Source organism: Hyalella azteca, unplaced genomic scaffold, assembly GCF_000764305.2.
Source record: "Hyalella azteca isolate HAZT.00-mixed unplaced genomic scaffold, Hazt_2.0.2 contig10305, whole genome shotgun sequence".
Lineage (NCBI taxonomy): Eukaryota > Metazoa > Arthropoda > Malacostraca > Amphipoda > Hyalellidae > Hyalella > Hyalella azteca.
The window spans coordinates 49,861-194,039 of NW_025940350.1; the positions used below are offsets into that span (position 1 = coordinate 49,861).

The 144,179-nt window shown below is 37.3% G+C and overlaps 11 protein-coding genes across 17 annotated transcripts; 8 read left to right on the forward strand and 3 right to left on the reverse strand.

The window, feature by feature from the left end:
* The first annotated feature begins 13,096 nt into the window (after positions 1-13,096).
* LOC108673882 (actin-5, muscle-specific) lies at positions 13,097-40,125 on the forward strand. Of its 5 annotated transcripts, none has more exons than XM_018161771.2 (3): positions 13,131-13,180; positions 13,814-13,877; positions 32,503-33,591. In XM_018161771.2, the coding sequence occupies exons 2-3, from the start codon at positions 13,827-13,829 to the stop codon at positions 33,574-33,576; spliced, it is 1,125 nt and encodes a 374-aa protein (XP_018017260.1). In that variant the 5' UTR covers positions 13,131-13,180; positions 13,814-13,826; the 3' UTR covers positions 33,577-33,591. The 5 variants fall into 5 exon arrangements, with proteins under 5 accessions (XP_018017257.1, XP_018017260.1, XP_047738324.1 ...); XM_047882368.1 differs by lacking the exon at positions 13,131-13,180 and adding an exon at positions 39,623-40,125 and having other exon boundaries at positions 13,814-13,883; positions 32,509-33,314; XM_018161770.2 differs by lacking the exon at positions 13,131-13,180 and adding an exon at positions 39,623-40,125 and having other exon boundaries at positions 32,503-33,314.
* Positions 26,731-28,684, forward strand: LOC108673885 (actin, muscle). Its single transcript, XM_018161773.2, has 2 exons — positions 26,731-26,762; positions 27,138-28,684. Exon 2 carries the CDS (start codon positions 27,192-27,194, stop codon positions 28,272-28,274), a length of 1,083 nt encoding a protein of 360 aa, XP_018017262.1. The 5' UTR covers positions 26,731-26,762; positions 27,138-27,191; the 3' UTR covers positions 28,275-28,684.
* On the forward strand, positions 37,497-50,592 carry LOC108673879 (actin, muscle-type A2). Of its 2 annotated transcripts, XM_018161764.1 has the most exons (4): positions 37,497-37,580; positions 39,349-39,407; positions 44,652-44,795; positions 49,378-50,592. In XM_018161764.1, exons 2-4 carry the CDS (start codon positions 39,378-39,380, stop codon positions 50,332-50,334), a joined length of 1,131 nt encoding a protein of 376 aa, XP_018017253.1. In that variant the 5' UTR covers positions 37,497-37,580; positions 39,349-39,377; the 3' UTR covers positions 50,335-50,592. The 2 variants fall into 2 exon arrangements, with proteins under 2 accessions (XP_018017253.1, XP_018017254.1); XM_018161765.2 differs by lacking the exons at positions 37,497-37,580; positions 39,349-39,407; positions 44,652-44,795 and adding an exon at positions 48,610-48,693 and having other exon boundaries at positions 49,191-50,592.
* A 5,321-nt stretch (positions 50,593-55,913) lies between these two features.
* On the forward strand, positions 55,914-57,052 carry LOC108673886 (actin, muscle). Its single transcript, XM_018161774.2, has one exon. It carries the CDS (start codon positions 55,931-55,933, stop codon positions 56,882-56,884), a length of 954 nt encoding a protein of 317 aa, XP_018017263.2. The 5' UTR covers positions 55,914-55,930; the 3' UTR covers positions 56,885-57,052.
* A 1,386-nt stretch (positions 57,053-58,438) lies between these two features.
* Positions 58,439-59,704, reverse strand: LOC108673883 (actin-5, muscle-specific-like). Its single transcript, XM_018161772.2, has one exon. The coding sequence runs from the start codon at positions 59,638-59,640 to the stop codon at positions 58,531-58,533; it is 1,110 nt and encodes a 369-aa protein (XP_018017261.1). The 5' UTR covers positions 59,641-59,704; the 3' UTR covers positions 58,439-58,530.
* Positions 59,705-63,560: 3,856 nt separating this feature from the next.
* LOC108673880 (actin-5, muscle-specific) lies at positions 63,561-65,836 on the forward strand. The gene is made up of 2 exons (XM_018161767.2): positions 63,561-63,632; positions 64,558-65,836. Exon 2 carries the CDS (start codon positions 64,605-64,607, stop codon positions 65,733-65,735), a length of 1,131 nt encoding a protein of 376 aa, XP_018017256.1. The 5' UTR covers positions 63,561-63,632; positions 64,558-64,604; the 3' UTR covers positions 65,736-65,836.
* A 2,846-nt stretch (positions 65,837-68,682) lies between these two features.
* LOC108673876 (protein IMPACT-B) lies at positions 68,683-75,288 on the forward strand. The gene is made up of 7 exons (XM_018161760.2): positions 68,683-69,002; positions 69,691-69,807; positions 70,449-70,564; positions 71,208-71,331; positions 71,993-72,138; positions 73,807-73,963; positions 74,278-75,288. The coding sequence occupies exons 1-7, from the start codon at positions 68,976-68,978 to the stop codon at positions 74,458-74,460; spliced, it is 870 nt and encodes a 289-aa protein (XP_018017249.1). The 5' UTR covers positions 68,683-68,975; the 3' UTR covers positions 74,461-75,288.
* Positions 75,289-77,865: 2,577 nt separating this feature from the next.
* LOC108673887 (C-type lectin domain family 4 member M) lies at positions 77,866-81,924 on the reverse strand. Its single transcript, XM_018161775.2, has 7 exons — positions 81,888-81,924; positions 80,889-81,078; positions 80,176-80,227; positions 79,783-79,903; positions 79,405-79,526; positions 78,860-78,974; positions 77,866-78,184 (listed from the first exon to the last, which is right to left on the reverse strand). The coding sequence occupies exons 2-7, from the start codon at positions 81,014-81,016 to the stop codon at positions 78,033-78,035; spliced, it is 690 nt and encodes a 229-aa protein (XP_018017264.1). The 5' UTR covers positions 81,017-81,078; positions 81,888-81,924; the 3' UTR covers positions 77,866-78,032.
* A 4,105-nt stretch (positions 81,925-86,029) lies between these two features.
* On the forward strand, positions 86,030-89,282 carry LOC108673892. Its single transcript, XM_018161781.2, has 4 exons — positions 86,030-86,112; positions 87,547-87,625; positions 88,335-88,482; positions 88,910-89,282. Exons 2-4 carry the CDS (start codon positions 87,556-87,558, stop codon positions 89,238-89,240), a joined length of 549 nt encoding a protein of 182 aa, XP_018017270.1. The 5' UTR covers positions 86,030-86,112; positions 87,547-87,555; the 3' UTR covers positions 89,241-89,282.
* Positions 89,283-96,538: 7,256 nt separating this feature from the next.
* Positions 96,539-100,080, forward strand: LOC108673891. Its single transcript, XM_018161780.2, has 4 exons — positions 96,539-96,629; positions 98,435-98,533; positions 98,894-98,993; positions 99,450-100,080. Exons 2-4 carry the CDS (start codon positions 98,461-98,463, stop codon positions 99,592-99,594), a joined length of 318 nt encoding a protein of 105 aa, XP_018017269.1. The 5' UTR covers positions 96,539-96,629; positions 98,435-98,460; the 3' UTR covers positions 99,595-100,080.
* Positions 100,081-101,841: 1,761 nt separating this feature from the next.
* Positions 101,842-105,358, reverse strand: LOC108673890. Of its 2 annotated transcripts, none has more exons than XM_018161779.2 (4): positions 105,194-105,358; positions 104,740-104,821; positions 104,036-104,185; positions 101,842-103,189 (listed from the first exon to the last, which is right to left on the reverse strand). In XM_018161779.2, exons 1-4 carry the CDS (start codon positions 105,273-105,275, stop codon positions 103,030-103,032), a joined length of 474 nt encoding a protein of 157 aa, XP_018017268.1. In that variant the 5' UTR covers positions 105,276-105,358; the 3' UTR covers positions 101,842-103,029. The 2 variants fall into 2 exon arrangements, with proteins under 2 accessions (XP_018017268.1, XP_018017267.1); XM_018161778.2 differs by having other exon boundaries at positions 104,740-104,827.
* Between the last annotated feature and the right edge of the window lie 38,821 nt (positions 105,359-144,179).

The window sequence follows — 144,179 nt, forward strand, 5'->3', positions numbered from 1 at the left end:
CCTTGATCAATGCCTACAACTCGATTGTACTCGCTCAGGAAGCTCTACTTTACCGTTACGATGATGACTTTAGAGGTAGAAATGCCAGTGGTACCAGAAGACTTTCGGCTGAAATATTGTTAGTATTGGAGGATTAAAAATATTTTAATATTGAAAATGCTATCTCAGACAACAGTGTAATAACTAAATTTAATTTATGAAATGTCGAGGCAATTAGAAGCACTTGCGGTGGACAATGCCTGGGCCAGACTCGTCGTACTCTTCCTTGGTGATCCACATGGACTGGAAGGTGGAGAGGGAGGCCAGGATGGAGCCGCCGATCCATACGGAGTACTTGCGCTCAGGGGGAGCAATGATCTTGATCTTGATGGTGGAGGGAGCGAGGGATGTGATTTCCTTCTGCATGCGGTCTTGGGCCTCGTCACCGACGTAGGCATCCTTCTGACCCATGCCGACCATGACACCCTGGTGACGGGGGCGGCCGACGATGGAGGGGAACACAGCTCGCGGAGCGTCATCCCCGGCGAAACCGGCCTTGCAGAGACCGGAGCCGTTGTCTACGACCAGAGCAGAAGCATCGTCGTCACACATCTTGAGTTATCTTTCAACCTGTAGTAATAAGAGCCTTCCTTAGTAATATTGTGAGTGAAATATACTAGTTGAAGAATTCAGACAGCACGAATAAATTAAATGACGGGCTAGTATTTAGATAATTAGTGAGAAGCGAGGATCAAGTAACACTGAGGAAATTTTGTGGCAACTCGTCGCATCATTTGAGAGCAAGTTACATGATACAAAAACTAAACATTGGCATTGACCAAGCTCATTTACAACTTCATTCACACATAACGAATCCTTTTTATGCGAATTCTAGCAGCAACGAAATCGAAACAAAAAAATTAAATCTGAATTCGTATGAAAAAGTGCCTCAATTCTGATTGCTATAAACGCAACTAGGCACATCATAGGTCCAGAAATATATATTTCGGTCCGTTAAAAAGCATTTCAATTTTAGTTCAGGATATCGAGATTAAATATTTAATATCAGTGATATAACTTGAAGAAATTGGAAACATTTTCATCTGATGGACCACGTAATGTCTTGTCCTAATTTGAAGTAACCGACGTTGGCCTGATTAAAATTTACATTAGTCGGGGTTCACCGTTTGTATTCGAAGCATGTGTCATCTATCGGCATCGTAATGGGGACAAGAAGTCAAGAACAGATTCTATGAGAACCTAAGAGGCGGAATGAAAGTTTTTGTTTCAATATTTTCTTTGCATTTCAACGTGAAAGCTTTTATTTTTCCTATTATTCCAGCAGAGGGGTTCTTCATGTTTTCAATGTCGTTGGCGCAAGAGCGTGAGCAAACTACGCGTTGGTCAAGAGAATAGAAAGTCAAAAAGACAACCACTGTTCCGAAACCACAGAGGTAAATCAAAAACTCATTTAAATTGAGACTGATCTTTACAGGTGCGTGATGCTTAAACAAAATGCTCTTGTAGACAATAAGATTTAGTTCAGTGAAAACGATAAACAGAACGATGAAATTCCACTCATAGTCTTTCAGGCGTTCTCAGTTGCAAATTTGCGATCGAAGTTATTGTGAATTTTTAGTTATTAGAACTTGAATCACCAACATTTAACAGCATTAACAGTAAGGACTTGTCATGATGGTATCATTCTGGATGTTTTGATAGGTTAATTTCAACGATTAATTATGTCTTACGCAATTTGTCATTATGAACATACTTTTGCTTTGTTCTTAACGCTTATACATGGTTTATTTTTCGAATGTCATGCATAAGGGCAGCTCACTGTAAAAAGATTATCTAAGCTGTGATTTTGATGTTTAATAAAATACATGGCCTAACATTGGTATTATCAAATACTTATTTTAGCTGGTCACGTAATAAGTTTAGCACCATGTATGAATATTTTTTACATAACTTGTAGTAAAGAGACTTAGTGTCACAATGCCACTCACTTCGGTCTTCTGGACTAGAGTGACGAAGGAGCGACCTGTCGCGTGAGAGTCACGTCCTTCTAGTACGGTTGACGGGCAGTCACTAAGCAGGGTCCGAGTGCCCCCCAATTATTATAATAAGTGGCCGCGGGTGCTCACTCCATATAAGGACGCGGCTATTGACAGCTCCTGACAAAACTGAGGTGTCTTGCTTGGCCAAGTTGTTTATTTTTGTATCGATGCCAACATTGTCGTATCAGATTGACGAGCCATCGTAAGTGACAGTTTCTCCACGGGCATTTTTATGAATAATACACTTGGAGCATGAAGCTATTTAGGAACCTTGCCACCTCATATAGTGAGTGGTTTATGGATGTTGTCATAAAAATTCAAGGGCCCCTGTTATGGGTTTTTAACTATATAACTACATTAATTTTTTCCACATTATAGTATTAGTATGTCATTGGCCAAGCATTCAGTTAGCTACAGCGTCGATTGCATGGCGAATCCAGCACTCTCTAGTTCTTTTCATGACTTGCGAAATGGAAAGATTTTAAAGAAGTAAGAAATTTCATAACTCTGAGTCTGACTCTGGAGCGCTTTTATCACGGCTTGAATAAGAAAATATTTCCTCTTTCGCTAAATTTTACTCATTCAAACATTTTGTGTTGAGTGCATTTATTCAGAGTACATAGACGATGTAGGTCTGTTGGAACATTCACCATCATAAATGCTAGAGATTTTTTAGAAAATTAGTACTTGTACAAAATAGGCGTGGCGAAAAATATTTATTTGTATTTATGGACTTTATGCTAATGATAGCGAGAACCTTCGTGTGTTTTACTTGGCACGCGTCCACTGTCAGTTAACGCGTGTGCCTCAAGTCTTCGTTTGACCAACTTGACAATTGAATATTTTTACGCTCACAAGGAGACCCCGTTATATGGACTCAATTCTTGAAGAAAATATTAATTGGACTTGTTTCGATCTAAAATTTCATTTTTTCTCAGACACCAGGATTTCTGTGAACATAACATGATCGAACATAATCGAACATACAGTAAGTGTTCAGTAAATTTCTCAGATCTAATGTTTAGTTAAGGGTGATCAGTCGTTTAGACTATTGGAAAGTTATTAAAGATTCATTTGGCCTTAAAACGTCATTACTCTCAAGTTGTCCGTTCACATTTTCTTCGGCACTTGTTCCCAAAAATTTTGTTACACTTTTCTCTTCGGATATACCAACAGTTGTCAAAGATATTCATATCTAAAGATGGGTTCCAAAAGTTGGCGTGAGTAGGTGAGGGGTCAATTGGATCGCGTATTATTCATTGGCTTATAGTCCTTTGTTTCAATACTAGCAGAACTAGCAGATGCAGCCAGCATAAACGAGAGAGAGCCAGAGGCAGCAGCGCGCCACATGGCTCCTTCAACAGTCTAACCTGCGATACCGACTTGAGCTATAAGTGAACTTCGCCCCTAAACTAACTTACGGGATGCAATACACAGAACGTAGTTCATTTTCATGAATTACTTTGAATTCCTTGTCTGCAAGAAAATATATTTCGTCAGGGTTCAACATTACATAATCGATCACTAGCAATATGATCACAAGGCCACAACAATATTTCAAAAGAAGTAAATCTGTCAACGAGATTTCTTCGTTAAGAAAATGATACTGATTTGGGCCCGTTTTACGATATTAAGACTGATTCTTTTAGATAATAATTCGAATTGTAATAAGGGTATTGTATGAAAAATTAAAATACAAATAGGAATAAATAATTAGTTTTGAATTTATTTATGTTGAAAAGGTATGATCATGTATTTGTGATTACCAGCTTGAGTCCTATAATTTAGAGCTGTCATGTCGCCTCGAACAAAAGCGTGATAAATGTTCAATTACGAAGCTGAGGGCATTAAATGTAGCACTAATATTTCTTGCGGGACAAGATAATTAGTTAATGTCAGAAGGTTCTGCATTAGGCGACGGACGAACAGTTCATCTATATTTATACTCATTGCTGGTGAATATCAACAGCAGTTGCGAAAATTTGATTAATGCCGAATCGTGTTTCAAATACATCAAAGTTTGGTATAATTCATCGAATAGGAGCAATGATGTAAGGAAATGAATTATTTTCCAACTTACATAATAAATAAACAAGTTTAATAGCAAACGCTTTAACGTTAGGACATTCGTGATCACTGTTGCTTTATTACGAAAATCCATTACAATTTGAAGATTGAATTTTTACTTGTCTCAATTTGCACCGGAGCAGCGTGTAATTTAACGTCTTGTAATTTATTCGTTGGATGTTTGTGACGGGTCGATCGAAATAATTCGTTACTTCTGTCAAACTAACGTCAAAATTAAATGTTAGGAGGAAATCTTCACGCCTACAATGTCTGCACCGAGCAATCATTGCGGTTAATTGGAGTGACACAAATTATTTTGTGACATAAAAAGTTAAACATTTTATTGGAGGTCTAGGTGAGTACTTAGTTTATTGACCTATCTGCTGTTACTTACCTATTTGCTTCACTTAATAAGAGATCGTATTGAGAATTGTTATGATACATGATTCGTGGTTCAGGATAAGAGTAGTGGCCTGAAAAGATCCAATATGTAACTCGATTGTTCTCTATATTTTCTTCAACTTATCAATGCACTTCTTCCGTCAGCGAATAAGGATGGATAGTAGTTTCAGTTAATTATAAAGCTTGGAATAACATAAACACGTAACCTGTGTCGTAAATCAAGCTGAAACAACTGAAATGAAGAAAAATCGCTGACCTGCTTTATGATTAAAAACTCAAAAAGGAAATTTAGATCCGGCGGGCATATGAATTCAATCACTCGAGTTTCTTCAGTCGATGTCGAAATTTATCTTTCTTTGTTGAGTGTTGTGCAGTTTCAATATTTGTGAGTTTATAGAATAAAGTCTGCGGACTGATGCTTCAGTTTTCATGTGTCTTCAGGAACGCTGCCTTGCACCACACACAATTGCCCTATCAACATCAAACGTTAGAATATTAGTAAACTATGTCCATTTAATGAGATAATTGAATTGTTGATGAGCTACTTAAATGTTAAGCTGAAAAATTTGTCTTCTATCTTGTCATCACGCTATTGTAGCTCGGCGATTATTAATTCGAAAAACAAGATGACTCCAACAGTGGGTAAATAGAGATGACCATAAATCTTTCGAGTTTATTAGGCAATAAACGGATTAAGTTTTACCTGCAATTCATGAATATCACATTTTTCAAATAAAGATTCCCATAGAATACCTTGGGTGCGTTGGGATACCAGGATAAAGTTTAATTATTTTCCCATTTATAACGGAAAGTAAGGTCGCCTAACTTTACGTGCCATATACAACGCTGGCACTCAGAAAAAGGGATGCATCAAGTTGTCCAAATAGTGAGATACTTATCAACTCTTATCTTATCAACAGCACAGAGAGTAGAAGTGTACCGGTACGCCGTTTTGCAGACAAAACTTGGACTAATAACCCACACAAACGTTAAAAGTGCAACGGTATTAGAACAAAGTATCACTTATTTTTGTGAGTGTGGGCATTAGGATGCGTTAAATCCTGCTGTGTTTGTGACAGCCGACCAACCTCCGTCACTTGTCAGCGCTGCGACTAACTTTAGCTTTGGCAAAAAAAGACAGCTTGAGGCCGCTTGTGCATCGTTTATTTATTGTTCTTTGCTTGAAATCTTTTTTCTTTTGCTTTAGGAAATTTCCTAGTCAACAAAAACGATGCTTGTGCATCGTTTATTTATTGCTCTTATCTTGAAATCTTTTTTGCTTTAAGAAATTTCCTAGTCAACAAAAACCCGATGTATGAATTTTACGTTATATTGGATGAGTAGAATTATAAGAAAATTGTTGCCAAGAAAGTATATTCAATCTTTCCGCTAGAAAGTTGATTGAAGATTAAGCTTTAATTGCTAAAATTCATCTATAAAAACATTTTTGACATTTGTATGATATGAATAAATTGTTTAAAAGGGTCGGCTTAGTCTAAAAGAAAATCTATTTTTACTGGCCGATCTTTCTGAAACTTCACAGACTTGTAAAACACGAAAATAAGAACTTTTTGTTCGTAGGAATTTTTCGAGAAATTGAAGAGAAACCTGAAAGGCATAGAAAACGGAAAAAATATGCTTTTATAAATTTATCACCTCGTTCAATTTACATGTTACAGCATCGATAGGCATATCATTCGATTCGTATTGCGAATATCTAACGACTCTAGGAGCCTTTTTCGTTTTTTACTAGACTTTTTCTATTTCCCTCCTCTTCCCCTATTTTATCATTATTTAATTCCATCAATAGATAAATAAAAGAAAAGGACTTATAGAGCCACAAGACATTCTCTTAACAAGTCGAATGATGTGTCTATCAATGTTGTAACTTGAAAATTAAAGAAGTTATATATTAAATGAGGCTATGGAAATTGTTCAGAAAAGGCAAATAAGTGATATGGATTAAGAAAATGAGGTAAAGGCTAAAAAATTTGCTTCATAATGTATCCCAAGCTTTCGTATAGTCTATATCTCGTATTGGGGGCACGATCATGCGCGGCATGACTTATTGTGATCCAGTTTAACGCAAATAATAATATATAAATAAGATTATTTTGAAGAAGTTTTGTAAAAAATTTCATAATGTTAATTTTATATACATTTGAAACTTCTTCACACAAAAACGAAAGCACGCACATTCGTGCGGTTCGTTGCGTTCGATGCTCTTTTTACTGCGTTCGAGCAATAAAAACGGAAAAGCCAAATTAATCGATTTGTAAACCCATACGACCTCAACGTGTTAAACAAATTGGTTAAAAAATTCACTGTATTTTATCATCGATACGGAAACGGACTGCAAGATCCTGCCATGAAAATAAGCCAATGTGCCAATATCAAAGGCGAGGCAAGAATCTTGTGGAAGTCGATGCGAAAACATTTGACAGCTCTTCAATATTCGCAAATGAAAATCATTCGTTTTTTAGCGCATCTTCTCATTTATGGAAAAAAGGTGCTATTGTGCTCGTCATGTCCGTCCGTCTGTCTGACCGTCCGTCCGTCCGTCCATCCGTGACCATGTTTTCGTCGACGAGAAAATGCGCTCTCTGTCACTCACTGCAGTGAGTACTGAGTTATATTTTTTATTAATCTAGAGTCTAGACATCTAGGACTCTACTTTGAGAAACCGAAACCTTTACCACGTTCCGCCATGCTTGAAGCTCCCTATAATTGCTTACCTAACTAATGTGTTTAGTTTCGTAAGAGGGTGTGAAACCAGGTGCCCATCAAGCCCTTTGTTCATTGCATAAACATTTAGTCTGAATACTTTTATCAGACTGCTCCTGGTAATAAAAATAACCTGTGCAGTGCGTATGCATGAATGCGGCTAGGATAGGGATGCTTCAAGCGGTTCCCACGCAAGCTGCGTAGCCTAATAGCCTTTTACGTCGAAAATTTTCCTGAAATTTTGGTGTATTTGGGCATCGTCGCTTTGAAACGAACCTTGACTTCAGGATTATTCAAAATTTTTATGTGCTGTATTTTCTTATTACGGAATTATCTTAATCTTGAGATTTAGATTCTATTGAGGATCAATAAAAATGTATTTGTGTTGTCTTTTCTCAAACGAAATTGGAATCATTGACGAGCAAACTCACTCATGATCAGAGAAAGATAATAAAACAAAAATTAAAGAAAAGAAATGTTTTCAGGGTAGAGTTCGTAACAAATTCCGGCCTTGCAGAGACCGGAGCCGTTGTCAATGACCAAAGCAGTGGTATCGTCGTCGCACATCTTGTAGTTATTGAGATTTTACTGCAACGGTAAACACAGAACATCTATTAAATAAAATTTTGGAATCCAATGCATGTTTATGTACAAGCTTTCTTTTATTATTTCATTCAATAATTCGATCAGCAACTACCATCTGTCCAAGTTGATTCTAAATAAAAAAAGGTTTCTGTAATTTATGCCTTAAAAATAGCATTTTTCAAGTTAGCAATGTGAGAAAAATTTGCTAGATTTATTCTTGTGCGGCAAAATGGATGTTGAGTCAATTCCTTGACCGAGTTTTAACTCTAGTTTCGGGCTGAGTTTCAATTCAAGTTTCGGGCTGTGAAGTTGACATTCTGTTAGCTAACTATCTGGAGATTGAAACATAATAATTTTGCTCTCAATAATTGATTTAACTGTTTGCATTCGGGGTTTCCTTGCGAGCATCGATGTTCCGAATTCAGCCCTCTTTTTGCTAAGCTGTGAAGAAAATAGTGTTACTTTTTATATGCGTGTTATGTTGGTATGTTGTGAGCAAAATATTTTCAGAAACGGGATAAAATATACAACTTGTTAATAAATGGATCATTTATACTAAAGTCTGAATTTTTATCTAAAAAACACTGTTACATATGTGCTTGAAATTCAAACAAGGAATTTGAAATGCAGAATATATTTATTTATATAGCTTAAGTCATGGTTTACCTACCGATATTGTAATCATTTACTCTTATTCAGACCCATTAATTCATTATAAGCAGGTTCATGTCATGAGAGACGAATAATACTGTTATTATAAAGCGTGCCATGACCATTAATCTTATATACGAGCTAACAAAATTAAGAACCCCTGACGCGCGCGTATATTTACGGCCGATAGTTATGAGGACAAAATTATGAAGTCTAGCTACCTCAGTCCTAGATAATGGTATAACTTAAAATAGTTAATTCAAAATGAAAAACTACAAATCGATTTGTGCCTGATTTGAACACAACTATAGAGGTAAGATTAAGTACCCAAGTTCAACTAAACTATTTTATAGCGAAATAATTGTAAACTGAAAACACGCTTGTTACTGAAACCCAAACACTTTTCAATCTTTCAATTGTGGTTTCTAGAGCAAAAATAGAATTTGGAAAATAAATTATTTCAATGGTAGTAGGAAATTTGAGGTATTTTAACGTCACACTGAGAAGGATCTCAGAAAGGGAGCTAGGAGAAATTCACACTTTTGGTTTTCACATTATATTAGATGCGTATTACGAAATCACAGTATTCACCTTCCTACAAAAGTCGGCTATGTTCCTCCTCCTCGTCTCAAGGGTTGACTGGTAGTCGTTAAGCGAAGCTACCTCAATATATGCAACTTGATGAGTATTTTAGTCAGCTCCATAAAAGGAAGCTTGGGGGTTGTTCGCTGACCACCTCCACGACCAACTGGCGTCCTCACCCACTGACGTTTCTGGCGCGACCACCCCCTTTGACAGATGCACTTGTAAAACACTCTCAGAAAAACACAAAGCCTCTTTAGAGTGGGCGAGAGAGTTTAAGAGTGCGGGCGTGTAAATAATGACGCCACTAAAGCGGAGGAGGCACGAAGGCTTGATGAATGTCTGTAATGGCCGCTGATGCCGCGATCGAGAGAGGCTCTGCATGTTAGATCGCGGCATGAAATTGGCGGCGGGTGGGAGGGCGGTACCCATACAGCGCCTTAACTGGCAGTTTGTACTGAAGAGATAACAGATTGAATTAAGCGGTAAAATAATTGCTTGGTTTAAGAAAAAATTTCAATTAATGAGCAATTTTTTATCATAGTTTTAAAGTTTTGCCACTATGTCTGTTCCTAATTTGCACAAGTGTGTCACTGAGTAACTAGTACAATGGAACGCTATGCGGAGTATAAGAATTGTATCCGTAATAAAAATATATGGGACATAAATTTTTATTTATATAGAATAATTTCAAGTGAATTAATCGTTGGCGTCATGCCCACGCCTTGACACATTATTTTTCTCGTTCTCCAATATTGCTTAAATAACAATTTGATTCACCCTTAACAAGCGAATCTTCTGAAATGAATAAAAAATGGCCGTTTTTTAGTTAATTTAAGATTTCGAATCTTTATGTTTCTCTAAGATTCTAAACTTTTCGGATGTTAAAAATGCCTCATAGCAAAACTTTGAAAACCCAGCTTCATGATTTGGACGTAACCGTGTAGAGGGCTTGTTGTAAATTGTATTTTACTGTTAGAATATAAGGCTTCTATTAAATATATAGGTAATGTAAATTTGTAATTAATTAGAATTAGCAATGTAAGAATGTTTTAGAGAAAGTTGGAATCGAGAATAGAAATTGCGGATTAGGAACGAGCAGTAAGCACGTGGACTTGATGAAGAAGACATCGTCACGTGTTGTGGAACGTAGCTGGTAGAACGAAGACTTAATTACCTGTGTGTCACGTGAATATGTGCTACGTATCCCAGTTTATGCAGAAAGTCTGTAATGATGATTGATGTGCAATAAAGTATTTTAATGATTGTTGGTTTTATCACCTGGCACCAGAACCTGCCACTATACGCACGACAACCGTCCCAGGCCTCGTTGGGGCACCGCCTTAGCAATCCGCCGCCCACAACTCAGTCTGTCCTCGCAGTTAAGGGGCAGCAGCACATTACTATATATACCTTATGTATACATTACAATACACCTTATTATGTATACCGCGCACCTGCCCTCGTTTGGGATATAAATGCCTACAATGAAAATATCGAAGGAAGCACCTAAGCAGCGTCTATTATTGGAGTTTGAAACTCATTGGCTGTCAAAAGGTAAAGGTAAACAACAACGTTCTGAATAATGTTTAATTGGTGCGGCAAATTTTTGGGGTCTAAATGATAGCAGCAGAATACGTCGAATCTTTTTTCTTTAACTTTTAAAAATGTAGCACTGAACACATTGTGCGTTATGGATAGATTTTAAATGGAACTATTTCGTACAGCCTCTGAACGTTGTGCATAGTCGTCTTTATCCGTTCTTATCTGTTCTTGTGTCTCCTTTTTTATGCTCACTATCAAATTTATCATAGCTCTCTCAATGTGTGACCTGCTGTCGAAGTCTGGTTAAAGTAAACGTCACGAATATCGCCCTCCAAAATAAGAATAATAATGACTTTTGAAATATTAAAAACACTTGCGGTGGACAATGCCGGGGCCAGACTCGTCGTACTCTTCCTTGGTGATCCACATGGACTGGAAGGTGGAGAGGGAGGCCAAGATGGAGCCTGACCCATGCCGACCATGACACCCTGGTGACGGGGGCGGCCGACGATGGAGGGGAACACAGCTCGGGGAGCGTCATCACCGGCAAAGCCGGCCTTGACTAATCCCGAACCGTTGTCGCACACGAGCGCCGAAGTTTCGTCGTCGCACATTTTGAATGGGTCTGGAAGTTGAAAGCAAAAAATGGCAAAAAGAAAAAATGAGTCTCATGAAAGCATCGGCTCAAGAAATTAAGTAAAATCAGGCGGAAACATTAAAATTATCCATCCTCACTTACGATTTTATTCTAATTATATACTGAAATATAATTTTTTGGAAAAATTTATAATTTTTATGATTTCTAAAGAACCGATATGAAAGAAGGAGCATTCATAGGCAGATATGTATCATTACGTAACTGCATTGGAATGCTCTTTTTAGCGCATTTTCTCATTTATGGAAAAAATGCACTATTGTGCTCGCCTTGTCCATCTGTCTGTCCGTCCGTCTGTGACCTCAAGTTTTCGTCGGCGAGAAAATGCGCTCTCTGTCACCCACTGCAGTGAGTACTTAGTTATATTTTTTAACCATAATATCAGTAAAATCAACACTTGTACTGTATTATTATGATGTCATTTTAACAACGCAGCCATTTATTTTTCGCTGTAAATTTTCATAAAATTTGGAAACTAGGCAATACATAATTTATTCCTATTTCTAACCAATTTCATGTTCATTTTGGCTGACTAGGCACGGGTGTTGAGTGTTGTTCGTCTATGTTTTGATATAAAATCAATTAGCGTAATTGAATGAAATATTTTATATCACTCGAAAATTAGGTTTATGTCATTTGGGTAAAGGGGCTATTGCGGTCGACTGGGGTCCATCTGATATGAAAATATTCAAATAATGGACGTTAGTAAACTATTCCCGAGTTAATTATATTCTCTACGATTTTATACAATTTTTCCGCAGCATTTGATCAGTAAACTGAAAGAGGAATTAGAGTACTCATGATTTCAAGTATTTTGGCATGCATGAAGTATTTAAAATAGATATTCTTCTTTATTCCGGATTAAAAAATACTCAAATCCCTTTTCTGTTCAATTTTAAAATTTTTAAGTTCAACTTAATATCAAACAATAAAGCTTCAACTATGTTTTAAAGGAGTTAATCAATATAATAAGCTCACTTACTTGTGTTTCTTTACAATGGAACCACTGACGAGCCACTGACGACTTCGGCCGCAACTTCAACACTGGCGAGTTGGATAGAAGTCTTCTGTGTATTATATACCAACTTCATATCGGCATGAAGCGTCTTGTCATTCGACAAATTCTTGGGATACCACATCCGTTATTTTATATGTGAGACCCAGAGCTCGAGTTGCGGCATCGGGAATACGGAGCAAAGTAGTTTTGACGTACCGCGTTTCTTGCATGCCATCGCTAGCTTCTCGTTGCGACCTATTGTTGCCAATTTTTCGTGGAGTAATTCTCACAAGTGTCAAGTTTCTCGCGACAGACCCTTATAAATTTGAATTTCTATTTAAGTGTGTAGAATCTGCAATATCATCAAAATTAAAGTATCATTCATTCATTCCAATTGAAGATATCTATGTGAATGATGAACCAACTTTTCGCAAGGTGATTTCACCTCTTACCTTCAAATATCGTAGTTTGAACATTGCCTCCTCTTTAAACCTAACCGAAACAGTGCAACTCGAAAATCTACATTTTTTGCGCCATTTTGTTTGAATAAATAATTACATTTTCTCATGCATTTACTGAAATTGAACCATTTAACTTTCGAAAATTGGAAAATGATATTCAACGATTTCATTCCAGATTCTGCTAATCATTAAGATTAGCAAAGATGAAAGACTATTGCTTGCTAAACTAAATCTCTTTAATTCAACGTTATCATGTCATCTCTGAAGTCTTTCTTCATCTCAAGCTACATTGGGCGCGGTATTTCATGATGGCCGTTGACAGTCCACCAGAAGGTCATTTCGTTTTGTGTCATTTTTGGTTGGCAGAGCCCGGGAACCTCGTATCAGAATACTGATAAAGTGGCCAGAAGCAACTCACTACCTGGTAGTCGCTGTCGCGGTTTCACTCCGATCGCTGCTTCTCCGTGTATCGGTGAGTTCTAGGGACCGATATTGGAACTTTTATACAAATGAATTTCGTCTCTTTCTTCCAATCTTTCCGTATTCTGTCTCAATGAATGGACTTTCAGGTTTAGGTAATAACCCGCGATGATAACTATCGCTCATGTACGCCCCAACAAAACCTGTAGGTATATTTGATGAAGAGGATGGCATGAAATTCATCTGGTTTGATAAAGAATTTAACGCGAGACCTCTTTGTTTTCAACATGTCTGTGCACATTAAATATGCGTCCTGAGGAGCTTTAAAATTAATTTCATAATGGTTAACTCGATAAATTTTGTATGTTTTATAATTCGATATTCCATGTCTTGTTTCCAAGTTTGTTCAAGCTTCTTAATTCTCGTATTATGAGGCTAACAAAGAAGCTTATTCATCTCTCCCTTGTAGATATGAAACTTTTGATTTATGGGTCACTAGATAGATTATTGTAACGTTTTCGAATTTTTTTCCATGAAAATGATAAAAATTTTCAACTTCCCTTGTAAGTTGCAATCTCAACGGACATAAATTTTGCTTAAAAGAGAATTTGAATGAAATATTCTAACGGTATAAATTTGCTTTAGTATTGAAAAAAACTCGTGTAACTCGCTTCTATTCGTTCAGAAATTACTCCAACATGTGCGACGACGAAGCCTCCGCTCTAGTCTGCGACAATGGCTCCGGCATGGTCAAGGCCGGTTTCGCCGGTGATGACGCTCCGCGAGCTGTGTTCCCCTCCATCGTCGGCCGCCCCCGTCACCAGGGTGTCATGGTCGGCATGGGTCAGAAGGACGCCTACGTCGGTGACGAGGCCCAGAGCAAGCGAGGTATCCTTACTCTAAAGTACCCTGTCGAGCACGGTATCATCACAAACTGGGATGACATGGAGAAGATCTGGCACCACACCTTCTACAATGAACTCCGTGTCGCGCCAGAGGAATCACCAACCCTCTTGACTGAGGCTCCCCTCAACCCCAAGGCTAACCGTGAGAAGATGACACAGATCATGTTCGAGACCTTCAGCATGCCAGCCATGTACGTCGCCATCCAGGCCGTGCTCTCTCTGTACGCCTCTGGCCGTACCACCGGTATTGTTCTCGATTCCGGTGATGGTGTCTCGCATGTTGTTCCCATTTATGAAGGTTACGCTCTCCCTCACGCAATAATGAGGATTGATTTAGCTGGTCGTGATCTCACCAGCTACCTTATGAAGATCATGACCGAGCGTGGCTACTCCTTCACTACCACCGCTGAGCGAGAAATCGTAAGGGACGTTAAAGAGAAACTGTGCTACGTCGCCCTTGACTTCGAGAGTGAGATGGCACAAGCTGCTGCTTCTTCAGGATTAGAAAAATCGTATGAACTTCCTGACGGGCAGATCATTACAATTGGAAATGAAAGATTCCGTGCCCCAGAAGCAATGTTCCAGCCTTCATTCTTGGGAATGGAATCAGTGGGTATTCACGAAACCGTTTTCAACTCCATCATGAAGTGTGATGTCGACATCAGGAAAGACCTGTACGCCAACACAGTACTCTCCGGGGGTACCACCATGTACCCTGGCATTGCTGACCGCATGCAGAAGGAAGTGACTATTTTAGCTCCCTCTACCATCAAAATCAAAATGATTGCTCCCCCTGAGCGTAAGTACTCCGTATGGATCGGTGGCTCCATATTGGCCTCCCTCTCCACCTTCCAGTCCATGTGGGTGACTAAGGAAGAGTACGACGAGTCTGGTCCTGGAATCATTCATCGCAAATGCTTCTAGTTTTATCGGCTGTGATAGAAGTAATTTAATTTTTTTATAACGAAATTTCGAGCACTTATTGTCAATCGTAGAAATGAAAAGAAAATTATGAAAATTATAAATCAACTCTCAAAGCTGTCTCATTTTTCGTCCATCCCTTCTAGCAATAGTGCGGATAACAATAATCTTTGTTCAAGTTATCGTTGAAAATTTCGTGCACCAGTAATTGTGCTTTTGTGCGCGAAGGCAAAAAATTTTCAACACATATGTAAGTGAAGTGGCAAGATGAAATTTTCCAGTCAGTATGGGGTTTTTGTTCTATTCTTTTGCTGCTCAGTTCTATCAGCTTCTAGGATAGCATTATTGAACAATATAAAATTATAATAATTTTTGAAGAGAAAAAATACGTTTCTTGCCATAACAGGATAGATCGCAATAAATGGCGTTTTGATAGCGTATTGCAAAAATTTTATATAAATATATAAGGTCAATCAGATCTTATTTTACCTTTTATTTTTAATTGTGAGCACTACTTTTTAAAAGTGAGCCCCCTTTTAGAGCACTACTTACCTTTCACGGCTATAAACTAAAAAAAAACAGCGTTGGAACATATCCATGCGACAACATTTTTTCTCGCTTCGAGTCACCGACATGTGGAACAGCCCCCTGATAGCATCGTTGACGCTCCGAGTATGAACGCCTTCAAGAACAGACTAGACGAAGCTATGCAGGAGCATATGTTCAGTCTTAAAATGCCTAGCAAATTACGGAGCAGGCAATAAGTCCAGCAGCTATCTCAATCAATCGTCAGTTATGGAAAGATCGGGTTCCAAAGGCCGGATCCCTTGTGAATCAAGTCACGAAAAGTTCAAGAATCGACAACAGGCCATGGGCCTATTTCTTCAATGCCGACACTTCTATTTTATTCTAATACGATCACTTTACACTAACGCAAAAAATTCAATGAAGCGCACGATTTCCAGAACTTTGAATTTTTTCATCCGTGTGTACAAAGTTGAAAACAAATTGAAGCAGTTTTTACATAATGGATAAATGAGTCAAAATGACATCCTTTTCGTCTTCGAAAACCTGTCTTTGTAACCAAACCTGTTTTTGTATTATTCATCCTCATGCTTCGCGTTTCAATTCAAGAGAAAGAACTTTCCGTTCCCAGGCATAGAAAACGATCATTTCGTTTTCTGTACCTGTGAAAAAGAGCGAGGAAAGAAATGTCTTGAGTTTACCCGATAACGCGAGTTTCCTTTCACTACTTACTTTATAAAGAAAACTCACAGCACGGATTTTTTCCATTCGTTTTAGATGGTTGCTGAGTCTGGTTCCAATAAAATTTAATATTATTCTATAACGCTTCATTATTAGGCACCCTGATTGATGAATATCTGACGAATCCTCAAAAATCTGAACATTCAATATATGCCAACGATAGTTGTAAGCATTGACTGTCAGACGGAGACACACTGTTATGTACCGTCACTCCTCGCTGTCATTTGTTGTTGACTTTACAGCAGCTAATTACCCCTGGCAACTCCCGTCACTTGGTGACAGCATAGTCTGTCATTTCCCTTGCTGAAGTTTTCATCTCGCATTCTTGATTCGTGTAATGTCTTCTTGACCTGAGATGTCATCAAGGCCCGAACAAGTACGGATGCACTATTAACAGAGCTTGCGGTTGGCCTCCTATAATAAAATGTGCTTTGAAAATATATGCATAAAAAACCTTTCAATACTATTCGCGGTGTTTCCAAAAGCCTTGAATTGCTATTTGCAGGGTTATTTAAAAAAAAACTTCTACCATTATATGTAAGGAGGACTTAAACTTGTAATTCTATTCTCAGCGAAGGTTAAGAATTTGTTATATTATTTGGGTAGGCTCAGTTAACTAGTAGTATTATTTGCTGTGTAGGTATAAAACCTCAATATTATTAATTTACAACGAATGCTCAGTAGACGTGTGGTATTATTTGCAGGGTGGCCTAAAAAATGTTGCAGTATGTTTTACTATTTTGGCTCAAAAACGCGCAGTAGGATTCTCAGAGTAGGCTAAAAAAACTTGTAGCTTTCTTATAAGTTAGGGCTAAAATCTTTTATTATTATTTGAAACGCTGGTTTAAAAAAACTTGTAACATTATCAGCAACATTGTCAACAAATTTATTGTAATATTGGCAGCATAGGGATAAAAAATGATTTAATATTTAGGATTTCCTTGATATCGAGATTTTATATGCGGTCAAAAACATAAATTTTATTCCTTCCTTCAAATCTTCAGTCTGGTTTTGAGTTTATTTTTCAACTAGGAAATAACAGGAATGTATTTTTTCTCAACATCTACCGTCATTGAAACATAAATCAAGTCAGCACACAAGTCGTCACACTTCCAAAAAAGCAAAACAATGCGAATCAAAGTAAATTTTGCGGTAGTTTAGTTGTTCAAAAATTATTAGTCTCTGCAAATTTTGCAAAAAAATCTTTTTAAAGGCTTCCATATGTTTAAATAATTTCAAACTCTCAGCGTCAACTTAGGTTCAGTGGTGATTCCTGGGTCATTTACGGTTTACAAGTACCGAATTTTTTCTTTCTGAGTTCCAATGATTGTTTACCATTATATAATACAGTATATGTTAATGAGTCTGCATCGGCCTATGGTACACTATATTAAAAAGTACTGGGAGCGCTGCATCGGCTCGTACAGAAAACGACGTTTGACATTTCTGTCATGTTACTCCCTACTCTACTGAACAAGAATGTGATGAAAAATTTTACGGAACCAAAACTCTCATTAACTTATTATTATTACTATTATTATTCCACGAAGAGATTGTCGTGGCGTCTCGTTCAGATCGAACTTCGAGGGCACGTTACAAGTGGCTAAAAAAGACACGAGAGGATAAGAACAGATGACGTCTATGCTAAAACTTATATATCCCTCGGATAATAATTTCATATGATTGGAAAGATTTGAAAAGCCACCTATGATATTAAAATTAGGTAATTTATTTCCGAATTAAAGAGGAGATTTCTGAAAATACATTTGGTAAAAAACTATGAATCCATTTAATTCGTTTAGTAAACAAACAAAAAGAATTTTCAGCAGGCCTACAATAGTTGACAAGAATTAACTGAAGTAAATAGGCAGATATTCGTAAAAAGAAATGAAAATTGAGCGGCAATCCTTTGCCCAGATTGTGTTTGCTGGCTCCCGGCGAAGGAAATGCCTTTTTTCAATTCGTAAAAGAAAATCCAATCAAGGGATATTCCTTCTTTAGACGTAAATGATTGATCCCTGCGAGGTATACAGCTTAGTTCAGTTGATGATCAAGTTCTCGCCTCGTGAAAGCGACATTCCTTTGTTCAGTACGTGAAGGTGAAATTCTCATGTGCAAATGTCATTTCTTTGTTCAGCTCACTAAGTTATAGCCCTCATCCCTATCACTACGTTGTATTATAACTGACGATAAATTTAGTTGGCCGTGCAGAAGGCTAGCGGATTTACCCGCTATAATTCAGGCACCGCCCACAGTCGCGAAATTTGCCTGCTCAACCCTCAAGGCTCCCCTCATCCGTGCTCCCTCCCCTCCGTTCTCCTTCCCCTCACCTAAAAAGACATGTTTTTTACTCTCTCTTCTCCTCATTGAGGCGCGGTCCCCTCGTTTCCCCCTACTACCCTCGCCCCTTTCCCCACCTCCCTGCATTCCCCCATCGTGACCAGCGCCAAGTGTGTCGTGACCAAATATGGCTTCGCTGACCAGCCGTGCTACATCTTTTTGCTGCTACGAGTGTTCGTGAAATTCATATTCCGGATTTATAATGGAAAATTAGTATGACTTTTTATTTGAAAACATCGGCGTTGTTTCAAAGAGATTATAGTAAACTAAAAAAAAGTTTGTGAAACTATTCGCAATAAATGAAGCCATCTTAATTTTTGAGTTAGGAGAGCGGCCAACATCAACGTGGTGTATTGTTTTCTAGATAATTGAAATCATCAAAGAATATCAGTAGACATGTGAATAAATTCGCAGTTTTGTTTAAATTAGTGTCCGCAGCTTTATGCAGGGCAGTTGAATGTTGATCATTCGCATGCATGTAGGAGTTATCAATTTATTATTATATACAAAGTTTTATTCAAGTTCAAAAATTCTAATTATCTTTTCAATGATCATCGGACACATTTATGAACCCGACATTGTTCACGAAGTGGCAGAGATAATTCTGAAAGATAATGAAATATTGAACGTTAACACCGTAGAGTTTTAGCAAATATTTCTGTCCAAACATGGTGAGGCCAACGCCCACAGTTTGCTCACCACGAACGGAAAGTGTGGGCAGCGATCCTAAACTACCCTTTAAATTGATAGAAATTTAAAAGATAACTAATACTTAGACGCTTCATCATGATGGCTCTCATTATATTCTCAATTTAACCGTAAACTGAGTTCACTAGTGTAAGATTTTGGTTGCCGTAGTTGTAAGTTTTTAGAAATAAAAGGCAAATCAGCAGATATAGCATACTTTTTTGTTTGTATAAATTTTTATTTGTAATTTTAAATTTAACATTTGAAATATCCACAGTATTGCACTTTCCTTCATAAGATATAAGTGAATGGTTGTTGAAATTTATTTTGTGAAATCTGTGTGAAATGAATACACTACTAAGACACGGAACACTCAGAGAATAAAGCGTAAGAAAGAAGAGCAGCAGATTTAATTTTCTGTGGATTAGAGTAGAACGTTATTCATACGTTATGAATGTCATTTATACGTTATGAACGCCATTTACACATTATGAATGTCATTAATACGTTATGAACGCCATTCATACGTTATGAACGTCATTTATACGTTATGAACGTCATTCAGACTTTAGGAAAGCCATTCGGACGGCAAGAACGTCATGCGGACGTTATATGTAGATTTAGTAGCGTCGTGATGCCATTTGCGTTGCAGCGTTGGTGCGGTGGTTGGCGGTGGGCCGGCTGGGTTTCCCTCAGCAATCGAGGGCAAGCTGTGTCCCGGCGACCCACTTTCGAACTGACATTGAGTCGCTTAATTGTTAATTATTGTCGAAACATTATTAAGATATTTCTTTAATCGTTATACTTGGTGTCGTAATTCTTTAAACCATTTAATCGCATGGAAATAATTGAAAATTAAATGTATGGAAGACGGAAGAGAGAAGGTTACATTTTCATTTACGCTTTTAAAATTTAGTTGAATTTAATTATACGCCGTATGATATATTCTGACATGGTTTACATTCGAAAGTCAACTTTATTCAGAAGTAAAGATGAAACATACAATTTTGGAAGACATAAACTTATTTCAAGACATTGAGACGTTCAATAATATTTTATACAATTATATTGTTAATGATAAACTAATTTCGATACAACCACCACATTACTAATTGAGGCATCGCAGTAACACCATTTGCAATGAAGCATAAAACACTTATTTAGGCTATAATTTTATCTGAAACTGGTACTAAAATTCCAGTGCAATAATAAGCAGAGTAGTTTTGAATGACCGTACATGGTGCGACAGACTGCGAAGTTAAAAAGAAGGGGGCCAGCAGATCGGGGGTTAGCGCGCCCCGGTGTAGCGCCATGTATGGACATTATAAACAGTACAGCCATGTAGATGCCAGACACTGCCCAAACATACAACTGAATAATATTTACTTTCATTTTTAAAAACTCATGCCAATCAACGAACAAATTAACATCTTGAACTTGTTTGAGTCTTTCAGTATATAATTAGTATTTACATTATGAAGATAGTTAGAAATAATGTAAATGATTGGAGATAGTGGCGATATTTTTGGCAACTTACGGCCTGAACTCCGGCGGTAGTCGCTGCATGCCCAAATATGAGCAATGGCTTCAAACGTATGACATCTTCCCTCAGAAAGAGTTTGTGTTTATTGTTCACAGAATTTTATTTATCAACCGTAAAGCACATATTCAATACGTTGAAAATTTCTAACAATATCAAGGTTTTCAAGCGCAAGTTCAGTGCATGGAATGACCTTAAATATTCGTAGATCAATTTTGATTTGAAGTGAACAAAATCTACCGAAAGAGTAAGAGTAGAATTCAATGTATCTAACCTTAATATGGAGTGTTCATTAATGTGTATTATTTTAGGCACCATTGTACGCGGTTGCCAAACATCCACGCCATGTGCCAAATTAAGCACGGGAGGTTTTGGCACTGAGTGCCAAGTTTAGCACGGGGGGCTTGGCATCGCCGGTCGTGGCAAAGTACCAACAACGTCTGGGAAAACCCGCCGCTCTCAGCGCTGGCTAATGCCTCGCCTTATATGGTCCTGCCTGAGGTGGTGCCCACGGTATGGGGATCGTCAGGAAAATGGTTTGTGGAAATGGGATTGCCACAAAAAATGATTTGGGTGAATTGGGAGCGTCAAGAAATTGGTTTCGCGAAAGTTTGGGAAGTGGGTGTGTTAAAAAAATGGTTATGGGATTTGGGATTGCCACAAAAATGATTTGGGGAATTGGGAGCACTAAGAAATTGGTTTCGCGAAAGTTTGAGAATTTTGAGTGTCACAAAAATGGTTCTGGGATTTGGGATTGCCACGAAAATTATTTGGGGGAATTGGGAGCGTCAAGAAATTGGTTTCGCGAAAGTTTTGGAACTGGGAGTGTCACGGAACTGGATTGGGGATTTAGTAATTTGGGCGAGAAATGGCGTGGTGAATGGGGAGGAGGTATAGGATATGGCTGGATGAATAGGACGGAGGATACAAATGTCAGGTTAAATGGAAAGGCAAAAATTATTGAATTAAAAAGGAGCAGACTTCTCCAACTAATGATGATCTATTGGCTTCAGGGATCAGGCGGATACGATGGATGTAAATGAGTAGGATAGCTTGTTTACATAATGTTGACTCACCATGCATGGATGATGGAATTGATAATGAAATGGAACCCATTATACATGGATAGTTTGTTTACTTTAGAAAACGGATGATAAACAAAAGCCACAAGAAGGGATTTAATAAAGAGTGAGATAAATGACATTTTCTGTGGCTTTTTGAATGTAGGGAACACGAAAATTCATGCTAGACGACGGTGTCTCAAAATATGCCGATTGCAAGAGAAATAAAAAAAAGTATTATGCTGAGTGAAAAGTATGTCCAGACAGGAGCAATCTATAATTTCGAGAAGAGCTTACGTAATATTCTTTACCATACTTTCTATAAATCGTTCAGTAAATAAAATAAAAACGACTCTTATGGGATTTTAAGATGGATTTTCTCATAGCTAAGTTCTCAGAGCCTACCTCGTCACATAATAGTGCATCATTTCGAATTGTAGAAGCAAAAAATAAGAAAGATCGGGTTATTCAGGCCTTAGATTTTATAATTTTTGCTATGAGCGCCGGGGGATAGAATCATTAGATAATACGGTTGAACGTATCAAATCGCTAATTTTAATCTCTGTAACATTCGATATTTTAATTGCTCGATCGCAAATGGTTCTTCAGTTGGGAGTCATCGAATTAAACTGAATTAGAATAAATTAATTAAATTAAACTAAAGAGTCATCGAATTAAATAGAAGAGGAACTGGGAGTGTCACGGAACTGGATTGGGGATTTAGTGATTTGCGCGAGAAATGGCGTGGTGAATGGGGAGGAGGTATAGGATATGGCTGGATGAATAGGACGGAGGATACAAATGTCAGGTTAAATGGAAAGGCAAAAATTCTTGAATTAAAAAGGAGCAGACTTCTCCAACTAATGATGATCTATTTTCATCACGGATCAGGCGGATACGATGGATGTAAATGAGTTGGATAGCTTGTTTACATAATTTTGACTCACCATGCATGGATGATGGAATTGATAATGAAATGGAACCCATTATACATGGATAGTTTGTTTACTTTAGAAAACGGACGATAAACAAAAGGCACAAGAAGGGATTTAATAAAGAGTGAGATAAATGACATTTTCTGTGGCTTTTTGAATGTAGGGAACACGAAAATTCATGCTAGACGACGGTGTCTCAAAATATGCCGATTGCAAGAGAAATAAAAAAAAGTATTATGCTGAGTGAAAAGTATGTCCAGACAGGAGCAATCTATAATTTCGAGAAGAGCTTACGTAATATTCTTTACCATACTTTCTATAAATCGTTCAGTAAATAAAATAAAAACGACTCTTATGGGATTTTAAGATGGATTTTCTCATAGCTAAGTTCTCAGAGCCTACCTCGTCACATAATAATGCATCATTTCGAATTGTAGAAGCAAAAAATAAGAAAGATCGGGTTATTCAGGCCTTAGATTTTATAATTTTTGCTATGAGCGCCGGGGGATAGAATCATTAGATAATACGGTTGAAAGTATCAAATCGCTAATTTTTATCTCTGTAACATTCGATATTTTAATTGCTCGATCGCAAATGGTTCTTCAGTTGGGAGTCATCGAATTAAACTGAATTAGAATAAATTAATTAAATTAAACTAAAGAGTCATCGAATTAAATAGAAGTTAAAATGACGTTAATTTTATCCAATTTAGCCTAATTCAAAATAGAGGCAGTAAAAATTGAAAATTGTATTATTGCGTAGATTTTTTAATGAAAAGACGTCTAAGTTAGGAAGCTATATATGGCGGTGGGGGGAGCTGCCATCTGCGACCACCAAGCTATTCTGAGCTCGGCGTGCCTGGGCGTGTATGAGCGTGTGTGTGTGTAGTGTGTGTGTATAGTGTGTGTGTAGTATGCTTAGTGTGTATGTGTAGTGTGTGTGTAGTTCGGAATAGCGTGTGTAGTGTGTGAATAGTTGGGCATAGTGGGTGTATACTTGGGTAAATTGTGTATAGTGTGTATGTGTAGTGTGTGTGTGTGTGTGTATGTAGTCTGAGTGTGAGTAGTGTGTGTGTGAGTAGTGTGTGTGTAGTGTGCGTGGTGTGTGTGCAGTGTGTGTCAACGTGTAAGCCTATCAAGCGCAATTATTGGTTAGTTAAATTTTAAATACAAGATTATTCCGGCGTAGCAATTGCTCGATAATATAATATGTGCAATTATAAAGTCCCGTCATCAAGGTTTTTTTTAATCATATTAACAATCATTAAGAATATATATGACGGTTAAAATAAACATTCAAACTCACATTTCACGAGAAATATAGAACTCCAACTTGACTCTCGTTTCAAAAGGTGGTAAACATTGTGCCTTCTTAACGTAATTTATAAATACCAATTTAAAGAAAATATTTTAATTTTAGATCCAATTGTTTTCCTTCAGTTTTGCAATTCTTTTCTATTATTTCACTGGAAATAAGTTCTCATGACTATAACTATAAGTAATATGCCAACACGAAAGTAGTTGACCAATATTGGCACAATGATAAGTCGCTATTTGAACAAAATATTACTTTAAATTTTAGGCTAATATGTCTGATTTTATAACATGATAACTTACTGCGTAATAACTGTGGTCCAAGTTCAGACAAAGCTAAATATGCTATGGCATTGCAGAAGCCTATTAGGATCGATTATCGTAGACTGCTTGAAAAAAATAATTAATCGGGTACAGTATCCATCGAGACAAACACAGAATTCATGTGGGGAAAACTTTTAAAAATTAATCCCAAAAAGTATAGAACATAACTGTTCCTTTGACCGAAGCAATTATGGGGCATTAATCTGGGTCTTCGGAGATTGAATCTGCATCAATATACCCGATCGCCCGGTGGAAAGTGCCTCGATCGATCACGATCTATTAGGCTGAATTTTTTTTCTCGCAGCGTGACGGAATACAGCATGGTAAAGCATGCCGGTCGCATGCAGTATGACCGAATACAGCATGGCAAAATATGCCGGCCGCGTGCAGCATGAGCGTATTCAGCATGACATTACATGCCGTCACTTGTCAGTTTGATGACAGCAGTCGTTGGGTTCACAGAAAATGGTTCCGGCCATTCTTTCGAATTTGGAAGGAGGACTACATTCGCTCTAAGAAAATCTTGTTGAAACAATTAATCTATTTCGTTAAATTTCAGACAACGAACATTAAAGTTGTACACGAGAGTATTCAAAGTAGCATTTGCATAAGGGTTTGCTGGAAAAAGTTACAATACACCACTTTTGACGACTTTTGTATTCGACATAACAGAATTTGAGAAATCGCTTCATTCAAGGTATTTTTTTAAATGTAATCTTATTTTTCACTCCAATTCTAAGTTCTGAAGTGCAATCCCTAGCCTCAATCAATTGCTTCATTTTCTTTCCTTAATCACAAGAACAATTACATGCTTCAAACACTAGCCTCAACTACATGCTTCAATCACTTGCTCCAATAAGGTGCTTCAGTCACTAGCTCCAACTACTTGCTTCAATCATCTGTTTCAACCATTAGTAAAAGCGAATCTTTCAACAACATACTTCAATCACTCACTTCTATTAATTAATTAATTGTTTCAATCCTTGAATCGATCACAAGCTTTAATCATTGCTTCATCCATCTTCAATCGTATGACCCAGTTCAATCATTTGCCTCAATCCCTTGCTTCAATTACTATGATCTCTCTCTTTCTCCAATCCCTTGGTACAATCTCATGTTTCAATCAATAGCTTCAATCCCTTGCCTATAATGCTTACTCTAATCACTAGCTTCAATAACATTCAATATCCATTGCTTTCTCCACTAGCTTCAATATCCATTGATTTTTTCAATCATCCGCTTCAATCACTTGTCTATTTTACTTACCCTAATCACTATCTTCAATACCTGGTATAGCATTTATTACTTTCTTCAATCAACAGGTTCAATCTCTCGCCTTTATTCCCTTCATGCCAAACTACTGAGATAAAGTCGCGCTTCAGATGGGCGCAGCAAAAAGGCATGCGAGTCACCAAATGTCTCACACAATGTCTCTCCCTCACGCCTCGTTTAATTATGGTTCTTTTAATATTGCTTGTCAGGTGGCAGTGGCTGAGACACTAAAAACGCCGTAAAAAGTAATGGATATGATAGGGGTCTAGGTGAGAGTTGCGTCGTTAAAAGTAGTTGGTTTTTATCACGATGACATCGAACGGAAGTCGCAATATCGTATTAAAATTTTTGATACAATTTCTATGTTGAATATTCGAAAATTTGATGTACTTCAGTACTTGTCATGGCATTTAAATGCAGCAATCGTTTTTCATTTATTGTTTTGGACGAGTGAAGGAAGGAAAATTTCTTGGTTCAAGCGAACTTGCTTTTTCTTTATGCTGTAAAAATTAATGATAAAATTTAAACTTTGCGAGACCGGTCGTCGAATTTAACTGTAAGAAAAGGGTTTTAACTTCAAAATTTCACGAAAAAATTTAATAGAACCTATCACGTGTTACAGTGTTTGCGGTGATTCCAAAAAATTGCACAATCGTAAGCAAAAACATGCAAATATGTAAGTTGAAATTCGCACAGAAGAATGTTTTCATGTTCTTATGAGGCTGTACTGCATCTTTTATATCCATAAGATTTTCTTGCGCAAACGTGGGATTGCTTAAAAGTGTTTGGTAGAGCCCATCTCTGATTTCAAAATAAGAAGGGCTTTTAGAGAACCACTAAGATGGAGCAAGACTCCTCTCGCTTCAGAGCTGTTGCTCTGCTGCAGACATACATTTCTCTGCACTCACATTGTAAATTAACTCAAGCCGCTCTGCATCCAACAGAGTCCTTTTAAACCATGTGCGTAGCTATGAATGCAGCTTCGTATATAAGAGCTCAACCCCCAGCGAGATGCGTCCTTTTCGTACCAGATTTCATTCAAGGTGGATACGAGTCAGCCAAACCTGGAGGTACCACAAAATTGTTGTTAGGCCTCTTAAATTGTAGATCATAACTTTTTCGCAGCGAATCCATCTCGTGCACTTGTATGTGAATTGATAATTTATTTCATGGTGCACATTTGATGGTCATCTATTGCTAGTTTGGATGAAATTCACTTAGCTTAAATTATTGAAGAAGGAATTAAAAAGAAATATTCAGTTAAGAATATTTCTTTTCTGTAAAAAAAGAATATTCATTGTAAAGAAATATTCATTGATTTGACTGGTGTTTGAGCAGTTAATCACTCATGCGAATTTTTCTGCGAACTTGACTAACATTTGTGGCAGGTATTTTTAAACTTTCATGGCTGTCTTCAAATTTTCTGTCATTATTTTATACTGCAGGATTTGACCACTTGCGACGAGGCTAGTCCTCTGGTGGTGGACAATGGCTCAGGGATGGTGAAATCTGGTTTCGCCGGTGATGACGCTCCCAGAGCTGTGTTCCCCTCCATCGTCGGCCGCCCCCGTCACCAGGGTGTCATGGTCGGCATGGGTCAGAAGGATGCCTACGTCGGTGACGAGGCCCAAAGCAAGCGAGGTATCCTTACTCTGAAGTACCCCATCGAGCACGGTATCATCACCAACTGGGATGACATGGAGAAGATCTGGCATCACACCTTCTACAACGAGCTGAGAGTGGCACCCGAAGAATCTCCTACTTTGCTGACCGAAGCTCCTCTCAATCCAAAGGCAAACCGAGAAAAAATGACACAAATTATGTTCGAAACATTCGGAATGCCAGCAATGTATGTCGCCATACAAGCAGTTCTCTCTTTGTATGCTTCTGGGAGAACTACCGGTATAGTTTTAGACTCAGGTGATGGAGTGTCTCATGTAGTTCCAGTCTACGAAGGCTTTGCTCTGCCCCATGCTATTCTACGTTTAGATCTCGCTGGCAGAGACCTGACTGACTATCTGATGAAGATTATGACCGAACGAGGCTATTCCTTCACGACGACAGCGGAACGTGAGATTGTGAGGGATATAAAAGAGAAGCTTTGCTACGTCGCTTTGGACTACGAGTGCGAGTTGGGAGTGGCGGCGGTTTCCTCATCTTTGGACAAGTCATACGAGCTTCCAGATGGCCAACTCATCACAATTGGAAACGAGAGGTTCCGAGCCCCCGAAACTTTGTTCCAACCGTCTTTTTTGGGGATGGAATCTGTTGGAGTCCACGAGACTGTGTACAACTCGATTATGAAATGTGATGTTGATATTCGTAAAGACCTGTACGCCAACACAGTACTCTCTGGAGGTACTACCATGTACCCTGGTATTGCTGACCGCATGCAGAAAGAGATCACAACTCTCGCTCCCTCCACCATCAAGATCAAGATCATTGCTCCCCCTGAGCGTAAGTACTCCGTTTGGATCGGTGGCTCCATCTTGGCCTCCCTCTCCACCTTTCAAGCCATGTGGATCACCAAGGAAGAGTACGACGAATCTGGGCCGTGTATCGTTCATAGGAAATGTTTCTGAACAATGAACATAACACGTACTACATGCTATTTTCATTCTTAAATCGTATATCAGAATCTAAGCTCGAATATTCTGTTGAACTTTTTTCTGTTTTATTGAAGTCTCATAGTGAATCTTATAAGGTACGATTAATATTCTGCCTGTTACATGTCATCATATCTAAACTTCTCAGCTATAGAAAATACTCATAGCAACAGTTGGGCATAAGTGTAAGAAAATCATTTTGGTATTTTTTGTTATTTTCAAACACACGCATCGGAAATTTATTGCTGTAAGACAATCACACTCGCTTGCTATTCACTGATATGAAACGAAAACGGACATTACCATTAGTACGGAAATTTGTCCTTAATGAATAACCTTGTGTGAATTATACATTGGGTACGGGCTAAAAGTAAGACAGTTGCTGTTTTCGAAATAAAGATTAATTTATGTTTCTAAGTCGAAAAAAGTATATTAACAATTAAATTGGATTAACCGATTTTACCGCGTTTACGTTCGTCCCCTTCGTAACTTTCAATATGTATCAAGAGATCCAAAAAATAAACTAAGCTCAATAGTTGAAAAAAGAAAACCAGCCAACACTGACTTCAGAATTGTCAAGGATTCTTTCTGCGCTGTAGAATATTCATACGAGAAAAAGTATATCTCTCTGTTCATTTTTATTTTTTAATTTCTTGGATATTACAAGTAAAAATTTAATTCATGATCAATGAACGTAGTTATCGTTTATATGGCAAGTATACTTAGCATCTTGGGGCCGCAAAAAAGTAACTCATGTTTGTACAACATACTGTATTTACATTTGTATATCAATATATACAATATAGTGATCCGTATCTCCATATATGTCGACATACTCGTACTCTTACACATGTTAACATTAGTAAATTATTAAATTGTGAAGCGAGTATCGTCTGTTCATCAGCTGTCATTTCTAGCGTCAGCTTTGGTGTCACGCCGAGCGTGTAGTGACTGCGTCAAAAGCCCCTGCGAATACTTGACATCACGAGGTGTCAGAAATGGTGGCGCGATGGTGAGAAATGCACCATTTCGTCACAATACGCGGTTTATTTCCTTGACTTACTCACCATCTGCAGACGTGTGAGAACAGGTGGTGCGCACAGGTGATGAGTCGTCTTGCTTGTAGGAGTTTGAACAGGTGGTAAGTTCTTCATTGAGACGAGTTGATGGACCATGAATGTTTGGATATAAAGCAAGTTTTGGAGGTTGTCAAATTCAGTCTCGCGCGAGCCGTAGTAAGGATTACAGGTGAGAACAGAAATCGAGAAAATATTTCGCTACTTGTAGTTGATTCTTCACATTCATAAGCAGAGCAATCATTCCACATGAATTTTCATTGTAGTTATGCGTTCTAAACTTCACTTTGTCAAATAACCAATATTCTGATTACCTGCCATTTACTTTCATAGAAAATTTATTATGCCCAATTTGTAGCCATTTAAATTTTTTGCATATTATATATGTTTTTCATACAGAGGAATATTTGCGATAAAATGTAATTAAATGACTGATATTCCACTCGATCACCTATACGTAAGCATTAACCAAGCTATTACGTTTCAACATGCTAGGGTTTTCATTCTGAACTAATAACAATTAGGCCTGACAGAAAACGAACTCTTCCAATGATTTTTTATAACCTGATGCGTTCCTTTTTTATACCTGCAAAATACAAGGTAGGATCCGTCCCGGTATTTCTTACCAAAAAATCTTTACATTCTATTAACATTCCCAGGTCGACCACTCTAAACTTCCGCAATGTGCGACGAGGAAGAAACGGGTGCACTTGTAGTTGACAATGGCTCTGGAATGGTGAAAGCAGGGTTTGCTGGTGATGACGCTCCCAGATGTGTTTTTCCTTCGATCGTCGGCCGCCCCCGTCACCAGGGTGTCATGGTCGGCATGGGTCAGAAGGACGCCTACGTCGGTGACGAGGCCCAGAGCAAGCGAGGTATCCTAATAAAAATCAAGATAATTTCTCCTCCAGAAAGAAAATATTCTGTTTGGATTGGTGGTTCAATCCTTTCATCGCTGTCTACTTTCCAGGCCATGTGGATTACCAAAGAAGAGTATGATGAATCAGGACCTGGTATCGTTCATCGCAAGTGCTTCTAGTTCGTAAACTAGAAGCACTCAAATTAACGGATGCCAAAATTTTGGCTCCCGAGCTTTACGCGTAGCAGACCTGAAGTAGCATAAGCTATGAGGTTCTTTATAACATGCAACAATAAAAATAAAAATCACAATAGATTATTTTCCATTGAGGAACTGGCTGCATCAAGAAAGCAATGGCGTCTTCTGAGCTTTCCATGCTGAATAGACAATAATTATTTCGTGGCAAATGATAAATGAGAACAAATTTGGAGCGGGTTTCTACATGCGCTATTAAATTTTTCTTGATGACTCTTAAGCATTCGTTTCCTCAAATTAATGATGTAATCATTTACATCATTCTAGATAACCGTTTGGCATCATGAACTATGTTCTAACCTTCCTTCGATATGTCAATAGACGAGTGATCTGCTTTTTGAAATTTTTCGAATTTATGTATTATAAATTAGAATATTGTTTTAGGTACGTATATGATAATTTTGAATTTCTCACCAAGATGTTTTAGGCGTCCGGAATGGAAATAGTGTACATTTATGCTGATAGTGAGGTGGCAAAATGTTTCTTTGTGGAAAAACGAAGGATGTGGGCATAGTTGGGGCTGGGCTGGCTGTCGGGCAGGGCTGGGGCCATAGGGCTGGCTAAATATACTCGATCTTGTTTCTTTTTCACACAAACAAGTGTTGGGAGGTGTCGAGAGAAACGCCCAGTGCACGCTAGTTTGTTGTAAACTCTTTGGTTTTAATTTGCAGAGCACTAAATCCTTACCTCGGTACATGCAAAATCAATTACATGGATGCACAGATATGATTTTATCGACGTGTTCTAGAATCTTTGATCTTATAGTTTTGCATCAAACCCTCATGGTTTACTCACAATTGTTGACGATCTCACCGATAACTCCCGTGCCTGTATGAGTTCTTCAAACCACATAAATTCAAAAACATTCAATATACGATAATCTGTCGACCCCTGATCGTGTGCAGCTTGAACGACAAGCTGCACACGTTTCTCGAGTTTAAGTTAACATTTCGACTCAAAGCCTAGGAGCGGCGCCTGCATCAGTAAAGGAGCAGTGCAGTTGCCTTGCGTATAAAAGCATAAACTCGGACGTACGCACCACCCATTCCGCCTTAGGCACGTGCTGAAAGAGGTAGGTTTCCTTTGCAAGTTAGGTTTGCTGTCCAGTAGATTTATGTTACCTTACGCACTGAGACTGTGGTCATGAGTCGGGCTGGAAGTAAGGATTTGGTTTTATACAACACGATATGCAATATTATAGCAAGAAGTTTATTTATACCGAGTGTTCAAGAAGTGTTATTAATTTCCAAACGTTTAAATGTTTTTTTTCTGTTCCTATAGAAGACAACTGTAAAACTAATCATGACAGTGAAATTGAATGCTTATATGTCGTATCAGCCCATTCATGATTGCGTGTCCAGTTCATGAGGCAAGCATTGTGGCACGCTTTTCAGAGAGTGCGAGAACTTCATTTTTCATTTCATAAATAGTTTCAGTGGCCTAATTTTTCGGTAGGCCCGGTCCTAATTATGACGGGGCCTAATTTTTCTATCAGGATTAGCATAATCGATGCTGTAAGCTCTAAATAAAGTATCGCTAACATTGAAAAAAGGTGAATTTTACTTTTCTTCTATTATAATCAATTGTTTTAATTAAAATTTTGATTATTTTCAAAGCTGAGCGCTTGAAAATAAGTGTAGAAAAACAAGTTGGAAAATAATCTAATACAATAATGAATTGAATTTGAGTGAAAATATGAATACGCTCTTCAACATGAAATTTTTGAACCTAACAGGTATCTGATAAGAGAAGACCCTTACAATCCTGTTATGACTTTCGTTATATGTTTTCTCCGATATAATCGGAAATTATTTTCGTTTAGCATATCATTGATTTATTTTTTTTCTGCCACAACGAACCGCTTTTTCTAATTTTAAGGACAATGAATGAATTGTAGCTCTCTGATGTCAGTTCGATTAGATCTTTTTCTTACCAGACATTCGGCCTGAATACCTCACCAACCATGAGTGACGAAGACTCCTGCGCTCTTGTGGTTGACAACGGCTCCGGCATGGTCAAGGCCGGTTTCGCCGGTGATGACGCTCCCAGAGCTGTGTTCCCCTCCATCGTCGGCCGCCCCCGTCACCAGGGTGTCATGGTCGGCATGGGTCAGAAGGACGCCTACGTCGGTGACGAGGCCCAGAGCAAGCGAGGTATCCTTACTCTGAAGTACCCCATCGAGCACGGTATCATCACCAACTGGGATGATATGGACTGGCATCATTCCTTTTATAATGAGCTCAGAGTTGCTCCTGAAGAGTCTCCGGTTCTTTTGACAGAAGCTCCTCTCAATCCAAAAGCAAACAGAGAAAAGATGTCGCAAATTATGTTTGAAACTTTCTCGACTCCCGCCATGTACGTCGCCATCCAGGCCGTGCTCTCCCTGTACGCCTCTGGCCGTACCACCGGCATCGTGCTTGACTCTGGTGATGGTGTCTCCCACACCGTCCCCATCTATGAAGGTTATGCTCTTCCCCACGCCATCCTCCGTCTGGACTTGGCTGGTCGCGATCTTACCGCATACCTCATGAAGATCATGACTGAGCGTGGCTACTCCTTCACCACCACCGCTGAGCGTGAAATTGTCAGAGACATAAAAGAGAAGCTTTGCTACGTCGCTCTCGATTTCGAAGCTGAAATGAACGTTGCAGCCGCCTCATCGTCACTGGAGAAGTCCTACGAGCTTCCCGACGGTCAGGTCATCACCATCGGCAACGAGCGTTTCCGCGCTCCCGAGTCTCTCTTCCAGCCTTCCTTCTTGGGTATGGAATCCGTTGGCATCCATGAAACCGTATACAACTCCATCATGAGGTGTGACATTGATATTAGGAAAGATTTGTATGCCAATAACGTCCTGTCTGGCGGTACCACCATGTACCCTGGTATTGCTGACCGCATGCAGAAGGAAATCACCTGCCTTGCTCCCTCCACCATTAAGATCAAGATCATTGCTCCTCCTGAGCGCAAGTACTCCGTATGGATCGGTGGCTCCATCCTTGCCTCCCTCTCTACCTTCCAGCAGATGTGGATCACCAAGGAAGAGTACGATGAATCTGGCCCAGGCATCGTCCATCGTAAATGCTTCTAATTCCAACAGTAATCATATAATCACGCGAGAAAAAAAGAAGAAATGTAATTTTTTAGCCCATATTATCAGGTGTACAACCCCAGTAATAACAGAATAACTCCGTTATCTGATGCGCCATGTAATTTATGTGTGACAATTCCTTAAAATAAATGAAAAAATCTTATAATATCAATGGTGTCATTTATTTTCGCTCACTTCCTTCATCATTAATATATTACGAGTATCGGTATTTCTATTCTGAGAACAGTTACAACTAAGTGAGCAAATCATAGATGCTATTTTCCCCATCAGAGCGTCCATTATGAATACTCACCCCGAAACATTCGTCTTGTTCGTCGTAAGGCAAATCTCAATATAATCCCTGACAGTTGATTATCCATTCATAGCAGATTTCTCCTTCACTTGCAATTTTCCTTTTATTTTTCATAAAATTATCATACGAAAATAAAGCAAGAGGCGTCTTTTTCTAGCAACCATTTCAAGAAGAATCCACACTTAGATTCTACATTCTATAATTTGAAACAAAATTCGATTTGATTAAAATTGGGACTAAATTTAGTGATGACTTACTGTTCCATTTTGAAATTCAACTCTCGCTTTTTAATACCTCAAGAGAAACATTTCTAGATTAATATGTTTAAGGTTAGGTTAGGTAATCTCTAAAATTTTGTTACTTTTTAACTCTCCATCTTGCTGCAGCCTATGAAATTAGGTTGAGTCCGGTTAGGTTTGTTTGGGTGGAGAGTCGAGGTAGAGGTGTAGGTAGGGCCATGCTGGTGTTTCATATTCTGACTGACTTGGACAGTGATCGTTGACTTATGAAGCTAGGGCTTTAAGCATTTAACTTTATAGGCTACTCTACCTTATAGCATTCCTGCGCGCGGATAAGAATACAAACAAAAGTATGAAGTTGGGACTTGCTAACCTTTAACACGCACATCCTAGCATTGATTACCTCTGAGACTGATAATCCCAAATTCAGTTATTTATCACCGGATTTCACTGTCCTGCTATTCCGAATCTCGTCATTCCGAACCCAGTCAACATGGGTTCCGTTATCCTGAGTCGCACTTCAAACAATTATACAAGACACAAACTTTCAAAGTTAAGAGTGATAAATAATTTAACTGTGGAGAATAGTGTTGTACCATATCTCGTCACAGTAAATCGCGTTAAATATTCTCAAGCTTACATAATGTTATTAAGAGAAAGACCAAATAAGAGATGGCAACATTCTATCATATTGTTATATTATTATTTTTGAACTGCCTTTTTCTTCAGATTGACTTCCATAACCCTGCAAAAAATGCTATCAGAATTTTCAAACTGACCATCTTTGCTGTGTTAAATTTTCACATTTAATTGAGGATATAGGAGCGGCCGGGCACCCTCCTCAACTCCTATTTTTACAACACTTCTCTTTAACCTCACTTCTTGTTGTTTGTTTGTTTCTCTGCTACAAATGTTATAATCGATATTTAACATGCTTCTACCGTTCCAATCGATCTGAGATTTTGCTCACTTGCGTAAAGTTGGAGAAAATGCATGAATCAATAGACAGAATAAAGAATTAAAAAAAATTAAATTATGTTGTAATATTAAAAAAGTTAAAAATAATTTTGTCGGCTACAAATCTTCTAATCTATTTTTAACACACTTCTACCTGTCCAATATATCAGAAATTGTGCAATTGCGTTAAGTCGGAAACAGTGCCAGAATCGATTGACAGAATAAATAATTTTGAAAATTTAACTTTATTTTATATATTAAAAAAAGTTAATAATTATTTTATTTAATATTTGACAAAAAATTTGAAAATCTTTGTACATGCGTAACATCGGAAACACTGGATTCTTTAGAAGTGTTGTCTTTCAAAAGTAATTTTTAAACGCAAATTATATATTAAAAAAATTATATATATATTAAAATAATTGAAAAGTTAATTTTTTTAATTTTTGGAAATTAGATGAAAAATTCATTGTACATCTCTAAGATTGGAGATACTGGACTCTTTGGAAGTGTTGAGCTTCTACCGTTCCAATCGATCTGAGATTTTGCTCACTTGCGTAAAGTTGGAGAAAATGCATGAATCAATAGACAGAATAAAGAATTAAAAAAAAATTAAATTATTTTGTAATATTAAAAAAGTTAAAAAATAATTTTGTCGGCTACAAATCTTCTAATCGATTTTTAACACACTTCTACCTGTCCAATATATCAGAAATTGTGCAATTAAGTAAAGTCGGAAACAATGCCAGAATCAATTGACAGAATAAATAATTTTGAAAATTTAACTTTTTTTATATATTAAAAAAGTTAATAATTATTTCATTTAATATTTGAAAAAAAAAATTGAAAATCATTGTACATGCGTAACATCGGAAACACTGGATTCTTTAGAAGTGTTGTCTTTCAAAAGTAATTTTTAAACGCATATTATTATTTACTAGGAGGCATGGGGGCTGGTGCCATGCTGAACTGTATAGTAAACTGAGTGGGGATATTTTCGCCTTTAACATCGTGGATTAGAAAACATGGTGATGACGTAGGATGAAGACTTAGAAAAAATAGAGCTGTCGTTTTAATGCGGCGAAATTTAAACGATGATATTAAAAATACGACTGTTATTACCACATGTGTAGTTTCTTTAAGATTAACATTTAAATTTATTCATGTAAATTCAAAAACACGAACGTTATTATCACACAAGTATTTTCTTCAAAAATTTATGAAGAACGGATTATTGTACAACTACTTATTGGAATTTTCTTTTTTGGAAACATACCTTTCTGTCAGTGAAATCACGTAGATATAAAACAAAATGCCCATAATTTACAATGCAATACAGTGGGAGTGCTTCCTTGATTATCCAAAAAAAGCAAATAATAATCAGAACAGGTAAATTTTTTGTCCGTTTTCATGACTCTGCTGTTAAGATAGCAATATTAAAACCTCTGTTCTGGCGAAGAAAGGTCTAAACCAAGCCAATCAAACGTGGAAAATATCGTAATAAAATGAAATATATCATATTTAGTGCAGCACGGTGGTGGACCTAGTCAGCTGGTATGAAGACGTTCATGAAAGAACCAACGTGTTGGCATTCACTTGGCTTTTAAATGTAATTGAATCTATACGATTGTCTGCTGTTGAATTCGAGATTTTAAGGCACAAAAAAAAAATATTCTCTGACCGCCGCTTCTGGTAATTAGAAATTTCGTCATTGTAACGACTATAACAAACTTTACGAAGTGAATTTTTTAAAGTTATATTATAATTGTGACAACAAGTTGGGTTGTTTAGAGTTACATTATAACTGTGACAACAAAGTGGGTTGTTTAGAGTTACGTTATAACTGTGACAACAAAGTGGGTTGTTTAGAGTTACGTTATAACTGTGACAACAAAGTGGGTTGTTTCAAGTTACTTGTAATTGTTAGCTCCAACTGTTTAGAGGCCGGGGCGACATTCAGCGAATGCGAGCCAAGGTTCGTTATGATCCAAGCCAGGCTTTTTGTTCATTTGTGCCTTGCAGCATCAGAAGTATATATAGCTATCTTAGATTCTTGTTTGAATATATTGAGATATTTTATTTATAATTAATCAAGAAATTAACATGACAAGAAAATAAATAAAAATATCACATTTCACATGAATGTTAGAGACGGTTATCCGAAATTAACTACCAGAAATTGATTTGATGGCAGTTTTTTGAGCGTCATGGTAGACGAGTGCTTGACTTTGGTGTCTACAATTAACGCGCGTGGTCGGCAGGGAACGAAATGTGCCCCCATCATCGGGGGCGGGGGGCATTGATGCGACCGAGTGTGCGATGTACATTACCGTGTACGTCTGTGTTGTAATTCGCTGTATTTTGTAGCTGTTGTTTTTTTTTTTGTTGGCGGCGTCATTGGTGGTGGTGGGAGACGAGTCTCGACTATATATAAGGGAGGACTCTTGAAAACTTGTCTCAGTCGAAGGGCTCCTCGATACTGGTGGTTAGTGCAGGTATGGGCGTGTGACTTATATTAGTGGTGTTTATATATTTGTTTAGAGAAGCAACTCAACTCGCAAATTGGCTCAATTTGAATTCGAACTCGAAGCGTTTCTGTAATATTTTGCTCTTTCGTCAACACTTTTTACTATACTTCGTGGACTGGTGCTGAATAGAATAGATTCAATTGCATAATAGTTTGAAAAGTTGATCGCTTATAAGGTACCAGAAATACATTATTAATTGTCAGACTTGGCATACGTTTTCTGGTTGTGATCCTCTTATGTTGTGTGTGATCCTCTCTGTACCAAGAGGCATCTCCGTGTTGAAATAACGTTGATTGAACGTTGTTTCAACGAAATCAACTTTTAATGAACGTCATTTCAACGTGACTTGCCGGGATGGTGGATCTAACGCAACATCTCAACCAGATAAATGATTTAATCAGAGGACTAACACAAATTCAAAACGATAAAAATTCCTTCTGAAATTTATTCAGTTCATTAGTCGAGTGGCCGTTCTTCATTAATTGGCTAATGATAACTCATGACTTTCATTGGTCCTCAACGATTCAAATCTCGCTTTCTCTTTCGGGACCTTGTGCCATCTTTACATAAAAAATACCACAATTAGGTTTGTTTCAAGCAAGTCAAAATAAGTAATAGGCCAAATTATTTAGGAATCATTGTTTAGAATCTTTTGAATGAGTTAACTGTGCTCATTTAAAATCGTTTGATTATTATGTTACGAAAACAAGAATTAAAAGGTAACAGGAATTTGATTTGGATTAAAATTCTAGACTACTTCCCTTGAGAACCGAATTTGACGCACCTTTAATGAATAAGATTAAATTTATCAACTTAAAACGAAGATGTTTAGAAATAAACACCGGAAATTCTCACCTGGATAAACTAGTTCCGAAATACTGTCTTGAGTGTAAAAATGTTTCGAAAAATTTGAAAAAATTAACGCTGAGATCTGAAAGCGATTAAGGACTCGTCATGCCCGGCATTAAATTGCAAAAACTAAATGAAATATTTCGAGGGATTTAACTAAGCCAGTTCAATCATTTCACTGTCGAAATACTTCACTGACCTAAGCAATAAGTTTCTTTCAATAACAGAGAAATGAGACATATTGCGCCAGTCTAGTCCTAGTTCATTTTTAGAATTATTATTGGTAATTACGAACCGGTTGCTCCTCTTAGAACAAAAATGCCGTATTGCCAATTTATTTACGCTTAATTCATGGTTAAGGTTAATTGGATGGCAGGAATTCATCATTTAGCAATAAAAAAACCCTGGTACATAAATTAAATCGCACTTTTTCGTGCAATTTTCAAGTGAATCTAACTAAAAAAAGTAATACAGTTGTGTAGCGCTTACGTTAACCACGCGAAATTAAATTTGTAAAAAATGAAATGATTTTTTTAGAATGTTTGTAATTTTTAGGCGCATTGACTGGCGTGCGGCTAATGTGCACTTTCGACGTAATATTAAAAAGAGTGCATAATCGAATTAACGTCTCCTGAAAATTTCGTACTATAGATCAATTTTTCCGTCTAAAATAAAAGCTCTAGTTCACAATACCAAATCCAATTCAAGATGTATTTCTAGCAAACTTTTGCTGATGCAATGTTCTTGCAGAATCTGTAGTTAGGGACAGGGCAGTCAAATCAATTTCCTAGACAATTGTTGTTATTAATAACAACTCAACCTAGCCGATAGCAGTTTGAAAAAATTCTCGCCCATGGTGTTAAATGTGTCGTTTGTTACGTTTCAGACTAGACCTCGCATCGCAAAACCGCAAAAATGTGTGACGACGACGCTTCCCCTCTTGTGGTTGACAACGGCTCCGGCATGGTCAAAGCCGGTTTCGCCGGTGATGACGCTCCACGAGCTGTGTTCCCCTCCATCGTTGGCCGCCCCCGTCATCAGGGTGTCATGGTCGGCATGGGTCAGAAGGATGCCTACGTCGGTGACGAGGCCCAGAGCAAGCGAGGTATCCTTACTCTGAAGTACCCCATCGAGCACGGTATCATCACCAACTGGGATGAACGTAAGGACCTCTTCGCCAACAACGTCCTGTCTGGTGGTACCACCATGTACCCTGGTATTGCTGACCGCATGCAGAAGGAAATCACCTGCCTTGCTCCCTCCACCATCAAGATCAAGATTATTGCTCCCCCTGAGCGCAAGTACTCCGTATGGATCGGTGGCTCCATCTTGGCCTCCCTCTCTACCTTCCAGTCCATGTGGATCACCAAGGAAGAGTACGACGAGTCTGGCCCCGGCATTGTCCACCGCAAGTGCTTCTAAGCAGTCACTATCATCTCTTGTTAATCTTGATATCTTAATCATGGCAGTTGTTAGATTTGAAATAGGCGTGAATGTATCCGCTTCTAAGATCTTTTTAGCGGTGCTACTAAACCTAGAAATGGAATGGTGAGCAGCTTACATCAACACGTTTCAGTATTGCAGAAAGTCTGCTCATTATGTTTTTCACTATTAGTGGTGATGCCTTAGCAATATTGATATTTTATTAAAGTGACTTTATCAAGCCTACTTTTTCGTTTCCTAGTCTTGTGCTCCTGATTAAGAAATAGAATTGATTGCCGAGTTGAGAATGAAACTTGCAGTAGGATAGCATTTCTATGGAGATTGATGCAATTTCTGTTACGATTCGTGATGCGCACACTTAGTCTTTATTGTAACTCGTCAAAACCTTCGAACTAAGTTACAGTTCCAGAGCTTAATATCTCAGAATAGGGAGAAGAAATAAAGAACCTTTTTATACATATTCTATTCATTGAAACCTCGTTTCAATTGGTACTTCTGAATTGAAAATTCAAAAATTAAGAGAAAGCAACTGAACTAGCACCATCAATTTTGTTAGAATCTAACCGAGGAAAAGAACGACGATCGGGTTGGATACGAATGTAAAATGCTATTTAATTAATCCAAACTTTTTTCCAAATATGGAAAAACCGCAAAGATAATTTCCTTTACAGTTGAAGATTTTGACTTAAACCTTAAAGCTTTATGATCGTAGAAAGAATTTTCTAAAGACAGTTTGCTTTAAAAAATTTTAATGATGCATCGTACCCGTGCATTAAAAATGAAGGATTAATAGCATCATAAGATTCATCTTACGCGATATTTGACACGCAGAAATGCTGATCAAAATTGGTGCGCTCGAAAAGGATACAAACTTGCACTATTATATGAAATGATTTGCCTTCCTTAAGCAGTAATATTTTCGCAGCCATTACGAATTGAAATTCAATTGTTAACCTTAATAAGCTACAAGAGACTATAGGTTGTACCTGGGTTTCCAATATCCGAGTTAGCACTGTCGACTGAATCTTGCAAATGACTTCTGATTGAAATCAAAAAACAAGATTGAATACAATAAATAAATATCATTCACCCTTGCCTGAATGATTATTTTTATATTAATTACGATAAAATTTAGTGGCAGTTAAGATTAAACTAAGCGAACTAAGATAGTGGGAGGGCTGTTAATTAAAGTTGTCCCGTAGGATTTTATGTAGCGGTGGTATCAGCAGAGATTTGAATGATCGAGTTGTCCTCAACGAAACCTAAGTTTCTGTTACTCCGGTTGTTCCTGCATGATGGCCGCGGTATCTCGCGCAATGATCAGGATCAAGGCAAAAAATACCCAGCACTTTTTATTCATTTTCTGAAAGACTTTGCTAACATTGACGCTGATTCGTTCGAGACCCTCAAGACGGAAATACAAAGCATTGAGGTTTAGGTTACTAGCCATTTATGAGGGTCAATTTTATTTAATAGGCAATCCTGAAATGGGGAACAAATTATTTGAAAATTGATGTAAAAACCAAGAAAAATAGATTAGAAATATTTCACAACTAATTTTTCTCAAATCAAGATGACAGAGATCACTTTTCTACGATTAGCAATGTAATTTTTGCCATTAAGTGTACATTTAGGGAAATTTGGGACACTCCGTACATTGTTGTGCTCTCACCCATACTATTCAATATCGTCGATGTTTTATTACCAGTTATTGAAAGTTTCTAAAGCAATAAAGGCTTTATTTTGCTATATTAATAAAAAATGGCGCCGGACAAAAATCGAAGCGATATTTATGTCTAAATGTATTAATGTATTGAAAACGACACATACAACGAAAAAATATGATCATCCACTGAAAAACAACCCGCGTTCCTCATTGCGAAAGGAAATAAATCGATGAAAGCTCAGTCAAAGATTTTTTGGAAGAATGTTTGCATTTTGATGGCATTTCCCCAAGAGCTTCTCGAACGATGGCTCCAATACAATGCAGAATACACGACCTAAGTAGCTAAATCTCATCGTAATCACGGCGGATGCCAGGGTATTTCCCGCGCGACAAAGACTGCCATTAAAAATAACTGCCCGCAAAGTGGCCGAGTGTAGCGCGCTGTTCAAATGCCGTCCCGGAGCGGAGGCGGGAGAGAGGAGAGGTGCAAGTTCCCGAAAAAAGTCAAACTCTTTGCGCGCGATGAAAAAAAATCTTTTTAACGCTTAGACTCAAAAGAAGATAACGATGATGTAATTCAACGTGCAATGTAAAAAAATTCTTAAAAAGTACGTAGACATAAACAGAGATAATGATAGTGTAAAATTCTGCGGCCGATGAACTGTAATGCTTGTTGACAAAAAATGCGAATGGAGGAAACGGTGGTGTAATTCGTGACATTTATAACGATTGTAGCTAGCTGGTTAGATTAGGACAGATGGTCACAGACCACGGGAAGAGATCTAATGTTAATATTCTAGATTAATCAAGATAAATTTTTCACAAGTCCTGATAAAAAATGTAAATTTTATTGCATTTGATACTAAGGTCAAGAACAAAAAATTAACTTAAATTTAAAGAAAAATAGGATGCAATCCTAATATAGGTCTAATTTATTTGTCGATAAAAATTTTGGTCGAATTGCAGCCAAATAAACCTACTTTAATTACGTGGCTGTACAAAACTAGAGATGACCCTGTTTATATCAAAGTATGCACATATTTTGTTCTAAGTATCGAGTTTTTCAGACTCACACTTTTATGATAGTTATGTATTGTCTTTCATTTTCATGAATAAAATTATTTTCAATAAGATAACATCTAAAATATTGAAACCGTACCTGCAAGTTGATTTCAAACTAGGAAAGCACGCTAGATGAATCGAATACAAATCGTAAGTTTCAACAAGTTTCTATCGAAAATCTACACAAATATTGATACTTATCACTAACTTGTTGCGAAGTGTTCAATAAAAGAAAAAAAAACTCATTACGTTTCCACAAGAGAGGCGTTTATTCGACGAATATCACGTCCACCTGTTTGGTCTCGAAATAGATTGCCAGGCATTCGCTTTGGCATCTTCAAGGTACCATTTAAGGTCAGGGAAGAACCGCATTACAGAAGAACCTCAAATCGCCCTCGCTCGCTTCCGATTGGTCGAAGACTCGCGCGCTACTCAGCCTCGGGGGTGCAGTATATAAGATACGAGGTCTTCAACTAAGGTTTAGTCTTCAGGCTCAAGAGAACCGGTGTAGTGCAAGGTACGGCGTCATTGTTTTAACACTATTACTCACTAAATGATGAAATGTTCGTGATTGCAATATTATGCGTTATATGTTTTCGATGAAATCCAAAAAATTTCAAATAATATCGATTATTTGAACAATGATTTGGATCTTTAAGTTGTATCTGCTGCGGTAAAATGAACAAACACAATTTATTTTCCAATTATATTTTTAATTAATTGAAAATCAAAAATTAAAAGTTTTGCCATGCAATCTAGCACGATTTTTGTTTTTGAATTAAAAGGGCGAAAGGCTTGATATGTTACAAATTCATTAAAAAGTCATAACCAATCAATTACGTTAATTTGAATTCGTTTTACTTACGGATCCTACGATTCAACTTTCTTCTAACTTCCCCCCTAAATGAATGAAGAAGTAGAGCGATCACTTTGGAGTGCAATCTCAGTGAGGCTTTTCCTTGTAAAAAGTTTTTTTTTTTGCAAATCTAATCAGATCGACCACCTGAGATTTGAAGATGGCTTGGACTTTTTTACTTCATGCCATTTGATAGCTCACGTTGCAAATCAACCAAGCATATAAAATCGAGATAATGGAGTAAATGCAGCACAATTACCAGCTCATAACTCCATCAGTTTAACTTATTACACTCGAATTTCTATGAGTTCAACTGCGTATGAAATAGGTCCCAGATAATCTGAAAAAATATAACTCAGTACTCACTTCAGTGAGTGACAGAGAGCGCATTTTCTCGTCGACGAAAACTTGAGGTCACGGACAGACGGACGGACAAACGGATAGACAGACAGACATAAACAGACGGACATGGCGAGCACAATAGTGCATTTTTTCCATAAATGAGAAAATGCGCTAAAAAGCATGCTGAACATTTGTGGCAGCTTGCTGCCCTGTAGATCCAGGTTTCGCGTTGGTCAAGCCGCGAATACAACGTCGTTCGGATTCGAAGTATAGACCTGTAGTGGAGGGGAAAGGAAAAACGATTGTATAATTTAGATCGACTAAATTTACGCGGTATTATAAAACTTCATTGTTCACGACTTTTGTAGAAAAATAACATGGAAAGTATATCATCATGGGAACAGAACTCCAATTGTTTACCCAATTTAACTTACAGTAAGCAGAAGATGAGAAAGAGGTTTAGAAGTAATGATAACTCAAGTAGCTCAAGAAAAAACGTAAAGTACGGCAATTATTGAAACGATTTTTAAATTTATGAGATTGTGAGTAAATGAAAGCAAAAATTTTCCTACACTGTGCATACCCGTGAGATCGACATACCTGTTTCAGTATTCCATTGAGCTACTTCAAAGTCAACTTATATTCTATTGTTTATAGAGATAGGAAGAAAAAAAATAAGATCCACGAAACATGATCACTTCGAGCATTTCTAATTCGTGGCACTCTGCGACGCTGAAATAATTTATACCTCTCATTCTTCGACAGATCTTGCTCCATCTAAACCGCAAAAATGTGCGACGACGACGCTTCCCCTCTTGTGGTTGACAACGGCTCCGGCATGGTCAAGGCCGGTTTCGCCGGTGATGACGCTCCCCGAGCTGTGTTCCCCTCCATCGTCGGCCGCCCCCGTCACCAGGGTGTCATGGTCGGCATGGGTCAGAAGGATGCCTACGTCGGTGACGAGGCACACCTAGCATCATGATATTATTTTTTATAATAAATTTTAAAATTTTTGCCTGTCTTTTCATCGACACTTATAAAAAAAACCTCCGCTGCATCAGGATATAAGGCCGATGTCCTCCAAAGGCAATACCTAGTGCTGCATCAATTAGTTGAAACGAATCAACAACTAAGTCATGAAATTCCCAAATTCAGTTCATCCGATTAATAAATTTGCTAATTCATCTCGTGGTCTTTCATTCGATGGTAGTCCTGTAGGTATAAATGGTATCACGCTTGTGCCGTTTTACAGATAGTGAAGTGAACATTCACGGATATGTACGCAGAAGCATCAGTCGGTGCTTAAAATTTGAACTGCTCTATAATCGGGAGCAACTAGCATGTTTGTGGATGAGCGGGAACTTTGAAACCAGCTTGACAGCTCATCGGTGATTGGCTGAAGGCAATAATATCTATTAAACGGGCTAAGAATATTTGTTCACGTATTGTTTTTTCCGCAATCAAATTGTTTAAAAAATATTTTGGGCACGACTCAACAAAGTTATACTTCGTAATTACATGCCGTTTTCTTTAAGGAGGGAAGTGAGTGTAATGTTTTCTGTCGTGGCGGTTTTCTGTAATGCGGGTATAAATAGAAACGAGACGCGACGGCAGCACCGGCCGTTTGTAATAATCACGTGACGACGCAACTAATTTCTTTATGGGGAAAAATTACAGCGCCGAATAGTGGTGGTGAAGTAGAGTCTCAAGGTTCGTCATGGCTGTTTGATACGTGAGAACAGAGTTGGACATGCATTTTTGCCGGTAAATATGTAGCGTATGAGTTTTAGATTCTGAAATAATTAAACAGAAATATTTAGAATTAGATTTGAAGGCAAAAAAAATAGATTTATGTCTGAAAGTTATCGTCACCACCTCGAACACAACAATAGTTGACTTCTTTCCAACTTCTAGTATTGCACCGGGACCTCTTATTAGTGAAATACTCGAGTATAGGAATTGCTATTCTGTATTAATTGCTTATATTTCATAGTTAAATTACTTGGAATATTTTTAATTGTATTCTTTGCATTTATAAATTGTAACGATCTGTTTGTTATTCAGGGTTAAGTAATGAGATTGAAGAAATTGTAAAATGCGTCTTCTTTCCCTAAATAAAGTTGTTATCCTGGAAATAAACGAAAGACGCTTTTAATAAAATCAATTAACCTTGCAAGATAGTATGAAAAATCAGCAAAAGCCTTTTGTAGTGTACGAAAAATCTCATGAGTTTTGGTTGAAATATATTTCATTCGTTGGTTGTGAACTGAAATTAATCCAGTGGGTTCCCAAGTAACTATATAATGACGATGTAATTTGAATTTCTAATCGTTCTAATCTAAGCACTTAATTTTTCCTTTCATCGGTCTCGCCCGACATCTGACAAACAAGAACGTAATAACTTGTCAGCTCGTAACTGCCGTTTGACAAACTGCCCATCAACGACAATTTGTCAGTCGTTTGGCCGTCCTCCGCGCTGCTGCCTGTCAAACGTCATTGAAACAAAAGTCGCGAGTCTCGTTGAATGACGCGGGTGAACCTGAACTTGAAAGTCTCAATTATTTAACGAGGATGATGGCTTCGAAGACTTTGATGTGTGCTAATTAAATATGGTTACAGATATTTTACTGTCGTTAAAACATTATTGCGTTTTTGCGCTTATGCATTACCCTATATTACGTATGAATTGACAACCAATACAATTATAGGCTCAGCATAACATCTGAATGCAAAGTTCAGCAAACAAGTTTGTTCGTAACTCTGCGTAGGCGTCGTAATTTCGTGATAATTTATTTTGAATTAGTACCTACAATATATATGATAGGTTATTGATACACAGACCTTGAAGGCGAATGAACACGTGACTTTATTTAGCCATTTTATTCGTGCTCAAAAACTCGTCAAGCTGCCAATACTCGTGAAAATGCTCGGTATTTGATCTAATGCCAGAAGCAGAGCTTAATACTGATATTAACTTAATTTATAATATCCTTTATTAATATTATTTGGAGCATCACGGCGCTCCTCTAAGAGTAGCACGTACTTTATGACCCAGAAAGTTGACGCTATTAAAGCTGGTCATAAATTCAACAGCTTGTCTCGTAATGTCAAAAATTTTCAGAGGACAATTTTTCACTAAATAAAAATCCGTTGCAGTTATAATGAAATAAAGCATTGAGGAAAACCTAAATGAGCGCAATTGCAGTAAAAGAAGAAGAATTGAGTTGTTATTTTAGTTTTATCTTCATTGACAATAAACATGTGTTAAAATAATTTGTTGGTTCTTCCTTCTGAATATTAATAACTTTAATTAATAACTTTGACTGTGCTGAAATCATACTTTATACTTCGTATGGCGGTAAAAGGAGCCAGGGAAGTTATGTGATGGCAGTGTCGTAAAAATTATGAAGATGTTGATATTTGTCTTACGTTTCAACGGCTGTCAATATTTCGATGTTAACGTCGATTATTTAGTGGCTTAGGATGATCAAGATTCTGTTTTCCTAAAATAACCGATGTGAATTCATAACGTTCAGCCTCTAGCGGTATTTCCTATGGTGGCTTATGCAATGTGCCTTACGTAAGTCTTGCTGAAGATGTTTTGTTGTGCACGTGATATTCAGCGTGAGTTGCGTGTCGGGTCATGTATTAAATTGTGTTCACGTGTTATGCGGCTTGTGGTGCGTGTTGCCACATGTTCCGTATTAAGTCTTGTTCACGTGTTATGCAGCGTATGGTGCGTAGTGCCGCACGTCCCGTATTAAGTCGTGTTCACGTGTTACGCAGCGTGTGCTGCGTGGTGGCCCCACGTCCCGTATTAAGTCTTGTTCACGTGTTACGCAGCGTGTGCTGCGAGGTGGCCCCACGTCCCGTATTAAGTCTTGTTCACGTGTTATGCAGCGTGTGATGCGTGGTGGCCTCACGTCCCGTATTAAGTCGTGTTCACGTGTTACGCAGCGTGTGCTGCGTGGTGGCCCCACGTCCCGTATTAAGTCGTGTTCACGTGTTATGCAGCGTGTGATGCATGGTGGCCCCACGTCCCGTATTAATATTAAGTCGTGTTCACGTGTTATGCAGCGTGTGCTGCGTGGTGGCCCCACGTCCCGTATTAAGTCGTGTTCACGTGTTATGCAGCGTGTGATGCGTGGTGGCCCCACGTCCCGTATTAAGTCGTGTTCGTGCATTGGCACGAATGTTGAGTCTCTACCTTCTGCGCTTGTTCTGCTCGATGCTTCCAACGAGACCTCGACATTCTTGCTCGATACGACGAGCCAACACCTTTGATATCAAATAGAAAACTTGTAAGAGTGCAATGGCAATAAGGAGAATCAGAGACTAAAATATTCCTGAATGAATTTAGAATCACATTTTGTGAGGAAATTTTAATACTGGGTGTTGTGATTTTGACTTTTAAAAATACAATTTTTAGCTAACGGCGAAGGAAAACGTTCATTTGTCTTGACACATTGTATTACATCAGTACCGTTTCCTACTGTAGAACATAATCACCACCATCCGTTTTCAAACTTATACGAATTCGCTGTCCAAAGTTGAGGTACGAAGCAGCATGACGTTAACCCTGGAACCTGATGATAAACTGTTTGCTTGCTTGTAAATTCGAATTCCAGAGATGAATGTTATAATGTATCTGTGGCCGTAGCCTTTAAATTTCTGCACGCTATTGGTAACGTGAAGCCGAAAGGCAGCACCCACGCAGACGCGATACAAGCTTAGCAAGGTTAGGTAGTCTTGCAAGGTTAGGTTTACTTGCTGTATATAAGGCAGATCGCGTACAGCGCCAGCGCCAGTCGTGTTGCCGGCTAACTTCTCCACGCAAGAAGCTTTGTATCAACGCAGCTCAGGTGAGATCTACTGCAAGATTAATGTGTGAACACGTCAATTAAACAATAAGTGATAATGTTTATCAATTGTGACAATGATAGTGTGATATTGAGTTATTTTGTGGGGGTCAGTGATTTTCTTCCCTGTAGCTCTTGAAGCAGGAGATGTGTACTGGTAAAACACATTCTAATTGAAAAACTTAGCTTCGGGTGATGTTCACTAAGGTGACGTTATTCTTCACGCATGGGGCATCATCAGACAACGAGTTACCTTTTCATGTGTTAACTTTAAAATCCAATTCAACATATTCCGAAACCCCGGGATTTATCATATCATGAATTAACATGCCATTATTATTTTTCAATAGTTTGAAAATCACATCGGCCCCATTCCATTTGGATGAAATATTTTATTCATCTTTGATAATTGCAATATAATTGGTTGATTACAAATTATTTATTCATTGGAAGACGAACACCTTCTCATCAATCTCACTCGCAATTGCTCTTTTCCGCAGTTAAATCGCTGTCATGTGTGACGACGAAACTACTCCCCTAGTCGTAGACAATGGGTCGGGCATGGTCAAGGCTGGATTTGCTGGAGACGATGCCCCACGTTCCGTGTACCCTTCTGTCGTCGGCCGCCCCCGTCACCAGGGTGTCATGGTCGGCATGGGTCAGAAGGACGCCTACGTTGGTGACGAGGCCCAGAGCAAGCGAGGTATCCTTACTCTGAAGTACCCCATCGAGCACGGTATCATCACCAACTGGGATGACATGGAGAAGATCTGGCATCACACCTTCTACAATGAGCTCCGTGTTGCCCCTGAGGAATCCCCTACTCTCCTTACGGAAGCTCCTCTCAACCCCAAGGCTAACAGAGAGAAGATGACACAAATCATGTTCGAAACTTTTGGGTGTCCTGCTACTTACGTCGCCATTCAGGCGGTGCTTTCCCTCTATGCTTCCGGTCGCACCACCGGAATTGTTCTTGACATTGGCGATGGTGTGGCCCACAGTGTTCCTATTTACGAAGGGTTCGCCATCAAGCATGCTATAGGTCGTCTCGATCTCGCTGGCCGAGACCTAACTAATTATCTTATGAAAATCCTCACGGAGCGCGGATACTCGTTCACCACAACCGCTGAAAGGGAGATCGTGCGAGACATCAAAGAAAAACTTTGCTACGTCGCGCTTGAGTTTGAAGAGGAACTTAGGCAAGCAGGAGCAAGTTCTGGCTTAGAAAAGTCCTACGAACTTCCTGATGGTCAAGTGATCACCATAGCTAATGAAAGATTCCGTTGCCCAGAAACCTTGTTTCAACCTTCTTTCATTGGCATGGAATCAGTTGGTATCCACGAATTCACCTATAACAACATTATGAAATGCGACATCGACATCCGCAAGGACCTTTACGCGAACATCGTCATGTCGGGTGGCACTACCATGTATCCCGGCATTGGTGATAGAATGCAAAAGGAGATCACTAGTCTGGCTCCTGGAACCATCAAGATCAAAATCATTGCTCCTCCTGAACGTAAATACTCTGTCTGGATTGGCGGTTCGATTTTGGGATCGCTGTCCACCTTCCAGTCCATGTGGATCACAAAAGACGAGTATGATGAGGCAGGACCTGCCATTGTGCATAGAAAGTGTTTCTAAACATACGGGTTTTCAGACTACGCACACTATAGGTTTTCGTTTCTTTCATTTGATTTATTTAATATTCTAGTTGACTCTCATGCCATGATTGTACAACCTCTTTTACTTACTTTTATTTACATGCGCGTCGAAAAGTTATTTTATCTTTATGTAACTAGTTATGTGATGTTTATTGTGTAATGTTCGTTCAGAAACTTTTGGGAGCGCTCCCTAATTTCCCATCTTTGTTCTCACATGATCAAATAAATTATTTTATAACATGGTATTTATTTTCCCAGTTTAATAAATAAGTTTTATTATAGATGGCATATTATAGATGTTTTTCCCACACTTTTCTATTGTGGTTGCGTCATGCTTGACTTCACAGAGCTTTACTCTGTACAGCAAACCTTCAAAGTTCAAAGAGGTATGTTAAAGCGCGCCCAAGGTTGCCGTACGTGGGTTGTCAACAGTCAGAGCTTGGCAAGGACCCACACGCTCAAGTAAATGAGACCTAGAAATGTTGTTGTAACTTCAAGCTTCTTACCGTCACATAACATAGCGCTTGATGGAGATGCGTGCACCCAGAAAAAGACGTGAGCCTTTCACAGAAAAGCGATGCACTTTCTGGCCCTTGTGTGGGTCATCGTGGCCTAGTTTGACCAGGCAAAATAGGAAATCAATGCTACGTTCTCTGGCTGCTCGTGTTGCGGGTCAGAAAGTGTCACTATTTGAACATTATGACTTATTAATTTTTTTGTCTGTGCCCGCAAATTCGCATCATTTAGCACGTATTGATTGTGATGCCATGTTCACTGTGCAGCAATTCAAGTATTGAGATTGCCTTTGTACCAGTATATAAAGACACCAGGGTATGACAAGAAATTAAATTGCATCAACAAACGGGTAAGACATGAAAAAATCAGGGATAACGTTTTTTTTTTGGCAGTTGATCAGCGCGATCACTGTTTGTGCTCCAATACGAAAAAATGTGAATTAAATAATATCCAGCATAACAGCATTAAAATAATCAATATGGATTTTGAACATAATAGTGAAATTTACCAAAGAAAAATTGAAAGTAATTTTTTTCATGAAATGAGTGTACATTGAGTACATTCAATTCACATCGTAGGACGGAAGAATTTCAAAGCAAAGAACTGCAAATCTAAAGAATACATGTTCGACCTATCGAGAATTGGTGATATATAGAATTCTTTAGTTTTTTGAACTGATGATAGAGTTGGTCTCGAAAATCTTTTCAATGAAGAAATGTGAATTTATAAGCAGTTTTATTTTGCTTTTAAATGAATGACGGACCTAAGAATTTAGCAAAATAATGATTGAAATACTGTATCATAATGTCGTTCAAGCAAAATTTTACGCGAATTGAAAAATGAAGAAAACAGTATGTTTGAAGTGAGCAATACACAAATACAAAATATACAAAATATTTACTGAAAATTAGTAAGAAAAAAATAGAACAAAGCCCCTGAAATTGGATAGAAGGTTGTGAAGCTTTTCGGTGTTTTACCTCTTTTATTGAGACCAAATTTTTCAGTTTCCTCCCGAAACGTTAGTTACGCATACCCTATGTACGATCAAATGGCGCGCTGTTTACAACAAATGATGCCAAATGTGCGAACAGATGTTGCGCTATTTACAGCAATGTTCGTAAATTGAACGAAACTGAATGAAATGAAAACCAAATGCACGATCGCATGGTGCGCTATTAACTATAAATGATGCCATATGTACGATCGTATGTTGCGCAATTAACAATAAATAATATCAAATGTACGACGGATGGTGCGCTATTAACAATAAATGATGCCATATGTACGATCGTATGGTGCGCAATTAACAACAAATGTTACCTTATGTACGATCAAATGGTTCGCTATTAACAATAAATAATACCAAATGTACGACGGATGGTGCGCTATTAACATAAAAATAATACCATATTTTTTCGATTGTATGGTACGGAATTTACAACAAATGATACCATATGTACGATCGGATGGTGCGAATTAACAATAAATGATACCACATGTCCGATCAAATTGCGCGCTATTTACAATAAATGATACCATGTGTGCGATCAAATTGAGTCCACATCAGCTGAAGCCACTAATCCCATCGACGAGCTCATGTCGCTGCACCTCAAGCTCAGCGACACCTGCCCTACCGCCACCTGTTCTAGATCAACAGATATTGTTTTTCTCACAAAAAATACGCTCAATATCACTCAATTTTTGCCCAAACTGCTCATTAGGTACTATTGAATCGGTAAAGTATTATTATTATCATTATTGAATTTGTGAAAACCTGACGCAGTGCCAAGGTGAATGAGTTTTTCTTAGTGATTCTTGCCTACTAAATGCAGGTATGTCAGTTTATCAGAAGCTTTAATGAACATGCTGAATATTTTTTCTCTATTTCTGAACGTGATTAAGAATTGAGTCGTTAACATTTTTTTCATCAACTGCATGACTTTACCTTTTTTAAAAACAAAATTAGAGATATGTAATACACGAATATTCGTGAATACGATTCCCTCATTGGGGGCCGATTGAAAAATAATAAAATCTATAATACCAGCAGATTATATTTAATGAAACATGTAATTACAGCGGATTAAACTTAAATTATAATCAAGATTTTGTAGTAATTTTAACGGATTGTTTGACTCTTTCTCTAACTCAGCAGCCGCTCAGCTGTGCTCTTCGCGGCAGTTTGTGACTTGCTTTAAACGGAATGGCGGGACGTAGGCACTTATTGTGCATCCCTCAACATTTGACTTATAATCTGACAAAGATATAACAAGTAATTTGTACTATTAAACGTAAATTCTTTTCAAATTATTAGCGTTTACCGCACAGATGGTTCTCGCAACAAGTGACATGTATTGTTCTTTCCTGAAACTGAAATTACTTTAGTAAAATCCTTGGAAATATGGTATATATCGTGGGGTAACATTTGGAAAATAATTAAAATGGGATGACATTTTTAAAAACCATACTCTATATAGTTATTCCAATATAAGTAAGTGCAAATTAGTCTCTGAGATAGATGCAGAACCGGGCAACTTTTGCTGTTATTGTATTTATTATAAGCTGAAGAATACCAAGCAGGATGAAAACACTGACGAGGTTGAAATCAAATCTGTTCAACTTTGTCGCTTAATTCAAGATCTGAATCCATAGACGTTACTACGAGTCTTCAAGTAATTTAAAAAAAAACGTATTGGTGATTGATTATTATAATTCATCTTATTGATTGATTATTGATACCTATTAAGCCGACAGAAACAACTTCAAAATATTCATTTGTCACTCTATTTCGAGGATTAAATGTGTATTATACTAGCAGAGATGCCCCGTAAATGAAATATTAGGGTTAGTTTCCGTAGATCCGTAGACTTTTTCGTTTCGAGTCGTAGCGATAAGGCAACGAAATTCTTTACGTGAGGATTTAAGATAAGTTTTGAATTAAAATTGAAAAAATATTATAAAAAATTTCTAATGCCAAATTTCTATAATTATGAAGTAATCTAGTATTATTTAAGCGCTTCCAAGTACATGACATCCCTGAATAACACCAAGTTAGCTTACAATATTGAAATCTATCCAGTGACGTAGTAGCTGGACAATTATTATCAAGTTGACAATTAGCGCATCAATTTGGGATTTATAGATTCAAAATATGATTATTACTTTTCATTAACTCATCATTTACTATTTGTTTACGCAGGGTACGATACGCAATACGATGCCCAGACACATTGCCTTAGTTCGTTGCAAGCGCCATACATCATCACATTAAATGCATCACCGATTCAGCCCAAGAAGACCCCACATGATGCAGCGCTCACATAGCACCACGTACAAGGCATCACATGCAACATTAAACATGATTTATTGCGGGCAAAAACTCTACCTGCGAAGCACCACACATGACGCATCGCAATAGAAGTTGTGGATCTGATATATCACATAAAAAAATTGTTCGGACGCGGCATCACGAATGGAGCATCGTATCGTCAGAAGAAGGCCGATGAAAATCTAAAGATGAGGCATAACCCATGAAACAACTCATGATGATACACCTAGTCTGAAGTATTAAATTATACATCACACCTAACGCAGTGTCACTGATGTACAAGATGTCTCACCACATCATGAAGCGACACCCATGAAGCACCATATTTGGCGTGGTATATGGAGCATCATCAGACAAGGCATCCCAGGTCAAGAAAAACGGAGGAGGAATGCTGGGTATAGCAGACGTATCAGAAGTTAAGAGCAAATGTTTACCTTAGGCCGAGCCCTTTGTTTAGGTTTCGACTCGCCTGCCATCTCTGGTACTTGTAAATATTTGGCTCACTGTAGTTAGGATCAAACTTCCTTTCTTTTCTGTCGCGCGTTGAAAATGATGGTCGCTTGGCAGCTGCCATTGTCATCTAACAATGCAAAGTTCAATTCGGCGACTAAATCTTCAAGCGATTAGCATCCTAGACAAGGTATTGCTAAATGGGTTTTGTACTGCATGGTGTTCATGTTGATCAATGCTTGTAGGTTTACCGACGTTGATTCTTCCTGATAGCGCAATATCGGCGTGACTCTCAGGAGTGAACGCCCTCAGTTTACTGTGACCAGTATGCCATAAAGCTAGAATTGGGGAGCGGGCGCTTCAAACAAACACAGGATTGCGGCTATAAGAGGAGTTCGAGCGAGCACGACTCCCCAGTCTCTCGCAGGTTCAGGGTTCGTGAGTTCATACACGGTTAGTGGTTCATCAAGTCATATGTAGTAGGATATATGTATTCTGCGTGACATAACTCTATGATCGTATATTCAAGTTGCGTGTAAATCAGTGACAGATTTTTACGAGATGAAGATTAGTTAGAAGTTTGTAGTGAATACTAACCATTTTCACCGGCTGTGACTTTAGTTTCGCAATGAGTCATCTTCGATCATAACAATTTAAGATAACTTCACACATCATCAGAAACCTATTGAGTTTATTTTTTATTAAAAACATGGTTTCGATGGTTAATTTGGGTTTGAATCTAATGAGATGACCAAGCAGCAGAGAACTGTCGTGAATAATTCGTGCATACAAAAAAAGAGTAATAATAAAAATAAACAAAGAAATAAAAAAACGGTGATTAAGGCGTACTAGTGCATTCAAGCGAATCCTAGTGAAAATTTGATAAAATTATTGAGTTTTACCTATACATCATAATCCCACATTTCCCTCTTCCTCGTCCTTTAATAATATCGATAAGCCATAGAAGTAATCTGAGACTTGAAACTAACCATTGAAGACTTGAACTATTCAGATGGTACAACATTTTCATTTTTGTGGGGTTCGTTTTAATAGTGTTTTTTATTAAACCAAGTTCTTCAGTAAACAAATTTCAAGGTAGAAGATTACTCAACTGAAAACAATGAAAAGATCTGTCTCATGGATAAAAAATACGTATTGAACATTTTTTTGATAACTATATTGAAGTTTGAAGGCTGCCGAATATTTATGTGAATAATTTTTTTACGAATTAACCTCAACCATAATCTATAACATTTCTTTGCCAGGATATAGCTGACCAAAAATGGCTGACGAAGAGGCTTCTGCTCTTGTGGTTGACAACGGCTCCGGCATGGTCAAGGCCGGTTTCGCCGGTGATGACGCTCCCCGAGCTGTGTTCCCCTCCATCGTCGGCATTGCCCCCGAGGAGTCCCCTGTCCTCCTGACTGAGGCTCCCCTCAACCCCAAGGCTAACCGTGAGAAGATGACCCAGATCATGTTCGAGACCTTCAGCACCCCCGCCATGTACGTCGCCATCCAAGCCGTGCTCTCCCTGTACGCCTCTGGCCGTACCACCGGTATCGTGCTTGACTCCGGTGATGGTGTCACTCACACTGTCCCCATCTATGAAGGTTATGCTCTTCCCCACGCCATCCTCCGTCTGGACTTGGCTGGTCGTGATCTTACCGCCTACCTCATGAAAATTTTGACCGAGCGCGGTTACTCCTTCACCACTACCGCGGAGCGAGAAATCGTTCGCGACATCAAGGAAAAACTTTGCTACGTCGCCCTTGATTTCGAATCTGAGATGAGCATTGCTGCGGCTTCGTCTTCCCTCGAAAAGTCATATGAACTTCCTGACGGTCAGGTCATTACTATCGGCAATGAACGCTTCCGTTGTCCCGAATCACTTTTCCAGCCTTCCTTCTTGGGTATGGAATCCGTTGGTATCCACGAGACTGTCTTCAACTCTATCATGAGGTGCGACATTGATATCCGTAAGGACTTGTACGCCAACAATGTTCTCTCCGGTGGTACTACCATGTACCCTGGTATTGCTGACCGCATGCAGAAAGAGATCACAACTCTTGCTCCCTCCACCATCAAGATCAAAATCATTGCTCCCCCTGAGCGCAAGTACTCCGTATGGATCGGTGGCTCTATTTTGGCCTCCCTCTCCACCTTCCAGCAGATGTGGATTACCAAAGAAGAATATGACGAATCAGGCCCTGGTATCGTTCATCGCAAGTGCTTCTAATTGTAGTTTTCTGGTTCCTACGTTCACGTTTTAATTTTGTGTCTGTTTCATTTACTAAGCTTTTCATGCCCCTGAGATATTTTAATTTAAATATCATTTTTACAAAGACTTGTTGGTTTCTAGTATCATTCTGTTATTAACATTTTTCCCGAATAAAACATTTCCTCACATATGCGAAAAACCTGTTTCTTCTATCCCTCATATGAAATTATTTACTACATTCATGTCACAGATCACGAAGTTCAAACTGAATCTCTGAGTTGAAATGAACGTTAAAGTTTGATTAGCATCGGATGGGCTAGTTAAGCCAATTGAGATCAACCCTGTGCTATAAAAAAGTTAAATACCTTTTGAACTTTTGTATTAGAACGCGGATTGATGTACAAAACCTAATATTAATTTGTTCATTCAATTCATACCACGGAAGGTGCATGAACTTAAAGCTCCAGTAGCGGCAGTGGAATTCATTAATTTAACTGAAAATATAACGGAAATATCAAAATGAGAATGAATTCAAATTGTCACTTGTTAAATACATTGTTTCTGTATTTGCAAGTGTATAGGAAATAAGGCCAATCGATCGCCTTCTCAGGAAAACATTTTTTCATCTTACTAAATTAAATGAAGAAATCGGTTGACAATAAATTTCTAACCGTCTGCTCTAGATCCTGGAAGGTTCATAATTTTTCAGAAATGATCAAAGATTGCAACTTTAACTTAACTGATGGAGAGCAAGGTTGGTGTATCCAGCAATTAATACGAATCACATATAGATGCTGAATTAATTTGCTTTTTGGTAAATTGGCCCATTAGCAGCACAACCATTGAATTGTAAAGGCTGCGTGAAGACATTACCATCTACCACGTGTCTGACGTTGAATTTATGTAGATTAAACGTTCTTTAAGCTCGTAATCAACGGTCTGTCAGCGTCATTTGTCAGGAGGGATAGGAATTCAGGAGTTCGGATTGTCTTTATACTTTAATTTTGCCGCTCGCTATGTATTCTAATAAAATATATAGGACTGACAAAAGTACATATTAATGGCAATTTCGGATAGGTGGATCATTGTATACCTCCACATCGTAAAGTCTAATTTATAAGTAAGACATTTAATATTTAGCAGAAAAACTATACAAAATTAACAAAATCAGTCAATTCTGATCCTCGGACTCATTTCAGATAAAAATTTAATCACTTCATCCTAAAAAATTTAGGTTGGTATTGAATTTTTAAAGTTGAGATCAGTCGAGTTGAGTACGTGTGTAGTGGTAAGTAACTGATGTAAATTTCATTGTCCTAAATTACAAACATTTAATATTTGAATTAATTAGCATTTTTTATTAATTTTTGACGGATTTGACATAGATGCAAAGTATCAACGAAATTTTTCCACGCCATTTGTACTCTTGCATTATTTCGACGTTAGTGGGGCAAACAATTTTTCTCTTGTCGGCAGTATTAAATCGATTACGACATAAAAAACGCTTGTTGAAGCTAATGAGTAGTGAAGCGCAAGTTGATCACCAATTAGTTGGGGGAGGAAAACTCACTGTATATATAAATTTATTTTATTGATATGTCGTTGACATAATAATGAAGTTAAGGAGCACTAGAACATGAATAACAAAGCAACAAATAACTTGTCTAGAAGCACTTGCGGTGGACAATGCCGGGGCCAGACTCGTCGTACTCTTCCTTGGTGATCCACATGGCCTGGAAGGTGGAGAGGGAGGCCAAGATGGAGCCACCGATCCATACGGAGTACTTGCGCTCAGGGGGAGCAATGATCTTGATCTTGATGGTGGAGGGAGCGAGGGATGTGATTTCCTTCTGCATGCGGTCAGCAATACCAGGGTACATTGAGGTACCACCAGACAACACGTTGTTTGCGTATAAGTCCTTACGGATATCAATGTCGCACCTCATGATGGAGTTGAAGACAGTCTCATGGATGCCAACGGATTCCATACCCAAGAAGGAAGGCTGGAAAAGAGACTCAGGTGCACGGAAACGTTCGTTGCCGATGGTGATGACCTGACCGTCGGGAAGTTCGTAGGACTTCTCCAAAGAAGAAGAGGCAGCAGCGGCCGCCATTTCATTTTCAAAGTCAAGGGCCACGTAGCAAAGCTTCTCCTTGATATCGCGAACGATTTCTCGCTCAGCGGTGGTGGTGAATGAGTAGCCACGCTCAGTCATGATCTTCATGAGGTAGGCGGTAAGATCGCGACCAGCCAAATCGAGACGAAGGATGGCGTGGGGAAGAGCATAACCTTCATAGATGGGGACAGTGTGAGTGACACCATCTCCAGTGTCGAGAACAATGCCGGTGGTACGGCCAGAGGCGTACAGGGAGAGCACGGCAGGGGTGCTGAAGGTCTCGAACATGATCTGGGTCATCTTCTCACGGTTAGCCTTGGGGTTGAGGGGAGCCTCAGTCAGGAGGACAGGGGACTCCTCGGGGGCAACACGGAGCTCATTGTAGAAGGTGTGGTGCCAGATCTTCTCCATGTCATCCCAGTTGGTGATGATACCGTGCTCGATGGGGTACTTCAGAGTAAGGATACCTCGCTTGCTCTGGGCCTCGTCACCGACGTAGGCATCCTTCTGACCCATGCCGACCATGACACCCTGGTGACGGGGGCGGCCGACGATGGAGGGGAACACAGCTCGGGGAGCGTCATCACCGGCGAAACCGGCCTTAACCATGCCGGAGCCATTGTCGCAGACAAGAGCGGAGGCTTCGTCGTCGCACATGTTTACTTTAGTTTAGAAGTCTGGTGAGGCAGCTGCGTTGAGGACTCTGCCAACATAAAGAGAACTTTTGTCACGACGCGTGTTTATAAGTAAAGATTGTTACACGGACTTCTCTTACTAAGTATCTGAAGTGAAATGCACTCATTGAATAAAGGTTTTGATAAATTTTGTTCACATTTATTTGTGAACGGACGATAGGGTCTTTTTATTTACGTTAGCAGTAGTTTATAAGAGCATTTACTCATAAAGTTATTGAAGTTTAATGTTTACTTAGGCATTTGTAAATGACGTTCACAAAAACTGGATGAAGTTTGGTGAACAGTGCGACAATGGACAACAATAAATTATTATCAACAATATCGAGAACCATTCAGTATGCGGAGCAAAATATTTTCACTCCTGCCTATATATACCAAATGCATGGGATTAGTACGAGTGGATTTCAACTTAATGGTAATGGTAATGAAGTTATTATTCCGGTTCTTGGATTTTTTCGCAACTTCATCTCTTTTGTATATGAACGGATTGCTGAGAAGGTTTTCATTGCAAAATTAATAAAAAAATATACGTTTAAAAATTATTTTCTAAAGAAAACACTTTTAAAGAATCAATTGTCTCCAATGTTAAAGATGTTCAATGAAATTCTCATTTTATTTTCGAATATTAATAAAATTAATTTTTCAGTTTTTTAATATATAATATTTTTTTTTCAAAATTATTTATTCTGTCAATTGATTCATACATTGCCTCCGACTTCACACAAGTGTGCAAAATTTCAGATCAATTGGACAGGTAAAAGTGTGTCAAATATCAGTTATAAGATTTGTAGCTGACAAAATTGTTTTAAAAAAATTTTAATATTGTTTTTTTTTTTAATTTTAAAAATAATTTATTTTGTCATTTGATTCTTGTATTGCCTCCAACTTTACGCAAGTGTGCAAAATTTCAGATCGATAGGATAAGTAGAAGTGTGTTAAATTTCGATTGTACGGTTTGTAGCAGACAGACAGACAAACAAGAAGTGAAGTTAAAGAGAAGTGTTGTAAAAAGGAGGCTGAAGTATCATTGCAATTGCATTTTATTTGCATTCAAAATTATTGCAGATAAGGCCCGAAGTTTTATAATTGCAGAGTTATTTTTTGAAAAACATGTCAATGGACTTTCAGAACTCTACATTGATCGGTTTCTTCTACCAGATTAAATTTCGAACATAAATTTAAATAAACTAATTTTCTCTTTCAGTACTTTCCTACAGCTTTACACGGTTTGTTTTTAAAAAAATCCAATCATTATTCGGTGGTATTTATGAATTGTTTTTCAGCTGATGATAAGAAATATCTCGCTATTTAAAAATTATTTCATTAACATCAACCGAGAGAACAGCGTAAATTATTTCGTTCTGAGAACTAGTGTCAGTATTATACCTCTCTTGACTTAAATTGTAGCTATTATAACATTATTGAGGCAAATATTATTAGAAGCTGACTTTTGCAATTAAGTTAAATTTTTAAATGGAATTTGACAATATTTCGTATCTATGACCAAAAACTACCATGATATAATCACAGATTGAAACATATCCACTAATCAGAGTACCAACACCACTGCTTGTTCACAGAAACCATTACAGACACCTCATCCACGAGGTTCCTTGCTTACGTACCTGCTCCGAAGCTAATGCTAGGGAGACCTCCAACTCCGGTGTTTTATACAGCGTCCCAACTTACCGCCTAATGGCGTACGCAGCCATAACTTTTGGCACAATCTCAAGCGGTTACTCATATATGCTCCCTGCCTCATCATACCCAAGAAAGGGCGCATTCTATCGACCTGATATCTCGTAAATGAGGGCATAAGCTTCTCAGATATTAACTTCCCAAGGTTACATAGCTTGTTCCGAGCTAGCGACGCAATTGCCAAGAAAACGAGCTCTAAACTTGACCGAAAAATTTAACAGGAATCGAAAGGCGATTGAAATGTACAATTGTACTGTAAACTGCACAGTATATGTCTCACAAATATACAGTTAAGGACTTAAGTGGAAATTGTGCGTTCAGTGAAGGCTTTTTTAACGCTAATCCTAACAATAAGGATGGAAATATTCAAAATTATTTGTAGAAGTTACATATTGGAAATTAGTATTAGAATACTTAATTGCTCAGGGATTTTTGATTTGACCTAAATAAATCGACTTCAGGTGCACCAAATTAATAGTATGAGACATTTTAGTGAACTTTTCAACATCACTTGAAAGTTTTCTTCAGAAACATGCGCACGAAACACAAACTCAGCACGCGCTTCGGATCGCAAGTTTGACGCCCGGTGTTTGCTTGTGTTGCTAATCATAGCCAGTCGCCCCTCGTGCCGTAAGGTTGCGGTGCACCTGGTGAATATTTCGCGTTTTTTGCTCTACATTAATTTTAGTACGTATTCATGGCTTCCTTTAACATTCAACAGTCATTTTAATACCTTTTTCCATTGGACTAATGTTTTTTCTATTACGTCTTTAATGGCAAATCAACTACTTTTCTAGCGAGTATATTATGAAATTAAAATTAAAATCAGAATTAAAAAGTTAAAAAATAATTAAAAAGATCAAGGAATGCGAGCTTTAAAAAAATGTACTTTTTTCGACAGAGGTTAAGGTAAAATAGCCACGCTTACAAAAACTCGAAAGATAGGAGAACCATTAATTAGTTTTTCAACAATATTTAAAGAATGTTTAGGACTTTTTTCAGTGATTGCGTGTTCAATATATACATTTTAAACGAAACAAAAAAGTCATCAGAACTGGATAAAAGGTAGTCATCAAAATAAAACGAAAGGTGGCTATCAAAACTAGAATCAAGCCGCCATCACAACTTGACTAAAGGTAGCCATTAGAACTTAACTAAAGGCAGCCATCACAACTTAACTAAAATCGGCTATCAGAACTAAATTAAAGGCGCCCATTTCTACTTAACTATAGGCAGCCATTAGAACTAAACTAATGGCCGCCATCACAGCTCATTTTAAGGCCGCCATCACAACTTAACTAAAGGCAGTCACCACAACTTAACTACATGCAGCTTTCACAACTCAACTAAAGGCAGTCACTACAACTTAACTAAAGGCAGTCATCACAACTGAAATAAAGGCAACCATTACAACTTAACTAAAGGCAGTCATCATAACCAAAGGACGCGACAACAACTGCTAAGGAAGAGGCCTTGCATGAGCGACAGCTGTTGACACCTGCTGGCAGGTGCTGCTGGCCATGACAAACGACTTGACAGCTGTGAAAATATACATGCTGCAAATTGAGCAGGAATCTCTGGCTATTAATGACATCGGACACAATTTAGGCAACTTGTTGCAATCATTAAGAGGGGTTAACGCTCAAATAATTAATTGAAATTATGAATAGCCCTTCTACGTAGATGGATTGATTAAATTGATTAAACAACATTTACAACGATACCGCCATTTACTCTTCTGTCTTGTAGTCCTTCCTCATAGCAAGGAGTAGGCTGTTGCTGACATTCATTCTGCTACAATAATTGAGCTAATATTTCATGTAACGGATAAAATATAAAATACATAAATATATTATCATTTTAATTAAATTGTAGAAAATAAATTTTAGTTATTTAGGTATGTGTAAAAGAATGCTCTGGCAAGCAGTGCACGAATTTGGTCGTACATAATTAATAATATTGGTAATCTGGGAGAATAGGGCGTAGATGCTTCGAGCAAGAGGAGCTCGAGCAAATTAGGCACCAATGGCTCGGAGCAGATGAGCAGCCGCAGCCTCTGTCATCAACAACACGGAAGAAAACATCGTCGCGTCAATAGACACCCAGGAATCTGGCCAAGAAAGATCAGTGGGTGGGATTCAGGCTGTAAAAAGCCAGCGCCACCCCACAAGCCACTCTGGTAAGTCTAGTTCGTGGGCTATAAAAACCTCGGTCCGAGCGGCTGAGCGTGCCACTAGCTTCGGAGGTGTCTCGTAGGTAAGATGCAAGATTCACTACTGTGTGTGAGGATTTCGTGTGTAGTGCTTAGGCATCTCGGTGTAGCATTATATTTATGATGTGATTACTTGCGGCACAGGTCATGGGCTTCAAACTCTAGACAAGTTAAAATCTAAGAAAGTATTAACACGTTAACTCCAAAGTGGTACATATGCGTACCACAGGTGTATTTCTCCAGGACGTATTGGTGCATATTTGTCCCATTTCAATTATTTCGACTTTTTCTCAAAATAGATTTTACCGTAATAATTTGGATTTATTAACAAATTATTCCCGCAGGAGAATGCTTAGGACCAATGAAAAATCAATATAAATCCTCAATTTGTTTTTTCATAATAGTACAAAAAAAATGAAATAATATTACAAACTGAAGCAAGCGGAGTCAACGTGTTAAAGTTCATTGTATTGTTCAGTTACTCATGAACAATACCAAATAGTGATTGAAAGTTGTTTCTGGCCCTGAATTTGACCTATTTACCTTTAAACTCCTTTTCACTATTGTTATAATGAGAATAATCATAAGTTTGTCATGTTATCACCAGTATGTTCTCAAAATTCGCATTAGAATGACAGCAAAGATTGCACGATTGGGGTAATCACATCAATAATTAAATAAAACATCACATTTTTAAACGTCAGGACGTGCGCATTCTTCTAATTTTTATGAATGACTGATCTGATCTCTGTGTTAGATAAGTTAGGTCTAAAAATTTATTGGATAATTTTTCTACCTAGCTAACAGAGTGATGTGTTGAGGAAAATTTGTGTGATGTGTTACGGAGACAATTGAATGTCAAGTATAGGCGGAATTTCCTACGAGTCCCATTAGTACAAAAATGAAATTAAAATAACCTCTAAAATTCTGAAAATCTTATTAGTAAAATGGAAATTTATTATTTTCCAGTTCATCTGCTCCGGTCTTGTAACCAAGTCGACCTCAACTAGTCCAAAATGTGCGACGACGAAGCCTCCGCTCTAGTCTGCGACAATGGCTCCGGCATGGTCAAGGCCGGTTTCGCCGGTGATGACGCTCCCCGAGCTGTGTTCCCCTCCATCGTCGGCCGCCCCCGTCACCAGGGTGTCATGGTCGGCATGGGTCAGAAGGATGCCTACGTCGGTGACGAGGCCCAAAGCAAGCGTGGTATCCTTACATTGAAGTACCCCATCGAGCACGGTATCATCACCAACTGGGATGACATGGAGAAGATCTGGCACCACACCTTCTACAATGAGCTCCGTGTTGCCCCCGAGGAGTCCCCTGTCCTCCTGACCGAGGCTCCCCTCAATCCCAAGGCTAACCGTGAGAAGATGACCCAGATCATGTTCGAGACCTTCAGCACCCCTGCCATGTACGTCGCCATCCAGGCCGTGCTCTCCCTGTACGCCTCTGGCCGTACCACCGGTATTGTTCTCGACACTGGAGATGGTGTCACTCACACTGTACCCATCTATGAAGGTTACGCTCTTCCCCACGCCATCCTTCGTCTGGATTTGGCTGGTCGCGATCTTACCGCCTACCTCATGAAGATCATGACTGAGCGTGGCTACTCATTCACCACCACCGCTGAGCGAGAAATCGTTCGCGATATCAAGGAGAAGCTTTGCTACGTGGCCCTTGACTTTGAAAATGAAATGGCGGCCGCTGCTGCCTCTTCTTCTTTGGAGAAGTCCTACGAACTTCCCGACGGTCAGGTCATCACCATCGGAAACGAACGTTTCCGTGCGCCTGAGTCTCTTTTCCAACCTTCCTTCTTGGGTATGGAATCCGTTGGCATCCATGAGACCGTCTTCAACTCCATCATGAGGTGCGACATTGATATCCGTAAGGACTTATACGCAAACAACGTGTTGTCTGGTGGTACCTCAATGTACCCTGGTATTGCTGACCGCATGCAGAAGGAAATCACATCCCTCGCTCCCTCCACCATCAAGATCAAGATCATTGCTCCCCCTGAGCGCAAGTACTCTGTATGGATCGGTGGCTCTATCCTGGCCTCCCTCTCTACCTTCCAGGCCATGTGGATCACCAAGGAAGAGTACGACGAGTCTGGCCCCGGCATTGTCCACCGCAAGTGTTTCTAAGTAATGCGTCACACAGAATTACACGTTATTATATCAAAATAAATTATTTTTATTTTCTTTGACCATGTTTTCATTTTAGGAAGATAAACTTTCCTCACACCTGCCTTGTTTTATTAAAGCCTCTACAGTCTTATTGAAGCGAATTGCTGAAAAAGGGTCTCCAATCTTACAGAAGTAAAAAGTACAGAAATGAATCCTCCAACATGCTAAAAATTTAATAGAGCCGAAACCCTCGAGTGCAAATACTTTTCTCGATCTTCAGTTAATAAGCTATGTTGACCCCTTGAATTTTGGCACAGCTTGGTTAAGACGCGGTCTGTATATATTTAGTTGAAAATAGGAATCACACATGCCTCGAAATTTGAACTTCTCCGATATTAGCGCGCGAGCCTTCCTAGTACCTAATTTATTCAACAGGGTAAAAATCCCGGCAATTCCTTTCGAAGTGGCACTAGGTAACAATCAAGTACACACCTGAAATTTATCCATTAATTAAATGGCTTCGTTAATGTTCACTGAATGTTTGAAGTCTTCTCCTCCTACATTTTATAAGCTGACCTGGTAAAAATTACGATAATATCACTAATATGATCTGTTTTGAACTGTTTGTGGTTGAATTTAAAGGTTGTGATGACAGAAACGCTTCTTTGTCTCATTTGTTTTGCTTATGTTGAATGTTTTAAAATATTAAATCACTAGGAATTTAGGGCGGCATAGCCTAGGTTTTAATTATTCCTATACTGAGGTTTTAATTATTTCTATAACTTCTTGGAAGTTACTGAACAGGCATTCACAAAATTGCTACTTTATGCATTAGTATCACTCATAGGTATATGAAGTTTCCAAATAAGCTTCAATAAACCATCATTGAATTCCTTTGTGATTGACTTCATCAAACAGAACGAGACGAGTTCGGGACGCGTTCAGCTTGACATGTAGCCTGTAGTACGTTTCGTGCAATCGTGCATTTCGTGCCTTCAATTCCTTGCATCGCCAATTCGCCAGATTGCCAGAAGGTACCTACCTACCGTAGTGGGCTTATGTATCCTTGACAACGATCAGGTGTGAGGTGGGAGCAAGCTGATGACGGGACAAGTCATAAAAAATAATTATATTTATTAAATAATGTCACTGATTTGGAGCCAGCATGCGGAAAAATACATGGAAGTTGAAAATGAGAAAGATAGGCTGTTTGAAAAAATGTGTGGAGGTTGACGGTCCACTTCAAGCTCAAGGGAGTACCTACAGGAAAATAAGGAAATTAGGTAGGTATTGACAATTTGACATGAATACCTATGAAAGCGAGTGCGAGAGTAATGTCCGCTGTCTGGTTCAGTTTGGAAGAGACAACTTGTCAACAATCAATTGAACTGACAGTGACAGTACTGACTCAAGACCGTAGGCTGAGTTGTTAGCTAGCTAGGTACTTGTTAGAGGCCCTAATTTGGGAAAACGAATGTTTTCATTAAAAAAATTAGTGCCAATGACTGCAATGAGCAATGACAAATTGACAATCGGGCATTTCCCATTCGATCCCAATGATTCAGCAGACTCCAGATTTTTATTTGCTTGCCATTTGTCCACTCATCAGATCAAAACTGTAAATTACAGGCCAGGATATAGGTATACAATTTGGAGTCATAAAATCTTGTGTAAATATTGCAAACTTTTTAGCATTATAGCTAGCCTTACAAGTTGCAACTTGTAAATCCTAATCTTCATTCAGTTCATTGACTGCGTAGTTGTAGGCCTATGCCCTATGGCATGGCATCATTGGCATGTCTTGTCACTGTGTGTTGTGTGAGTCGTGAATTGTGATGTCTGTTGTCTGTTGCTTTGCTAATTTTTGGCCTGCTATTCTCAAAGTCTGGCCTGTCCGGGTTCAAACTAGGAAAATGTGCAGAAGCCACACATTAATTAATCAGACAAAAACACCTGTAAATCTGGCCATTTTCACTCATTCCTAGGTATAGCCTTTTCCTGATTCCTCCAAAGTTCAAATTCAAAGATTAATAAAAACCACATTTTTACCTGAAATTTTCAGAATTCACTAGTGAAAGTTGAAACAATGATTTTACCTGGAAATCTGGAAATAATTTTAGTTAACTTCTAGGTTCTAGCTTCTACAGTTCTACACATCATGCAAGCCTGGAAAACATTTACCTTTAGGGCCGCAACTAGAGCTTTCCTGCCATTTCCTGATGTCCAATGATATCTGGAACTGCTAGTCTTATTTATTTATTGGTGCTAGATTTCTGCCAGATCAATTACCTCCTATCTAATTGGCAACAAAAGTGCACAATCAGGCTGCAGCCTGCAAGATTCCAAATGTTTTAAAAGATTGTCATGGTGGAGCTGTGAGATTTCAGAAACGATAGGAAAATTCCAATCCTGAACGGGCTGAACCCATGCGGCCATGCTTATGCAGAAATTTCAAACTGGTGCGGACTGCAGTGGTGCCAACTGCCACAACACTGACAACAGCAAGGATTGGATTTTTTCTACTTGTTTCTGAAATGTTGTGGCTTCAATGTGACAGATTTTGAATACAATTGAAATTTTGTGGCCTGATTGTGCACTTTTATTAACAATTAGCAAAGAGGTAATTCACCTGGCAAAAATCTCTCAGTTCTGGAAGTGGCTGAAAAGTTCTAGTCATGGCCCTAAAGATAGATGTTTTCCACGGAATCCGCACTTGATGACAGCCAGTCAACCTACAGCTACAACTTACAAGTAAAACACTTCACTTGCTGCTACCTTTTTTTAGAAATTTCAAGACTTTTGTCAAGAAAATAGTTCCCAACTTCCAACAATGATAAAATAGCTGCCAATTGTTTGCAACTTGAATGAATGCCCACTGTACAGTCTGCAGTTTAAGTTTACAGTCAAAAAGCCACCCTTAAGCAAAATTTTAACTTCAAAATGACCTATAAAATACCTTGTATAATTGCCAATATCTTTTTCTAATAACAGTATTACCTTCTGCAATGTTTGGATGAAAAGAAATTGTAAAAGCATTTTATTTCAACGAAAAACTTAGTCCTATTAGTACTCAAGTTATGGAAAACTTGTAGCCAAGTCTGTATATATTACAAGAAATACTAAAGGCTTGGTTTTAAAAATTGAAAAAGTTATTGTAACAAATTTGGTGAGTGCTAAGTTGCTAACTGGGAGCTTAACGAAGAAATATTTAGGAAGTGAAATTATCTAAACAAGATACAATGCTTGCTTCTTATCAAAATGTCAGAAGATAATACAACTCAGCAGGTTAGTAATGTCTTAATTTTCTCTGTCTGTGTAGCTACTTCTTGAAAAATTCTGCTTAAATGTTTTTTTTTTGTACATACCTATGCAGTGTAAATAGACAATTTCTATATGTAAATACCCTCTAAATCATAATCAATAATAATTTTTATAAAATAAATAAAATAATAAATATATTGTTGATACAACACAACTTGAAATAAAATTAGTTTGAGAAACTTTGATACATTGTTATCCTAATTATCATCAGTGTAGAAGAAAGTGATGTATTGTTAAATAAACTTATTCCTTAGAAATTTCTGCTATAGGTATAGTTGCATATAAGTAAAGTTGTGCAATCTTGCTTTCTAAAGAAATTTGATTCAATACAATTTCACAAATTGTAAACACTTGTGGCTATAAAAATATCAATATTAACAGCTCAACTGTCCAGTGTCCCTGACTCCATGCTCATGGCTCTAATATAATTGCCATTGTCTTGTGTGAATTGAAAGTGAAAAATTGAATTTTACCTTTTTTTTTGCATTATGGTAGCTGTAATGACACTCAAGTTGAATATGAATATCTTTTCTATTTTTATTTAAGCTAAAAAAATTGTATCCATCAAAGCATCTTGTAGAGTTTTTTATTGTTCAAAATAGAAAAATCAATTTTATATTTTATATGTAAATTATGAAATGTTTATTTGCAGTGTGATGAAATCGAAGCTGTATCTGCAATCTATGGAGATGACTTCCAGGTGGTGGACCAATATCGTAGAGAGTACAGCATTTCGATTTGTGTTGCAAGCCTTGTTGTGCTGCTGCAGGTGAGTAACACATATATCATTTTTGGTCTCTGTATCATTTTTGGTCTTTGGATTTTTATTTTTTTGTTGAAGCAGGTGATAGTAAATATTGTTAGTACGGGTATATGAATATGATGGACAGTGCCTATATGGTTAGCTAAACTTTATTTTAAATTATACCTATTCACTTGATTCTTATATTTTCAGATAAACTCTCTAGCCTTTTTTGATAATATTATTTGATGTTCAAAACTTTGAAAATCTTTGTTATGTCCAACATTTTAGTTGTTATGGTTTGTAGACTATGGTGGAGAGTGATTTATGTTACATGCTTGCTCAAAAACCTTGTACACTGATCATTGTAGAACATTTAGGTAAACTACAGGTATAACAGTTTTATCTACTTAAAAAGTGGAACTAATTAGTGAAATTAGACATTTTTTACCACATAAATTGCAGATGTCTGACCGCACACTTGAATACTGAAGGCCTAAGATTAGGAAGACCACCAACCTGAGCCATCACCTACAATCAAGCAGATAACAGTATAAAATTTATTAATTGCAATAAAAGCTCTTTTATACCTAATAATTATCTTATATTCAACGTCAGTAGTTATTTTTATATAATTCCAAACTGTATTTTTTATAATTTGACTACAGGTGAGACTGCCAGATGAGTATCCCAGCCAAAGTGCACCTCACTATGAGCTGGTGGCAGCTTGGTTACGAGGGGAGCAGCGTTCAAAATTGCGCGAGTGCCTTGATCAAGTTTACTTGTGAGCCTTTATACACTTGTAGTTCACTTAATGTTTGAATTTATTGACCATGTTGCTTCGTTGAAATGCCTGAAGCTCATTCTCAACTTGTGTCAATTATGTCTAGTGTGTCTATTGAATTGGACATTCTAGTAAAGCTTTTTTCTTTTGTCTTCTACTTCATAGTTAGTCAATTTATGGATAATCGCAGCAGTAAATATCAAAATTTCCTGGAATGTTCTAACGGATTTTACCTTCTCCTATTCTCATCAAAATTTACTATAACCATAAGTGAATGATTCTAACATACAAATCTGAATTTAAAAGTGTACTGTTAATACCTACTAAGGTTCAATATTGCAGCCAAATTATTCTTGTAAAGATTTGCAGTGAAAATAAGAGAGCTTCATTTGATTCTTTATCAAAGCATAATGCACCAAATGAATCAATGATTAAAATTGATTATTATGTCTCTGATGTTGTGTATAAAAACATTCAAATACTGCATCTATTTATAATTTATATGGCTTGGAATGATTCAAATAATGAGATGGAAGGAATTTAAACTTACTCTAACTTGCTTTTCTTGTTCTAATAACATTAAAGTTAACATTGCTGTTTACCCATTAATATATACATATAGATCCATTTTGCATACCTGCAGAGAACACGTCGGTGAGTGTGTGCTGTACATCTGGGCAGAACGTGTGCGCGAGTTCCTACAGGACCTTGTTGACCAAGATGCACAAGTGGAAGAAACCATCAAGGAGTTTGAACAGACAAACTTGGTACATAACTAAATTAGTGTGTTTTTCATGCATGTTACTTATTAAAGTTAGTTTTTTCTATCATTGGAGTATTTAATTTCCCAGATAGGAACTGGAATTGAGTAGTTGAGAGTTAATGTGAGGATAACAACATTGCATTTAATAAGTTTTTGGAAGAATTTTTTTTTGTCTGTCATAGACATGATTCTTAAGGTCCAAATGTTACTTTTCCTGAACTTTGGGCATATTATGCTTAGAAAATATATTGTCTCAAATCAGTTATATATACGTACATAATTACCTTGAAGCATGATTTACTCACCTTGAGTATAACTTGGCATTATCAGAGAGTATTTATACCATATATTCTTTTCTTTCGTGGTCCTGAAGGAAAATATAGTCACACCTATTCTCTACCTGTTGAAGTTTGTTTGTCTTTGGTTATACAGCTATGTGAAGCCTCCAACTGTAAAATATTTCACTGAATATTATGATATTAATCGTGTTAACTGAACCTGAAATTTTATTATTATTGAGAGAATAATGAATCATCACAAAAAGGGTCATAGTTTTACATGAAAAATATTTCAATGTCAAGCATAATTATAACAGGGAGGGTGATGGCGTAATGCCAGTAATTTCCGATAAAACCTAATATTAATAATTTTGTGTTTACACACAGTTAAATAAGCCAAGCGCTGGTGATGACGAGAGCTGCCAGAGTAGCGATGAAGGCTGCCCCTCCATCACTTCAGGCGACCTCATCATCGACCGCAAGAGCGTCTTCCAGCCCCACCTGGCGCGCGTCACGGATGTGCGGCAAGTGCCGTGAGTTACGAATGCTTTAACCCACACGTATTCCACACGTAAAAATTGGAACGCGTGCGTTAAATTCTGTTTGTTTCCAATGTGTTTTTTGACACACACGTGCTTGGAGTAACGTTAGAAATACGTTCTCGACACGTTCTTAACATCGGCGTTCATGTTGAGTTAGTCTGAAACATGTTCTCGATTCGTTCTTAACACAGGCGTTCATGTCAATTAAGTTAGTCTGAAACACGTTCTCGATACGTTCTTAACACGGGCGTTCATGTTAAGTTAGTCTGAAACATGTTCTCAATACGTTCTTAACACGGGCGTTCATGTTTAGTCTGCAACATGTTCTCGATAAGTTCTTAACACAGGCGTTCATGTTTAGTCTGAAACTTGCTATCGTCGCGGCCGTGTGCGAAANCGAAATTCCGTTTGTATGACATGCGTTCTCTACACGTCCGAGCTTCAAGTTTTGTGAATCACAGATGCGTTTTCGACGCGTCCGTGCGTTAAGTTTCGTGAGTGTCCGAAATTGCTGAAATTGTTACGATTTCGTGGCACTCGTGTATGCTGTAGTGCCTGTAGATTGTGAGAATATACCTATGTATACGAATATACGATACCGTATAATTTTATTGTTTTGAGTACTTTGGACGGACACGATCTTACTTTAAATTGAAATTCAATCTTTACAAGGCTGAAGTCTTCGTTTGCATGGAAATAATGGTCTGTCATAATAGGCCTTAATTCCCATCAGAACAGTTTTAAGGTTTTATCACTTTAAATTTTTAATAAATATGTGAACCACCTGCGTTTCTCGGTATAATTGACGAGCAATTCAGTTTTTCTCTCAGATTGATGTTCTCTAGTTCCTTTCGTCCAACAATTAGAGTTTTATGAATCTTTTCCAGACACTTAATGTTTTTAAATTTTTTTCCTATTGCCTGTTGTTATATTGTTCATTTTTTTTGATTTACGTTTTCAAAATTTTTTGGCACCGGGATGCTCTTTCTTAATTATATACGACTTTTGAGTTCTTTTGCTTCTTTTTACTTCTGTTGAAAATTTCTTCTTCTTTCTTTGCTGTTTTCTGGGTACTTAACCCTCCAGGAGATTCTTTTTCAATCATATGTCCACCTGTTGAATTCTTCTTATTGTTTTCCCGTCAATTGAAATATCACCCAATTGATTTTGCTCCTGTTTTCTATTCACTTAACTCTCCAGTTTAAGTTTGTCTATCGCTTGTCCACTTAATAAATTTTCCCAGTGGTTTTAATTATAATAATGATAATAATAATAGCGGTTTCAGCGTTTATTAGGCCGAAGGCCTGTCGCCGATTCTTAACATCGTAGAACATCCACTGCTTGTTGCGAGTCTCGAACTCTCTACTCGCTGCTTCAAATTTTGCTTTTGCTCAATCGCCCGGCCTCCTCGCCGATTCTGACCAGAAACTGGCGTACAGAGCTGGGATCGAACCCGCTCCTCTCTGCGCCAATCTTGGTACTCTGAACTGTAACCAATGGGCCACCCTTTCCCGCCGATTGAAATTTTCCTTAATTGTTTTCCCGTCAATTGTAGTCAGCCGACTGAAATTTTCCTTAATTGTTTTCCCGTCAATTGTAGTCTTTCTAAATTATTTTGCGCCAATGGTTGTTATCTTACTACCAGCTTTGTTTATGCAGGCTCGTGTTGAGCCGCCTCAAGCAGAACCGCAAGATCGCGACAGCGACACACAACATCTACGCGTACCGCATCGTGCTGCCGGACGCCGTCATGGCGCAGGACTGTGAGGACGACGGCGAAACTAAAGCTGGATCTCGTATGCTGCACCTCATGGCGGTAAGCAACATAACGATGTTGGAGCATGATTATTCCTCATGATGAACTCAATGGCGGGAAGTCAATTTAAATACTCTGAAGTGTAATGAATTGTTACTCTTTTCCTTAGATAACATCACCCCTCATCAATACTAAAGGTGCAGTAACGAGAGTTACCTGCACCTAAATATGGTCTAAATATAAATATATGCAATACTGCACCAGGTGTTGCCCCTAAAGGTGTAGTAACGAGAGTTACCGCACTATAGGCTCATGAGTTACCCTCTCGTTGCGTAAAAGGTTTCTACTCGTAACCTACTCGTGCCCTTCCGCAGGTACTGGATGTGGTGAACGTTTTGGTGGTGGTGACGCGCTGGTATGGCGGCTGCCACATCGGTCCTGACAGATTCAAACACATCAATGCCGCCACGAGGTCCATATTGGAAATATGCGGCTTCTTAGACGACGCCCAGGGATCCAGTAAAAAGAAGCAAATAAGTACGCGTAAAACCAAATGAAACGCGATGTTGTGTTTATCCTAGAGGACTAAACTGAGAATATCATTTGAAAAGAACTGTAGAACTGGTTTATATAAACTAACTTTAATTGGTGTGCATTGTGATATAAATGCGGAGCATCAGGTTATTTAGTTCAATTATCGATTCTTGCGGTTTTGACGATGAAGTTTAACTTTATGCGCTTGGGTGGAGGCTCTCCCAAATTTGACGTGAAGAAATTTTGGAATTATGTCGTTGAATGGGAGTTTATCAGTCGGTTTTTTATCTAAATTTTTAAAATTCATTTTACTTGGATCAATACTGTGATTGCACAAAGCTGAAGGAAGTTTCTTCTAAGGATTCGATCAGCCTCGCTAAGTAATTTATTGAGTTCCTTTTGGCAAGCTAAAGCCTAATTTAATACTGAATACGTATATATCAATATATTGCAATCTTTCTCCACAAGATAGATTTGTTATTTACTAGCTCAGCTACATCGGTGAAATCGAATTCTAAATTGATTTTTTACCCTAATTTTACTTTTTACCAGACATAGAGCTTAACGTCAGTTTTTTCCAATGCTAATTATATGGCTCTGATAGAAATTATTTTCCGTTATTTCCGCTGTTTCAAGTGAAATATTAGAGTGGAATTTTAAACACGTGGATTTGAGTGAAGTATTTGTGCCTTGCAACATTCTGCAAAAAATGTATATTCTGTCAGGGCTCGCATCTAGTGTATTGATTGCCTCATGATCGCTTATATTTTACAAACCATATCATATATTTTTCTTATGAATAAGTATAATCTAACACGTCTTTCAATTAACGTATAAAGTTGATCACTTTTTACATTGTTTAATTCTGCCTCCTTAGTTTTCCGCGTTATTTATGCTTTTTAGGGAATATTCTTTATGGAAAAAATATTAAATGTAGAAGTGAATGCTGCAGCAGCGGCGGTGCTGCTGTAGTGACGTTCCAATAAGTTATTAAATCAATGCTGGTTATTCCTAGTTTTATCCTCAATACCAACTTATTCGATGATCATACCTTTTCAGAGAGGACCAGAATTCATTAGAAGCATAAAAGTACCGTAATTCAGTGTGAAATGTTCCTGAGGCCTGAGCCTGAATTAATCCAATATGGTGTACATGAATTCAGTTTATTCATCGGATTTTCCATGTTCAATGGCTTTCTGAATTGCGATGCTTCGTGATAGTGATTCATTTTTCAGGTTAGAATTTATTAATTATATTCTATGATCAAGAAAAGTTAGGTAAAAGGAATTTACCTCAAGGATTTCCGAACTTGTTGCAAAAGATAAAGGCTTCATAACGCCAGAAATAGGTTATTATTATTAGTGTAATATGTGTTATAGTTTGATCTTGATCTGGAGTAGCGTTAAACCGGAGTTGATTTCAAAGTTTACGTTTAGTAATTTAAAACTAGTATTTCGAGGGCGTTTTCGAATAAATTGAATTCGTAATTGACTAAAGCGTGCTATCGTGCATCAATCAAATACTAGAATGGTGAGTCGATAAAAAATATAACTCAGTAGGTACTCACTGCAGTGAGTGACAGAGAGCTCATTTTCTCGTCGACGAAAACGTGAGTCACGGACAGACGGACATGGCGAGTACAATAGTGCACTTTTTCCATAAATGAGAAAATGCGCTATAAATAAGAAGCTATCTTCCTCAAAGTGAAATTTAATATAGGTATTAATATTATAGTTATTCCCACATAAAATTTTTCAATCTGTCACATTCGCGTACTTGCTGAAAGTTCTATCGTATTCGCTCGTAACTTCAGCCTTAGAGATAAATTTCACTGATATATAGATTTCGAGAAGTGCTTTGTAAAATCCAAAAGGTGAATGCGGTAAGCTGGGTAAACAACTTATTGAAACACATGCGCATATAAATACTCTGATAAATGCTTTCGAAATCTACTTGAGCTGTCGACCTGTAAACACCACGAGACGAGTAGTTGCCAAGAGACTGCTGAATGGGGGGCGCCAATACTTCAGTCGGTGACGCGCCTCATCTTAACCAGGTAACCAAGTGAGAAGCTGCTAAGTCACGCTGGGTCGCTCACCGTCGCTGAACTACGAAACGACGACACGTGGCTTATAGTCCATGAAGGATGCATCCATATCGAACCCGCGCCTCTCTAGTGCGTCAATCTTGGTACTCTGAACTTTAACCACTGGGCCACCCTGCCCATGGCGGATAGGATGCATCCGTAAGAGTGATATGGCGGATAGGGTGCATCCGTGACCGTAAGAGTGATATGGAGGATAGGGTGCATCCTTAAAAGTGAAATGGCGGATAGGGTGCATCCGTAAGAGTGATATAGCGGATAGGGTGCATCCATATGAGTTAAACACGTGGATTTAACAAGTGTTAGTTTACGTGTTAACGCGACACAACACGTGGATTGTTTCGTGTTAACATGTGTTAACACGACACAAAAGTTTTTAATACAGTGAAGGATGCGGCAAATAAAGTGCAATTGCAAGATGATCTTGACAGTTTAGTTAAGTGGGCTGATACGTGGCAACTGCGGTTTAATGCTGACAAGTGTAAAGTACTTCACCTCGGGAGGAACAATGAACAGCAATAATACAGTATGAGAAGACATAGTTACGACAAAAGAGCAATGATTGAAAAGTCTAGTGTGGAAAAAGATATCGGAGTTTATGTCGACAAGGAGCTGAAATTTTCTAAGCATGTTGAAACGAAAGCTAATACATCCAACAAACTTCTTGGTCTAATCAGACGCTCTCACGAGTTTTTAGATGCAGAAGCGATGAAGCAGTTGTTTGCTGCTGTCGTGCGCCCGAATCTAGAGTTAGGAAACGTTGTGTGGTCACCGAAATTTTAAAAGGACAAAAATTTAATAGAGAATGTTCAAAGACGTGCAACAAGGATGATTCCAGGCTTGAAGGGCAAGTCCTATGAAGAAAGATTGAAGATTGTGTAGCTTCCAAGCCTCAGTTATCGACGTCTGCGTGGGGACCTCATTGAAGTAAACAAGTATACTCATGGTTTATACAAGGTTCCCGAAGGATTACTAGAATTTGAAACAGTAACCAACACAAGGGGTCACTGCTATAAACTAAAAAAACTGCGCTGCAACTTGTCCATGCGACAACATTTCTTCTCGCTTCGAATCACCAATATCTGGAACAACCTCCCCAATTACATCCTTGGCGCTCTGAGTATGAACGCATTCAAGAACAGACTAGATAAAGCTATGAAAAAATATGTTCAGACTTGAAATGCCTAGCACAATATCGATCCCGGTGGAAGTCTAGTAGCTATTTCAAACCATCGTCAGTCTTGAAAAGATACGGTCAAATGACACGATTTTAGATCTTCTGTGAGCAAGTCACGAAAAGTTCATGAATCGGCGACAGGCCACACCAGGCCTAGTCCTTAGCGCCGACATCACTATGTTATGTTATGTTATATGGCGGATAGGGTGCATCCTAGGATACAAAGGTCTGACAGAAGTATGCATCCCAATAATATAGGGATCTGGATAGGGTGCATCCCTAGAACATAGTTATCTGATGGATGGGGTTCATCCCTAGAATATAGGGATCTGACAGATGAAGTAGTTGACGTTTCCGCAGTTTTCGTGTTTCCACATGCCGTTCAGTCCGATGATGGCGCAGTTCTTGTCGCGTCGTTCCCACATGCCGTTCCAAGCCCAGCTATCGAAATCGCCCTGAACGCTACCTGAACGAAATGACATATTGTTGCATACGAATCCATGACTATTGATTGATTAATCATTGACGCGAGGCATTAGGGAAAAATCTGGTATGCTATTTCTTCTTCCACCAGCTGCTGTGCTGCACCAGCCAACCAGCCATCTGACGTTGACAATGCGTTGTTTATACGGTGTTTTAACGAAATAATAATAATGATAATAATCTATACTAATGATGGTAAAACTATTAATGATAAAGATTATAATAATAATAGCGGTTTCAGCATTTCTTAGGCCGATGTAGCCGATTCTTAAAATCGCAGAACATTAGCAGCTTGTCTCGTAATCACCCTGCTCAGTGGTCACCATCTACTCGTAATCAACGTTTTTTCAACGTCACTTGCCTGGAGGGATCTAGCTCTCTCATTCTGTCATGGGCTACACCGATGACCTACCAGAACTCCAGAAACGAAAGCTTCAATAAAAACAAGGTAGCAGTTTCATCAGTTGAGGGAATAGTACGGCTAGACAAGTAAAAAGAACAATGAAGCAGTATCATCCGTTATGGAAATATCATGTCTGAAAGTGGAGGATCACTTCTAAATGTCCTGCGATGACCACAGTGAATTATATCAAATTTGGGAATTAATTTCGATTCTAAAATTCGTGTGTGATGAACGCAGTATAAACTGAAGACTTACCATCAGGGTAGAGCCACTTTCCCTCCTCCACCTCATCCGACAGTCCAATGAAGAAGTAAGAAGCCATGGTGGCAAGTGATATATTTTGAGTGATGTAGTCGTTCATGTCCTGGCTCTGTTTGAAATTAATCGTATGAGCAATCCATGCGAAGTTCCATACCACAGGTTCAAGCATTTTTTCCTTATTTACTTTCTGAACAATTTTTTACAAAGAGACTAATGACATTTAAATCTTATGGTCTATATTCAGTTATAACTAATCAATAATAGCTCTGGAAAATTTTCCAATGGCATCAAAGGCAATGGTATTTTGTATCAAAAAGGAACGTGTCATGGAACTCTTAGTAACACATCAAATGAAACAACGAATTAGTGATTGACAAACTCCTCTGCATTTTTCCTCTAACATTAATGCCAGTAAATTTATTTATACAATGAGTTTCCCCTTTGTCCGCAGATGGTTCCAAAAGCCTTTACACTAATGGCATTAATCATATTTAATATATCTCAAGGAAACAGGATAATTAAGAACCTTGTCTATTTACCTTGATGGCTACCAAGTCTCCTCCTTCGTTTTTGCAACGTTTTGTTCCATCGGCAGCATTTTTCATCTCGTAGACCGGCAACAAGTAATCGGTGCCGACGAGCATGTAGCCTTTGTCTGAACCTTTCAATTACGTTCAAAAGATGTAAAAGTTTCACTTATTTCCACACATGGTCTAAGCTGCTATCGTTGAGCTCATACTTTATATCCCGCATTAATACAAATCTGAAATGTCCCAAAATAGATAGGGCACGCCTGAATAAAAGACTGTGATTAATTTATATCAGTGAAACCTTGAAATATAATTATTAACTAAACTTTAGTATTCAAAAGTAAAACGAACAATGTACTTCATTCCGTTTGTTGCGAATGGACTTACTCTTTAGCAGAACCCAAAGTTTGTAGGAGTTCTGGAAGACAGTATGTACGGTCATGTTCCTCTGGTAGATCTGGCATGTCTTGTGGAAGCTGGAGTATGCGTAGGCGTCGCAATTGTCATTCTGTTCGTTTAGGAAATAAAATTGAATAAAAAACCTGCTTTTATTTCGTGATCTATAAATAGCAACGAATTCAGCATTGAATGAAAATTGTTTTATTTATCAAAGATGTTACGATGAATAGTGGAGTATAATTCGGAAGGAAGATAAGAAATAGGAAAAACAAATTTCAAAAAGGTAAATTCAGAAAAATTTTATAACGCAATTTGATATGCTTGTGAGCATTTAATTCTTGTGCGTCATTTAATTATATTCAATTCTTATTTGATTCTTACCTGTGAGCATATCGCTTGGCACACCGTGCTGTCAGTGGTAGGGGTTATGACACTGAAATGTAACCGTTTTTTTGTTACGCGTATAGAAAGTTAAGGAACAGAGCGCATAGTAAGTTAAAAAACAGGATCTTTAGGAAGTTAATAAACAGTGCCTTTAGGAAGTTAATAAACAGTGCCTTTAGGAAGTTAATAAACAGTACCTTTAGGAAGTTAATAAACAGTACCTTTAGGAAGTTAATAAACAGTACCTTTAGGAAGTTAATAAACAGTGCCTTTAGGAAGTTAATGAACAGTGCGTATAGTAAGTAAATATCTAGAAAGTGATATTTTATGTTGAGGGTTTGTGTTTATCAAATAATTTAAATTTTGTTGTTTTGACGATTGAGTTTTCCACGTTATAGTTATTTTTACAGTGTTCATTTAAAAACTGATCCCGAAACCAGAAATGTATCAGCCCTTATTTGATTTTATTCAATTTTTAAATGGGAAATTATTTGCATAAGTGCGTTCTACGTAAAACGCCCAAAAATTTCATTTTCTGTTCTGGAACGCGACTATGCAGCGCAGCTGGCCATTTTATCAGCTCCTAAATCAGAACTTGCGGATATCCTTTCCATAAAACCTATTTACATTTAAAATAGTATTTTTATAATTATTAGTGATACATAAATATTTTCGGAACATAAATATAATAATGTAATTTCAGGACTCACCCGTTCGGAAGGGTGACGTCGTAGCGCATGTTGGCCAAGGCATTGCTGGTGTAGAATGTTTTATCATCGGCGGTTACCACGGCGACGCAAATCGCCAAGGTGAAGGTGGTTGACACCAGGCGTGACATGGCGGCGCCCTCGACCGTCAATCGATCAGCAAATTTTGATCGATCCTTTGCACTTGAAATATCTGATCAAAAACGGATGGATGCATAGAGTTTATGATTGATGAATGAAAAATATTTTATTGTTTTTTTTTGATGATCGCGCGCACTTGATCATCAATCGGTCAGCAAATTTTGATCGATCCTTTGCACTTGAAATATCTGATCAAAACGGTGGGATACATAAAGTTTATCATAGATGAATGAAAAAATATTTTATTGTTTTTTTTTGATGATCGCCAGCACTCGATCAACAATCGGACGGCGGATTGTGATCGATCCGCTGTGCTTCGAATGGATTTCCTAAAATACTAATGAACAAAATTCTTAATGTTATTCGCAAAATTACTGAGTGTGAGCTAGGTTTTTAATCGTTTGTGATCAATCCCTTTAAGTTAAAATAAGTTGTCAAAATGGTATCTTGGTGCAGAGAGAGCCGGCAATAATTTTTTCACAAAATGAGAAAATAAAATTTACCCTCAAACTCGGGACCAAAAAAAATCTTTTGATATTAAAATGTTTGTTTACTTTAGCGAGCCTAAAGTTACGACGAAAGACGTTAAAATATACAAGCAATGCTGTGGAAATTCAGCTATAAAATGTATAAATCTTTAATAAGTAACCGATTAGAGTTAAAAAATCCATAATTAATAAATAAATAATTGATTCGATATCACAGAAAACTGAAATATAATTCACAAATAGCGAACAAGAAAATCCGGAATTCACTGATGAGCGTTTATCGCATTAATTCTCATATTAAAGTCATATTAGTCGGCCAGCATTAATACCCATATTAAATAAAACACTATTGAAATTATATATACATACGTACTTGAAGCGGCCGGAGTACAGTACCGCTAGTCGCTCACTGCAGCCTGCGCAGCCCCGACGGTACGCTGGACCTGTTGTTTGTAGCTCGTCCTGACGACGATGTTCTGTGTCTTAGTGACCTGACCGCCGCCTTGACGATCAACGTGACCTTTACTGCAGGTGGCGATCAATCGATCAATTTGACTACATTATGCATGGTAATTTGATCGATTTTCATGCCGAGGCGTCCGCTTCACTCCCCATGCGTGTGCATTCATTTCAATGTTTGTACAGGTGCATTCACTTCACTGTCTATGCAGGTGCATGCGTCTTCTCGCCAGCATGCAAATCTGAATTCCCAGTTCATACCGATCACTTCGTTTGTTTGTATTATACATGTGTCATTTATATACCTATTATTTATACGCATTTTATTTCGGCTTTACCCTGTTTTCTATTGTTTGTTGTGTCTAAATTTCGTTTATCTAATTTTGCACATAATGCGTTTGTAAATCGATAGAAAAGTCAATGATAGGCTATACTATAAATAGTGTGAGTAATACAATGTTGTCTGCGAGGAATGATAGATTAAATGCATGGATACGTTTTTTTTTCGTTCCAGGTCATGTGTCACTGTTAACTTACCCGTATAAAAGTCACGCATGTTACACAATCTCGTCAGTGTCGCTCACGCAAAATTTTTACTGACACAACTTTTTCTGAAGAAAAGCTGCTTGATGAGAGGCCTAAAAGTTACATCGTAATCCTGGTTTTTCAAGCGTAATCTCTGACATGTCGAAATAGGCCCTTAGTTCAGGGTTGCTAGATGGGCCATTTTGCCGGCCAAATTAGTCGATTAAGGCCTTTTTCCATTTGACTAAGCAGAGCAAAATTTACGATATTCCTAAACCTAATATAATAATAAAACTCTAAAAATTATTATAACTCACAGTTATATTGAATTATTAATTATTATGTCAAAAAAATCCATTTTAAACGTGAATATTGAACTGTGGAAAGTTTTAAACTTTTTTGTGAGCTCGTTGGCCTTTTTCTGGGTGCCACCGTCTGGCCAGCCTGCTAGGGTTTCCGGCAGGGCAAGACAGGCTTGCGTAAGGCTTGGAGCACGAGCCCTAATTTGGGCTGCAGTTTGTTTACTGTGTTTATTCCAAGCGACGCTCATGCTTACCTAGAATCTTATTACAGGAAACTCTGCCGAGCCTTACGCTTCTGGACTGTTCTGGTAATCTCCTGACGAGCCATATATACGCATTAACTTTTTATGACTTGAGTTACAGGGCTCTTACGTCTGTTTCTTTAACAGGCCCTGAATTTTTTTATTTCGACTTTGCTAACTATTGATTGTGACGATGGAACTGACGAATTTTCTACCTATTTTAGAATTGACGATTTAGCTAGACTCCGAAATTTTTTCTAAAAATATATGATAAATACAGGTGGAATTTTCTTTACTTTAAAATTTTTAGTGGTTGCCGAAAGATGAAGGATTCATGCTTTACTATTTCTCGAATGGCAAAGGGTGCACGTTACATTGGTTCCAAAATATAAAGAAAATTGGCAACATTCATCCTCAAAAGATAAAGTGTACAAGCTTCCATGCTTGCCATTCCCAAAAGACGCGGTGACAGAGGAGAGTTCCTACAATGCATCAACATATCCCGTCATGTGCATGGTAGCAGCTGCATGCTGTGAGCTCTCACTCTGTACGTGCATTGAAATATCGATAATATTTCACGTGTTGGATTAGGTGGATGCGACCTCATGACGGAGCTAAGCTTTACTGATTATCTTCATGATATTAAAGTAATTATATATGATATAAATTATAACCTAAATAACATAATAATTTAAAAATATTATTAAAGTTTGATGAATATACAGAATGTCAAAGAAAATGAAAACGTAATGCAACGCAAGCTTGAGATTCGAGTATGCAGTTTAATCAAAATGAGGGTCATTGTTAAAGAAATTGAGAACAATTAAATCTTTGTGTGAAGATGATTATTGTTCACAGAAGTAGATAAAGAAATATTATATATAATGCAGGTTTAATTTTGTAGGCATTAACCAGTTTTCATACTTGGGAAACGAGTTGCATCACACTCACAAAAATATATGGGTCCTACTGTCAATATAGTGACTCACATATTGCACACAGCAATATTTATGTCACTTAGCAATATTTAAACGTATAGCAATAGACGAATGACGTAGAAAGTTCGCCAATATTAGAAATGTAGTCTCTCATTTATTAAATTAATATTGGTCAACTCAATTTCTTAGTGAAGAAACAACAACATTCTATTATTGGAAGATTTTAGTATATATATTATATATGATTAAAATTTACGGACTCCATAGAAGTGAGTGTTAAAAATACTGCAAACAAAAGAACATAACACGTAATTTCCATCTGAAAAGGAGAGTCATATTCTTTAATATACCCTTTACGAATGCCACAAAAATGTTATTAACTTATTTCCGTGAATAAAAACTTAAGATAAGGATATAATAAAAAACGATTGAAAACTATAAATAAGCAATTATAAATCCAAAAAAATTGCGGGGAAAGACCACCAGCCAATCCGTGGGAGCGGTTGTCTCATATCGGACTAATTTCTTTGTACATATTGTCTACCTAGCAGAAAGACGGCGTAAAAATACCGTTTATGAAGGGAAATTCAAGCATAAACGCAATGCAGAACGCCGGATGTCGGGAAGTAGCGACAAGAGCGACAGGCTGAGATCATATTCAATCAGAAAAATGACTGAATCATGTGTCCACATTGTGAAACACTTTCTTACTCACAGCTCGGGCGCGCTAATTTAGCATCACAGATTACTCAATTCGCGCGCCCACAAGGCAAACGACTTTGAAGCAACATTTAATCAACTTTAATTCAACTAAGTAATGTTTATTTCGACGTAGATTCAACGTCGTTTGCCTGGTGGGCACTGGCCTACTAAAGTACAAACAGTACAACGCTATTTGGACATGGCCTTACGTATTTATTTCCCTGCATAAGTTAGGATCTCTCGGGAATAATACGCGCCTTTCCCCCATTTTTCTCGGGACTGATGTCAATGCTTGCTGTACTCATCCAAAGTCAGAGTCCATTAAAAAATATATGAATTTCGAGTAAAATTTGTGACCACTGATCAGAATTTGTTATGTGACTTCATCTTTTTCGTTACGCATCCGACTTGATTTCGATTTCTATATTAAATATGTTGATGTTTTACGTTCTAAAATTAAGACTGATATAGCTACTAAAAGTGACTTTCATGGGGATTGTTGCTCGATGAATTCACTGTTATAACCATTTAACTTTGGTATTATTTAACTTTTAACTTTGGTAATTAACGGGTATTTTTTCCCACTCGGAAGTGCTGAGTCATTCGCAAGAAAACTTTATTCATGAATTGGAAATTAACGCACCATGAAATATTACGGCAACGTTTCCCAGAACGGAAGCCGTCTCAGCAACCACGAAATCAAACATTGCAACACGCGGGGCTTGCCGCATGGCTTTTTATAACTCTTCATTTAATTTGTTTTCCTGTAATATCATTAGGAAGTGCATTACGTCCTAGACCGTAACAAAGAAAGTCGTTAGCAGTTAAAAACATGGCGATAATGTATCTATAAATCTGTTACTATTAGGTTTCAAACAGTTAAGACCGTTTTTTTGGTTCCGAAATTCTAGCGCTGCTTGGAAAATTGATGTTTGCAAATTTACTGCAGAACATTTGTACTAGAACTGAACTTAATCTCTTCGATTTCGCTCGCAATTCTGCAATTGAATAGGAAAGTAGTAAAGTGCGTACATGGCACAACTCCATGGAATCCGTCATTTCCGGTCGGGAGAATGCATCGGTCTTCCCATGCACTAAACTGTGCCGAGTCGACCGCTCATATAAAGGGCTTCTCACTAGCGTCTTCATCAGTAAGTGCCTTGAGCTCTTCGTGCCAGAACACATCGACAAAAAACGTTCCCGTCTTGCACAGAAAACGACTCCTTCTGCACAGAAAACGCTTCATTTTACACAGAAAACGATCGCATTATAAGCAGAAAACGTTACTTGAGTGCCCTATTATTCTAGGAAAACTTGACTAGTCACTCTTCAAACCGGCTGCAGTCTCGCAAGTTCGCAACAGTTTTCTTCTCAGTCAGAAGGTGAGATTGCAAGAGACTACATGTGTACCGTCAGGAATTATAAGAAATGTAAGCATTACATCACTACTCTTTCAGAATCCAGTGTTGGACGAGATTTTGGATAGGGTTGAAATTAAAGACTGTTGTTAGATGTTGGTTACGTTCAGGTATTCCTGCAGTAAATTCTGACGATTCTTGCCTGGTGGGTTTTTGCACTCTTGAATTTTCATAAATAAAGTATTTTTTAATGACACGGTATGAATGAATTATGAAAATTTGATGTTATGTTTAGTATTCTTTTTCATAGTTACATCGCAAACATTTGTGACGAAGCAAAAATTTGTTTTAGTTTTGCTTGGCTAACAGCAGTGAACAGTGTAGGACTGTAGGTGAGCTACAGACAATGACCTGAATTTCCGAATGAAGCTTGATTGTGTGAATTTATGCCTTTGCACCCTGAACTTTTTAAATGTCTCCTCATCGGACACAAATTGATTACAAATAAAAATATATCGATGCAAATATCGTCCCCTAATTACGTTTACTACGACTTCTAACATTGAAAAATTTCACTCGCGATGTGTCGTTTATTTTAACTAATACAATTACTTAAGTGGTATATTTTCGCTTATGAAAGGCACTTATTCTCAATGTTCACATGACAAACAAGCACAACGCTGTTATTGTTTAATAATTCTTTTGTTAAAATTATTGCGTTTTAATTAAAAAGCGGTTCCTTAACAACTCTGCTGCTCGGTTACCAGATTCATGTTACCCTTGTTGTTGTCCCGCGCTTGCTGCGCCATCCTGTTTAACCTTGAGATGTCTCCAAGGTTTCGGTACTGTGTAAAAAAAATAAATCTGAAATGTTGTTGCTGCCTTCAAAAAGCTTACATGGATCTAAGATTGTCCTTTAAAAAGACTATATATTATTAAGACTATATATCTGCTAATTTGGAAGGTATTTTATGTTATTTTAAAGTTGTCATTTTCCTCATACGCATCTTGAACGCACCGGAAGCTATCGCTGCCCTGCAGCTTAGCAGGTTGTGTCATTACGTAACAAATTTCGTCTACGTCGAGGTATTGTTTCGTTGATGTGCGCATCAGTAGTATTGGCTGTCATCTTTATTAGTATTGTTTGTTCTAAATCTAATTTTTGTTGTGTTTGTTTTCTTTTTTTCTTAAAGATATTCATCACTCGGCAATATCAGTTTTTGAATTGCCGAAGATCACTAACGTTTTCTTTATTTTAAATATAATGAAAGCATAGTATTAAAAAAATGGCCAAAAATATATGAAAGGTAAATAGAATGGATGGTGCAAATAATAATGATTATTTCTTCATCCATCTGTTCTTTACTCTTAAGCCTTTATGCATTATTAGGGTATATTTTTTTCTGTAATATCATTGGGCGTGGGTCTTCTATAATGTCCTCGGAACCGACAAAGGACGACATTTTTGGGCTAACAAAACCTATCAAAAAACCCATTTTCTTGCAGAACAAGATAATGAAGGTCGCCCTGTGCTTGTCGCTCCTCTTTGCCGCCTCAGCCGTTGCTAGCCCAATGTTCGGTGCAAGTGAGTTTTCTCTTAATTAATTAAAAAATTATCTTGATTAGAATTTACATCATTCAGTTGTCAAATTTTGCCCCAATCAATACCCATATATTCGACTGAAAATTAAAAGTTCGATCTAATGCCATAATATACTGTATTCCTTTGACTATTTTAATAGCCATAAATTGTTACAAAAATTATAAAATCTTCTCGAAAGAAGAACTATAACCTTTGCCGTGCGTTTACTATTGCAACAGCTACTTCTTAAAAATAAAATTCAGTCATAAGTTTCCATTTGGAATAGGTATTGTGCGTGTAAACTTAATTAACCCTAAAATTCCCTAGGAATACTTTTTGAACGTGTAAACTTCAGTCATAAAATTTCACTAGGAATAGTTATGGAACATTTAAATTTAATCAGTCATAAAATTACACTATAAATATTTATGGAACTCAAAGTTCTTTTGCTATTAAATTTAATTATTAATAGTTATGAAACACATGAACTTTGTCAGCCATAAAATTTCGCTATTAATGGTTATGAAACGCATAAACTTCTTAAGCCATAAATTTCGCTATTAATAGTTTTGAAACGCATAGATTTCTAAAGTCATAAAATTTCGCTATTAATAGTTATGAAACGCATAAACTACGTAAGCCATAAATTTTGCTATTAATACTTATAAAACGTATTAAATTTCTTGAAAAATAACTCCTATTAACTGTACAGGTGGTATGATGAAGCGCCGGTTCCCCGGTGCACCAGACATGACGGTTCGCATGTACCGTGAGATCCAAAACTCCAACAACGCCCAACGCGAACCTGAGACCAACGCTGCTGCAGGGACCCCGGTTCTCAGAACCAACGTTGCCACGCAGTGAGTGGCGCTGGAGGCGCGAATGAATGAAATTTTCTTCTAGAATTCACGAGATAATATATGTTTCAATTTTATTTTTTATATTTTACATGGCAAGAATTTACAATAAAAATAAATTCGTTATGTTTGAATATAAATTTAAAATAAAGTAATAAAGTCCAATTTAGGAAACCAAACCGGTGAAATACGGTCTATTTCCCTATGTTGATGTCAAATTATTTCAATTATGACTTGTGCCACCGCTTGGTCAAATGCTGCGTAGAAATACTGTTTAATTGTTATTTTTAATTTTAAAAGCATTTTCAGTATATGATTAAGCCGTTCGCGATCCAATCTTATTGTCTTGATATTATGAATTGCTTTCCTTTCTCATATTGAATGATCGTAATCCTATTTGTTTATATCATCACGACTATTTTTGTTATAGGAACACTCAGGACAGGAACTGGATGTTCAGCAACGCTGTTCCAGCGCCTGCACTCACTGGCCCCGCTGACCTCATCGCTCCAGCCCCTCAAATTACCAGCCAATCCAGCGGCCAATCAGCTCCTGCTCAGCTGAATCTTCGCGACGTCCAATACCAGAACGCGGTAGATTCTTCATACTTCTACTCGGACTACCCTACCTCCTTCTACCCGCGGGAATCCTACGGTTACCTCAACTTCCCCGAAGCTGACCTATTCGATGGGTTCTACTCGAAGGGGTACAATTCTTATCGTGGACACAGTCCTGTTATCCCGCGTCGTGGATATTATTAGTACACTATACGTCTATACCTTTTATTAAATGTTATAATAATATATATTATATATGTTATTAGTATATAATATATAATAATATATATTATATATGTTATTAATACACTACTTTTCCATGACGACAAGCGTTCCATTACGCCCTCTCGTTAATATCCATTAACTAAGCACTAAGCATTAACCATAAAATTACCGTTAATCAAGTTAATATTATATTATGTAGAATAGTTTTGTTTAATCTGTTGAAGAAAAGTCGATGGCCGTTCGTTGAAGACAAACATTCTGTAGCGGTTAGGCCACCTGCTTTGAGATGAACATCTTTAAAAAAAAAAAAGTTCCTAACAAAGTTCTGTTCTTTAATTCTTTTTTAGAATAGAATACAATGAATAAGTGGAAGTAGCGAAGACAATGCATGATCTCGATGTGCCGTGATTGCTTATTTGTAAGGAACCAATGTTCATATTTATAATTAAACGTCGAAGAAAAAGGCTGACGTGCTATTTTTCATAACATTCCCATAAATTTCTAGATTGCTTTAAATTATTTCGGTTGAAATGCATTAGCGCAGATATTCCAATAAATTAACTTTTTAAATATGAAATATGCAGTTGCGCACGATTTCTTGTCGGGAGCTAAATTTTTATCTGCTTTACGGTTCATCCTTAAACATCATCAAGGTAGTGAAAACTGAAGTCGAAAATATTAAATAATTTTCTTCTAATTCGGACTACCTTGTATGGCATGAAAATTTTTATTGGAATATTCATATTAAAGTTATTACACATTTGTTATTCACGATGATTCAACTGATGGCTCATGACAGGTGAGAAGGATTTTTTAAAGATGCATCGCATCACTGATATTGAGTTCACTATGACGCATCTTTGATCCTTGTTCATGTTCAACAGTATTGCATTACTATAACTATAGAATATTTTATTATTTAGTATGACTGTGTATTGTGAAGCATTATTAATTACAACGAGTTTGTGAAAATAACATATTTTTACAGTAAAAGCGTCAAATAATAATATTATTGGTCATTCTTTACTACCAGGATTTATTAGATGGCACAAATTAAGGACATGATAAAATTTATATGATACGTGAGATAAACTTTTATTTTAAGTTAGATCGGGTTAATTGGAGGACGAAATAAGCATTATGTTGAACTGTTTATGTTTATGTGTACTACGAATGTAAATGGTTAAGTTTATGTTCAACTTAGAGCGTTCACTGCTATAGGATCCTCGTCGAGTCGTTAGCTTGACGCGTTCACTATAAAGATTCTCATCGAGTCTTTATCTTAGCGCGTTCACTATAAAGATTCTCCTCGAGTCATTATCTTAGCGCGTTCACTATAAAGATTCTCCTCGAGTCGTTATCTTAGCGCGTTCACTATAAAGATTATCCTCGAGTCGTTACCTTAGCGCGTTCACTATAAAGATTATCCTCGAGTCGTTACCTTAGCGCATTCATGCTGCTAGGATCCTCGTCGAGTCGTTATCTTAGCGCATTCACTATTAAGATTCTCCTCGAGTCGTTATCTTAGCGCGTTCACTGCTAGGATCCTCGTCGAGTCGTTATCTTAGCGCGTTCACTGCTAGGTTCCTCGTCGAGTCGTTATCTTAGCGCGTTCAGTGCTAGGTTCCTCGTCGAGTCGTTATCTTAGCGAGTTCACTGCTAGGATTCTCGTTGAGTCGTTATCTTAGCGAGTTCACTGCTAGGATCCTCGTTGAGTCGTTATCTTAGCGCGTTCAGTGCTAGGTTCCTCGTCGAGTCGTTATCTTAACGCGTTCACTGCTAGGTTCCTCGTTGAGTCTTTATCTTAACGCGTTCACTGCTAGGATCCTCGTTGAGTCTTTATCTTAGCGCGTTCACTGTTAAGATCCTCGTCGAGTCGTTATCTTAGCGAGTTCAGTGCTAATATCCTGCTTGGAATCTTATGGAAATAGCAATGCATCATTGAGATCCTTCGTCAGATTTGTTAAAAATTATCATAGACATTTGATGAAATGTAACGTAAACTTCGTATTTGAACGATGTTTAACGAAATTGATCATTGAATGGGTTAAAGAGAACCTGAATGTTATTTTTCGACACTTTCCGCTTTCCTAGAAGAGAATAACAATTAAGTACCTAATCGACGTAAAGGACAATCTTAAATTGGAGAAAATTGAGCTTTAATTGGAGAAAATTGGTTAAGTGCTGCACCAACTTCTGCATTGAATTAATTCGTCTCTTGCATTAATGATTTTCTGTCGTAAAAGCTTTTGCGAACTCAATTTAAAGCGATTGCTTATGAACCAAATTTTTTTCAACGAACTGGGAACAATAACACAGGAAAATTTAGAGCTTTAACGGTTTTATTGCGAAATTCTATAAACTTTTAACTTTTAAAAGCCACTATAAAATAAAATTTTGTAATTTTTTTAAAGAAACAATCAGATGACGGCTGGACAAATAACATTGTTGATATTATTTCTATTTTTGAGACAAGCTGAACCGAGTTTGGTCATTTCTTTTCCCAACCGGAAGGAAAATATTCCAGTGCGGCCAGTTCCAAGAAACACCGCCGAATATGAGGCTGGCAGTCCGCGGGATAATGCAGGTAACTTATTCAGCATTTCCTCCGCACCATCGCTCCTATATTTTGCTACCATCCGATCTCCTACCACCCCATCTCCTGCCATCCGATCTCCTACCATCCGATCTCCTGCCATCTGATCTCCTACCATCCGATCTCCTACCACCCGATCTCCTACCATCCGATCTCCTACCATCCGATCTCCTACCATCCGATCTCCTACCATCTGATCTCCTACCATCCGATCTCCTACCATCTGATCTCCTACCATCTGATCTCCCATACCATCCGATCTCCTACCATTCGATCTCCTACCATCCGATCTCCTACCATCTGATCTCCTACCATCCGATCTCCTACCATCCGATCTCCTACCATCCGATCTCCTACCATCCGATCTCCTACCATCCGATCTCCTCTAGATGCAAAATCTTCCACGGTATCGTGTCCCTCATTCACGCAGCTGGGTGCAAAAAAAAAAACGTGTTTTCTGTCCCAAATTTGAGTGTCGCTAATTACGAATGAGTACTCAACAGTTTGGAGCTGCCCTCGATCCGTGACATTTGGTTCAGCAGTTTGTTCTATAAACCTTCACATCAGAAATGCGGGAAGAACTAAATTGAAGATACTTTACGTATCCTTATCTTTGATAATATTTATGTCAGCATAATATATTATCAAACGCCGAAGACGCTATGCTATGATATTACTGGCATGTGATGCCGCAAGACCAAGAGCCCTTCCTGAAGCTCGGATTTGTCATAGTCACGCTGTAAGATGAGATTTATCTAATAATATATATTTATACTTTCAATATGGATATTATTCACTAATAGCAACCAAGATGGAAAGTTTATTTTCGTCACCATCTTGATGGTAATCGTGTTTCAATAAACAATCAAAATGGAAAGTGAGCTTCATTCCGACCAAACTGTGGATATAGTATGAGCATCACTATCAAGATTTGTATAATGCATTCATCACTATCAAGTTTGGAGTTCTGTTATCATCACTATTGAAAGTGATGATACGCACACATCACTATCAATGCCGGTATTCAGTTCTCATCACCATTGAAAGTGATAACATGCATTCACCACTATCAGGCTTGGTATTAAGTCCTCATCACTATTGAAAGTGATAACATGCAGTCATCACTATCAGGCTTGGTATTAAGTCCTCATCACTATTGAAAGTGATAACATGCATTCATCACTATCAGGCTTGGTATTCAGTCCTCATCACTATTGAAAGTGATAACATTCATCACTATCAGGCTTGGTATTCAGTCCTCATCACTATTGAAAGTGATAACATTCATTCATCACTATCAGGCTTGGTAATCAGTCCTCATCACTATTGAAAGTGATAATATGCATACATCACTATCAGGCTTGGTCTTCAATCCTCATCACTATTGAAAGTGATAATATGCATACATCACTATCAATGTTGCTATTAAGTCCTCATCACTATAATTTGATGGAAATCCCGCACTTGTTCACGCGTTTCTCAGAAGTCACAGCAGTGCGCGGTCAGGGCAAGGTTTGGGTTAGGCCAGACATTACCATAATGGCTTGTACCAACATGACATCTAAACCAATTCATTATAACCTAAAAACTTATTAATAGGTTCAATTTTTCTTTTTATCATTATGTGATATAAAAATTATATACGTTTTATTTTATATAAGAAATATGATATTAAATGATAAAAAAAGGCATTGCTCTTTGCTTTATTATGAAAATAATCAATCGACTGCCTGATGCCATGGACATTGTTGCTTATGGATGTTGGTTCAACCATGATTGTTGCTCACGGTATTTTTATTGTGTAGTTCAATATAAATATTTCATCCCATCTGATCTGAAGGGTGTTACCTCACTGTATCTTGCCACTGCCGAAATAATATATAATGGAACAGATCGCAAATTTTGCTACTAAGAATTAGTAGTAGTAAGCAATAATAATGCAGTTAATTGATTACTTGTTGACTATAGCCGGAAAGTGTCAAACAAGCTTCTTTTCATCAATCTATTGTTCGATGCATCATACCGTGCATCGTACCATAGTCTGCATTTTTATTCCGATAATCGAAATCATTGATTATATGGTTGTTAATCAACTCGGAATCGTATACGAAACTTTAGGATTCGTTTACTTTTCCTGGCATCCTAAAAGGAAGAATGTTCATTATATGCACAATTTTCTATTGAATTGACAGGTATATCGGTTCAAGGATGGCAGCTCGAGCACCGTTATGGCGACATTATATTGTTCAAAAGGTGTGGCAACCTAAAAAATATGTTGGGAGAGATCGCAATTTTTCAAGAACGCCATCTCAATCCACGTAATTTTCAGAAAATTGCCTTTCTAACTTTATGATACAGAGCAATTTTCCTAATACTGCCTTTCCAGTTTCATGAAATTATGAAAATTTTAGTGGATTGACTTTATTGCTGTATGAAACATAAACTGGCGGGCAGGAGAAAAAACAATGCGGGTTTCAGTGAAAGAAATTTTTGAACTTCGATTGTTCCATTTTGGCTTGGAAGCATTTTACAAATTTGATTGGTATTTTAGGGCACCGTTAAAGGCAGTAAAATTCTGCTTATTGATTGATAGGTCGAATTTTGTACGAGCCATAATGGACAATATTACTTTTTTGATTACAAAGTATCGTTTGATCATATTTCTCCTTCATAAATGAAAAAATCAGGCTAAGTTTTTATCTTTTGGGTCACCGATCAAAGTCCTGAAACTCTTTGCCAAAATTGGATTGGGCACTTTTGAGTAAATTTCTTAATTATTTCTAACAATAAAATTAAGTTTCTTGCTTAGTTTTCATTTTTCAGTCACCGATACAAATTCTAAAATTGTTACCATCTCAAGCATGATGCACAGCGCCTCATAAACACACGGGCTTTAAATTCAATAATTAAATTCTTTATTGTTTCTAAAAATAAAATTAAGGTTGTTACTTAGTTTTCAACTTATAGTCACCGATTCAAATTCTAAAATTGTTACCATCTCAAGCAAGATGCACAGCACCTTATATACACACGGGCCTAAATTCAATAATTAAATTCTTTATCATTTCTCAAAATAAAATTACGTTTCTTACTTAGTTTTTATTTTTTAGTCACCGATACAAATTCTAAAATTGTTACCATCTCAAGCAAGATGCACAGCGCCTCATATACACACGGGCTTAAATTCAATAATTAAATTCTTTATCATTTCTCAAAATAAAATTAAGTTTCTTCCTTAGTTTTTATTTTTTAGTCACCGATACAAATTCTAAAATTGTTACCATCTCAAGCAAGATGCACAGCACCTCTTGTACACACGAGCTTAAATTCAATAATTAAATTCTTTATCATTTCTCAAAATAAAATTGAGTTTCTTACTTAGTTTTCATCCTTCAGTCACCGATACAAATTCTAAAATTTTTACCATCTCAGGCAAGATGTACAGAGCCTCATAAACATACGGGCTTAAATTCAAGGGGTCACCGTTTTAAAGGGAAACGAAGACACGGTGACGCTCGCATCTGCTCAAGGTCTCGCGAAACGTCACAGAGAACAACGAAAGAGAAAGTCTTCCCGTTAATTTCCTTTCATTGGCAAAGTTCTGGAAAAATTACCCATGTTTTCTTGGAAATTTTACGTTTGTCAAGCAAATGAGCTACAATTTTGAATGCCTCGGCCGAGCCACAATGCCTTTGGATGGTTTTCCATGAAATTGGATTTGGTTAGCTGTACTTGAAACATATCTTGATTGCATAGTCAAGTGGATAGAACTACTCTGATAATGCACACAAACATTGATAAAAACTAAATTCAAGTTATCATCAATATCACATAGTTTCATTTTATGTTCAATTAATATTATTGTTAAGGTTGCAAGGAAAAGGCTTCTGAGAACTGTACTGTAATGGTGGTTGCAGACCTTGACACGAAGGCACCACATACACACAGTGGGTACAAACGCATGCACTCACAAAATATATCACATCAAACTCAGTGAAGCTCTCTTTAGCATTTACTATTAATTATGATTCTACCTCAGAGGGATTCTCTCTAGAATTTAATATCACTCATAATTAAAATGTTACATGAGCTACGATAAAAATATTCTGATAAACGGATCTTGGTTTAAAGAGAGTGAAATTCTGAATAATTTTGAAAAAAAAAATTTTTACACAAATTCGAAATGTTTCTCTTTGCTAATAAAAGTTTAAGTTATAATTTGATAAGTATTATCAACCATATTTAGCTGATTAAATGTGAAATTACTTTTTGTCATGTGTTTCTCGCATATTAACACGAGTGAAAATGGAAAATTTCATTTCATTCAAGATCGGAACTCATTTTATTGCATTTTTAACTTTAGATAACACAAAAAAATTGATTTTGAAACAACGAATTTTTTATCCGCTTCCTAAATTTCACTAGAATTTCGATCTTTACGTCGGTTTCTTCAAATTTCATTTCGCTTGCACCTTCGAAGAATTACCGTCGCTTTAAATGCTACTGCGTCAGCATTTTTTAAGATTCATTGCTCCATTTGTTTCGGCCTTCAACAGTGCAGAGGTGCTGAAAATTCCTTCACTTCCTTGCACTGGAGGTCAATTTGCGGTGCTGTATGCAGGGTCGCCACTGCAGCCTATATTAGAAAGCGAACTCTGCATTCTTACTCAGTTCACCGCAGCAAACCATCACATGTTGACGGTCGAGTTTGCTGCTTATAGCTTGTGACTTAAAATCTAACAATACTCCTAGCCATTACAACGTGCTGCTGAGTAAGTGATAGCAATCTCATGGTGAATATTTTCCATATATCACCTAGGTCATGATGATCCGATATAATTATTATATTACTAGCTACTGCATATTGATTATATTTCATTTATGGATCGAATTTTAACTGAAATATATCGAAAATTTATCAAGGGTTAATAAAAATTGCTTAGTTAAGAGTTTAATGTTTGAGGCAATAATAATAAGACAGAGAGGTTGCGTTCTGAAGGTAGAAAGTAAATCCTGGTTCTAACATAACCTGAATCCTGTAACATATTCATGCTGCAAATTAAATTCTTACTTAAATTTCAAATTTAAATTTCCAAGTTTTAGATTTGCCAGTGTCCATAAAAGAGGCACTAAGAATATACTGTATCAAACATGAATCTTTTAAATGATGGCCAAAAGATTACAAAGATTTTACGCTCTAAGGATTCCGTCTAAAAATCACCCGTATAATGGAGACCACTGATTGCTTGACAATAAACGCACGTGTAGGTCCTCTCACTATCATAATTTATTTAATGATTGGGTTTTAAAAAATATATAAAAATGTAAATAAATGTAAAAAAATTTATTGAAAAATTAACAATCGAATCGCAAACGTCTCGTTTGACACGCAAACGAGAGTGAAAGTCCTTTCGTCGAGCGCGGGGCACGAAGCTCATGTCTGATGTCGGGCGATTTTTTCACTCATCGTGGCGCTCTTTAGTGGAAGTTATTGTATAATTAAAAGTGTTCATCGAACAAGTTAGACAACAAAATGTGGGTGCCTTATAAAGCGAGTTAGAAACAGGTTAATTTTTTTAAGTGATCATGTTATTTGGTGCATCATGAATTTTTCTCCTGGAATATAAATGCGAAAATCTATAATTATTCAAACGCCAAGCACACTTCTACAGTAATGCTTAATTTTAACAAATTTTGAGTGCAAATCTATTCCTGTCCTGAATGTATTCTCAAAAGGATAATTAGATAACTAAGGTATTCGGTAACTCAAGTATTCGGTAACTAAAGCATTCTGTAACTAAAGTATTCAGTAACTAAAGTATGCGGTAACTAATGTATATGGTAACTAAAGTATTATTTCTGGAATATAAATGTGAAAATCTATAATTATTCAGATGCCAAGCACACTTCTACAGTAATGCTTAATTTTAACAAATTTTGAGTGCAAATCTATTCCTGTCCTGAATGTATTCTCAAAAGGATAATTAGATAACTAAGGTATTCGGTAACTCAAGTATTCGGTAACTAAAGCATTCTGTAACTAAAGTATTCAGTAACTAAAGTATGCGGTAACTAATGTATATGGTAACTAAAGTATTCGGTAACTCAAGTATTCGGTAACTAAAGTATTCGGTAACTAAAGTTTTCGGTAACTAAAGTATTCGGTAACTAAAGTATGCGGTAACTAAAGTATGCGGTAACTAGAGTATTCGATAACTCAAGTATTCGGTAACTAAAATATGCGGTAACTATAAAGTATTTGGTAACTAAAGTATTCGGTAACTAAAGTATTCAGTAAAAATATATTCGGTAACTCAAGTATGCGGTAACTAAAGTATTCGTTAACTAAAGTATTTGGTAACTAAAACATTCGGTAACTGAAGTATTCGGTAACTTAAGTATTCGGTAACTAAAGTAGTCGATAATTCAAGTTTTCGGTAACTAAAGTAATCGGTAACTAAAGTCTTTAGTATCTAAAGTTTCCGGCAAATAACGTATTCAGTAACAGAAGTATTCGGTAGCTAAAGTATTCGATAAATGTAGTATTCGGTAACTAATGTATTCGGTAATTTCACAGGCCACAAAATTTTTCGAACACCAAGGATGAATTTCTTCTCCATTGCTGTGCTGTTGCTGGCGCTTGGGGCGGTCGTGAATGCTGATATGTTTGGTTCTGGTGAGACGCATACATTATTATTAAGTGCATGCATTTTTTTCCTGATGCCCGTGACTTCTTGTTATTGTTTGTTGAAAAAATGTTTGCCAATTCACTTTTCCAGTTGAGCACCAATTGGCCTCATATTCAAAAGTTTAGAACTCTTTTAGATATGTATTTGAAAATATTTCCAGTGTTGATTAATTATATGATTCAAATTAATAGTTAATAACCGTGTGATCAGTTTTGAGCTCCGATGAACTGGTTCTGTGTTTTTTATAAAATAAAAAATTAGTGACTAGATTAGGATTAAAAAAAGCCTTATTGCTCAAGCGAAACAATAAAAGATTCCCTACAATACATTTACTGTGCTTCTTACAGGTGGAGCTTTCAAGAAGAAGTTTCCTGGGGCCAAGCCCATGACTTTAAACCAGTACATGGAGATTCATAAGCAGAACATTGGTCGGCCAAGTCCCACAAGGTAAGAATTCCGCTACGAATTCCGGGGTCCAATGGTCAAGCGCGCTGAGGTCGGGCAGCGAATCGTGGGTTCGAGCCTCGTCAAGCTGACAATATTTATGATGTCGTGTACGGTGGTACTAGCCGTCAACGGTGGCGCTTAGAGCATCGCCTTGAGCATTGTTTCGTTAACTAAACTAAAAATTCACGTATTATACAACATAGAATATAAAAAAGGCAATTATTTTTGCCCAAAAGTGATAAACGTCTGTTTTATGCCCATGCATTGCCATAATGCCTGTAATTTTTTGCTGGTGACAAAAGTTACTTAATTGGTGTAAGCACATTCATCACAAGATGATCCTTAATCTAGCTGCAAAAAAAATCTTTGTAGCCTAAACAATGTCAATGGCATCAACATAATCCAAATGATTACAATCGAGAGCTCGTACTGCAATGCATATATTTTTTCTTGCAGGCCAAACAGCAACTGGATGTTTGACACACCTTCCGTCGTAGCAAACAACCGCGTTGTTTCCAACCGCAATCCCCCAACTACAAGCAGCACGAGAATCTCCAGGCCACGTTCTGAGGAACGAGATTTCTCTCGGGAGGACGACTGAGTTTTCGAACAGCCTACACGAGCAGCCTATGCGAACAGCCAATACGAACAGCCAGTACGAACAGCCTATACGAACAGCCAATACGAACAGCCAATACGAACAGAAATACGAACAGCCAATACGAACAGCCAACACGAACAGCCTGTCTGACTACGTCAGCGTATAAGACCTGCTTATTTTGCGGCCTTTCTGATTGCTCGAACCTAAACTACCAGCCTTTTCCACCGCTCCCACCTTCAAAAACACTCCATTTAACGACTTGTACAATTACGGCTAGCCCATCTCGCAGCCTACCTGACTGCCAGCTTGACAGTAAATATGGTATCCTATTTGACCTATAGAACCTTAATAAGATAGCGAAGGGCTTGTCGTGTTGACGCGTTAAGTAGTCTTCGTATATTGGTTGACATTTTTTTATACACTTGAGTAGTTTTTCGTGTACGGCAAGAAAAGTTATTTATTTATTAACAAAATTTTAGTTTTCAACTTTAGCAATTTATTGACCCATTTCCAGATTATGAAAATAAAAAAATTGGCAATGCATCATCAGGGAGCATCTTTCATAAAATGAATTAGATAAAAAGCTTTATTCGTCCACCTGAAAAATACAGTTTTTCAAAACTTTTTGGAAGCCGGTTGCTGAGGAAAAAATTGTATCAAAATTGATTTAGAACAACTTCTCGTCTAGACTGGAAAAAAATTGATCCGATACTAAAGTATTTTTTGTATGCAGATATCGAAGCATCAATGAAGGACATTTTTCTCTGCTTATATCATTAAAAAATGTTTATTTCAAGCTGCCTTGAAACCAGCCGTTGCTGGCAAAACCAACGCGCGAGGCAGCTCTGATGAGACGTGACGATGAAATATTGCAGTGTATTCAATTTGTTTAATGTGTTAAGGTAGAATAGATAAAGGGTGGCAACGTGATAAAGCGTGCCATGATATATTGCTGCGGAAGCAATTTGTTTAATGCGTGAAAGGTAGAATATAACAAATACCTCACAGAGCACTAAGGATTTTCGATTAAGAAAGTTAAATGTCTATGTCTCTCTTTAGAACGTGCAGAAAGGAATAAATAGGGTATTTAAAATGACATTTTTTCTCTTATTATTATTATTCTATTATTCATGGCGTTTGGTTCATACGAACTTCGAGGGCACGTCACACATAAGGTTAATAGCAAGCGAAATATAAATAGACACAAGAAGGATGGGAACGGCTAAAATGACTAAGCACTTGATACATAGGTTCTACAAAATACATAGTTTCGTTTTTATGCGTCGACGAAACAGCTGCAACGAAGGAGCCGAAGTTACGGAAGCCAGCAGACTGTTCCAGGTTCTGGCGGCGGCGACCGAGAACGCTCTGTCGCCGACGGTAGAAAGACATGTTGATGGTACGACGAGGTCCGCTGTTGATGATGAGCGTATTCATTCGTCTTCTAGGAGGCAGATCCGACACGTGCGTCCGTGAGAGGAGGCGCCAGACCGTGAAGGCATCGGAACGTAAGAACAGCGACCTTGAACTGCTTGCTCTGCTGAATGCGCAGCCAGTGGAGATCGCGCATTATCGGCGTCACATGGTCGAAATTTCGCTTCTTGTACACAAGCAAAGCAGGAACTTTCTTTACCGATTGCAGTTTTTTAAGTGCCGTGGTCGGAAGTCTATAAAAGTGTGGCATTACCTCAGACCAATCTGGTCAGAATGAGCGCCACCACAAGGGCCTCCAGGACCGACCTCGAAAGACAGCGGCCGATGATACGTATTCGTCGCAGGGAGCCAAAGCAAGCTGTGGTGACTCTGGCAATGCGACTGTACATTGAAAGTTCCGAGTCCAGCAGAATGCCCAGGTTGCAAACTGCGGATACAGGCGTGACGAACTCGTTGCCCACCCGAAGAGGGTTGGCCGGAGCTGATGCTGGCGCCGAGCAGTCGCAAACCAAATAAAGACGGTTTTTGATGCATTGAGCTGGAGCCGGTTGGAGCGCATCCAGTCTGAGACAGCGTCCATGAAGACAGACATACGATCCTGCAACGCTGCGGCGTCAGCCGGTGCACCATTGCCATAAATTTGGGTGTCGTCGGCGAACATTTACGGATGCAAACTATGTGAATCGATTATTTATATCAAAATTCGATTATTTATCGAAATCGAATTTCGGGTAAGCCTCAGTATGATTGGAAGCGGCACAGAGGAGTTAATACGGTGTGTGAAATTTATAGGTACAAAGAGAGTAAAAATAAGAACACAATTTAATTTTAATTAAAGCCAGTAATGTACGTAAGTCTACGCACGGTGTGCTGTTATATGCAAGGAATTCTTTGTAATAATTCAAAGCACATACAATTTCTTATTAAATTTAATAATTTGCTGCCACGTTAACCAAAGAAAAAAATTCCGTATCTAGAATTTTGCCGAATTAATATGGCATCTTCAAATATTATAATAATATGATACATTGTATAATACTAGAAACAATACATAATATTATAATTAATTCTTAACAATCCTCCACTCAAACATGACAAGCTAAGTATTCTCATCCCTCACCGTGATTGCTCGATTCCTTAATTTTGACAGTCTACATGGCCAAATATGTTAAACTTTTTAATATGCGAACTTTTTCTGAAGTAACCAGCAAATAATAAACGCATTTGGGTATTCATTTGCCTAATCCAAGCGCTCGATGTGTTTCCTTCCAATTGAATGGGAGTTTGGACGGTCTGTAGAGCTGCGCGCTGAACCACAAAAATATCATTATTAAATTTTTGTCGTCACATTTTGAACAAATTTCAATTTGCGTACGTAAATTCGACCTTGCGTGAGGAGCGTAAATCTTTACACTATTCCGTCGTGAGACTTTAATTTTGCGTTTACAGACATGAAATTATACGTTAAAACATTACATAGGAATACTTAAGGTCATCATGATAGGTTAAATTTAATAAATAAAGGCCCATTAATTCTTCAGTCTTTTCCATATTGTGTTCCGCCACACACATAAAATCATAAACTTAATTTAAATCTCATCCGTTTCATGGAGTGTACTGCGAAACATAACACTATTAGTTAAAATTTAATAAATAACAAATAATATAAAAACAGCCACGGCCGAGTGGCTGAAATCAACAAAATTGGAGACCTGAGTTGGAGGTTCGAGACCCGCAACCATCTGCAAAAGTTGTGGTCAAAACGAATCGACGCAACATGGCCTGTTATTTAATGCAGAATTTATAGTACTTTTCCACTCTGAGTAGAAGTACTGAGTACTATATAGTACTTTTCTACACTGAGTAGAAGTACTGAGTACTTTATAGTACTTTTCTACTCCGAGTAGGAGTACTGAGTACTTTATAGCACTTTTCTACTCCGAGTAGGAGTACTGAGTACTTTATAGCACTTTTCTACTCTAAGTTCGCTATTTATAGAGCCTATAAGTTTTCTAGCCTGTTCCACGGGCTGCCCTGAGACCTGTAGCGCTGCCTGTTCGGCAGCAGGGAAGGATGCATCTTGGAGTTCACGAACTCGAAATTCGGGTGAGCCTCAATGGAGTTCAGGGGATGTTCTTGGCCGGGGAACACTATGGGGATGCTGGCGAAGGGAAACATTGTTGTTATTTATTAGTTATTTATTCACCGCGTGAGTACGGCCATCAAAAAATGTTCATATACTATATACTGGAGTGTATATTGTATAGTTACCGATGACAACGACATGAGATTTAGCAGAAAAAAAATTAGAAATATTTCGGTAAGTATGTATAAAATGAAATTATCAATGAAGCAGCTGATTAGGCAAATTTGAATTACTTTAAAATCATTATTAGTTCGCACTCGGAGACCGTTTAAAGCAGCTACAAATGCCATTGTCCCAAATAATAGCTTAATACAGAAAAAAATAATCTATTTTTAGTATTCTAGTCATTTATTTTTTACTTAAATTACTTTATTTGAGCCATATTTCAGCCCATGAATATAAATAAGCCAATTTGGTATGTTTATCAAAGCTTCCCACTAGTGGCAAGGCTCTGAAAACATGTTAGTTTAAACATCCAAAGTTTAAACCTCCTAAGTTTATACACACAATGTATAAATATCCAAATTTTAAGCACGCAAAGTATGAACATATAAAGTTCAGACATACAAAGTTTAAACATCCGAAATTTAAACATCCAAGGTTTAAACATTAAAAGTTTAATCATTAAAAGTTTAAACATCCAAAGTTTAAACATCCAAAGTTTAAACATCCAAAGTTTAAACATTCAAAGTTTAAACATCCAAAGTTTAATCTTCCAAAGTTTATAAGCACAATTTTTAAATATCCAAAGTCTAAACAAACAAAGTTTAAACGTTAGTTTCTACTTTAAAGTTACGCTGGTAGTACAACTTTAATGAAGCATTGATGAAAAAAGACAAAGCAACTAAATTTATTATTTACCTTCCCCCCTCCACGGCCAGCCCCCGGTAGGGGTTGCGGATGGGGCGGGGGGCGAGGGGGCGGGAGGTGATGGCATTGTACAGGGGTTGGTCGGGGAACACAATGGGGGTGCCGGGGGGGCACCACTCTTCCAAAAAGTGCCGATTCATTCTGCGAAAAAAAAATTCCGCAAAATGTAACAAGAGGTCAAAAGATTTTCGTTTGAATATTTTGCTTATTAATCTCTAAATTTTTTAGGATCCTTTGTGTAGTTGAATTTTGAAAACAAAATAAATGATTTTCAATCTTGAAAAGTACTATATTTTGCTAAAACGCTTTTAACAAATGTCAAAAAATTATTGAACCAGCACTAAACCATGGGTAACTTGGGTAATGTTCTTACTGACTGGTGGCTCGTTGAACGCTCCCTGACTGAGAAGTAATGTTTTTCAGACTTATTTAATTGTTTAACCTATTGAACATTCCGCAATTAGCAAGGTAAGTCTTTAAAAACATTTACATTGGTTGTACGATCATTTCAAAATGTTCTAATATTTCAAGGTGAAAGCAACATTAAAAACATTAAATTAAGGAACATTGTGCAGCTTGTATCATTATTGCAATTTATTAATGAGCCAGCATCATTAATTATTGTATAAAAAAGAATTGGGAAATGTCATATATTATAAAACTTATGTTTGCATTAGATATAATGAATATCTTGCCTGAGGGTGGCCGGAGAGCGGCTCTCGTTGATGTCAGGCAGCGTGCGTAGCGGCGGGCACACGAAGCGACGGAAGTTTATTCCTGCAACTGAACACTTGGTAAATATCCTTATAGAAAATCACGTTAATATATAATCTTCATAATCATAGTCGATTTCAATACGATCGTCATTTAATAGTTGGCGACTTAAAAATATCTTGGCGAACAAATAAAAAAAAATATTGTTCACTATAAGTTCGATGATATCAAATGCAACATTAATGTTGATAACTGTCGTTAACAATCAACTCAAGTAATTAACATACTTCTTCGTAAAATAAGTACAGGAATTGAAAAAAATTATTTGGACAATTTACTCACTAGTGCGGAAAAAATCGATGAACTGATCATGCAGTGTTTAAAATTGTAAATACATTTATTGCAAAAAATGAATATTTTTCGTAAAGTACTTACTTTGTTCAGGCTGGTATGGGAGAGCTACAACGCAGGCTACGGTAGAGACCAACAAGGTGAAAATTCTCAAATTTAAAAACATTTTAGTGATTTGTTTTATATGTTGCCTTTGATTTTTTATATGGTAAAAATTACTGGCTGCTATTGGAGCAAGAAGTAAATTATATCTGTTGGAAGCATGAAAAGTGTTAAGGGTAAAGTTGATGATTCTGACGAATCCTTAATTGCAGATTTTCATGTTCTACAAGAACACGAATAATAATTATGGTCAATAATTTTCCCAATGAAATTATTTGCTGTGAAAATGTACGTTTAAAAAAACATTGAGAAACACCTATTTTAAAACACATTATCCAAAACGGAGTCTGTCAACGCAATCTTCATAAGAAATCAGAATCAAATTAACATAAGAAAATTCGCACAAACAATTTAATCCCATGAGTAATACCCTATGTTGACATCCGCCAACTATGAGCTTTGCCTCGCGACTGCCTACGAAGGTGCCAGCGTCCGCCTTATATACCCGCAAGTGCATGTGTATGCAGGTTCACTGCACACACACATAAACACTCATCCAAGATTAGCGAAGACGTTCATACTACCAGACCCACCAATACTTAACAGAATTATACAAGCTTATATTACCTTACTAGTTTTTACTAATACGTTATTACCACCTTTTAATGTAACCTTTCAGTTTAGTACAGCGTGAGATTTTTCGAAGGAAGCAGGTATTTTCTGGTTGGTTGACAAAATTTTGATGCAGTGAAGTGGCAAGCACTATTCTCTTGGGCGGGAGCAAATGCCATATTAAAAATGTCTATAAAGTTATATGGGTTAACGTTGAAAGTCAATAAAAATTTGGTGAGAAATCATATAATGTCATATAAGGCTGTTCACTATCATAACAAACAAATTTTCGCCCTCATTTGTGGATCAAAACATTTCTTGGAACGGAACTGGTTGACGTCACGCAAGGTTCAGTCACTGACGTGGTTCACGGTCATGTATTATTGCGCTGTTGATCAAGACATCGCATCAATGAATCTCTTGTGCGCTCTCACGTAGTGTTGTTCGAAGCATTGAATTAAAAGGATGCCTATGATAATGGGTTTTCCCCTATAAAAAATGGTGCATTTTTGTCTTTTTTATTTCCCATTTAATGCTTATCAAAATGGAACTTTATATAAACAAATAATCTTCAAAAGATGATTTTGACCTCACCTTTCACCTTTCACCCATCTAATTGCTTCAGCGTGTAGCAGGCAATGATTTCTGACCTGGCAAATGACGTTGAAGAAACGCTTATTGAACGTTAATTAAACGTTGTTTTAATTAACTAAACTCGTAATCAACGTTGTATCGAAGTCATTTTCCTGAAGGTTCGGACAGCCAACACGGTCCAGCATCGTGTTGGTACATAAGCACATTAATAATATAAGAAGCTTGTAGCGCACAATATTTCGTCAACCGCCAGCAAAATTTCAAACCAACTTAGCATAGAATTAAGAAGCGTTTGTGAACTTGTGAATGGATTAATTTCAACAGGACTTATGTTAGTGATTGATAGTATCTTCATTTTTACGATAGAATACTAATTCTAAACTTTGATTGTCGCGTTACAACGGTGCGGTGTTCACAGGAAGGATAAACGAAAGAGCCATATTGAGTGATACGATCTATTAAAATGTAAAAGGTTACTGGTAAATTAATGCCGACTAACTGCAAAATGAAAGTCTTCAGTGCAATTATAGTTTAAAAGGAAACAGAAAATAATGTATATTTAATGTCAATTAAAAAGGCATGAATGCAGCCTCTATATACAGTAAAATAATGAGTTTCTTCTAAACGATGACTGAAGATTTGAATGAAAAAAGACACGCATAACTTAGATAAATCCCGCTAAAAATATTTAAGTATAAGAAATTCCCACATAATTCAATAAATTATTACAGATATCAAGCTTGATATTCATGCAAACACTTCACTTATTTGAAACGCAGGTTTAGAACGTGGATTATAATTGTAAAAAACATGATGTTCGTTACCCATAAATTTCAGTTTTTCAAGGTCCCTGCAGTGTTTCTGAGAATGGCCACGAATGTATAGGCACGAATTTCGTGACAAGCGCGACGGGTTTGCCTCGGCACGAATTCCGCGAACTTTTACTACGTGACTAACGAAGCTGCAGTGCTACGGGAAATCCGAATCGCGATAATAATTTTCATTGTAGTCGTCCCGCTAAAATGGCTAGAGAAGATGCACGCGGATAGTGGTTTCCTGTGTAAAATTTCGAGTAAAACGTCTCATAGTTTATAATTGCTAATAATTGATGAGAGATGCAGTGTTGGGTAATATTAGTTCAAAAATTAAATTCCTTCTACATTTCACGGTTAATTGAACTTTCGACTGGAAGTTAGTGAACTTTAATCGCAATAGACACAGCCAGATGTAATTGGCAGCTTAGCTTTGATTTACATAATGTTATTTCAACCGCCGACAGAGTAAGCTTTATTAATGGAGAATTCCTTTCTTAAAATTTGAAAGTAGAAATTTCGTATTCAAATTTATTGCGAAAAATTTATTCATATTCTGCGCTTTTTCTACATCATATTTGTGTGCGATTAGAAATTGATTATTCAGATAGGACTAGTGCGGTTTTATGTTTAATTATAACCATTAAATTAATGTTTATACAAAATGTTGACTGAAGACTTCGCGTCACACCTGACAGTTCTGAGGAAGAGTGTATATATCTCTGTGTGAAATCATACACCGCGTGACGCATATGTCTGTCATGCGCCCGGGTTTGCTTGACATTGAATACGCGATCCTCGAGCTATAGATTCTTGATGGCACCTCTGGACCGAGACCGTGACTGCAGTCATCGGGATCGCAGGTACCGGGACCGTGACTGCAGTCATCGGGATCGCAGGTACCGGGACCGTGACTGCAGTCATCGGGATCGCAGGTACCGGGACCGTGACTGTAGTCATCGGGATCGCAGGTACCGGGACCGTGACTGCAGTCTTCGGGATCGCAGGTACCGGGACCGTGACTGCGGTCATTGGGATCGCAGGTACCGGGACCGTGACTGCGGTCATTGGGATCGCCGGTACCGGGACCGTGACTGTAGTCATCGGGATCATGAAGGCGATAGAGGCCTGCGTCATCGGTGAAGCTGAGCGCATTTTATGCTTACGGGTGCGAAAAAGAACATAGACGTTTATAAGTGTTCTTGGAAAATAAATATCAGCAAGTCAGCAAAAATACAATTTTTTATTCTAATTTCGTTGAGAAAAATACTGAAAAGTACAATAATTTTTTCATTAAATATGTAGTTATGTTGCAAGCGTTCGTTTGGAATAAAATATGAATATTAACTAAATATCATATCAAATTCGTATTAACTTTAACTAACTCGTATTAACTTTATAGTAACTTTAAAATTTTAAGTGAGTCACTGCAAAAATGAACGTTAAATTAAAAGAAGATTATGATTTTTTTATATCCTCCGAAAGAAACTGGAATTTGCTTTTCGTTTTACAAAATTCAAAAAACAAGTATAAAAATGAAATTTCAAATGACAATAAATGTCAATACGGTCTATTATTTATTGTATTGCATTTTAATGCTATTTAATAATTTCATTACTTGGAAATAAATTATAGATAGGATTAGATTGCAACATTGCAACAAATAATAGAATTATATATAGCACCGTACAGCAATAAGATTTAATCATTTTCCGGTTTCGCAACATTATTTAATTTTTGCATAACATTATAATACATAACATTATAATTCCATAAAATTAAATACATAAAACTTTAATGCATAACATTATAATATATAAAATTGTAATACATAACATTTAAATACACAAGATTATAATACACAACATTATAATACATAACATTATAATACACAACAATATAATAAATAACATTTTAATACACAACATTATAATAAATAACATTATAATTCGATCTAGTTTTCTCTAGTGCTTTTCTAGAGCCCGAGGCATGAGAGCGGATGTGGGGCTCAAGGCGTATCCTGACTTCTGCGTACGGGGCGTAACGCTTCCCGCCTCATGAATGAATGAATGAATGACTAATGAGGCATTATTCAGAGTTTCGTAAATATAGAGTGAATTACCTCCTGTAGTCATTATATGAATTATTCGGGGCAATGGAGGTCCCAATGAAGTATAACAAATAAAATCATTAATTTATTGACAACATCAGTTCGAGGATTGGCAGGCTATTGCAGCCAATGTTGAATTGAATGTTTTTCGCAAAAAGAAATAAAAACTATTTACCAATGTAAAATTGTGTCAGTTAATTAAAGCTAATTAAGGAAGACCGAAAGGGAATCTACTCCCTTAAGAAATAAAAAGGCTAATAAGGAATAAACACAGGGTAGATCGTTACCATTTTGACGCTGTGATACAGATAGAAGATTACATTTACAATGCTAACAAAGGCAGTGAAATAGTCAAAATTATTCCTTGCCTTGAGTGAAAAAATTTTTGCATTGCTGAACTTTCTTCTTCAATGGAATAATGCGAAACGAAAAGAAAATGTTCTAAAAATAAATAGACTTAATGGAATGTTTTGAATAGTAATCGCTATATTTTTTCCTGACATGTGTAGCAAGTGACAGAGACCGTTCCCATATATCAGTCACACACTTTAGTTACATTTACCTCCATTTAACGAGAGAAAGAATCTCAGAATTTATTGAGAATTAATATCAAGATAATGTTAATGATATAATGTCAACGTATAAAGGGACCTCAGCTAATGCCATCCATACCTGATGACCTGGTAATTAAAGATCCTGCAGAAATACTAAAGGTTAAAGTCTAAGCGCTTCTGCATCTTTTCTTGCTCACTGTTGCTGCAAGCAGTTCCCAGAACAGCTTTAAACGAAGCGTTGTTTGCAGCTTCAACTAACGCGGCCTCATTGCCAGAGGCCGCAGATTGGTTCGCGGAGAATGAAATACAGATTTTCTTACTCTTACTGTACTTCTTATTTTCAGTCCATCTTCACATGACGTGCTCTGAAAAACAGAGTACCGTAAGAAGGCAGAACTTAAAATTAGTCTTAATGGTAATTCCTCTGAAACGTTAGTCATTGCAGCCTCAACAATGGCGATTGGATTTGGCTTTCTCTTCTTTCGGAGATTTCGACGACTATTTTTTGGAATTAAGCAAGAATTTAAATGTATTTGTAATGAATTAGGGAGCGTTTATTAGATTTTCGTGTTGTCAACGGATGCAGTCATGTATCACAACCCGTGACTCACGATGATATGACAGAAACTGGGCACATGTATTAATTAATGTATTAACATTTATTTCGCTATGCAATGTAAATCATGTAGCCAATAAGAACATTAACAGGTCATTTTCTGAGCTATTTTTGAAGAAACTGAATACATTTTCCATCAATCACCTCATCCAATCATCCATCAGATAGTATTTATATTAATAGCCTTCTGGTGATATTTTATAACGACAGAGAGTTTAAGGTTTAATTTTTCTACAATTTTATTTCATTTACCAAAATTAATTGATTTTATCACCGAGCGCATGATTTTCAGGGATATTTAATAATTCAAGTTTCGTTAAATCAAGACAATAAATAAATCTTTCATCAACAAATATAAATTGGACAAAAATATTCTTATATTTAAAAACAAAGCAATATATTGCTACCGCCACGTCGTATCCAAACTTTCTATAAAAGTTAAGAACTTGAGTGAGTTAATAGTTAAGAGCCACAGCGGCTTTCCCTCAGTCACTGCATCAGTGCCAAGTTAGAGACGGAGTAGAGCAAAGAAAGAAATATTTATTATAAACCTACTAGGTTCCTTTAAGAATCTTACTGAAAATACATAAATTATCTCGGCTCATAAGCTTGTCTAAGCAATAATCCTTTCAAGAAGAAACTAACATGAGAAGATCACGATCAAGGCAAAAATATTTATTTACGATTGCGGACTTAGTAGTATAGCCTAGTAGATGTTTGGATAGTAGTTTTCATCCCAACATTAACGGACAGTCTAGCCCCCCATTATAATATATCAATATGACTATAAAGTTACAGATTAGACGAATACCTCTGTTTCCCAGTTCGTAAAAAATATGTATTTGAAGAAAAAATTGGTAATGAATTATCTATTTGGAAGAATCCATTAACCAAAATACAAACAAATAGATACATTCAATAAGCTTCTGCTAAGAATCTAAAATTTCACTAAAGACCAGTCTATTCCGTGTACCTTTTCTCCCATTGAAAAAATGTGATGCTTAGTCTGATACGAACATCCGGATTAGTCCTATAAAATTAACATTTTTCCAGGTTGAATAACGATGGAGAAAAACTGACCTCATTCTCAATTAATTACGCTAAATATTTTTGCTATTCAGAGAAGCCCCCACTTTATTCTTCATGCAGTTATTGCGATCTGAATAAAAAATAATTAATCTGTTAACTAAGCTGTGATAGAGGCTTCATTAACGTAACGTTTAACTTATATTAATATAAAATGAAAATCGTAAAATTATTTTAAGCCTGAAAGCTCCTTTAGATGAGCTATTCATAGTTGTATTTATAAGCGGTAAAATTTAGCCATCGCCAGTTTCATAGTTCCTGGAATGAATTATTATTTCATGAAAAAATTATCTGTCAGGGATGGGCTGTTCGTTTTCTGTGGTGCTTTAAAGCACCAAACAATTTACGGACAAACTCATATATTTCTAGCCGCAATCGTCTCTGCAGTGTGGCGGTGTGGTCGAATCTGAACAATGTGGTTATATTAATATTGTGTCAGTAGAGTCGACATTGATAAGGTGGCTCAATCTATCCTGTCACTGATTTTAGACTTCGCATAATAATTTATGCAATTTGCTGGGTGTTTGAGCACACAACTCATTGCCGTCGGGAGCGCAGCCGTGCACCACCAATTTTGTGCACCAATAAGCCCTGAATCGAACGCCTTGGATCTCTCCGGACATCCACCAATCAGCAATGAACCAGATGGGCTGTTAGTTTTCTATGGTGCTTTAGAGCATCAAAAAATTTACGGATAAACTCATATATTTCTAGCCGCATTCGCATCTACTTGTGGCAGTGTAGTAGTCGAAACTGAACAATGTGATTATAGTAATTTTGTGTCAGTAAAGTCGACGTTGCCAAGGTGGCTCAATGTATTCTGTCACTGATTCTAGAATTCGCATAATTATACAATTTGCTGAGAGTTTGAGCACACAACTCACTGCTCCAATCATGCTATTCATGAACCCTTGGGCACCTCACTGATTTCGACAGGATATTTACAGCTTGATGTGATCGAAAACGCAACTCGTTGCTTCAATTTCGAGGCACCTAACTGTAAGAGCATCGCGCCAACCCTGTCAGTAAAAATATGTAGATTAGCAAATGAACGTAATCGAAGCCAGGCGTCGAAAGATTTGTCAATTCGTTTCAAGTTCTGAACGAATTTTTAGTTCTGAAAAGCCTCTCAAATGCCTCCAAAAACATCCAGCAACTGATACATGCACAAAACAAACGCAAGCTTTTCTCAAAATTTTAGAAATTTCCAAAATTTGTCTGTTTTAGGGACTAAAATATGATCTCCTCCTTGCAATCCAATTATATAATTTAGAGTAACTGTTTTCATTACACGGAATACATAGTAGTGGAATTAACGCGGAATAACATTAACTTCCGATCAAATTAATTTCTAAAATGATTATTCTGGCGTGCTTCTGCATTCCTCCTTCTTCCTTCTGGCAAAGCAAAGCGGTAATAAAGATCCTTGTAAACAGGGGGCACCCGGCAACCTAAACAACTTGAGCGTGCTTCTGCATTCCTCCTTCTTCCTTCTGGCAAAGCATAGCGGTAATAAAGATCCTTGTAAACAGGGGGCACCCGGCAACCTAAACAACTTGATGATGAGGGACGCAAATAAACACGTGCTCGTGCTCCTAAACCTGCGCTGCTACAGGTTAGAATTTCTCTTCACTCCCATTGCTCTGCAACAATTATTTCCGTGTCAGAACATCATTACAACCACACAACAGAAAACTAGCAATGACGGCTAAGGTAAATTACTTTTTATTTTAACATTATTTGAGTCTGAGATTAAGGTCTAAATAACTCTTGTGTTGCCTCGCCCTCCTTTATTTACTTAACTTCGTCAGAATGTTATTTATTGCTTTTGTTATGCATGGCGTCGGTATAGCGCTTAATTGAGAGTTATTTTTTTAATTACGACATGATTTACCTCTCCGCAGCCACGTAAATTTTGAGAAGCTAATAAATGAAAATTGTGTACTATAATGCACAGAATATATCTTATAATTTGGGGCGATAGCTGTGTTTTTTGTTGAAATTATGTAAAAATAAGAACTTTTAGTTCTCTTAGGGTAAATTTTGTGTAAAAATTTTCACCGGAACATTCGTTACCAGTTCGTTGAATTTATTTTTAATTTATATAGTAAGATATAAATGGCTCTAATAAAATGTATGGCCCTAGTAAGGAAAAAAAACAGCAAAAATAATAAAAATGTCCGTCCAATAAAAAAAATTGGACCTTATTTAATACGAACGGAGCCGCTCAGATCAACATTTCCGAAGCTGTAAAGGAATTTAGATTTGAAATTGAGGACAGCGTTGACGGCATTCCTGTCGCTGCCTCATAGAAGCTAGCATCGCTTGTCGCTCTTGATTCTAGATGGATGGACAGAAACAAAGAATCAGGAATCATGAAGAATTTTACTTCTCAATGAATCGTTTCACTAAAATCAAAGAGCAAACTTCAAATAAAGAAAGGTTCCTCCTAACTCCGTTGAGATAATTTAATTTTATTACAAAGTTGACAAAAATTTTTTTACAAAGCTTCTTTGGCAAAGCTACAAGATCAAGTTGATATGAAGTAGCTACTTCTATAATACGTCTGCATTTCTGGAAAAACTACTTAATCTTCGTCCCAGCCATTTACTTCCCGGTTAAAATACTTTTGAAATTTCGTTTAATCTATTCTCAAACACTCAATAAGTAAAAGCTTTTTGATAAGCTTATACTTACATTCTTTTCTTTCGTATTTTACTCATTCATGAAATAAAAAAAAAGCAATACATGTCGCATTAATTAGAGTGTTGAATATTAGGTTGCGGCCGCCTTCATACCGGAAAGAAATGACCTCATCCTAGACCCTCTCACGTGGCCAGTCCTTCGTAGCCCATGAGTTAATTTTCACTCGTTGGTTTGTAGAGTATTATTCTGTGAAAAATTATATAAAATTAATGTTCAGTGTGAGTCATACTGTGTGTCATGCATGCTAACAGAATTAATATTCGCCCTCCTTTATTCCTTGACGCGTTTATTCAGAAAAAAATCTTTTTAGATTTACTTATGGTATTGTGATAAAAAATCTGGCTTCAATTCCTTGTAGGATTTTTTCGACGTTATTTGATACTTCGCTCTGTTTCTTTTGACGCAATCCATCATAATTCAAAGTCTCCTATTCTTGCAAGAAACCGAAAGCCAGCGTATGAAAAATCGAGGGGATTCAGGCCGCGTATCGAGAATCTCAAAGGCTTGTAGTCGGTGAGAATTATAAAAAATGAAAGATGATATATTCCAATCAGAGCGAGGAATATTTTTTACAATGATTCCTCACTAACACCCCATTCCTCATTTGTCACTGTCAGTAATTCGAGCGAGAGAATTAAAGAAAATCGAGAGCATTAGCCGCGTATCCAGAATTTCCGAGGGCAGCACTCGAGATTTCCATAAAAAATTAACTGGGATATATCCCATTTACAGCTTGAAATATTTTTTTTTGACGTTATGATTCTTTACAAGCTCGCCTTTCCCACTATCCCTCATGATTCACAATTTCCGATTTCTTGCGAGAGAGTCAAGAAATCAGAAAAAAATCTAGGGCGTAAGCTGCGTATCGAGAATTTCCGTGGCAGCTCTCGACGAGAATAAAAATAAAATTAGCGGCGAGAGTTTCCAATAAGAGCCGGTAATATTGTTTTTCCGTTTCACGATTCTTCACAAACTGGCATTGAGCACTACTTCCCATTAATCACTGTTAAAGAAAACCGAGAGCGTAATCCGCGTATCGAGAATCTGCGAGGGGCGGCACCGAGCGTCGAGAGTTGAGGCAGCGGCGCAAGTCACGTGACTCGCTCGGCAGAGAGGCTGGCGAGGCAGAGGCAGGCGAGGCTGCAGACTCTGCCAGTCTCAGTCGAGCGATACGAGCGCAGGTGCTCGGTGATGTCGTGGTCACGGGCGCGCGAGTCTCAGTTAAAGTGAAACGAATGAAGAGGTTACAGGTGTAAATAACTGCTGAATTAACGATTAAAGATGCGTTCCGATGTGCTGCCGGGAGAATGTTTAGTCGTGGGTGGTATCATTTAAAGAATGATTCCAGCTATTAATTAAAGTACAAACATAAAGCTATATTCAGTATTTTTATTATTAATAAAAATTTCGAATTTTATATACATAATGTATTGTGCGATTAGTAATGTGGAATAATTAACAATGTTGGAAAATTCCTTGGCAAATTTGTTCAAGGGGGCAAATTTATTACAGATTAGAGCTACTCACAGGTCATCGTCATGCAATATTAGTGTGAAATAACGAAATATTTTGTCTTAGGGCTTTTAGTTTGAAATTGAAAAAATTCTTGTCCATGTTTATCTGCACACGGTAAGTGTTGTGTACAATCTATTCTTACTGCAAGTTTATTTTCAGTCGTGAAATGTTATGAATATTTCTCGCGTTATGAGCTGAGGAAAGTTTATCCTCATTAAATGAGAACATTCATAGTATGAATGGGCAACTAAACGAACAGAATGCTTACAAAAAGCTAAACTTTTGAATTTTTCTTTCGACTCTTTCGAAAGGAAAAATTGAGCTGTTGAATATCATCGCACCAATTTTTAGGCTGCACCATTATCAGAGCTCAAACACTTAAAAACTGTTTTATAATTACCATTATAATTATATAATAAATTTTTAAAACTGTTAGTTTTTATAATTATTATAATATCATTAACTATTTATTATTGGCTAAATTCTTTGTCGAGTGAATAAAATCTGAGTTTACTATCACAATTATACAGTCTAATATATTTATTGATTTAAATTTTCAGTGCTGAAACATTCTTCAGATGAGGTTTGTTGATCGAAATGCGGGTTTGAGGGAGTAATTTTAATGTATTAACGACGCTTTGAATGAAACGACAACATTCATTTTCAAGAAATAGAAAGCATTGAATATTAGAATTTTGTTGGAAATAAGTACACGATATAAGTAAATAGGAAACAACACAAAAATTTTGAACCAGAAAATAACTATGAAAGGATCTCTAAATTCAGAAAATTCGGTAGTTCGTTAAATCTTCCCTGAAAGTTCCTTAAACCTGCGCGATCAACCAACGTCATCTGAAGAATTGTTTGTCCCAAAAAATCTAAATTAACGAATTCTCTGGCCATTAATAATACTTGTTTGGCAAAGCTAATTCTGCCATCTGATACTATTATAATATACTCATAGACTAATTGTTTTATATTTATATACATATGAATATTTTCTGTCAGCCAACTGAATAGTTTGAATTAAGTGTTAAGGAAAATCAAAATCATCTTCGAAAAATTTACAGGAAGTGCCGAGCTCTTTTTTTTGGCATTAGGGCTGCAAATATTTTGTGAAGTAAGAGATTGACATTACTTTCATCACATCATTCACTTACCATCACGTCGCCGCCCTGTCTTACAGCCTCATCAATTCTTAAGTTGGAGCCCTATCTTACAGCCTCAGCAAGTCTTGAATCGGAAATGTTGCAAGTCTTAAGTTGCCGCCCTGTCTTACAGCCTCAGCAAGTCTTGAATCGGAAATGTTGCAAGTCTTAAGTTGCCGCCCTGTCTTACAGCCTCAGCAAGTCTTGAATCGGAAATGTTGCAAGTCTTAAGTTGCCGCCCTGTCTTACAGCCTCAGCAAGTCTTGAATCGGAAATGTTGCAAGTCTTAAGTTGCCGCCCTGTCTTACAGCCTCAGCAAGTCTTGAATCGCCGCCCTGTCTTACAGCCTCATCTAGTCTTGCGTCGCTTCCCTGTCTTACAGCCTCAAAAGGCTTGAGTCGCCGCCCTGTCTTACAGCCTCATCACGTCATGAGATGCCTACTCCGTCTTACAGCCTCATCAAGTCTTAAGTCGCTTTAATCTCACCAACTCCACTGAGTTCTCTCGTAATCCTGGACACTTATTACACTAATCGTGGCATTCATGCTGTCATTTTTATAATGCGTTGGTTAAGCAGGTGCCGCCATTCCTATGCATGAGGCTTCAGGCTGGACGCACTGCGTCGGTTACGTGCAGTTTAATTCATTTTTTTCGGTCATATTTTTGGAATTCCATTTCAAAGCTTGTTCTGAATTCCAACCTCGTGTGTAGCCCCAAGAGAGCCGCGAAAATTGCCTCGGAATTAAAGTTGAAATCAGTATTTTTTTGCTCTCCTAAATAAACATGATTCACGTTCTTCAAAATTATTTTTTGGCTGGTCGCACATATTCAATGAGAGAATTGAGTGGATTAAGTCGTCATTTGTTCCTGGAATGTGTCGGTTTTGCGTGAGTGCTGGGAAAACTTAAATTTATTTGATATATTCAATATGACCTTAACGAACGCTAATGACATTATCTTGCAGTGAACTTATTTGCTGAAGAATTATCAAAAATATTTTATATATGTGACAGGCTAACATTTGAGGCTAAATTTTGTATTAGAACATGATTACAGTTTCAATTTAAAAAAACTTGTGTAATTAACAGGAAAATGAAATACATAAAATAGTAATTAATAATAGAACTTCAAATCTCCAAATTTTTTTAATACTTCTGAAAAATAAGTTACTAGTAGAAAATGTTAACAGCAACGATGCAGTTTGAATTTTCTGTTGTGCATCGCGATGTTTTATGCTTTTAAAAGCAAAGATAATAGTGATAAATTTCAGAATTCATTTGTTACGAGAAAGCGGTTCGGGGTTTTATTCAAAAGTTTTTTCATATAAAACGAAAGTGAATTCTGGACTTTCATTTTCAGTTTCAAGTTCCATCCCGCGGCCTCATAAACAAATATTTATTTAGCCTTTCGTGCAACTGGAAAATGGGCGAACACTGGTGAATTCGGCACGCATGCAGCCTCGGTTTGTCTTCCCTGGTATCGAAGTATCGGGGATCTGTCGAACTTGGAAGACCGAACGTGCGAGCCATCGCACCTCACATGTCATGTGATGGACAGTGCGGGCCATCGCACCTCACATGTCATGACGACGAATGTGTAGGCTATTACACCTCTTATGTCGTCTCGTAAGTATCATGGATGACAAGATACGGCGATATGGTGTCTTCGAAGGTCAGGAGCACGAGTTATATCCGCTTTAATAGTTTTTTTGCGCATTTATATTTTATCTTCCTATTGGCAATTGAAACCGTTAGTCGTTGCATTATATCCGAATTGAAATAGAGTAGAAAATAAGGATAAATTCATGATTAGATAATTAAAATGCGTTTTATTCGGCATTGAACTCGGTAACGTTGAGAGCGCAGAATATAGATTACAATTTAATTTTATTGTTAATACTTAGCTTTATTCATTGAATACCCCTCGAACAAATTACTTATTAAATTTATCTATACGTCTCCTCCTCCTACTCTTTGGAAAACTCTCTCTCATTTTTACCAAATCTGTCTAACACCCCCGAAATTACATTCGACCTCTCTCAATCTTTGCTATTAAGCTATAAATGCTTGGAAACTTGTTTATGAATCAAGCTGATTCACAATTAAATCTCCGGCTTAAGTTATAATAATGCATTATCTTACTTCGATCATTTCTATCTGTTTTGAACAACGTTCCGCTAATTATACTATATTCCTGTCAAACAAATGTGCAGTAACTTTCAGAAATCTGCTGACTCATTATACATGACTAATTGAAAATATTTCAATCTCTAGTAAATGGAGAGCCCGTCAGACAGTGATATATTTTCTTTGCAGTTAATTTCTTGCCCAACCAAAGTTCATAGAAGTTATTAAACTCACCGAGAAATCGTTCCTGAACTGTCTGGACAGCACTGACAAAAAGGCAAATATAATTTCGCAGTGGTCTGTGCTTCGCGTAACTGAAAAGCCAATAACACGGCGCTGTGGTCAGTGCTTCGCGTAACTGAAAAGCCAATAACACGGCGCTGTGGTCTATTTTGTTGGGTAAGATTCGGGGTAAATGATTGTGGTAACCTATGATTTAAGCTGTTTATGAAAAGTGTTACGGTAGGCCTATTGTCTATACTACTCCTAGTAAATGGACAGGCCGTCAGACAGTGAAATATATTCCTTGCAGTTAATTTTCTTGCCCAACCAAAGTTCAAAGAAGTTATTAAACTCGCAGAGAAATCGAGCCTGAACTGCCTGGACAGCACTGACAAAAAGGCGTATATAATTTCGCTGTGGTCCGTGCTTCGTGTAACTGAAAGGCCAATATCACGGCGCTGTGGTCCGTGCTTCGTGTAACTGAAAGGCCAATATCACGGCGCTGTGGTCCTGTCTCTTATACACATCTAGATGTGTATAAGAGACAGGGTCTGTGCTTCGCGTAACTGAAAGGCTAATAACACGGCGCTGTGGTCCGTGCTTCGCGTAACTGAAAAACCAATAACACGGCGCTGTGGTTCGTGCTTCGCGTAACTGAAAAGGCCAATAACACGGCGCTGTGGTCCGTGCTTCGTGTAACTGAAAAACCAATAACACGGCGCTGTGGTCCGTGCTTCGTGTAACTGAAAAACCGATAACTCTTAGTAAGTAAGTTTTCTCCGAGCTAATATCATCTTGCTATTGTCCTGGCCTCACGTAACTGAAAGGCCATGCTGGGTGCGAATCTTAAGACGATTCAACTCAGTTGTTGGGAAATGTTGAATAAGCAAACATTTTTTGCCACACTGAAACTTTTCAGAGCTCACGAAAAAAGCTCAAGTCGAATGAGCTTTATATTATGAGTTATGATGACTACGCGATAAAATATTTGATGGAGAAAATTTTCAGTTGAAAATATTCAATTTGAATTGAGGTCATTTGTTAAAAATGTCTGATTTTTCCGCAAATTTTTCCTCGAAGTATAATGATTCTTGCGCTAGAATAATGATTTGATTTGAAAGTGCTGTACTGGCAGGAAATTTACCAAGTTTCCACTTTGAGTACGATAAGTACATGTACGATAACAAAGAGTAACATACTGTACGTCTGCAAACAACAAATGTTCTTGCTTTGATATTCCCTTTGTGTTTTCAATTTGTCCAGACGAAAAATCTTTTCGAGCTCGAGATTGGGAGAAAATTTATTGCGATGAAATCAGAGTGAAGAATGCGGCCGTCATGGCGGGGAATCTTGGATCTACTTTGTTGGCGCTCACATCTTCTATTCGGTGAGTGATCGCAAGCGCCTTTTTGAAATGAAATTAGCGTATTCCGTGAAGATTCTTTCGTTGGATTTCCCCCTTTCAGGTGCAGCAATCGAATTCAATTGACACAACGCAATTGCTTACTGCCATTTTTTTCTGAAAATTTGAATTTTCGTCTTTAAATTTTCTCTGCGTTATGGAATTCTGAATGATCATTTTAAATCATTTTTGATCGCTCGGCAATTAGACAGGCGAACATGCTTTAAGATTAATTATTCATACATTTACTCATGGATACACAACACTTGAAGCTTAGTGCTCAAGTCTAGTCGTTAAGCTTACAATGACACTTTATTAGACGACTCGCGTGTCACCATCACTTTCTTGTAACGCTTGCCTGCAGTTCGCCCACATGTTATACGAAGACGTTTTAGGCAGCAAGCGCTTCCAAGTTTTGTTTGAAGACAGGCTTAGACTTCATCCCCAAGCCACTCTGAGCAGAATATTGGGAAATGGATGGATGGCTTTGAAAGGATTTATTTCAAGATTTTGCTTGAGCGATAATGTGGGGAAGTTGCAGCCTACTCACATTACGGCTCGTCAGCCAACACATTCATCAACTTCCGTCTTTGTCAGCCAGCACATTCGTACATTGACAGGCTCTGATTATTTGAAGCTTCTATCAGTCTTTTACATTATTATGCAATATGACATCATCAGAATTCGGCTTGCGGAACTGAATGTAATTTAAGAGCTAATTTTTCTCACGCTTTTATAACTATTCTATAACATCTAAACCAAGTACGCTGGTTTATATAAAAAAAAATAAAAATTGAATCATTGTAACAATTTTTTTCGGGGAATTACTGAAGAACTTACATTAGTGTAACTTATCAATATAGGAAATAATGACCTAGAAGGAAGTAATTGAGCCAATAAATTACTGCATCTTCGGGTTTGCCGAAAGAAATTACAATGAATGAAAAAATAGGATAAAAACGGTATTGTTATTTGTGAATATCGTATTATATTTGGGGAATCGCATGTCTGGTCTCGTTGGTAAATTTTGAATTCTCACCGATATCGAATAATTTTTTCATGCTTTTTCTTATCCAAGAATGGATAGAACAAATTCTGGTCATAACTAGTTCTTATAAACAGAACTGCTCTTCGGACTCGAACTTATTCTGTTCCATACAAATTTCGAATAATTCTTTTTTCTCGATTTTTTTATTCTGAACTCGGTTGGAAATAGTGAATATCGCGTGTCAGAGCGGAATTTGTACTATTTCCAGCTTAGCCCTCTGTCTACGGATGTCCTAACAGTTTTCAGTGCCCTTCCTACTGAAAGGATTGTAAACCTGAGTACCGGTCAGTAATCATCGATTTACCTTGAACTTCATTTGTTTTTCGTTATTCCAAGGTTTCAGTGATTCGAACTACAAGCCTAAAATTACCCTGGGCCCCATTCCATTCCTTGTAAAATTAGTATTCCTTTCCAAGCCCGACTTCAGTAGTTTTCTGAGACCGCATTTCAGTGTACATCTCCCTCGCCAGTTTAAACCCTCGCTCATTTAAATTAAAAATTGCTAATATAAGCCCTCGTCAGCTCAAATCCTCACCATTATAAGCCCTTGTCAGTTTAAATCTTGGCCATTATAAGCCCTGGTCAGCTTAAACTCTTCCCAGTTAAAACCCTTGCCAGTTTATAGTCCCTCGCCTATTTAGTTTCTCGTCTGTTTCAACCCTCCCATGCTTAATTCTTCGCTAATTTAAACCCACTCCAGTGTAAACTTTTGCCAGTTTAACCCTTCACCAGTGTAAACCCTCACCAGTGTAAACCCACGCTAGTTTAACCCCTCGTCAGACCCTCGGCAGACTCACCGTAGCGTGAGGGCTTCCTTCGCTGTAAGTAATAAAGCGTGAAATCGGCCCGCTGAGCCCGCGTTCTTATGGATATAAAAACCCGATTCAATTTCGTAGAGTCGTTTTTGGAGACAACACAGCAATTGTTAGCTTAGGACAACACAGAGCTGTCTCTACGCTTAGTCTTTGGAAGAACATACATATAATTCTTGTGTGCCATGTTATTACTTGCTGGTCATTGGACGTTGATAAAAACTTCAATGGATTGTATATGATTGAATCTTACATTAGATTTAGGGTATGACAATTAAATAAATAATATTAATAGCACTAAAACATAAAATTATTATTATTGCAGTTTCACTATATATTGACTCTGACTATATTTCTTAAAATTTTGTAACGCCTATAATATATTTCTTAAGATTCTATTATTCTACTCGTTGAGGAGGCGTTTTAATTGCGACTATTCTCGAGGATTATTCCGCAATGAAGAATGCAGTATTCGCAGTAAAGTATTCCAAGTATTTAAAATCTAACCTGTAAGTCATGCGAGAGATTTATGGTTCAGTTCATGTGTCAAGATTGCGGCCGGTGTAGGCGTTGCTAAGCTCATCATTCTTATTTTTTATTAGCGGCCGACGGGACGCGGATGGATTGCTGTAATAAAAGCATCCGTAAATTTGTCGTTGGCCTCAAAATGTAGCCCAGTGGTCTAAACATTACGCCTTTTTAGGCCCTAATACCCCCAGGCAAAGTAGGTGTTCGTTGACATAATGTACTGAGAAATAATTTTTTCACGCTAAGTGTTGTCATCAGCTGGATTGTTTTCGTTATTACAATGGTTATGCATTATTTTGTTATTATTGCGCATTGTTTCGTTATTACAATATAATGAATAAAGACTCATTTTGTTATGACGCTGCTCTTGAAAAATCTTTTCACATTTGTGTTTGCCACCCACTAAATAGAGGATTTTTTTTGCGACTTTACACTAAACTGACTTCTCTTTGTAGTGACGTTGCATTGAATAAAAGCTTGGTTTTGTTGTGACCTTCACTCAACAATGTTTTTTTTTTCAACATTACATTCACAAGAAAACAGACAAATGAATTTCATTTCTCAATAGCTTATTGAATAGGAGTATTCAATTTATTCGCCAATAATTATTTTCAAATGAAGCGCAATGCGACAGCATTCTGTTTATGAAAAGATTAGGAAAAAATTCAGCATAAATTAACCAATTTATTGCGACTGAAAAAAATTCCAAAATTCCAAAATTCCAAAATTCCAAAATTCCAATTCCAGTCCAAAAATCGTACAATTTATTACAAAGTTTTAAAACGGATACCCTAGCAATAATAAAACATTTATAACACGAACAAAGTTCATTAAAAAATCATAAATCATCACGAAAGACGATTTTCAAGCATAAAAAAACTTGGATACTACTAATGCGCATGGAAATTCACCATACATCATCTAATGTAAGGTCGCTATCGTCGAGCCTGTCCGGGACTCGTGCTGCCTCGCTCCAAAGAAACCTGACTCTGTTCGTCCAGCCAAAAAAAAATACTGGAAACCATCCAGTTCTTTTATATGTTATCTCAGCTGCTGAGCTTCGTGAGAGCTCTCTGCTGCTTTTGACTTCCATGGTTGCTAATATAATGAATTTATTCAGCAGCGCCGTTCCTTTAACATAAATAACATTAACGATTTCACGCCGACATCGTGAGTGTCAGTATTTTTTCATTTAACATCGAAAAGCAGTTTTTGGTTTGGCAAGCGATGAGCGAAATCCGATAGAAAGGTCGTTCACAAAATCTGAAAAACTTGTTAGTGCTGAAATTCGATGCCAATGAAGCCGCGGCTTAGTGCCAATTTATCTTAATGACCGCCATGGCGTTCAAAAAGCGACCAGACTGCGGCATCAGAGTGTCTTTGAAAAAGATAATATTTAAAATATAATTATTATATTTCATTAAATTACAGAATATCTTTATTCATGACCGAGATTTGGTGCTTAATCATCATTCTATTTCATCAACATTGACATGTTCAAATCTCGGTGTATAAATGTAAAAAATTCAAGAGTTCACAAAAAATCGAATTATGGCTTCTTTGCCCACACTGTTACAAAGCCTCACTTCTTTCATTATATTTGAGTTAAAATACATGACTATTTTATCCTTGTACTTACTGCTTCACTACGCCGATAAAATCACTTTCAAAGTAACTATGGTTATTCACGGATCATGAAATTCTGGAATTGCGACTGCTGAGGATTGAATATTATATATTGAGTGAATAGTTTACTTATGGTGTATATGAGAAACCGAGGTGTATTTTTATGGTGTAGCTATACGGTTCATAATTTTTAAATTGTTTTTTAAATAACTTAGATCGAAAAAATATTTACACAATAGACGATTATATTTCTGCCTAAAAATAAATGTGCTCTTGAAATAATACATTATTAAGTCCAATTACTCATATTTGTTAATAGATAATGATATGTAACTAGAATTTTTTACCTGCACTACTCTTAACTTGTTCCGTACGCATTAATGGTAGAAATCATAATTACATAATTATAGTACGTGTAAAACTTTTAATTTTCAGAGTAAACCTTTTTTGAAGTTGAGCAACATTATAGTTTTTTTTAGCAAATACAAAAATTTTTGTGTATCCTTAGGGCCTCTGAAGACCCAGTGCACTCAGCGTGCTGAGAGCACATTTAGAAAAAAAATGAATGGTTCACATTGTCCCAATCATGACTCACTTTCTGTGCATATCGCTGATACACGCCTATGGTCGGGTAAAATTTGGTAAGGATTACCCACAAAAGGGAAAAGAGTACACTGATATTTGGACAATGTGTCACTCATGTCTCCTAGTGCTGCTTGTCTCTGGTCAATTTACAGCGTAGGAAGGCAAGGCGCAGGTTGTTGACCGCATCGATTCTTCCAGGAAGCTGAAGGCGCAATTTTTCGATCCCAAGCACCAAAAACTCGCGAATGAGAAGTCCGCGCTATGATGGCGTTAGTATGATAGTTTATGGCACTATTATGACACTATTATGGCATTGTTATGGCGCTACCATAACACTACTATGGCACTGTTATGCTACTCATGCGGCACTATATGGAACTGATGTAACACCATTATGGCACCGTTATGGCAACATTTCAGATCTATTATCGGACTCTCCGGACACTTGTGACACAACTACGACAATATCAACACCATAATAGCATCATATAACGGAACTATTATAGTCCCATTATAGCAATATGGCAGCATAATGACACGACTCCTACTATACCTCCTACTATACGTAAAACTGCTTAAGCTCTAGACGTCTAGTTTGTGACCGGACTAATACTATTCAAAACAGTTTACGTTTTGCCAGCCTTCCTGTTATTTTTATCTATTTGTGTCATCTTTTATGTCTTGACTAGAGTATTTAATTGAAGTTTAGTCGACGGCTTCATAACCGTTGCCCTTGATATTCGTATATGAAGGTTGCGTAATCAGAGTAATTTTCTCTAGACAAAAGGCTAAAGAAGCGAATGAAGGGTTCACTGGAAGGTTAAAGATACAAACAATTGTTAACTAAGAGGTTAAATAGGCGAACAAAGGGTTCACTAGAAGGTCAAAGATGTAAACCAATTGTTTACTAACAGGTTAAAGATGCAAACCATTGTTTACTAAGAGGTTAAAGAGGCGAACAAAGGGTTCACTGGAAGGTTAAAAATGCAAACAATTGTTTACTAAGAGATTAAAGAAGCGAACAAAGGGTTCACTGGAAGGTTAAAGATGCAAGCAATTGTTTACTAAGAGATTAAAGAAGCGAATAAAGGGTTCACTAGAAGGTTAAAGATGTAAACCAATTGTTTACTAAGAGGTTAAAGAAGCGAACTAAGGGTTCACTAGAAGGTTAAAGATGCAAACCAATTGTTTACTAAGAGGTTAAAGAAGCGAACAAAGGGTTCACTAGAAGGTTAAAGATGCAAACCAATTGTTTACTAAGAGATTAAAGAGGCAAACAAAGGTTTATTAAAGGGTTAAAGAGGCAAAAAATAAAAAGTTTACTAAAGGATGAAAAAGGTAAACTAACGGTATACTAGAAGGTTAAAGTGGCGAACTAGCGGTATACTAATCTTTACAGAGGTGAATAAATGATTGATTGAAGGGTTAAAGAGGCGAACAAATGGTTTACTACAGGGTTAAAGAGGCGAACAGATGGTTTACGAAAGAGCTCTACACGTCTTGGAGCAAATACTAAAATTATTGTAAGGCCGCGGTAGTGCGTGTGTCCTTAAGGCCGCGGTGGCGAACAAATGGTTTAATAAAGGCTAAAAAAGGCGAGCCTACAGTTTACTAAAGCCAGTTTAGCTGGCGATTGCTTGCATGGGTAAAATTAAATAAGTTCTGAAACTTCGTTACGTTTAGGCACTTGACTATCCAACAGTCTAGACGACAAACGTCAAACGCCCGGAAGGGGGGCGTCCTTCCACTATCCGCGTCACCCAGCGTCAAAAACTCGGAAACTTCCTTAGCCTCGGATGCAGTATTTGCTGTAAATAATAACTTCATACATGCGAAGCACACTTAAAAATCAATCAATCAATATAGTGAAGCAAATAACCATTTTTCCGATCCTCGGTGACACGGTGACATTTTTTTGCTACAGAGCCGCTCGCCTGTTCATGAGAGAACTGCTTCGCGATTTGGCTTCAGCCTGCAACTGTACAAGAGGTGCCAGCTCCACAATCTAAATTCTAAAAGTTGTCAGCAAGTCTCGTTCCAGGTTCAGCAGCAGAGGGAGTAGCCAGATCGTCTGAGGAGCGTCAATGATCAATCTCCATTCCTAGGATTTGAAGAAATTTGTCGGGAACTATTCTTGTGCTAATATTGATTAGGCTAGAGTTTTATAGCTAAGCGATTCGTACGTGAACGAGTGTACCTCGCTTTTCCTAGGTACCGAAAATTTCTTCTTTTTTTTTATATTCAATTAATTCCCGATCATCCCCCAATTATTGTACCGAAAAATTGGTGAATTAGACTGTTTCGATTATTATTTATTTCTTTATTTACTTAAATTCGGTAAACACAGACACACATCGTATCGGTGGCGTAATCGCGGGTTCTCGTGGTCGAACACAGAACGAAAAAGTCACACGCGAGTGACGAAAGACGTTTTTTATGAAGGCTTCCGACGTCTGAGAATTCCAGCGGAGTAAACAGCTCCATGATAACCTGGAAGCCACTTCGAACTTACCTGTTACAGCTTCAATAATGAAACGACTCTTCGCGCGACCAGAGAACACCTCTCTCTTGAATTTTTGAAGCCACTTCTTGTCAAAGTTGTTCTGAAGAATGGACCATCAGAATAATAAGTAGGGATCTGACAGAGTGATAGGTTGGCACCTTGGTTGTCAACGACTTATTGACAGAAAAAGGATTTTTGAGGTAATTTTCCTGAACTCGTTTGAGTTAGTTCTTAGCTCTGAATTTCTATCGCATAAAATGCTTTGCCATTAAATAACAGCCTAATGCAGTATCAGTTAATACTATCAAATTTAGGATTAATAAAAACTTTTGTTATTACGGGGATTTCAATGCTATACAAAATACTCCTCCGGTTAACTGTTTTAATGTGATAACGCGACGAAAGCTTTAATATTATTACCTTTACTGCTGTGACAAATACGTTATTTGGATACTAGTTTATTCGTTGATGATAATTCTACTATTTGTTATTTAATTTTTTCTCTAATTTTTGAATGTGTAACTGTTATATGCTCAACCATTAAATATTCGACTATTAGGTGTTAGACTGTTAGATGTTGGACCATTAATTTCATACAATGCCAATCCACGGGAGTTAGATTCCTCGGCAGTCCAATTAGTCCCAGTAATTGAGTCTAGGGCGCAGGCGTATCCAAAGAAGCTTCAGTGGCATGTATACGGGCAGCTGCGAAAAATATGAAAGCAGCTGTATATTTAGGTTTAGAGACCGTTATCTAGGTAAGTGTGTGGCAGGCTGTGTAGGATATCGTGTGTGGCAGGCTGTGTAGGTTGCTGTGTGTGTGGCAGGCTGTGTAGGTTGCTGTGTGTGTGGCAGACTGTGTAGGATGCTGTGTGTGTGGCAGGCTGTATGTGAATCTGTGTGTGTGTGGCAGGCTGTATGCGAATCCTGTATGTGTGACAGGCTGTGTAGGATGTTGTGTGTGTGGCAGGCTGTGTAAGATGCTGTGTGTGGCAGGCTGTGTAGGATGCTAGGCTTTCACTGAACTGCCTAAGTAAGAGTCAGGATCAACTAGTTTTTTCTGAATAAAAAAATGAAACGATTTTTCTGAGGAATTAAAACTCCAAACTCAACTTTCAACAATTAATTCAATACATTTTATTTATTACTCGTGATTGAACGAGATTTTAATCATTTTTTGCAATGACCTATTTAGGGAAGAGCTGTTGAAGTAAAGCTAGCAAAAATTATGATTGAAAACGAATTGAAATCGTTAAAAAAACTTGCCATCCCGAATGAACGTAGACCAGTAAAGGCCTACACTAGAGGCCTATCATAATGTCAGAATGCATAATATTTCTCATAAATGCTGATACCGAACGTCACATTGTCCAAGGAATGCAGCTGTGTCCTCATATGGCAGGTGCTCTTTATCTTCTGCCGCTTGTTTGAAAAATTTATACACCCTTTATGGTAAGGAATTTTTCCATAATGAATTTCTCCCGCTTCCATAAGCTAGCCTAGCCTGCGATTTTTAGGGTTAATATTTTTTAAATATTAAATTGCTTCATTAGGGCTTTCAGAACTTATCATTATCACATTATTTACTTGAAAATTGAAAATGATGGGAAATGCAAGCAAATTGAAATACCATACGAACTCAAACAACAATTTCTAATGATCTTATTTTATTTCTGAAAGAATTTTAGTGCATAGAAGTCTCGAGTAACTTCATTAAAAAAAACACACTTAGACAGAGAAATTGTATAATTTAGTTACTGAGAAGTGACCATATTGCTGAAAAATATCCTGGACCTGCTCTATGTACGATTAAATTTGTTTACAACTTCGATGTGCAATTGCCGAGGTGTGTCTAAATGGTATTTGTCTCAATTTCTAGATTAATTCAAATGCTGGCGTAAACGCATTCAACGGTTTCAACAAAATAAAACATTATTTTGTGCTACAGCAAATGGAGTTAATAGCCCCAAAGAATTTGTTCTTGTTTTTGATCTGCTCTGAAGCAGAGAACTTCCCGGTTCTCAGCACAGTCATCAGTTTAATGGCTCTTGTATACAGCGAGCGGGTTTTTCCATCCACAGGCGTCGCGGCATTAAGCTCCTTCATTACTTTACCCGTTCACCTAAACCACTTTAGAGTTTCAACTGCTCATGAATCTAAATTACAGTAAAATAATTTTAACATGAATGCGTTGGGCTGACAAATGTACCTTCATCGAAACTCAAAATTATAGTTCATTGTTGCTGGAAAAAAGAGGTGAAGGTTTCTATTGTACCATTAAATTCGTCTTTGCATTGCGCGGACTGCAGGATTTTAGATGCCTGTATAATGATGGCTATCGTGTTGGGAAACGCACTTCATTACATGCCTACAAACGATTGAACATAAGAATAACGGCACAGGAATTTAGTTGCCATTGTTTGGAAACACTGTATTTCGGATACTGTAAAGTGAATGCAGTGTATTGGATTGTATATAGTGGATAATACTTATAGATTTTGCATACTGAATACTCTGTAGTGGATGCTGCTGATGCTTAGACGTGACTGCTTAGTGTATACTGCATAGTGGATACTGCATATTAATCTTTTTCACATGTCAATCCTTAGTATACGTTTCAGACGTAGCATTTCCATGCCACGTTGCTTATTGGATACAGAGTTGAGGAGACAGCATAGTGCACATTTAATAGCAGTTACTGGATATTAGATACTTTATGAACGATAAGGTGAAGTGTACGCTCCATATTAGAATAAGACCTTAGGTTATGTATCCTTTATTAATGGCGTTTTTATTTCGTACCCGTTTGTAACATTACTTTAAATCTAAAAGTTTTAGTAGCATCCTAATTTATCATACTTTAAATGATGGAACTAATTGAAAAGAACTCGATTGCCCTGCACCTATAAGTAGTAAAGAAATCTTTAAGTAATATACTTCTGGTGTTATTTAATCCAGCTTTTTTGTCCTATAGCCTCATAGTTAAGTGCCGCTCATGCCACAAGATTGCGGTGCTCTCATTACCGCTAATGCGGCGAAAACTCATTCATTCGGCGACGTCTTGTCAAATAACTTCTATTGCTAAGTGCCATTCATACCAAGAAATTGTGCCGCATGTATTCATACTCGTATTTTAAGGGACCGTTCATACGACAATATTGCGGTGGGTTGTGATGCTGCTGCAGCAATGGGGCGGTTATTGGTCGGAACGATGTCGGTGCAATCGATGCGGTGGCCCGCATGTGCCATGGCGTCCATGTCTCTCATCAAATTCTCTCCGTTCTTAATACAAAATGTTTAGTGAGAAGCCAAACTTATTGAAGAATACTTCACTCACCCAAGTGATAAATAGAATCCAAGTTAAATAGAATGAAAATAAATATATGATATTAATATTGTACTTTTTTCTCATGTGCGATGATATTTTGAAGAGAATATGACAACAAACGTTGTTACTAATCGTTGTTGCTTACGGAAACATGCTTCCAAATCTTCACATGTAAAACAAATAACAAATTTTGGAGGCTCTATTGACGTTTCGTCTTTGATCATCCATTGGCAGATTCTTTCCTATTCAGAAAACATAACATGCGACAGATCATCAAAATTTACTCATCATTTCTGTTTGACTCATGAACAACATATTCTCTTTGATTTTCCTAACAGTTCTCGCGAATGGTTATTAATTTCCAAAGCGGAAGGTAAGATTCAAATGAAGAATCGAAGGACCAACGGTAATCAGTAAGCTATGCATGCATTTCCTCCGCTAACTTGCCCTAATTTCCTCGTGTTTTTAGCCATGCATGACTGTCAGCTGTGTTGTTCGCTATCAGACTCCGGTCTTTAGGCACGATGTCTCTAATGGCAGCTCTCCAGTGGGCCATATAAGCTCATAAAATAGATTCATTGTTTCCGCAAACACTAACTTTCATGGGCAACTTGGTGGCCGAGAGTTTACTGAGGTTTGACTGCTGCGAGTCAACATAGCGCGACCCAAAAGACTTTGGAGAAGCCGCGCGGCCACAGCAATGAACTCTGCAACTGTTGACTAATTATTGGTAATGAGTTAACTGTTGACTAATTATTGAGCAACTGTTGATTAATTATTAAGCAACTGTTGACTAATTATTGAGCAACTGTTGATTAATTTTTGAGCAACTGTTGACAAATTATTGAGTAACTGTTGCCTAATTATTGATAATGAGTTAACTGTTGACTAATTATTGAGCAACTGTTGATTAATTATTGAGCAACTTTTGACTAATTATTGAGCAACTGTTGATTAATTATTGAGCAACTGTTGACTAATTATTGAGCACTTGTTGACTAATTATTGAGTAACCGTTGACTAATTATTGATAATGAGTTAAATAAATGATTATTTGAGACTTACCTCAATTAAAACAAACAGTGCATACTGCACACTTTCTCTTCACAGGCTGAAGTCTAACTATGAGAATTGTCATAAAACAGCCTCTAAAATAGCTGCACTGCGTACCGCGAACAATCTATTATGAGGTCAAAACCTCGAAAATGTACTTCTTATGTTTTATATTCTTATCTTGTGAAATTGAATTACTAAAAATTGTATGTTTTGAAGCAGTGTTCATGAATAGAGGTATTTTCCTAAATGAAGAATTCATACCAGTTTACTTTTTTTCCGTTTTTTTTTTAATCAAAGATAATATTCCTTCCATGAATCTACTTTGGTGTAAATCAATCATCCAAAGTCCTTTAATACGAGTTTGTCTCTCTTTACCTCCTTTGCACGTGAACAGGAACAATATTTAACTTATCTAATGTGCGCATCCTTTGACTTGCAAACGGAAAAATAATTCGCCAGTGACTTCATTCTGTCTCCTCTAATCGAATTCTGACGCTAAAAGTGGAATCTTGATTTGGTCAGCAGTGTGACGTAAAGTTGTTTTGTGAGTACAGAGCTCAGATCGCTTCGAACTTTCAACTTTAAAAGGATTCGAACCTGAGCCAGAGGCCGAGGTTGTATGTATTGCAGCAGGAACTTTCTCTGCATCACTTACTCAAGTTACTGTAAAGTTTATATTAACTTAGCTTCGCGCGGTGAGAATTTGTGATAGTGAGTGGAACTCGTTCTGCAAATGAAGCAGTGACATGACATGAATATTTTTGCTGGAAAAGACACAAATAAAAATTGCCAATGATATCGTTAGAACTGTCGGTTTCTGCAGTAATTAAAAAAAAAATTTGCAGTAATTAAAAAAAACAATAATAATGGCTTTTAGTCAAACGAATCCACGAATTAATTGTACTGTATCTCGTTATGATATTTTTTCTCCAACTGATTAGTTCATTTGCTTCTACTCGTGTGTGTGAAAGCGTATGATAAATCTAGCATTGTAGGTTTTTCTGCAAAATTCATAATGCAAAAGAGAAACAGGAATGCCTTGAGCAAGGAGTAAACGTTAAGAGCAACTTCCTGAATTTTCATTACAAAAATATATTATCTACACGGATTTCGACTCTCAATAGATCATTAACAACAACCATTTCGCCGATTAAATTGACTAGAATGTTGCACAAAAACAGTTTGGCTAACGAGTATTTAGCTTCATTCAAAATTTTTCGAATATCTCGACAGAGTTTCCATTAATTTTTAAAGATAACATTACCTAAATACAACTTTAATTAAAGGCCTTAAGGCCATCTAAGGAAGAAAGTTTACAAATTAAAGCTCCGCTGAAGCATTCTTCACACCCTCGACTACCATATATTGTGCTGCCTCTACCCAAGCTCTTCTTTAAAATCCTAATTGCACAATTAAAATCTTAATTGTAATTAATCACATTAAGATTACTTAGGATTACTTCTAAAGCCTCACATGTGGTTAATATTTTGAGACGAAAAACTGTATAGAACACACTAATAGCTACACTTTTAACTCGAGTTCATTTAGAAGTTGTTTATTGGTTGTTCATTGGTGTAGTTTTATCTTCTAAGGCCTAGGGGAGGATTATTATTTGATTGTTACTTGGGCACGATGTGTGGAATAATACTCAAGGTTGACATTCATTTGTTTTAGTTTCGACGGTACTCTTCCACCCGGTTCACTCAGAAAATGATTGGTCCATTGTCCAAATAGTGACGCACATGTTACCCACAGCATGTGAAGATAGCGGACGCAGCAATGATGAGCCGTAGTGTGTCACCGATTGTGACTCGGTGTCACCGAAAAAGTGATTGTGACTCACACAATCGCATGAAATACATCGCATTTTGGACAAAGTTTCACGTATTTCTCTTTATCAACTTTGTTTTTCCACCCTGGGTGGCTTACTTGCGTGCTCGGCGTGGGTCATTCGGCCTGATTCGTACCGCCCATCGAGAGCAACGCAATGTCGTTAAGAGTACCGCGTATTGCCTTACCGAACACGACAACTTGCAGAGCTCTTGATGTGCCTGCCTAATCCTGACTTTATTATTTGATTAATTAAGGTTTTGACATGGTGATGTCAAAGGAAGGATAGAAAATTATTATTTAACCTCATAGAGAGCGTTATTTGATTTTTTATTATCGGAAAATAAAATAAAATTAGAGTATAAATTTTACTTATTTTGATAAATTAGTTCAGAAAGAATCAACTCATGTGCTTGTTGGTGCAATGTCGCCTTGCATTGACTGATGCTGATAAAGGAATGAAATAAAATGTTTTGTATGTCCCTTTAATTAATATAGAATAATTTGATTGCGCAGGAAAACCGCAATATGAGTCATCATCGATAAACTATTAGCTAATAACTTTCTAGAGTACTACGAGCGACAGCCACTCCTGAAGGCCATTGTTCTCACGACAACCCTGGGAAATACCTTAAATAATACTTCTCCAAGAGGTTTAGGATATTCTGTAAGAGTCCTCACAATAAGTGGTCCTAATAATATAAACGATTTTCTGAATGCTGCCCCGCAAGTTTTACAAAGCTGTCTGGGGAAATTTGTAGGAGAAATTTCTCGCAACTGAAGTAGTTCCAGCTAACGACAAATTAAAACTTTTCCATGGATATTTTGGATGTATTCTTACACGTCGTTATTATCCTGTGGTGGCTTATAGGGGAATTGAATATATCAAGAATGGGTGATAGGAATGTATTTTATGTTGGGAGAAACAACATACTTCCTAATAGATTTTTTAACCAGAACAATTCACTAGCAGAATTTTTCACTACAAAGCCTACGACAACTAGTAAGAGATTTTCAAATTGAAAAATTTCTTCCACAGGAAACGCTTTGATATGAATTGTAGGATTACCCAACGATTATATTGGATATATTATCTGAAAGTTATATAAACGTTTTTTATTACTAATGCATTGATGTGTTCAAAATTACTGTCTATGAAGGGGCTTAGATTTAGTTCATCTGCACGGTTGAATTAAAAAAGCTGTGAATATTTTCAAACAAACGGTTTTCAGTCGAGGGAAAAATGTTCCGTCGATGCAACAAATATTCATAAAAGTTCCGTTCTTAATTTTTGCGTGTATGAGGAGAACACACTTCTCTTTGAGAGAGTGCATGAATATGAAGATTTAATTATTATGATAACTGGACCTTCTATGACAAGAATAATCAGAATGAATTTTAACTAGAGATGGTCATACAAACACGAGTGAGTAAATGGAACTAGTACAATTGTGAACATTATTGGCACCATGTTTACGCTATGAAGCCACGAGCTTGATTCAGTTCCCTGATATTTATCAGCATCATTTGCCAGTCTTGCTATGCATGAGCAATGCTAAGATATGCATTAAAGACTTCGCACTCCCTCGATGTTTGAAGAAGACCACTCGCTGCCCGCAATAAGAAAACCTGGGCGTGCTTGTGGCGTTAAAACTTAAAGAGAAACAAAAACGACTCGAATAAATTTTCCGGAACGAACGCCTTGGCATTGGAGAATATTTTTGCTCATTGGAAAGCGGCAAGAAAAAAGCACGGAGTTGTGCAGGGTAAATAATTCCTCAATATTAACGGAACTTTATGGACATTAGTAGTAAGAGATATTTTAATGGACAGACTTGGCTAGAGGGCGATAGGGGATTTTTTTTGCACAATAAGTATAGAAGTATTTTTTTCTTCCTTCATGCTGTTTAGCTTTTGTATGTTAGGGTAATGTTTTTTTGATGGCAATTATGGCGGTTCGATTGAAATTGATACAAACGAATTAAACACGAGTTTTTAATTTCAGGCAAAAACGTTGACATCTACGTGGAAATTCATTAATATAAACAATGAAATATAGTACAAAAAACAACAGAAGTAGCTTATTAATAATAATAGAATTAGAGAATTATTAATATATACTTCTTATGAGGCATAAACTTGCACCTGTTGAACTTTTTCGACAGGAAATTCTCGGTGGAATGGTTAGTGGGGGCAGAAGTAAATTGAATCAAAAATTGTTTGTCATGGCCACTTGACATAAAATGGCTGACTTGACATGGCTTTCTAATAAAAGTATTTTGACGATAATCATCGATAAATTCAGGGGTCTTTTCATTATACTCATTCCATCATACAAATCAAATTTCAGTGTAAGTCAAATGTGATATTATCTAAAGGTGTAAATGAAATTTTTCCTTTTTAAAATTTTCGTGTTTGTCTATTCGACAAAATCCACTCTATCTTGTAGAAATTTTGACTTGATACTTGGTTGCCAAATTATGCTTTCATTTACTCAGAAAACGTCACTGATTTTGCAAAACTGTGATGGAATTAAACCAATTTATACAAATGATGGTATTTTTTATTGCTCTTCTTTATTCATCACCGAAGTGCCTGTCGTAAAAACACTCATGGTTAAGAAAAAAGAAAACACTCACAATTTGGGCGGCGGTAACATTATTGCGAGTAAATAATATCAAAAGTTGACATGTTTATAACAGCCAATAGCTATAGTCATTTACAGTAGGTTGCCAGACAGTCTTTTTCCGGACAAATTACTTGCGTTAGCTTGTTAAAATTTATGATAGGGGTGCTTCCTAATTAAATTTTAAAAATTGCAAAAAAATGAAATGTAATTTTTACACAGGAACCTACAAATATACCAGTATATATCGAATTATAGGCCTTTTTTCGCGGACTTGGCCGTTTTTTAGCCAATTTGGCAACCGTAAATTACTGTGTAATGATTATATAATAATGATTGTCTGTAGTAAAGCGTCGCTCAAAGATAACGTTGTAATGAGACACGGGTTCTAACGCTTCAGCTGCTCACCCTCGCTCAAAGAATTCGTCAGGAAACATAAATTTTTAAAGGTGAATCTCATTAACTTTTCAAACATCAGGTCGTAAAAATTTAGCAGTATTTAATTTATTGCCCAAAAACCTTTCATTGCGTTTCAGAATTAATAATGATGAATATCCATTTTAAACCATTTTAAAGTTTAAAGTATATCCAGTTTATAAAGCGTCTAGACTAAACGCATTTATTAATGCTCCTGGCATTCAGGCAAGTCTGATATCAGTATAGAGAAGAGAATATTCTTTTTAATGCAATGCTCACACGTGATTCCTATTCCTAGGGATTCCTAGGATTCAAATGACAGAACCTCAGACACGGCTTTTCTGAAGACGAATATTTTAATGGTGAGGTGTGCTCCTAGGGCGACCATGACGTGCCAGAGGCTGTGTAGGCCGTACATAAACAATTTACGACACAGTTTGCACAGAAATATATCCGCCAGCCGAGCAAACACGTCCATCGTCAGCACCGCAACCGCTACTTCAGTGATGCTAAGAGTTGTGGGTTTCTGTGCTAGAAAATTTCAAAAAGGTGCATAAAAAGAATTGGAAGACTAAAAACCATCATAATAAAACATTGAGGTATGAGTTGCAATTCTCTGGATGAAATGCCGGTGAATGAAATAACGGAAAATTTACAAAACTTAGCGTCAACACGACTTAGAAAGACGTGACTCCCATAGCAGCCTAGTTTTACAGGTAAACAACACACAGACACAAAATGTATAACACAGGTTGCCCGACTGAATGCGTATCACACAAAACCCTTTGACCTGAGAAATGTTTGTAAGGTAGAGCCGCGGCTCACACTAACAGCCGCTCTACGGAGAGACTAGGCGACCTCTACACCATCAATTCCTCATTGTTAAGTCTACTTAAAACTTTTGCTAATAATAAAGCTTTCCAATTCTATTTGAAACTTTTCACATGAGGACCAATATGGGAATTATTGAATGCTTCGACGAAGCCTATGAGTGGTGATTTAATCAATGTGGATTTTTATAAAAAGCGTTATTACATCCAGAAATAATAGACGAGATGTGCATGCTTGGGGAATCACTTGTGGTGGTAGGTGATTTATCGATTTTTGACTCATGAAATTGAATGAATTTGTAATTGCGGAAATGGGCGGTGAAAATAATATAGTCTGCAAGTATGATTAAAATCGACTTGTGCACTTTAATTTTTTCAGTTTGCCCTCGAATTACTATTTCTTCAAAGATTCCTCCTTTACTTTCACTCCATCTCCATTTACAGGTTAATTATCTGATAAATCCCCCAGCCTGTATGTTTTCCTTCCAAAGCTTCATTTCACCACCGAAAAGATGGCGCTTGTGCCGGAATTCTACACCGAGTTTTGTGTGTAGTTCCATCGGACCGCTCTGAGCTCCATCGGACCGCTCAGAAAATGCCAGCCTAAAGAATAGACCGGGCATCCCGGGCAATAACTTGTGTGCTGAGAGATGAAGTTCGGTCGTTATGAAGCTCAGACCTCTGAACAACGTGAAAGACTCGAACAAAGTGTTTCTTATGAGGATTTCTGTGTCTTAAATTTATATTATAGTGTACTAACAGGCTTCTAAAATCACCACTGAGAAACGACCTAACACTCGATTTGATCTTTAACTTTTTGTTATATCGCTAATCATTAAATAAAACTTTATGTTCCTAGATGTGAAATAGTTTTTAAATTCTAACAAAGTCATGAATTCTTTAAAGCAATGTAACTGGGTTGTAAACTATTATTGTAGACACGAAATTATTTGTGGATATGCAACATGATATTTAAATCTTCATTTACTATCCCGTAGAGTTTCAGTGACGGTAATTGCTCGCATTTTTAATTTATTTCAATCGCTGTCTCACAGAGAAAAATTTGGGAGGACATGAAAAATACTTTTCGAAAATCAAATGTGTAAAAATATTTTTAATTACAAAAAAATAGACAGATGTACTGTAGTTTACATATCCAGGAAGTGACATTGAATTATGATGATTGACAGTTATGAACAATTCTAGTAATTCTAATTGCATTAGGAGCAAATATCGCTTTACATCAGCTGCTAAATCGTCTGAGAATAATTATCTTAATTAGCATGGCTCTTGACCCGAATTTTTCCTGCATTACGCAAGCCAATTGAGGACAAAAATAGAAAATCAAATCAATTGAGGACAAATCAAGTCAATTGAGGACATCGCAACAAACAATTGAACTAAAAATAAAAGATAAATATTTCAAAGAAATAGACAAACACTGTAATGAATAACAGAAAAAACAACAGCCCGAATAATAGAGCACTAAAGTAACATAAAAACAATATACAAGAAATAAAAAATATAGAATATCAAAGAGTTGGACAAAAATTTTAGCAAATAATAGCTCAAGAAATGTACATGTAATAGCACAAGAAGATAGATCGTGCAATGGTCAAACAATTGGAAAATAACTAGAAAAAATAATAGCACAAATATCAGAACATACATTTGAATATGAATTAAGACAAAAAAGAGCTATCAATAGAAAAAAAAAGCAAACAGCAGATCAAAGCGTAGAAAAAACAGCAAAACAAACAACAAAACAAACAATCGAACAAACAGAAGAAAAAACAACAGAACAAACAACAAAACGAACAGCCGAACAACCAGCAGATCAAACAGTCGAACACACAGCAGAACAAACAGCAGAAAACAGCAGAACAAACAGCAGAGCAAATAGTCAAACAAACAGCAGAACAAACGGCAGAAAAAAACAACAGAACAAACAAGAAAACAAACAGGCAAACAAACAGCAGAACAAACAGGCAAACAAACAGCAGAACAAACAGCAGAACAAACAGGAGAACAAACGCAGAAAAAACAGTCGAACAAGCGGCAGAAAAAACGGAGGAACAAACAGCAGAAAAAAAATCAGAGCAAACATCATAGAGCAAACAATAGAATAACACCAACTTTCTCTCTGAGGGCGTCTCTAAAAATTGACGTGCGTTTACTCACCACTAAATTCTTCGCTCAATAATAGAAGTCAAATGCTCGGGACTTCAAAGGATGCAATGGAGTCGGTCTGGGTGAAGGTTTCTATAAGAAATTTATCAGTTAACATTTGCTGGATTACATAGGTTCGATAGCACCTAAACTTGGTAAGATTTTGAAGTTGTAAAATTATGAAGTCTGACAAGGGTTAGGAATCTTCTAAGCGATTTAATGGTATTTCAAACCTCATAAGAGTATTTAAAGTTTATATAAGAAAAATTCAGTGCAGCAGTCCAGGATCCTAGATGAGTGAAACATGGATGTGATGTGCCTTTTATTGCAAGAATTAAAATTTGAAATCGGTTATTCTGAAGCGTCGGATGTCATAGTTTTACTAAAGACGATCAAATGCAAAACAACGGTATTAAGCAGGATAAATTACTCAACTGACGAGTTAACGCAGCCCTGACGAACATTTCAAAGTGGCCTGAAAAACACAGGCGTGGATTAGGTAAGGTCTGTGCATTATTGCCATGATAATCCCATTTTAGAGAGCACGGCAGGACAAGCAATTATTATTATTTTTAGCATCATTATTATTATTAACATTATTGATATTATTATAATTTCTATTTGAATAATCACTATCGTTATTATTATAATTATAATAACAATTATTATTATTTCTCGAATTATCAAGCACGACACGGCCAGCTCCGCCATATCTCACAACTCTCGCCCTGCGAGCTCCAGAAATGTATCACCGCCGCGGCCAAATGCAGCGCAACACAATTTAAACTTGAACGTTGGTGACGAACAATTTACTGATGTTGCTTGTATTATTGGATTAAAACAACAATAACAATCTTGCTTGAAATTAAGAATATTGCTTTTCGATATTAGAAATTGTACATGGAATTCTTCGAAAATATAGCGGCAGAATAAGTACATTTCAATATGGTACACAGAAGGTAGTGATTTTATTTTAATTTAATTTAATGAAAACAGATGGAATTTTGTGAGAGTTTTCGCACATTATCATATCTAATTTGAAGAAATATAATAGGGATATCCAACTACACTAGATTTCTGAAATGTTTTACCGTTACTGCAGATGCACCAGAATCTCTTTAAGCCAGGATTTCACAAGAAATAGAGTGACCAGGATAGTAACGAATGCAGATGCTCACTCTCTAATCTTTATATGACGGTTCTCTTCCTTTATCCGGCGAGGCTTCGTCAATCTTCCCTCGTGCGATCGGGTCACTGGGCTCTCTCGTCGGAAGATCCTTTCCATAGGCAGACCGCTGGCCTAACGCTGACTGGCCGCATATATGTCAGCGCAAATTATCTTACGACATGAGCCCTGTCGTTAGCTGGCCGCATTTACGTCAGCTCAAATTACGTTATGACACGGAACCTTGTCGTGAGGTACTGTAACGTTTCACAGCCTCCGTACCGACGCAAGTACAAGCGTATTGTGTAGGCCAAATATCGGAATAATAACTAATAAGAGATCTTCTCTTCAATAGAAAGATTTTTTTTTGTGTGTTTTACTTCCGTAATTTACTTTTAAATAACTCAAAGTTGATTGATCATTAAAAAGTTTTCACATTATTCATTTTTAAAAATAAATTTCCAGTACATGAGCGACGTAATATAAACATCGAAATTCTGCATTTAGTTAGAAACTCCAAAAAATATTGAACAGCTGGAAATTTTCGAGCTGTTGTTTTTTCACAAAGTTGCCGAGTTGCTGGGAGTGTTTCAGCGTCAACAAAGATGGAGCAGAGACCGGCAATTGAAGCTCGGTCTCAAATACCGCGTTTTTAGCAAATAAATAAAATATAGAATGTTATCCCTGCCTGCTATCGCAGTTGAGGTTAAAATCATAAACTTAATATTGCGCGATGGTAATCCACGCAGTTTTTACTCGAATTTGATATTAAGAACCTCAAAAAATAATAACTAAAATCACGTCTTGCTCACAAAAGGATTTCTATCACAAATTTCTAAATACTCGAAAGCTGCAGTAGCTCAAAAGAAATTCTTCATCTGATTTTCGTAGCTCAAATTCGCTGGGCTAAATTTTTACCGATATTTTTCCCTCGGAGCGATCGGAGAGCACAAAGAACGAGACCGGCAGGCAGCAATCACTCGACCGCGACCGAATGGTTGAAATGCAACCGTAGCTCCAGTCTGAACAATTGAACGATTTTTCAGAGCAAGAGGATAATGTTCTTTACTAGGTGAATATTAGTTGTTTGATTCTAATTGGAAATAAAGTACATAATTATTATATGATGTTTGTAAATAAGGATATTTACTAGTATTAAAGGAATGGAATTTGTGTAATTTTATGTGGCGATAAGACATAGTATAGTATAGTATAGTATAGTATAGTATATGATAGAAGATGGTTAACAGTCAAGTGATCTATAATCCTATCCCTCATAACCGATTCCATCACCTTACACACAACACTTGTGAGACTTACAACATGGTAGTTACCTGGGTTACTCCTGTCACCTTTTTGCTACCGTCCACCACTCCTGTCACCTGACAGCTGTACATGAAGCCAAATTTTGAGGTTCGAAAATAATCGGGAGAGGTTTTTGGGAGGGTCTTTTTCGCCTGATATTCCTGGTAAGCAAATTTGTTAAGATTTATTGAGCTGATTTGAAAAAAAGAGCATCGCACCTTAGGGGCCTCGAAAATTGTGGGGAATATCAAGCGATTCTAACTCCTGTTCGATGCAGTGCAGCAAAGTACATCCACACTTAAAGTGTAAATTATTGTCCAAAATTNAGAACGAGACCGGCAGGCAGCAATCACTCGACCGCGACCGAATGGTTGAAATGCAACCGTAGCTCCAGTCTGAACAATTGAACGATTTTTCAGAGTAAGGGAATAATGTTCTTCACTGGGTGAATATTAGTGGTTTGATTTTAAGTGAAAATAAAGCTCATAATTATTATATGAGGCTTGTAAATAAGGATATTTTTCTAGTATGAAATGAATGGAAAATTTGTTTAATTTTATGTGGGGATTAGACACGAAGCCAAATTTTGAGCTTCGAAAATAATCGGGAAAGGTTTTTTGGGAGAGTCTTTTCCGCCTCATATTCCTGGTAAGCAAATTTGTTAAGATTTATTGAGCTGATTTGAAAAAAAGAGCATCGCACCTTAGGGGCCTCGAAAATTGTAAGGAATACCAAGCAATTCTAACTCCTGTTCGATGCAGTGCATCAAAGTTCGTCCACACTTAAAGTGTAAATTATTGTCCACAATTTCCCTTTTTTAGCTGAAGACACTTTAAGCGCGCAGTGGAATATAGTTCCTTTTATTTGTATGATGCCGAATTATCCTTGCTCAATCCGTCGTTTCTTTACCTTAGGCACTGAAACAGAAAATATTTTTTTATGCAAACAGAAAACTTACGTCGAGAGTATAACTGAAATATGTACATCATCTGATAATACATACGCGAAAACATACCGACTACCGTACGCCGCCTAGTCATCGTCCGTACGTAGTACGGTGAAGTCGTGTTCAGGCTTTGCATAGCTGCATCAGTAACTCAATCCTGAAAAGTTGGTGATGTCTGGACTAGCAGGAAAATTTAAAGACTTGAGATTGAAACTCTAAAGTATTTTCAATTTGATTCTTCGTATTACTAAATTCTCAATAAATGTATTATGTGAAAAATACAGAAATTGCTGAATAATTTCGTTGCCGTATTGTAGAACTTACACGCGGTATTCCGAAAAACCACTTATTTTGAAGATTATTCGCTGATTGATTTGGACAGAAATTCGTGTTCCAGAGTAATACAACTGAAAATTATACCGTATTTTCTTATGTTATCGACCAATGTTTAGATTCAGAAACATTTCTTAGAAATTTTGCATTCAAGTATGATATGCTTCACATTTATCATGACCGCTGTAAAGTAAGGCGCACGGGGAACTGCATCTCACGGCGGTCACATAATTCAACATTTTTATTATTTTATCACGAGCTCCATTAGGAATCGGGCTTGTCATAGCCCCGGAGGCTGATAGAAGAAAATGCAAATTTCAGCCCGGAGGTCTCGACCGAATCGCGACCTGGCGTCAAC

Excerpts from the sequence above, each read along its gene's own strand:
- LOC108673886 (XM_018161774.2), top strand. The coding sequence starts at position 55,931 with ATGGCTGACGAAGAGGCTTCTGCTCTTGTGGTTGACAACGGCTCCGGC.
- LOC108673880 (XM_018161767.2), top strand. The coding sequence starts at position 64,605 with ATGTGCGACGACGAAGCCTCCGCTCTAGTCTGCGACAATGGCTCCGGC.
- LOC108673885 (XM_018161773.2), top strand. The coding sequence starts at position 27,192 with ATGGTGAAATCTGGTTTCGCCGGTGATGACGCTCCCAGAGCTGTGTTC.
- LOC108673883 (XM_018161772.2), bottom strand. The coding sequence starts at position 59,640 with ATGTGCGACGACGAAGCCTCCGCTCTTGTCTGCGACAATGGCTCCGGC.
- LOC108673887 (XM_018161775.2), bottom strand. The coding sequence starts at position 81,016 with ATGTCACGCCTGGTGTCAACCACCTTCACCTTGGCGATTTGCGTCGCC. Across the intron at positions 79,904-80,175 it reads GCCAAGCGATATGCTCACAG|AATGACAATTGCGACGCCTA; the intron begins GTAAGAATCAAA and ends CTAAACGAACAG. Across the intron at positions 79,527-79,782 it reads ACTTTGGGTTCTGCTAAAGA|GTTCAGACAAAGGCTACATG; the intron begins GTAAGTCCATTC and ends CGTAATTGAAAG.
- LOC108673876 (XM_018161760.2), top strand. The coding sequence starts at position 68,976 with ATGTCAGAAGATAATACAACTCAGCAG. Across the intron at positions 70,565-71,207 it reads TGCCTTGATCAAGTTTACTT|AGAACACGTCGGTGAGTGTG; the intron begins GTGAGCCTTTAT and ends GCATACCTGCAG. Across the intron at positions 72,139-73,806 it reads ACGGATGTGCGGCAAGTGCC|GCTCGTGTTGAGCCGCCTCA; the intron begins GTGAGTTACGAA and ends TTGTTTATGCAG.
- LOC108673882 (XM_018161768.2), top strand. The coding sequence starts at position 13,827 with ATGTGCGACGACGAAGCCTCCGCTCTAGTCTGCGACAATGGCTCCGGC.
- LOC108673892 (XM_018161781.2), top strand. The coding sequence starts at position 87,556 with ATGAAGGTCGCCCTGTGCTTGTCGCTCCTCTTTGCCGCCTCAGCCGTT. Across the intron at positions 87,626-88,334 it reads TAGCCCAATGTTCGGTGCAA|GTGGTATGATGAAGCGCCGG; the intron begins GTGAGTTTTCTC and ends TTAACTGTACAG. Across the intron at positions 88,483-88,909 it reads AGAACCAACGTTGCCACGCA|GAACACTCAGGACAGGAACT; the intron begins GTGAGTGGCGCT and ends TTTTTGTTATAG.
- LOC108673879 (XM_018161764.1), top strand. The coding sequence starts at position 39,378 with ATGTGTGACGACGACGCTTCCCCTCTTGTG. Across the intron at positions 39,408-44,651 it reads ACGACGCTTCCCCTCTTGTG|GTTGACAACGGCTCCGGCAT; the intron begins GTTGACAACGGC and ends TCCCCTCTTGTG. Across the intron at positions 44,796-49,377 it reads ATGCCTACGTCGGTGACGAG|GCCCAGAGCAAGCGAGGTAT; the intron begins GCACACCTAGCA and ends GTTGGTGACGAG.
- LOC108673890 (XM_018161778.2), bottom strand. The coding sequence starts at position 105,275 with ATGTTTTTAAATTTGAGAATTTTCACCTTGTTGGTCTCTACCGTAGCC. Across the intron at positions 104,828-105,193 it reads CCCATACCAGCCTGAACAAA|TTGCAGGAATAAACTTCCGT; the intron begins GTAAGTACTTTA and ends CCAAGTGTTCAG. Across the intron at positions 104,186-104,739 it reads CGCTCTCCGGCCACCCTCAG|AATGAATCGGCACTTTTTGG; the intron begins GCAAGATATTCA and ends TTTTTTTCGCAG.
- LOC108673891 (XM_018161780.2), top strand. The coding sequence starts at position 98,461 with ATGAATTTCTTCTCCATTGCTGTGCTGTTGCTGGCGCTTGGGGCGGTC. Across the intron at positions 98,534-98,893 it reads TGCTGATATGTTTGGTTCTG|GTGGAGCTTTCAAGAAGAAG; the intron begins GTGAGACGCATA and ends TGCTTCTTACAG. Across the intron at positions 98,994-99,449 it reads GGTCGGCCAAGTCCCACAAG|GCCAAACAGCAACTGGATGT; the intron begins GTAAGAATTCCG and ends TTTTTCTTGCAG.